Raw genomic sequence first — 117,624 nt, forward strand, 5'->3', positions numbered from 1 at the left:
GGGAAGGGGGAAAACTGTAGAATAACATCTGATTCTCACTGCCAAAACATAGCCTCTAACAGTCACATCCCTCCTAGGACTGCTTCCATGCAATAGAAATCCTTCCGTGGCAGGCTCTATTATTTAACAGCTACTTGGCAGGTTTGAGTGGCATCCTTCTGAAAGAGAAAGCACAAAACACACAAGTTGGCATTATATTGGTTATTTAAATTTAAAATTTCTTCGGTCAGCAGAGAAAGACTCTATCTTCTGTTTATAGGGGGAAAAAGTGCCCACTGACGTTATTTCTGTAGCGAATAATACTGTTTTAAAATACTATTCTTAAATTTATGGCTACATAAGCAAAGACATGACCTTTTCCAAGGATAAATAGTAAAAATAGCAGATCTATAAATATATATTTAGGCATGTGCTGCTGGGCTTAAAACTCAGGCTTATACTGTAGATAACACTTCTGTCTTAGCATGCTTAGGCTGCCATAACAAAATACCACAGACTGGGTGGCTTTAAACAACAGAAATTTTTTCTCACAGCTCTGGAGCCTGGAAGTCACGGTCAGGGGGCTGGCTGATTCGTTTCCTGAGAGCTCTCCTCCTGGCTTGTCTGTGCTCACCTTCCTGCTGTGTCCTCCCACGAGAGGCAGGGGGGGATCTGTCTCTCCCTCTTCTTGTAAGGATCCTCTAGGATTAGGATAAGGATTCTGTAGGATTAGGACCCCAACCTTATGACCTTATTAAGCCTCAATTACCTCCTGGAAGTCCTGTCTCCAAATACAGTCACATTGGAGGTTAGACTATCAATATGTGAAATCTGGGGGGGGGGGGGGGGGGGACTCAGTTCAGTCCATAGAACTTGTTTGCTTTTTGAAAATAAGTACACAATAAGTCATAAATGAAACCACATAGCTTCATACTGGTCTCTTAGAAACTACAGGATTCTAGGGGCGCCTGGATGGCTCAGTCGGTTAAGTGTCTTACTCTTGATTTTGGCTCACGTCATGATCTCATGTTTCGTGGGATTGAGCCTCACATCATAGTTTTTGCTGACATTGCAAAGCCTGCTTGGGATTCTCTCTCTCTCCCTGTCTCTCTGCCCCACCCCTGCTCTCACTCTTGCTCTCAAAATAAATGAACAAACTTAAAAAAAAAAAAAAAAGAAACTACAGGATTCTTTGCGCTCCAAGGGACAAAGTAATCAGGAATATGTCATTGTACACAATAATTTATTCAGTTTCTCTGATTAAATGTCCAACTTTGCCATCACAGGTCACTCTGTCATAGTATATCACTATGTTTTCAGAGACACAAATAAACACACGGAAACACTTCCTCCTCCAAAGAGGGAGGAGGGAAATTCTAAAAGATTATTGATATCGCCTTTGTCTGATGTAATGGCTTTTTTGAATCAGAAAAATCTCTCATTCCTTGAGGTGGAAAATAGCATCCGTTCTGAAGAAGCAGAATCTTCAAGTTTTAGAATCAGAAGGAACCACAGGTATCATTTCGTCCGACCTCCTTACTTCACAGAAGAGGAAAGGGAAATCTTCAAGGTGGGGGTGACGTGTCAAGGTCACTGAAGACTGTGTGTGTCTGTTCCCTTACAGTCAGGAAACCCGATTGGCTCACCACCAGCTAGTGCGATTAGACTTTACCTTTATTGATTGTATGTCCTTTCCCAGGCATTATGCCAGTGGGTTTTCTTAACAACCCTGTGAAAGGAAGGCCATGGTGAGGCCAAAGGATGAAGACTTGTGTTTCTAGAAACGGGACACAGAAAGGAAGGGGAAGAAGACTTCAGACCTGCAAACCACAAAACCATAAAAGTCAGCGTTAAAGGCGGGGGGGGGGGGGGGGGGGACTCAGATGCCACGTGGAAACAAATGGAATTGGGGCTCCTGGGTGGCTCAGTCGGTTGAGTGTCCGACTTCAGCTCGGGTCATGATCTCACTGTCTGTGAGTTCGAGCCCCGCATCAGGCTCTGTGCTGACAGCTCACAGCCTGGAGCCTGCTTCCGATTCTGTGTCTCCCTCTCTCTCTGACCCTCCCCCATTCATGCTCTGTCTCTCTCTGTCTCAAAAATAAATAAACGTTAAAAAAAATTAAAAAAAAAAAAAAAACAAATGGGATTACACAGTATAAAGGGAGTAAGTGAACTCGTGAAAGTGGACATTAGGTGGCAGAGTCGTTGATCACGAAGAGTGGGTACTTCCAGTCGGATGCATTGCACTTCTAAGCTGATCAATTCCTCCGAGCCTGTTTCTTGACTGGTAGATAAGGTAGAGCCCTTACAAAGATGAAATGAAACCACCTCTCTGAAGCACGTAGCAGCACGTCTAGCATAGGAAGGGATGTATGGAGGTTTTTGAGTCAAGCGATAATGTGGGCTGCAGTAAGATGCTTTTGCCCTGGAGACAACAGCAGAAGAGCCGCATGGAAACCCTGACCTGGTAATCGCAAGAAATTAACCTTGAGGTGTAGATTTCAGGGGTCATGCACTGAGTAGAGGTAAGTGAAATCCGGAAAATAGTTGAGGGCCTCAAAGGCAGTGAATGAGAAAGGCCTGAGGGCGGAAGACTGAGCCTCCGTGGGCACTGGGCGGCAGGAGGGGGAGCGTGTTTTCCGGAAGCGGAGTGTGCGCATGCGTACACGCACCGGGTTGCAGGGAACTGGTGTGTTGGGGGCAGGACTGAGATGCCACCCGCAGACCAGTTACGGCAACGGAAGGCAAGAAATAGATGGGCAGTCAGTCGTAGCTTCTAACCCTAACCCTGTGGGCCCTCCGTGAATGGTCACCGTCACTGCTCACAGTAAAAGAGAATTTCTGATTAGCAAGTCAGTCAGATGGGCAGAGTCAGCTGGAGAGAGTCCCTGAGCTGTGTGTCCTGCAAGTTCATTGGCCACACAGAGATACAAAGCTATGTGTGTTGGGGGAGGAGTAGAGAGGGAGAGACAGAGTCCTGTCTACATACTTACAGGCCATTTAGCGTGCAAATATCCAAGCTTCCTTTCCTAGAAAATGGTGATCTCGACTTGGAAGCGTCGGTTCCTCTTTTAGGCCTGATGTGAGAGCCAAAAAGAGGTTTCTACAATGCAGACTAGACTCAGGAGACAAAACGCATCTTTCAGCAGATGTTTCATTAAGTTCTGATTTAGCCTGATTAAAATCTATATTGACCGAGGCTAAGGAAGTTGTTGTTTTATGCCAGTGCCTAGAGAATGATTTAAATTCCAGAAGAGCTTGGATGATGGGGAATGGTTTTATGTGTGATTTAAATTTCCTCTCTTTCTTTGTCATTTTTTCCAACTGCGTTATTTTTTCAGGCTTTTGGCAAAGAACATCTATGGCTTGTATGGCGTGAAAAGCCAGTTTGAAAGGGGGAGTCACCACCGTGTTCAGGGTGATTTGCAGAGGAGTGGACCTGGAGGAAAGCATCTGGGCTTTAACCCGGTAAAACTTTGGCTTTATCTCCAACTCGTTCTTTTTTTCTCTCCTCCTTTCTCATTCCTGTCTTCCTGTTCATTGCAAAAAAAAAAAAAAAAAAAAAAAAAAAAAATTTGTCCTAGAAGGATAGAGATTTTTGGTTGCTGCCAGAGAGGCTGGGCTGGGGGTCAAGCTTTTGCTTTAGGAGGCCACCTGATTGCTCTGAGGTTTTATAAAAAGCTGAGGCCCTGCAGGGAGTGTTGGGATGAGGGGATGAGGTTTGTGCCTCGGATGCTCTGGTTTAAACTAAGAACTTCCGGTGGGTGTTTTGCAGAATAAATCTAGGAGGAGACCTTGAGATTTGGCTTTTAAAAAGCTGCTATTTCACCTGCTTCCCGTAGCGCTCTCTTTATGATGATCCAAACTTTCTTCCCCTCTCAACCCAGGCTTTAGGACGTCAGACACCATTTCTGACGGTTAATTTTGTGTGTCAAGTTGACCAGGCAGAGGGATGTCCAGAGCTGGTGAAATATTATTTCTGGATGTGTCTGTAAAGGGTGTTTCTCGACGAGATTAGCATTTGAATCATTAGACTAAGTAAAGAAGATCCTTCTCCCCATTGTAAGGAGAAGTCCCTTCTCCTTTTCTCCCCATGTAGAGTATACATGCTCCTAAATTAGAGTATACATGCTCCTACTTAACCCTCTTTTTTTTTCTCTTCGTGTACAGTGAACATTTCCCCACATCTTTGCATGTATTCTTACAATATAATTCTCCCCTCCAACTGTGTCTGCTCGACAGATTGCCACCAGGTGACTTCTAAATACCTAGCACTGAGGCAGATGCCATAAGAGTCCTGGATCAATCACTTGCAAGCTCTTGAAGATAAGCTACCGAACTTCTCCGAGACTCAAATGGTAATAATATCTACTTTAAGGTTTGTGGGATGTTTAACTAAGACACTGCATTTAATGTATGGTTCCAGGCATATGGTAAACACTCAGCCAAGATTAAATAACATTGTTCTCATTTGAAATACTGTTACAAAGCTTGTCTTTTTCAATTTTTAATTTTTTGAAGTTTTAATTCTTTAGGTAATCTCTACACCCAACATGGGGCTCGAACTCATGACCCCAAGATCGGGAGTTGCACGCTCCACTGACCGAGCCAGCCGCATGCCCCTGATTAAGGTCGTGTCGATACTTTTCAGTGACGTCTGTCATCCTAATCCTGGAGGGCTGGTCATTGCCCCACAGAAACTCCCATGTTCTTTTCTCGGACATCATGGAGTTCAAGGGCACATGAAGGACCATGTCGGTCTAGAAAGAACCAGCCAGGTGTTCACTTAACGTCACTCAGGACACGTAAGTCTAACTTTACATTTCGTCATCACCACGTGTGCTTTGCTCCCGTGAAACTCTATCCTCGGAAGCTCTGCGGTGGAGTACACGGTCAACACGTGTATAAACTCATCAGTGGTCCTCATGAAGCCGAGCTTCATTATATCCTAGGTTAAGACAAAATCTCCTGGGTCCTAGCAACTTGCAGGCCAGGGATCCAAAACCCGGAGTCTAATGATTCAGAAAGTGTATTATCTGGTGGGGGAGGGGAGGATTCCTGGGTAGCTCGGTAAATTAAGCTTGATTTCAGCTCAGGTCGTGAGTTGAGCCCCGCTCAAGCCTCAAGCCCCGCTCAAGTGCTGAGCCTGCTTGGGATCCTCTCTCTCTCCTGCTTTGCCCCTCCCCTTCTCACTCTCTATCTCTCAAGACTACATAAATAACCAGTAAAAAAAAAAGAAGTGTGTTATCTGGGGATTTAACCTCAGCTCCAGGAGCTGTGGGTGATACAGAACCCACTTCGTTTTTCTTTAAGACTGGACTAGGAGATAGGTATCTTATATCTTTAGTGGATGAGACAGCAGATGGTTTACCCAACATCTAAGAGACTAAGTGAACCAAGAAAAATAAAGGGCAAGAAATGGATATGCATAGGCATTTTCCAATGAAGTCACCACGTCTTTAGTGTGTCAGTCAGAATGTGCAGGTGTGAGTGAGAGAAACCAAGCAGAAAATATTGGCCAGAGCTGACTGACTAACTCCAAACGGGTCCAAGAATCAGGTTTGTAGACCATGCAGCCAGAGCCAATGCCGGAAACAATGATGCAAAACTGGTCTGGTAAAGGCACCACGGGTACCATTGTTCAGTTGAGTCACTGCAATTAACACGTCCGATTTCATCAACCCTGGTCATGGAACCCCGGGTTAGGAGACATTTCTCCATTGGCGCCTTGCTTTTCTTCATGTCTTACAAACAGAGGTCCTGGTTGCCTTTGTTGCAGACTATCCATCCGGGACAAATGTGCATATTTTAAAGAGGTGCTGTTTTTCATTACATTGAATTAACAAAGATGCTGGTGAGGGTGTGATAAAATGGTCACTTCCATTTTGACAGCATGCACAGAGGATGAATTGTCACCAACATGACTGGGAAGGTAATTCAGTGAAATGAATGACAACCTTCAAAGATTTTTGTATCTCTAGTTTCCCAGAAATCAAATGACTAGATCTACCTCACAGACATCTTCTCAAATATAGAACGTAATTTACAGCCAAATATATTCTTCCTAGTGCTAAAAGAAACAGACCAAACATCCATAAGAGAATATAAAAATCTGTGCAGTTATATCTGCTATGGAATACTACATAGCCTGCTCCAAATAAAGGTTCGGCAGTTACCTAGAGTATATATAGCAAAATACCAATGTATGTTGGTTTACATATTTGATTGTAACTACATTTATCCAATTTGACCGCATATCCAATTTAATCGTAACTATGTAAATGAAACACACAAAAACCTACGGAAGGAAAAACATAACTGGATGGAAATAGACCAAAATTTTAATAGTAAAATCATATATATACATATGGTTTTACTGTCATATATATATATGTATATATATATATATATATATACACACATATATATATATAAAACAGTTTTACTGTTTTTTACTGTTTACTGTTTACTGGTTTTACCTATATATATATATATACTGTTATATATTTACTGTATAACGGTAAAACCAGTAAACAGTAAACAGTAAAAAACAGTAAAACTGTTATATATATATATATATATATATATATATATATATATATCTCCTTGGAAGGTAAAGACAATATTTCCCTACAGAACAAAGGTTAGACATGCTTACTGCCTATTATAAAAGATCCAGTGTGTTCCCCTGTGTTCAGGCATCTGTCTGGCCCATCTGCTTTGCTCCCATGAGAATTAGGGCCAACGGCACCTGCTGTATGTGCAAATGTTCATGATGTTTGATGTGCTTTGAGTAATAGAGCCCTGTGTCTCTGACCGAAGGGTTTAGCATCTTCTACCAGCATCCATGAAACTGGCAGGTGAGCCTATTAGCCTGTAAGTAGAGTGAAATTTCAAACCTTTAGTCCTTACACCTCGCTGCTGCTGAAATTGCTCCTTTGCTGTCTTTAGAAATGGAGGACGGTCACTAGAACGGAAATGGCAGTCTCGGACTTTTCTCTTCTGATCTTCCGATTCTAAGTTCATGTGACAGGTGCTTCTAACTGGTGGCCCCTAGGTCATGTGATGCCTGATGTAAAGGGAGTCCGGGAAATCCAATATTTATTTTCCTATAGTTTCCATAGTGGGAAAGTCTCCAAACATAGCTTGTTCAGGATAACAGGAAAAAAAAAAGACAAATGTCCACTACATCAGTAGTTATTCTAGATTTCTCCAATTGATATATGACAGGAATTATTAGGACTTTGTCAAAGGTTAAGTCCAAAGACAGAGGTCTATAATGTTCTTCAGGGAAAAGCCCTAAATTCCATGACTCGTAGCAGAGATGTTAGAGCCACTTGGCCGAAAATACACCAGATGGCACTCTAACTAGTAATGATACTTCTGCTTTCCCCCTGACTGTTTTGGGTGCTTTGTCAGGGCACAGCAGGATCCTTCTAGAAAAAGAAGAGGGATGTGGCCAGATTCCAGTTTCTCCTATCATGTTTCACAAACAAGATGGCTTCTTATTTGGCCATGGGTGATGCTGGGGTAGGAGGGGGCAGGTGCTACAGGTGTCCAAGGCCTACCACAACCACAAGTGTGACTCAGTCAGCACCACTGGGGCAGCAAGGGGACGGCAGGACTGGAGGTGGGAGGATTCTCTAAGAGGATGGTGGGCTGGTGGGAGTGGGGATGCAGCACTGGGGGAGAGAGGATCCTAGAAAATCGTATTTGTTCGAGGTGTAAGTCTATTCATTGGGTAGAAGCCTTGATGTGTGTGTGTGTGTGTGTGTGTGTGTGTGTGATGCTTAAGAGTAGCATACGTGTAGGGACATGTGCAAATCATAAGCTCAATTAATTATCCTAAAGTTAAGATACCTGGGAATTCCTACCCCAGGTCAAGAAATAGAACATTAGCAGTACCCAGAAACTCTCTCAAGTGCCTCCCAATGACCATTTCCATCCCTTCGCCTAAGATAACCACTACTCTGATTCTAATATCTTGTATTAGTTTGCTTTTTTGAACTTCATAAAAAATGGAATTGTATGTACGTGCTCTTTTGTGTCTGGGTTCTTTGCTCGACGTTATGTTTGTGGGATTCACCCATATGTTTGCATGTGACAACGGTCTGTTCATTTGTACCGTTATGTAGTATTCCATATATTGCCGTAACAAAAGTTATTGATCTCTTCCACAGTTTATGGAATTTGGGTGGAGTCCAACTTTGTCTATGACAAATAATGCCACCTGAACATTTTTTGATGTCTTTGCTATTTCCATTTGGGTTAAGTGTATACTAAGAATAGAATTTTCTGGGGGTGCCTGGGCGGCTCAGTCGGTTAAGTGTCTAACTTCCACTCAGGTCATGATCTCATGGTTCGTGAGTTCAAACCCCGCATCAGGCTCTTTGCTGACAGCTCGGAGCCTGGAGCCTGCTTCGGATTCTGTGTCTTCCTCTCTCTCTGCCCCTCCCCTGCTCGCACTCTGTCTCTGTCTCTCAAAAATAAATAAACATTAAAAAAATTTTATTTTAAGTTTCTAAAACGAGTTTTCTGGTCCTAGGATATTCATGTGAAGGACTGCAGTACATATTTCCAAAAAACTTTCCAGAGTGGCCGTCACGTCTTACATTCCATCTGTTCTGGGGTTAAACCTTGCGGGACATCAAACACCTGAAAACGTATGGAATGTTCCACCTTGGATCATCAAGCTTCTTTGTGTGCTTTAACCGATGCTGAGGAGGAAGAATTCTCTCTGCCCTTCAAGACCCTTCTGGCTGGACTAAGAAGCCAATTGCCATTGACATGAGACAGACTAACAGGAGAAAACCAAATTTAATTTTGTGTGTGTGTGGAATCCACGTAGACGTGGGAATTCCAAAGGCAGTCAGGCAAAATGAGGTATATGTGTGAGTTTGAATTGAGGAGAAGTGGCGAGGGGTCTGGGACTTCAAAGGAAAGAATGCACTTCACGGGAAGATAAAGAGCAAATGTTTGTAAACGAATGTATACTGGGCCCTTCAGAAACAGTAGGACAGAGGACTTTGATCACACAGCCCTTGCTAGGCTCCTCCCTCTCTACTACTCCTCATATCATAACATAGTTAACGGTAGTGATCGCTCTCTTACTGGAGCAAGTCCTCTATCTGAATTCTTTTGGGCAGTCCAGTGGGGAGGTAAAGAGCTTTTTTCTGAATTTGCTGGGTTTTGATTGCATTTAACTCAAAATGACCTTCACGCCCGAGGGGCCCATCTTGGGTCTGCCTGCCCTTGGCCCCCATGCTGAATCTGTGGGCTGAATGTATGTATAGGAAGGGCTCGTATTTCACATCTTTCACATCTTTCTTTGTCAGATTGTTCTTTCCTTCTCCCTTACTTTGTTTCGTCCTGAATCACTGCCAAAGTCCTGAATATAGTCCCCGAAGGGTGAGAATTGCTAACTAAGTGTCACTATTTGGTTCAAACTAGGTTCAAAAACTCACGGGGAGCTCAGCTCACTAACTTGGCCACACCATCAATTTCCTTCAGGAAAGTTTATTTTTTCCCCCTTGGGGAATGGTTTTGCATATATCTCTCTTTTTTTACAATTTCAAAGACACACATTGAAACATGGAAGATGATAGTTGGAAAATAGCATTTTTTTAATCATCGTCTCCTTGGAGATATAAAATAGCCACAGTAAATGTGAACACTTTGTTACTTTTCTTCCTACTTAATATTTTTAAACACAAAACACACACAAAAAATTGGCTCCTACATGTTTAATATTTTTCCTCTTAAAATCGCACAGGAAACCTGACGCTAGCTCTTGGCTAATTTGGCCTTCCTGTTTGGCCCACCTGCAAAGAATGCTGCAAATGATGCCATGTGCCTCTGGGCAGGTGTCAAGATGAGCCTCTCCGAGCGGGGACCATTCTAAGAATGATGGATTTATCTTCTGCGCCATTTGTTTGTCAGAGTTAATAATGCCCGTGTCGTCAGGCAACAGGGCAAGCTGAACTTGGAAGGAGGTCAGGAAATACAAGCCCGCAATCAGCAGTCTGAAGTATTAGAGGTCTAGTGGTGTCTGGGGAGCCAAAAATGAGCCAAGGTCTGGGAATCAAGACGCCATCATGGCAGCAGGAAGTCCACCTGCCTCTACGGACTAAAGTGCATTAAGACCAACTTCATTACGGTGTCTTGGAGGCAGCAGGAGTGTCCAATAGTTCGGCCGAGGGCCTTCGGCTGCGTCCTGCCACTTGCCACCTGCTGATTTGCAGCAGACAATTTTGCTTCTCAGAGTCTTAGTTTTCTCATCAGTGCAAACGGGGACACTACCAGTGTCAGCCTCAGCGGGTTATTGCAAAAGAACACTAATGGGGATGTGGTCCCTGAGATGTGTCCAGGGAATAGTAAGCACTCAATACATCCAGCTAGTATTTTTTGTGTTATCATCTTGAGGAAGTACTTTGACCATTGAACTAGACGATATCCGTGAAGCTCCTGGCAGAGAGGGGTTGGCCATGGTAAGTGCTAAATTGATGAGAGCAGTTAGCATCAATACCAAGGAAACGTGAATGTCATCACGAAACACGACATTGAAGACCATTTTGTGACAGGAAAGAGTGTCATTAGGTACTGTCCCAGGGCAAAGGTAGGATGTGAATAATTGCACGCACACAAAAATCACTTTTTGCAAGTTAATTAATTAGGTGCACACACACCCATTGGACGAGGTGAAGGCTGTGTACCGAAAGAGAGGCCATAGACGATAATGGCTAGAGTGACAGATTCTGAAACTACGTGTCGCGGGTTTTGACCCTCGTATTGCCGTTTATTAGTTGTGTGACCCTGGTGCATTACTTAATGTCTCTGTGCCTCAGAGACACATCTGTTCAATCCCCCACCTGTTAAATCATTGTTGGGTTTAATGTGGTCAAGGACTGTTGACCATCTTAGAGGAGTTAATACACGTAAAGGGCTCAGACTTCTCCCCGGAGCGGTGAGTGACATCTACGTGCTTGGTGATGCTACGCGCATGGATTGCTTGTGCAGCAGGATGCTCGGAAATCAGTTTCTTCTTTATTTTCAGACCTCAGAAGTTGTTTATTTTACAAACTAGAAAATTAAGATCGAAATCAGTCGAAGCAGTGTTTCTCAAACTTTCCTTCATGTTTCTTTTTAAGGAATCTCTGTAGACGTCCTTCTGTAATTGACCCTCCTCTGTGAAATTTTAGTATCACAGATACACTGTATATCCATTTATGTACTATATTTATATCTGGGCTATATTCATGAAAATTATCAGCTTTTCTTTTTCTCTCCAAGAAGTAATTTTGCTTGGAGCGGGGAGTGATATCACCCCCACTGAGCACACATTAGTTAAAATGAGAGAAACAAACAAATATTGATGGCCAAGGAAGAAAAATCTAGTGTAGGAAATTTAGTAGGTCCAAACCTTGGTCCCAGCAATTCAGACGCATGCATGAATCCGTTCCTATTTCATGGGTTATTTACCATAAGGTCTTTTTTAGGTTTTCTGCCTAGAATAGAAATGAGCAGGCAGTTCTGGCCCCAAAATGGCCTATGGAGAAATGAGTATTGCTGTTGAGAGAGTAGAGGCATTAAGGTCAGGAATATTATTCATTATCCAGCTTCATTAATTTTATGTGAAGAATTTTTAGAATCTCATACTCAAATGCATTTATATACGGGTCCAAAACTGCCTTTGGAACCAGATGAATGCCTCCTGTCCAAGAAGATCAAAAAGACTGGAAAGATAAAAAAAAAAAAAGAAACCAAGGCTTCTGATATGTCCCAAGGAAGGGGGAAAACCCAGTATGTGAGCGATCTTGGATGTCTTCAAAGCGTTGGAAAGTAGGTTCAACCCACTTACAGTCTGACTTAAAAAATAAGGATGTGGGGGGCAGGATACCTGACTGGCTCAGTTGGAAGAGCATGTGACTCTTGATCTCAGGATCAGGATCCTGAGTTTGAAGGACAGAGAGAGAGGGAGACACAGAATCCGAAGCAGGCTCCAGGATCTGAGCTGTCAGCACAGAGCCCCACGCGGGGCTCGAACTCATGAACCATGAAATCATGACCTGAACAGAAGTCGGATGCTTAACCAATTGAGCCACCCTGGTGCCCCAAATAAGTCAATTTCTAAAGAGGAAGGATCAGAATATGGCCCACCAAAGTCTGACAGCCGTGACCTTAACGATAGCTTAATTTAAGAAACAAAACAACAAAATCCAAATGCAACACTTTATTATAAAATGGAACAAGACCAATGAGACCCCATAAAAACTTGAGACTGCATTTCATAACCTCAGAAGGGAATGTGACGCAACGAACGTTAAGGCCCCACAAGAATGTTGATATGAATCACCTCTTTTTCAAGCCCCACAAAGCACCAGGAGTGAGAGAAAATTGTAGTTCTAAGTGTAAATAAAGTAGGCAACATCCTCCGTCCTGGGGTAGAGCAGTAAACCCACACCCTAAAGAGTATAGCTTGTCTCATACTGTGAAACTGGTTTTACCACAAAATTGTAAGAGCCTTATAATTTAATTCATCCAACACATTCCTGAGTCATTGGAGGAAGAGTGGACAGCTTGCAGAAGTAGTTGGTTATATCCCGAAACACTCATCCACCGTAACAGGATTTGTCAGCGGTTTTCTGTTTTTACCAAGAAATAAAAAAAAGCTCTTGTCTCAGATACGTGAAGTTATCTAAAAAATTAAGCAACACAAATCATAGCATCCCAGTGATTGTGGGACCAGGAGTGTGAGTTTACTCTTTGCAGTTTTTTTAAGTTTACTTATTCATTGGGAGAGAGGGAGAGGGAGAGAGGGGAAGAGGGGAAGAGAGAGGAGAGAGAGAGAGAGAGAACACAAGTGGGGGAGGGTCAGAGACAGAGAGGAAGAGGGAGAATCCCAAGCAGGCTTCTTGCAGTCAGTACAATGGAGCCCAACATAGGGCTCAATCTTACCAACCGTGAGATCATGACCTGAGCCAAGTTTAAGAGTCTGATGCTTAACCGACTGAGCCATCCGAGCACCCAACTCTTTGCATTTCCATGAAAGCACATGATAATTACTAATTCTGTGAGTACATGACAGAGGATGACACAGAAATAGAACACACGGAGAATTAAGTGTTGCCTAAGTGCTAAAGAGCTAAGTGACCTGTTTTACATTTAAACTTACGATGCCAATGTATGTTTTTATTTTAAGGGCTGGCTGACCCCGTTTCCTTTTTCCATTACCATCAGTTTCTTAATTACTGGAAAATTCAAAAGTGATTTCAAATTTGACAAGATTTTTTAAGTCTTCGAGTAAAAAACCCTACATTGGTACAAAACAATGATTATTATTGCAATTTGGCCTCAGAATCCTGGGCTTCCTTTTAAGCGAACAAAAAAATATAAAAAGGGGTCACAAGCAAGAGAATTATGGGAGGAGATGGCTGAGCTCTGACGTATAAAACTCGGAAACGCAAACATTCTGATTAGCAAAAGTACTTATTTGATTAGATAGCCATTGTTAACATTTAAACGTGCTAAAATGACAAGAAAAAGCTGTTGTGTTATTTAAGGAGAATGACCCTATACAATCAAGGAATTTATACAGGTTGTGTATGAGCGGAAAGACTCTAATAAGGTATCTAACCTCTCGCATTTCTTACTTTGGGAACTACGGGTCTATTTGCTGATAATTGTCAGCAAATCGCTGCCTCAACTCTGACTGTAAACTTATGCAACCACATAACAAACTTCCTATTGGAAGCGCACTTAGACGCGCTAAACACAACTTGTGCTTAAACACGACTTGTGCAAACTGGAACCGACTGTGTCTCCCCAGTCCTTCCCTCACCTTATTTCCCTTCCAGTGTTTCGCGTTTCGGCGAAAGGCACCAAGCGGGACACATGCGTGCGGTCCTTGATCTGGGATTCCCCGTGTCCCTTATATCAGCTTGAGAATTCCTGCTATTTGTAGCTTCTGCACATCTCTAGAGTACTCTATCAGTCAGACCCCAGTAAGGAAAACCACACTAGTTATTTTAACCAAAAGAATTTAATACAAGGAATCCGTTCGGTGGGTATCGCAAGTCTGAAAAGGCCAAGGGAGAACATTGAGGTGACAGAGAGCCCCAGGAGGGGCTACCGTCTCTTGGACTGGGGGAACAGAGAACAGAGGTTGGGGTTACCAGCATTTAGGAGCTAGTGGGAAGGACCCTGAAATTCTTGGGGCCCAGCCATTGAGAAGGGGTTACTATCTGCTTGCGGCTACCACTACAAGAGCTCAGGGGAGGAGTTACACCTGGTTGAGCTGGAGGCGGGAGATGGTTGGTATTGGTACCTCTAAAGGGTGTGATTAGGCTGGTTTAGGGAAGGCAGGGAAAAAGCCAGACCAATGGCCGTTTCCAAGATCAAGGGCTATTGCTGGTAATGGGATCAGCAAACACATAGGAAAGGGCAGCTCTTTTCTGCCTCCTTAGTCTTACTGTCCTCCCCCAGTGCTCCCTATGGGGGAAATCTAACAGGAGGCCAACGGGGAAAAGAGAAACATAGCTCACGGAGAGCCAGTGTGAGCATCCCACAGCAACATATGCAGACGTGTATTTGGTGCCAGGAGACAACAGTTGTCAAATGACGACAACAAAACAATTTCATGTGATGTCCTTTATTCAAGGGAGAAGAAGCCGTGGATTGAGGGAGTCAGTGCCCCACGGTGCCGGGACACTCTCCCGAAGAGATGATGATTGCACAGAAGTGAGTTCTAGAGAGCGTTAGAAGCAGCACAACACGGAAACAGGGCATCCGTGGCTAGGAGGTCAGGAATTTCCTTCTAAGGCTAGCAGGTCAGTCAGGGAATAAGGAAAACGTATTTGGTGTGAACTACTTGGCCAGGGGTGCGTAACTGACCTTACTTAGAACTACGTATCGGCACCGATTCCTGGCAGTTGGGGATTGACTGGGTGCAAATACTGCCTTTCTGGTCAGATGGATCATTTATAAGAATAAGAAAGTTGTTTCGGTTTTGGTTTGCTGATGTGGCATTCTGAGCAGGTCTGAGTCCATCTTGGACATAGAAATTTATTTCAACACAGCCTCCCGATGCATTTTCAACAAAAAGCCCGTTATTTCTACTTCCTTTGGATTTCCTCCTCTTCTCTCCACCCCCACTGCTGCTGTCCTGCCTTAGGTCCTAGTATCTGTCTGCTGACCTAATGCAGTGGCCTCCTAACTCATCTCATCCTGCTGTTTTCTCTCTTGTCTGCCTCAAATCCACTTTCTTGGTCTAAGCTCAGGTCTTGATCTCAGGGTGTAGGGTTGTGAGTTCAAGCCCTGTGTTGGGTTCCATCTGGGGCATGGAGCCTACTTAAAAAATTTTTCTTAAAAATTGAAAAATGTATCCATCATGAATAAAGTTATCCATTATGACAGTGTTTCACCATGAGGAGTACCAGAATCTATCACCCTAAAATATGCCTCTTTGGCACATGGGTTATTCTGAGCTAATGGCCTTTGAGAACCAATAGGTGCAAGAAAAGCTTGAAAAACAGAGCACAAGTTTTCCTTTTATGAAGGAAATTTACATCTATAAAGGAAATTGCAATTTGTGGTGCACTCTTACCTCTTAGCTGTAGAGAAGACACTGACTTAAATCTGCCTGACAAACCTTACTGAACATCCCTTGTTTGCAGCACCTTCCCTGGTCACCTGTCCGTAACTCGCTTCCCCCTTTCCTTCCATCCCCTCCCCAGATCCTCTTTTCCATCAGCCTAAGATTGTATATAACCTAAATGCTAAACACCTCTTTGACTTCCACATCCCCGAGCTTCTTCTATACAGATATGAGATACAACAAGCTTCTCTTCATTTTTCTCTTGTTAACTTATCTTCTGTTAGAGAACCCCAACCAAGAACCTAGAAGGGTAGAAGGAGAAAGATTTTTTCCCCTGTCTGCAACCATGTTCCATTCCAACACTGTAATTCACCAAGTCCCCTTCTTTCACATTAAATTCTCCCATTGACCTCGATGAGGTTTTCTCTACCCTTGCACTGTTTTGAACAGGGTAATTCTCGGCTGTGACGTGCCGTTCCGTGCACTGGAATTTGTGTAACAGCGTTCCTGGCCTTCTACCCTCTAGATGCCAGTAGCTTGCCCCCACTTCTGATGGTGGCAATCAAAAATATCTCCAGACATTGTCAAATATCTTTAATTTTCAGTTAGACAACACAATTGTTTAGTATAAGCATGCCCCGTGCGGTATTTCAGAAATTTATCTAAAATTCAAATTTAACTAAACATCCTGTATTGAAAAAAATTCTTAATGTTTATTTATTTTTGAGAGAAAGAGAGAGAGCAGGGGAGGGGCAGAGAGAGAGGGAGACACAGAATCCGAAGCAGGCTCCAGACTCTGAGCTGCCCGACATGGGGCTCAAACTCACAGACCGTGAGATCATGATCTGAGCTTAAGTTGGCTACTCAACCAACTGAGTCACCCAGGCGCCCCTAAACATCCTATATTTTTATTTGCTAAATCTGGCAGTCCTACCTGGGGGCCAAGTCATCGCTGGTTGAGACTCATTGGCCTAGAGTGTTCTTACCAATGGCAATGAGTCGATTGCTTTTTTATTGGCTTGTTTTTAAGAGGCAACCCTACATGGAAGCAGATGCTCTTCCATAATTATAATAGTTTTGTGCCTTTAAAACCAGACTGTAGGGGAGGAAAAAGAATCATTCCTCTTCCCTTCGAGGTTCTGTGGCTGAGAACCCTGCATAATGAAAGAGGCATTAATAAGAAGAAAACAAACTGAAGTTCAGTAACATGCGTACCTCATGTGTACATATGGGAGACCCAGGAAAACTGAGTAAAATCTCTTGAAGTGGCCCAAACCAATGCCTTAAACACCATCTCCAGCTAAAGAAAAAAGAAGATGTTTGAGGGTGGGGAAAGTTATGGGATGCTACCGGTAAAAACACAGTAAACAGCGTCATTTGTTCTCTAGACTTAAGCCATTGTCTTCTCCATTAATTGGAGAATTAATCTCCAAACGAGATTTAGAGTCAGTCTACTCTTCCAGAGGGAGACACCTTAAAAATAGAGATTTCTTTGCTAAGGGTAGGTGTCCTTTACAGAAAGGTAGATTCCGCTCTGTTTTCAGAGATTCTCCTGTGTGGCTGCAGGCTTTCAGTAACAACCAAGTCAAAACAATCCTCATGACAAACAGGCGTGTTTTAGGGTGATGTATTCTGCTCTCCTTGGAGATGCAGTCTAGAGAGACATGCGGAATCCCATCAGATGAGTTTGGATCCTGACAGGAAATTAAAGAAGCCTCTCGAGGTCAATCAGGGAGGAAGAAGTGTGGAGAAGGAAGCAATCTTAGCAGAGAGGTAGTGAGAGTGAAGAGGTCTGTCCACACCACTTAGTTAAAAGAGGTTACAAAAGAAGCTAAAAGGGGTTGCAGACGATTTGCGTAAGAGCATGAAGTACCCAGTGGAAATAACATTAATTCTTACATCTAAAGGAAAGACACCGAAAAGGTCTTAAGACGTTTAAAAAATGCAAAATCGAACCAAGCCAAAGGGGAAGTCAGCCGCAATTTTAGTGGTTATTGCACACTTCCACCTTCAACAGAAAAATTAGTTAATTCTTTTGTGTTTAAGAAAAACATTTTTTTAAAGCAACCCCTACACCCAATGTGGGGATGGAATTTACAGTCTCCGGATTAAGAGTCACATGCTGTATGGACTGAGCCATCCAGGAGCCCAAAGAATTAGCTAATTCTTAAACTCCAGGAGATTGGTCCTAATCCCAAATCCAAGGCAAAGTATGTAATTCTTGTAATAACACGTATAAAAGTAGCTCATCGTGTTCATCAGTGGTGTAGGAAGAAGTTCCCTGAATACATGTAGGCTCAGGCCTTGGGTCCCGGCCCCTGTTCTTGGCCACTGAAGAAACTTCAATGATTGGAAGAATCCCGACAGTTTGCTCGGGATGGTTGAAACTAGCTCTCCCATAGGTGTGTGTGAGTGTTCTAATTCTGGGAAATTTTCACGCTTTGCTCTGATTGTGTTCAGAGATAGCGTGTGAGTATTTGGTATGATATTTAGTATACAAAATGTGTATAATGTTAAAGAGATTCGGCATATTAGAACGTTTGGCCAAGTCGCCTGGTGATTCCATTTAAGATACGTAACAGCATAGGGTGCCTGGGTGGCTTAGTTGTTTGAGCATCCGAGTCTTGATTTTGGCTCTGGTCGTGATCTCACGGTTCATGAGATAGAACCCCACGTAGAGGCTCTGTGCTGACAACATGGAGCCTACTTGCGTTTCTCTCTCAAAGAGAGAGAAACTCTCTCTCTACCCTTCCCTCACTCATTCTCTCTCTCTCTCTCTCTATCTCTGTGTCTCTCTTGCTCTCTCTCACAATAAATAAACTTAAAAAAAATATGTAATAAGCCAAATGATTTTAGACTCATTTAAAATAGACAATTTTAAAATTGAATATTATAAAATATTTGGCTGAATATATAAACAGTATCAGACTATTTAAGACAACTTAATACTTATTATGATAGTAAGTTTATTACATTTATAAGACCATTTAGCTGGGAAAGTATTAATTGTTAGGTTCAGAACTGAAGTGTTTACAAAAGCAAATTAAATATAGTGATACTGGGCCGCCTGGGTGGCTCAGTCGGTTGAGCGTCCGACTTCGACTCAGGTCACGATCTCGCGGTCCGTGAGTTCGAGCCCCGCGTCAGGCTCTGGGCTGATGGCTCAGAGCCTGGAGCCTGCTTCCGATTCTGTGTCTCCCTCTCTCTCTGCCCCTCCCCCGTTCATGCTCTGTCTTTCTCTGTCTCAAAAATAAAAACATAAACATTAAAGAAAAAAAAAATTAAAAAAAATATAGAGTAATACTTTAAGTGTAGTTTAAACATTTAGAGATAATTTAATTAACTAGGATGTAAATGGGACTGATTCTTCAAAGAGGTTAGTTTTTTCAATTTGAGTTGCTCAAGCTTTACTCAAAGATGCCCTTGAAAGTGAGCACATTCGGGGCGCCTGGGTGGCTCAGTCAGTTGAACGTCCGACTTCAGCTTAGGTCATGATCTCACGGTCTGTGTGTTTGAGCCCCGCGTCGGGCTCTGTGCTGACAGCTCAGAGCCTGGAGCCTGTTTCCAATCCTGTGTCTCCCTCTCTCTCTGCCCCTCCCCCAGTCTCACTTTGTCTCACTCTGTCTCTCAAAAATAAATAAATATAAAAAAATTAAAAAAAAAAAGAAAGTGAACACATTCATGTATGTAAAATAATATGGCTTAAAAATTGACCTTCATCTGTCACTTGACTTATTACTTTAATTTGTTTTTATTAATCAGGAACATCAAAGAAAAAAATTGACCTTATCTGTGCTGAAAGATCGCAAATAATCCATGGTGACAGTTCTTGAAGATTATTTTTCATCAAAGTCAAGCCCGTGGCAGACATATGCGTTCTAACAAGTGAGTTTGGCCATCCCTAGCCTTTCTCAATAGCCACTGAAAACCAGATTTCAGTTAATGTCTTAAACACAGTATCCTACTTTTTCCCCACAGTACCCCATGTTGAGCCCTGAGTCCTTCCTGTTGGGGTGAGAACTTCCCTTTCACTCTTGACTTTGCTCCCGTCATCCCACACATCAGTACTGGAAGAGCAAATATGACTCAGAAACCGGTTCCCCAGGGTTGTAACATCAAATGAGACACACTGGGGTCATTACGCTGTAAACCAATGCCTGTGTTTCCCTGGGTTGGGTTCTCTAGAAGGTGTGCGGCTGACTGAATTGCCAGAAGAACGTTCGCAAGTGTGGGAAGAAAGGACTTGCCACCAGCCTTGACTTCTAGAGACCTTTCTCTGGGCCGGGACGGATTTTATGTGAATCAGAAATACCTCCGGAAGATTCAAGAAGCTGTAGGGGTGACGCAGATCTGTGGAGGGCCAGCATGGGAATCCTATACTCTGAGGTATGTGACCTTTCTGGAAGTAAGATTCCAAAGGTGTTAAAAATTGCTCTTGCTTTTCAAATGTAATTTCCCGTTCCTGTGAAAATGTCTCCTTTTTTTCTGCATAGCTTTCCGTGAGAGTGTGAAGTCAAAACGAAGTCTTGGGCGTTAATCTTTTTAATACACTTAATATTATGAGGCAAATCATTTTGTAATTCTACAACTCGAGCTAGGTGTAAGTAGAGAGTTATACAATATATATATGTCCCGATGTCTAGATGATGTTTGTGGGGGTAATTTGGATCTTGCAGGGACTTAGGAAAATGGAATTAACAGAGTCATGTTTTCTGATGTCAAACATCCAGAGGAAAAGTGAAAATTGCGCCCCACTGGATTTTCTAAACATACAAAAGTAGACTGACTCTTCTGTGGAAAAGCAGGGACGGACTGACACCTTTGAACTTGGTATTTGAAAAGAAAATCACTACCAGAGATTATAAGTAAAGATTATCCCTGTATAAAAGAGGGACAAAGGCAGAATGTATATTTTTTGGCACTTTGAGTTTTTTCTTTTCATATCTGATGGATACAAAAACGCTTTCTTTCCCCTGTATTGAAAGTAACCTATTAGAATCAAATAAATTTTTAAATAATGTTTCAAAGGCGTACACGTAGTGTACAAACTAGAGTAATGATGTCATTATTCACAATTTACTCCCTTCCCTCTCTAACACAATTAACTGGTTGTTCTGCATTTCATTACAAATGCTCAACAGAACCTTCTCCGGTGGTTCTTCTACTAAAGGCGGTTTCTCTGCGTTTGCAATTTTTTCCAATGCCGTGTGTGTGTGTGTGTGTGTGTGTGTGTGTGTGTGTGCGCGTGTCTTTATAGTAAATGTACTCGTTGATTAGTTTAAGCTTTAGATTTAGGCAATCTAAAGTTTGAGAAATTGCTTCACTCACTGTGGTAGAATGGAGAAACTTACTTTTTAGGGGGGCAACCCAGTGATTCTCAGGGAGAGGAGCAATTTACCTCCCTTGGGAGAAACACTGCTCTAGGCTAGTGCTTTTCAAATTTTAATGTGAGGACCGATCACCCAAGCTCTGGTTTCAATGCAGATTGTGGTTCTGTAGGTTTGGGTGGGGGTGAAGATTATGCATTTCAATTCCTTGATGCTTGTATTGTTGGTCCCTGCACCACACTTTAAGCAGCCAGGTTGTAATCTCCGTCCTGAGACCAAGTACGTTAAAAAAAAAGTCTCTTCCTGTGCAGTGCATATTGTTTGTTTATCGGGTGTTGATCTGGCAAGTAGTTGAGTCAAGGCAAGATAGGAAGAATTATTTATAAACATTGTTGGGGGAAAAGTTTTTCCTCTACAAAATTTCTTCTGGTTGGTCTACGAACTAAATTGACATGAGACAGATTAACCGGAGAAAATCAAATTTGATTTTGTACGTATGGGAACACTACATATATTGTTTCTCTTGAGTCTACTGGATCTTGACTGCCTCTAGCTCAAAATAAGACTTCAGGGGCCCAAGTGGCATACCCTGGGGAGACTTACCCTGGGCCCCTTCAGGGTCAATGAGAATATCCCCAGAAGTGGAATAAATGTTTCACTTTTCAGATATATGGAGGACAAAGCAACTTGGAATGTACTACGATATTTAAAGACAAATCCGACACCCCATGTGCAAACACACACATACACACGCACCTCTAAAAATTCCTAACATGCCTAGACGCTCATAGGTAATTATTCAAAGCTCATAATTAATATCGAATCCAAGATAGTCTAAGGTAGTGTTGAAATAGACGTTATGGCCATGCGACTCCATATCACAAGTGGACGTAGATTCTAGGCCCTTCCGTCTGACTGCGCACACTTGTTCACTAACTCTAGTAACAGCAGTATGAAACATATGAGCACCTGGGAGGTTCACCATTTTCAGAGAGAAGAGAGTTGCCCACCCTTTTGGCAAAGAGTTTCTCAATTTGCAGGATTCCCCATTGATACCGACTTGGTTTTTGTTGTTTGTTTTTAAGGTAAACGTAGCCACCGCTGAGGATAGTAAAGGCAGTGGTAAAACTAGCTTGAGTAGCAGGTTCCTATGAGGAATAAGTGTTAGATCTTCCATAGTGTCGCTGTGCCAAGGATGCTGTTTCCGGAAAAGAGGTGTGTATTCTGCTTTCTCATTACTCGCCAGCAGCCTCGACCCTGGGAGGTACTCATCTGGCGTGAGGGTGCTCTTACTGAGCTCTGCTGCAGGGACTCTGGTTTGACTGCTGGCTTTAGACGCTTTGCATTTTCAGTTGACTGAGCGATGATGTCCCAGAGTAGTGGGTCAGAGAGCCTGAAGAGAAGTGGGTCCTTGGAAATATTTTTTAATGTGTATTTATTTTTGAGAGAGAGAGAAACAAAGAAGGGGGAGGGGTAGAGAGAGAGGGAGACCCCGAATCCGAAGCAGGCTCCAGGCTCTGAGCTGTCAGCTCAGAGCCCGGTGCAGGGTTCGAACCCATGGACCGTGAGATCATGACCTGAGCAGAAGTTGGACGACGCTCAACCTACTGAGCCACCCAGGCGCCCCTAGAAGTGGGTGCTTTTAGATGAGAAGAAGGCTTAGCTTGTTTTCCGGAAGCTGGAACTGTAGTTGCACGTGGGAATTACAGGTGAATGGAAAAGACAACAACCTAACTTAGTCTTATCCTCTGGTGTTCTGAGGCAGTCTCTCTGCGAGACTCCCCCACCTCTGATTTTAGAGAGGGTGAGAAGCTCTGAAGTAATTCCTCAAATGTGTAGACACGATATCCTCATCTGTCATGTAGGTGCCAGTCGCTTTGGCCTTGTGCCAGTTTCCTTCTATGTTTCCTAAGGCGTAAAGAATGCAAACCACCGAATGAGAACAGGACGAGAGCCGACCAGTTTTCCCCATTCATTCCCTGGTCCTATACTTTTTAAAAACATTTAAATTCCAATGTAGTTACCACACAGTGTCATATTAGTTTCAGGTGTACAGTATAGTGACTCAATAATTCTATACCTCATTCAGTGCTCATCATGATAAGTGTCTCTTAATCAAAGCACACACGGGAGCACCCAGTGATGAGTAACTCAAAGGGGTGATCAGAACTGGGACGCTTACACCGTCTCGACAAAAGGACCACATATTTTCAGAGGAGCTATCAGACACAGCAGAAGGACTTTGATTTCTTAGGGTGGCAAACTGTGGAAGGCAGATATATGGGGGAGCTAATGGAAGGCAAGGGCTGCTGAGTAAATGTTATTATGTCTCTTCCTTTGGTGCCTTCTCTGGGCTGGCAAGGGTAACTTTTGTCCTTCTTGGCAGAGAGGGGAGGGGGAACCCCTTCACAAATTTATATCATGCTTTTAAGTAACTGGGAGGAAGGCAGAGAACTTTCCTTGTATCTGCTTCTTCTCTGTTGCCTTCAGCTCAGAATAATCATTATGCCAGGGGTGTATTTTGGGGTGCCTACACTGCATATATGTATACATCTATTGAGGAATAATTGACGTAACATTATATTAGTTTCGGGTGCGTAGCGTAATGCCTCCATAGTTCTATGTGCTGCAGTATATTTGTATATTACTGCCAGTAACTCCAGCATGGTCCTCCTTACCCTTGGGTGGCCATTGTTTGACAGAAGGTCCCAGCGCCCAGGAGGCTGTAAGGGTGACGTTCCTGCTTCCTCTGGGCTCTGCACTCACCTCTCGGGTGGTCTGAGGTGGTAGGAAGGTATCTGGGCTTCTGATCTGCTCGATCCCGGCAGCGAGAACTCACCTTTTCTCCTCCTCGTTGGGGGAAAAGGCTTTCTTGCTCTCTCCTTCTTGTCATCACTGACCTCAGAGCTTCTCAGGTCTGATGCCCAGCAGTGGGGCCCCATTAGTCTTCCAGCAGTAAAGACAACATACTCTCAAGGAGACCTTGTTGGAGAAAGAATACAAAACAGATAACTATGCTCTGCCTCCATTTCTCCTCCTCTTCTTTACAATTCAACCACTTCTGGAACTTTCTTTCATGTTACATAAAAGCTAAATGGGCCTAAGTCAACCTTGAAAATAAAAAAACCAACCCTATGCTTTTTTTTATTTGCTTTCCAGACAGGATTTATTAAGAAATTTCCAAATTCCAGCATGTGACAAAATGAGCCATCAGAAAGAAAGGCTTGAGATTAATTGTACAAATAGATGGACCCTTCAATACTGTTCCCTAAGATTAGTTAATCTGAAAAGGAAAAAAAGACTGTCTTGTTTTCTCTCTCTTTTTTTTAATTAATTAATTTATTTTGAGAGAGACAGAGACAGAGAGAGCACTCCAGCAGGGGAGGGACGGAGAGAGAGGGAGAGAGAGAACTCCGAGCAGACTCCGTGCTCAGCGCAGAGCCCAACGTGGGGCTCGATCCCACAACTGCGAGATCACAACCTGAGCCTATATCAAGGGCCAGATGCTCAACAGACTGAGCCACCTAGGCATCCCATTTGTTTTCTTTTTTTTGGGGGGGGGGAGTACAAGTGAGTGAGGGGCAGAGAGAGAGAGAAAATCCCGTGAGGGAGGGAGAGAGAGAGAGAGAGAGAGAGAGAGAGAGAGAGAGGAGCAGGGCTCACCCCAAAATAATGGGACTCATGTTTTACCCGAAGTGGGGCTCGTGTTCCCAGAAGTGGGACTTGAACTCACGAACCGCGAGATCGTGACCTGAGCGGAAGTTAGATGCTTAACTCGCCCAGGCGCCCCCATCTTCTTTTGTTTCCCGAGAAGACATTTCATCAGTGCGCCCAGGCTCTTTACCTGAATCATTTTGCTTCAAAGAGCACAAATCCTTCTCAGAAATTTTTATGAAACCTCTCACGTGGTGTGGAGCTTCAGCGCGGAGATGGTTAATGAACAACTGACCGAGTGCCCCGGAGAGCAGGCAGAGTTCCACGAGCTCTTTCCCTACACTGGGAACCAGCGAAGTTCCATTACTCTGTAGGAGAATTTTCACCACGGTGAAGGTGGGGCGGGGGGCACGTCTGGCTCTTAGAGACACTGGTAATGGTGCACGCAGCTCAGGTATTGCTGCGTGGTTAAAATAACACCAAGTATTTCCCAGCTGTGATGTCTCCGCCACTGGGATTGGTGTCCAACATGATTCTGTAAATGATACACATAGAATATTTTAGCGGATCATTTACCTGCTGAACGTGTCATGACCTCCCCAGAGACACTCCTTAAATTTTAGGCCCTCGGAGAGTGAGATACAAAGTGGGCAGGGGCGGGGTTCTAGCACCAAGTTTGGGAGTCTTTTTATTATCTATCTATCTATCTATCTATCTATCATCTAGCTATCTATCTATCCATCTATCTATCTACCTATCTAGTTAGTTAGTTTGAACTAGAGAGAGAAAGCATGAGCTGGGGAGGAGCAGAGGGAGAGAGAGAATCTTAAGCAGGCTCCACACCCAACTCCGAGCCCAACGCAGGGCTCGATCTCCTGACATCATGACCTGAGCAGAAATCAAGAGTTGGACACTGAACCCACTGAGCCACCCAGGTGCCCTTGGGGTATTTTTAAAACCAGGCACACGGCGAGACGAAAGTTCACAAAAAGTGGTCCCTGACATGTCAAGTTTCCTGGGTTTCTGATGCTCCTTAACGAACATCAATGTAAGAGTTGCAGTGTTTCATTAAGGGTTACCTTTATTATGGGGGCTCCTTTCTTTCACCTCTGCAGTGGTTCCCAACCCTCTCTATGCCTTAGAAACACCCAGGGAACTTTTTAAAATAACACTAATACCCCCGCCTTATTCGCCATACCCTCTTTCCCTAGATTCTAATTCGGTTGGCCTGTACTTTAAAAGGGCCCTAGGGACGCCTGGGTGGCTCTGTCGGTTAAGTGGCCGACTTCGGCTCAGGTCATGATCTCGCGGTCTGTGAGTTCTAGCCCCGCGTCGGGCTCTGTGCTGACAGTTCAGAGCCTGGAGCCTGTTTCAGATTCTGTGTCTCCCTCTCTCTGACCCTCCCCTGTTCATGCTCTGTCTCTCTCTGTCTCAAAAATAAATAAACGTTAAAAAAAAAATTTTTTTTTAAAAGGGCCCTAGTGCTTAGTCAGGGTTGAGAACCACTGGTCCTGGTTAGAGGGACCGGACTTAACACGCAGGAAAAAGGCCAGTGAGCAGAGTGAGGCGCTGTGTCGTTCATGCTCTCGGTAGGACAGATCAAGGAGGTTCCTTGGACGTGAGCCATGAAGTGGGCTTTGAGGGACCCATAGTGCAACTGGGAAGTCACAACGGTGGCAAGCAGGTAGCTAAGGTGGGAGTGAGGCCGTTGGACTGAAAGAGAGGCCAGAATAGGGGGAAGAACAATTGAGGGGCTTTGAACACAGGGCAAAAATCATGGCCACCTCACTCTCTTAGGAAATGGGGAACATTAAGCTCAATCTCCATAATAATGGACGCAAATTAAAAAAATCACGCAAATTAAATAGACGCAAATTAAAACAGGGTGATGTGATAGACCATACCTGGGCTGGGGGACGGATGGCCAGTGGTCAGGGAAGCCTGTCTGAAGAGGTGACGTGTGGGCTGAGACATGATTTATCCTGGAAGAGAGCCAGCCGTACACTCACAAGCAAGTGCAGACAGAATACAGAAATGGACGTGGAATGTTCCTGAACTAGCTGGGAAGGATGAGATGGGAGAGAAAAGTCTGTTCACTAGCGTGCTCCCTTCACGCTGTGCCTCAGTTTTCCAGGTTGCACGGAGCCCAACTCCAGGGGATGCCATCCCCACAAGTCAGTGGATGTGAACTCACACACACTCTTGGTACATACCCTTCTCTTCCTTCCCTTCCGTCTCCTCTTTTCCACCTTCCCCTGCATGTCCACTGAAGTCTCGTGGCAGTCTCTCCTTCGATCTGTTTCTTTCTTGTTCACCATTATTGTTGTATGACAATGGCTTGAAGTCTTTGCTTGTGCCCTTTTCTCTATTTTCTCACTTTTGCCCACCCTCCTCCAAGGACCCACCCTTACCTCCCTTGGTTCCGGAGCGCAATTTCCCCTTTCTTTCTGTTCCCTGGGGTCATCTGCAGTGACCTCCACACCCCTAAGCATTCCCTCTCTTCTCCGGACCTCTGCCTCTGCTCCAAATCAACCACCCCACATGACCGCTCGTGACTTCTAGGGACGAAGCCCAGTCTGCAACAGGTAGGATTCGGTGACTCTGCCTCCTATCCCAACTCCGTAACTGGTCCCATTTCCCACTAGATCACACGTGCTGACTCTGCTCTCATCCTCCTTCGTGTTTCTATCTGCTTGTCTCTGTTTCCAAGTCCATCAGGCTCCACCTGGTTTCCATGTGTCGTCCATTCAGTCTGTATCCCAGGGTGAGCTGCTCCTCCCAAGCCCTTGCCTGACAGACCTGTTTCCTAACCTTCGTTCTTTGCCCCTGTCACTTTCCCCACCCCTCCCTGACGACAGATGTGCCGAGGAGAACTGCAAACCTGTCTGGTAGTCTAACGCGTTTCTACATAACCTGACGCTTCAGACAATTTGATGTTTTTTGTTCATCTCATGCAGCGCTTTTCATGATGGCTGTCCCAAATCTTCCCCACCAGGTTCCAGAACCTCTTCTATCCTTGTCTCAGTCTTGTCTCCTGTGTTACTAACCTGCTCATCTAGTTAAACGTAATGGTGGCTCGTTGAGTTATCTGTCTATGCCCGTTTATTTACGATAGATACGTATTGGCATAAAGCATGGAGATCAAAACTTCAGGCTTCTGGGCGAAAAGTTTGACCGACCTGAAACGTTCTTTCTATCCCAACCACCTGAGTTGCCTCCCGTGCTTTGCTCAGAGCCCGGATTGTCATCCTGTTTAAGGCCAAGGCTTCCACTGCTGTTCATTCCCTTTCATGACCACCTCTGCCCATCTTCCCTGGCTCCTCATGTTTTAAATAATTACAAGAGTACTTTACCTTAATGGAGGGCTTGTTATTATGGGTCTGATCTGAGCTGAGTGTTTCATCTATGCAGTCACGTTCCTGTGACCTGATAAAGAAGATTTGGTGATCATTATTTTTTAAAGTGTCTATTTATTTATTTTGAGAGAGAGAGCAAGAGTGCACATAAGCGGGGGGTGGGGGCAGAAAGAGACAGGAAGTCAGAGAATCCCAAGGGAAGCTCCACGCTGTGAGCACAGAGCCTGATGTGGGGTTCGATCCCACAGACCATGAGATCATGACCTGAGCCGAAATTGAGAGTTGGATGCTTAACCAACTGAGCCACCCAAGTGCCCCAAGAAGATGTGGTTATTAAATCTAGAAGGGAACAAAGCACAAAGAGGCTAAGTAAGTTGTCCAGCTACAGTACTCTTATGTGGCAGTGTTGAGATTGGAACCCAGAGAGTTTCTTTCCAGAACCCGCGTTTCTGACCACGCGATAGCACTTTGCCTACAGATGTGCGGAATGAGGACGAGACCCTGCTGCCTCCCTCTGTGCTCCAGGAGCTCTGTCTTGGCTTTTACTGCCAAAGTGACGACAAGTCCTCTCCAGTCACACCCTCTGATTCCTCGTAGACCATGTGCTCAGGCCCCAGTGTTCTGCCTCCTGCCCCATCACTCTATGAACATTGATCTTTGGATACTTATTCAGGATCAAATCCAGAGTCTCTCCTTACACTTCATACCCTTACGTCCATTTTGCAACTTTTCCTTCTTTGCATCTGGACCAAATCTTTTTCTGGTTTCTCCTGCAACCTCTCGGACCATTATTCCTTTACCTCTTGGCAGATATTGCTATATCCAGGTCAGTTTGGAGAAGAATCTGGATACATAACCAGGAAGGCTTGGACACCAGCTGATCAGGGCGGAAAGGGGACAGACCAGCCTCCTGAGAGTGTAGACTGTAGCTTAATTGGGGTGCAAGTGGAACACAAAATAACCTCAAATGCAAAGTCTTGCAGCCAGAAGGCATTCTGAAGGCTGTTTTTCAAACTGCCTGAAGTAATTACAACCGGAAGAATGGATGTATTCCGTAGTCATTCCCCTTGATTTCATTGCTGGCACTGCTAGTTATGAGCTGTGTAACCATGGGCGCGGAAGGCAACTTCCCTCAGTCTCACCAATACAAAAGGGGCATACGGTTTTGCTCGGAGGGTTGTGTGAGGGTTAAATGAAGTAGCTGAAGGACTCAATAAAGGCGAGATCACGTTACGACTCATTCATTCCCTTACTTGTTCACCAAATAGACATCGGATGCCTACTGTGTGCCAGGCATATGCTGGATGCCGGGGATAGAATGTTCTAGTACAGACACAGTACCTGCTTTCACGGAGCTTACAGTCTAGCTGGGGAGATAGCTGTTAGTAATACTCGTGCCTTTCTTCACTTAGACCAAGGGTACAGAGAAGGCGGTGGTAAGAGACGAAGTTGGAAAGACAGGATTTGGGACATCCGAAGAATCGTGTGTCAGCTCGAGGACAGCATCCTAACCCAGCGGGTCATCAAGTGACCAAACGTTTCGGGAGGGAAGTGACAGGAAGCTGCCGTTTTGGCGGTCGGACTGGGGGCTGGAAGGGGGAGACAGGAGGAAGCAAGGTCAGTTAACCACCGGTTTTGCAACAGTCTTGGTGAGAACAACGAAGATCTGAACTAGTGCTTTGCCAGTGAGGATGCGCAGAAGGCACCAGGGGATGGAAGTATCATGACGATCTCCCAAGGTCTCCACCGGTTTCCTCCTCCCCCAGAATCCCCCAAGTTCCAGAAACTTCAGAGGCCAACAGAATTCACGATAACTCTTCCCTCAAGGCAAAAGACAGCCTCTTCCTCTTTCTGGGCCCTAGCTTTTGTATTGGGCTTCCCTTGGGTCCCCATCCGTGCTTTCATGACCCTGAGCTGCCCCCTGGTGGAGTCTGGGAGTTTACAACAGCGCCCAACCCTTCCCGTGGTTCACTCCACCAGCCACTTGGGGGTCCAGCTGAACCAGGATGGCACTTTACTTTTCAAATACAGGAGCTCTGTGCCTGGGACACAGGAAGCTCAGGAAAGATTAAAAGATAAGATCGGGGTGGTGTTTTAAGGACGGTCGCTTGAATGGGATTAAGGAAGAACTCAGCCCTACCGGGTGTCTCTTGAAGGCAAACTGTCTACTTGTCCCCTCCTCCTTTCTGATGAGGACTCTCAGTGAAGCCCACGCAAGGGGGGCTTTATTTGGTGTCCTATGGGAATGTGGGCCCAGCGTTGTCAAAGCTTTAAATGTTTTAAGAGAAGTTGGGAAGCCAGATGAGTGCATGAAATGTGCCAGGATTTTTAATGTTGTAATTTAAAATCTTAAGAAGAAAGAAATTAACTCTATAGCCACCTGCTTTCAAGTTCAGTATGGTGGTCTATCAGTTACCAAATGCTAGTCCTATAAAGGATGAGTCGTAATCTGTGGCAAATTTGCACCGATTTACGGTGAAATTAGAAGAAAAAAAAAACAGACAAAGAAGCAGGGTTTTCCATACAGCGAAATCTGTCTCATATAAAGGATGGCTTTTTTTCCCCCCTCTTCTGTGACTGTGTCCTTGTATATTTTGTTAAAATAGTTTTGCTCTTACATTTATGCTAAAACGCCTTTTATTTTACTAAATGATGATGTTGTTTCTCACGGATTTACTTGGCAAAATTAAGAGTTGGCGACTCAGCATCACTGTTGTGTTTCGTTCTGTTTTGTTCGTTGTTGAGATCTAAGTGGCTGGGCGCCACTGCTAAGATAAGGGCTGAACGCCGTGGGATAGTGTTTGCGCTTCGAAAGGACTTCCCCACCACCTCGAAGTGGATGGGGCAGATGCGTTGGCTGGGGAGAGACTGGAGGGTGGCAGTCACAGGGTGTGACGACGAAATGGAATTTCGCCTCATTCTTTTGTCTGGTGACTGAGGACACCAAGGCGCATGACGGGGAGAGATTTGTCCACGGTTGCCAGGCGGCTAGTTGCACAATCACGACTATAACCCAGTTTGCTGACAGCAAACGCGTCCTTTCGAATGCTCTGGTCGTTTGCACGTCAGCCCCACAGAACCTGGAGACGCTGCTGAGCCCAGCTTGTGATGAGGCCTAGGCACGGGATGACCCGTGCGGTAGCGGAAGGGGGGTTGTGTGGTTGGGCATTTCTACTGCATTTTGGACCCCTGTATCATGCCCATTTCTTTGGGGGCACAGAACTTTGCCTCTTATCTGCTATTGAGCTGACTTGCCTCTGGGATGTTTCTTTCGTGAGCGGGGCCTTGGGTTTAAAAGTATCTTACTATTGGGGCGCCTGGGTGGCTGAGTCGGTTGAGCGTCCGACTTCGGCTCAGGTCATGATCTCGCGGTCTGTGAGTTCGAGCCCCGCGTCAGGCTCTGTGCTGACAGCTCAGAGCCTGGAGCCTGCTTCACATTCTGTGTCTCCCTTTCTCTCTGCCCCTCTCCCACTCATGCTCTGTCTCTTTCTCTCAAAAATAAATAAACGTTAAAAAAAATTTTTTTTAATAAATAAATGTCAAAACAATTTTTTTTTAAAGTATCTTACTTTTGAGGCGCCTGGGTGGCTCAGCTGGTTGAGCATCCAGCTCTTGATTTCGGCCCAGGTCATGATCTCATAGTTGGCGAGTTCGAGCCCTGCGTTGGGGCTCTGCGCTCACAGTGCAAAGCCTGCTTGGGGTTCTGTCTCCCTCTCTCTCTCTGCCTCTCCTCTGCTTGCATGCACGCGCTCTCCCTCAAAAATAAATAAACATTAAAAAAATCTTACTTTTAAAAGCTCACTGATTATGATATTTGGCTATGTTAGAAACATGAATTGCTTCGCTAACGTACCACTCAGCTTTCTCACTGGTGCTCATTACCCCAATCTGTGCTTCTTTAACATTGTTTTCTCACTGTTGAACATGTGTGTGTGTGTGTGTGTGTGTGTGTGTGTGTGCGCTCACGCTATATTCCCAACTGGTAAGTACATTTTGCATGGTTGAGAGTATTTTGTACACCTGTCCCCGGCAACTGCGACTGGGACACAGCAGAGGTCTGACCTTGTCGCCAAATTACAGAACGACTGAATAAGCAGTAATAATAATTTCCATAAATTGAGCATGCCAGGTGTGATTCTAAGTGCCTTTTTTTTCACACTCTCTAATTAAAATCAGTCTGAGAATATTTAGTATTTGCCTACCATGTGCCAGTGCTGTGTTACATACTGGGGGTATGAATGGAATAAATTCAAACATTATGTGGAACAGTATAGCCTCTATCCGCACGAAGCTGGCAGCCAGTGCCTTCCCGCACTCAATGCTGCCTCAACCCCTCCCGATTCGTGCTGGCCTGCAGCGCTCCATTATACAGAATTAAGACAAGAGTGGACAGTTAGGCCAGTTGCTGTGAAACAGGGCTGGAGTCAGGAAAGACGGGGTAAAGTAAAACTTAAGTGACGACACGAGGGATGGGCCAGAGGCAGCCAGGTGAGCAGAGAGGGGGAAAGGTGTTTTGTGCAGAGGAAGCAGTAAGGGCGGGGCCCAGATGGAAGAAACCAAACATGAAGCATTGAAAACAGAAGACAGGTCCAGAAGGAGGTGGGGGAAAGTGGGCAAGGGGAGGAGGTCAGCTTAGGTCTTGCTGTCAAGCTCCCATGATGCTTTGCAAAGCCCCTTAGGACACTTTCTAAATAAAAAGCATCGGATCCAATCAATGATGTCATTTGTTATTTATGTATTATTTGTCTAAAATGGGTCTTTTCCACCGGGCTGGTTTCCTGGAGCACAGGGCGCCATATGTCTTTGTTTTATCATCTAGTGCTGCCCTAAATTCCTCCGATGCACCTACTCTATATTCGGTGAAATCCTGCCTCTCTGACAGGCGTCATCCATCCGTGAGCACACTCTTGAACGCATCTGTGTGCCAAGCAATTTAGGAAATCGTTGAGAGGTTCCTCGTGGACTTGGGCTTGTTCTAGATTTAAGGCTTGGCATAATGGAGACCAAAAATCTCATGTACAAAGCGATACACAGTAAAACCTTGCTTTGCGAGCATAATTCGTTCCAGAAACATGCTTGTAATCCAAAGCATGTCTCTCAAAGTGAACTTCAAGAACCATTGGCTCAGTCGTGATCACGTGACATTCGGCGTCATGTACGACTCGTATTGCAAGACATCGCCCGTTTATCAAGTGAAAAGCTGTCAGAAATTCTTGCTCGTCTTGTGGAACCTTCACGGAACAGGTTACTTGCAATCCAAGGTTTTACTGTATCACGATTTGGAAAGACTTGAGCTTTAAATTATCGGGTGGTGATTTCTGTCTTACGGGGGGCTTCGTTATGTCGGTATTTCAGGACCTGCTTGTGGTTTTCCCCTCTTAGCCCATCTGCCAGGCGGCCTATCAGAACGACTTTGGTCAAGTGTGGCGCTGGGTGAGAGAGGACCGCAACTGTATCAATGTGCAAGATGGCTTTAATGGAGACACCCCCCTGATCTGTGCTTGTCGCCGGGGGCACCTGAGAATCGTTTCCTTCCTCTTGAAAAGAAATGCTGATGTGAACCTCAAAAACCAGGTAGGCCATTACACATGAGTGGAGACAGCAATTGACTGTGGTAATCCTTTCTCCTCCTAGCAGTCGAGGATGTGCCATTTTCTCGTTGCCTGTAGCTCCTGATACAATTTTTTTTTCTTTAAAGGGACTAACACATACCATTCTATCAGGCTAAAGAGCCAAAATAAATCATAGTTCAATCAGCAGGCGTATTTTATGGTTAATTATGTCCTTGTACTTCTGAAAAGAAAGGTTCATTCATTCCTTCATTCATTCATTTGACTAGTTAGAGCTCTCCCTCTCCTTTCCTCTTCCTCCTCATGCTTTTTCCTGCCTTCCTGCTTCCCTCTCCCTGCTGCTCCTCCTCATGATTCCAGAAGGAATGGGAAAGATTTCCTGGAAAAGAAATGCTGACCTGGTGGTGCTATTTCATGAGGTTTTTACCTACTGGGTCAATGTTCTCCGGGAGATCCTACCGTTCGCTCATAGGATTGAAGAAGGCCAGGTAGGTATTTGCCGAGGACAAACAAGGTCACGAACCAGAGGCTCCTGGAAGCCACACAGAGAGGCAGAAAGATGGTACTTAAAGATGCAGTGTTAGCCGACGGAACCCTCAGAATCAAGGACGAGCAGAACACAAGTGTATTGCTGAGAACATCTCTTTCGGAGCACCTTGGAACGGCCAGTGTCTGCATCCGAGTAAAGACAGCATTTAAAGTACACTCAGTAAATATAAAAAGTCATTATTTGTAATACTGACGAGTGCTCTGTTTCCACTCACATACACGGAGTGAGGAAAACACAGCCTGTCGGGCCCGCTTACCCCCTTCCGAGTCAGTATCGACACCAGCTCCTCTGGAGCAATCGCGTATTATCAGCAAATGGATCGCTACCGGGCCTTCTTGCTGGTACTTCCTATTTTTTGCTTGGTTGGGTTTAAAAGCAAGGCATGCCTGCACCGAATGTGACAGCGAAGCAGCTTCGTGGACCGTGACACCGTCTCCCTTGCACACAGCTGGAGGGCCAGGTGTGTGGGCTTGTGGTGAGTGGGAGTGGCGAAGGCAGATGTCCGTGGGTTCACATCCTCTGTCGGGGGGACGTGCTCATTTGGAAGCCGGGGGAAGGCGATGTCGGACAGCACAGGGATGGGGCCGAGAAGGCGGAGAACCTCAGCCAGCCTGCAGGGATCCTCTGGCATCAGGAACATCTTGGGAAGGACTTTAGGGATATGTTAGATAAACAGAGACTTTATCAGAAGGAGGGTTCGGTTTACATTTTTTATTTTGAGAATAGTTTTAATGGTTTTTAAATATTTAATCTTTCCCAAACACTAATCTTTGCACGTTAACAGCTTAACCGGTGCCTTCTCGTGTCTTAAATCTATGTTCAGGAGTCATTTTCAGACGTCCTATAAACAAAGGCCTGAAAATAAAACGAAAAGCCCTGTGGGTGATTCACATGCATGCGCCTAATAGAGACCATCGATTCTCTGGAGAGCACATTAAATTAAAACATAAATACGCTCTTTTTTTGGCTTGTCAGACTGAGCAGGATTAAAAAAGAAAATCAAGGGTTGATCGGGAAGAAAGTTTAAAAATTTTTTAATGTTTATTTTTGAGAGAGAAAGAGAGAGAGAGGGAATGAGTGGAGGAGGGGCAGAGAGGGAGGGAGACACAGAATCCGAAGCAGGCTCCAGGCTCCGAGCTGTCGGCACAGAGCCCGACGTGGGGCCGGAATTCACAGACTGAGAGATCAGGACCTGAGCCGAAGTCGGACGCCCAACCGACTGAGCCACCCGGGTGCCTCAGGAAGGAAGTTTAAATCGTTATTGTACCCGAGCACAGTTTAGCGCAATACGAAAAGCATTCACACATTTCATGTTAGCAATTATACTTTGAGAAACTTTTGCCAAAGACAAATTTAGAAATGTTGACGAAGCCTTATGAATGGAGATGTTCAGGCAGTATAATTTATAAAAATAGAAAGCTAAAAACTTGAAATGTCCAACAGATAGGGTTTGGTTAAATAAACTAGAATGGCTCCATTCAGTAGAAAGTCATGAAGCCGTTATAGGCCTATGTTTATCATTTTTAAATGGCATGGAAAAATGCACATATTCTAAATGTTAATTAAGTTCCACTGCCCAATGTGGTGCTCAGACTCATAACCCTGACATCAGAAGTCACGCGCTCTACCGACCGAGCCAGTCAGGCGCCCCAGAAACTAAACTTTTTGATACGGTAATCTGAAAATATGAAATTTGAGACAAATATTAATGAGGAATCCTTTTCTTAATTTTCAGAAACAGAGAAACTGCTTGCATTATGCTGTGAAGAAAAAATTCACCTTCTTTGATTACCTACTCATTATCCTCTTAATGCCTGTTATGCTTATTGGGTATTTCCTCATGGTAAGTCCACTGTGCGTGTGACCAAAGGGCAAACGTGGAGATCAGCGGCATGAATCATCAAGTTTTGCTGGGCCGGTCATGTATAAAGAAATAGTAACAAAAATGAACTCTCGGTTTGCATTCTAAAAATGTACTTTCTTTCTTTCCTTTTTTTTTTAATGTTCATTTATTTATTTTGAGAGGGGGGAGAGAGAGAGCGAGAGCAGGGAGGGGCAGAGAGAGGGAGAGAGAGAATTCCAAGCAGGCTTCCTGCCGTCAGCACAGAGCCCGACGTGGGGCTCGAACCCACGAACCGTGAGATCGTGACCTGAGCCGAAGTCGGACGCTCAACCGACTGAGCCACCCAGGTGCCTCCCTCTTTTTACCCCCCAAAGAACACCAGCTCTGTGCTGACTCATTCCCTTTTTTCCATCTGGTTCCCTAGTGGCTGGTTCCACCTTTGAGAGATGACTCAACACATGTGTCACTTACTCGTTACATGACCAAGCTCCCTTCTCCTTGCAGCTAATAGACCGTGGATGTTAGTTAGTTAACTGTCTTTGCTAACGTGGGCTCCGGGACAAAATCTGCCAGTTGGAAGTGTCATTGTTACCTCCTTGGGTATTTAAATGTTACAGAATTAGATATGATAGTGTTGATTTTGATGCTTCGATTTATGGGAAAAAGAAAACTGTAAGTCACTGATAAACACATACTCTGTTTATACCCCGGAAAAGTTCTCGAAAAATTACTTGTGTGTTTAGTACATGGCAGTTGCAGTTTCAGGGCCGGTGAGAGATCTTCCGTGTATTTTCAAAAGGATCGAAAGGGGGATTAGAAAGACTCGTTCAGAATTTGTTGACTCACAACGCTGCTTTCTAAGACGGTCAGATGTTTAAAAAGCCGGAGGCCCTGGCAAAAATACCAATTGGAATGAATAACCGCCTCTTAATGCACATTTTCCTACTTATTCATGGGGCTTGAATCTGTGCAGTTGAGATATGTACGGCATAAGCGACCGGGGAGGAAATTTCAGAGGAAGGGACCAGGAAGGACTGTGTCACTGCAGAGAAAGGCAGTGTAGATGTTGACAGAGGAGGGAAGTATAACCAGGGAAGAAAACTGGGTGGGGCTTCCTGTATGGCTAAGGGCTGACCTCCGGGACGGCCAGGACTGCCGTGCTCCCCTAGCAATGGGACGTTGGGGTGACGCCCAAACTGTCCTGTGGTCAGGGTCTCGGGGAACTGGGTAGGAAAAGGGGATTTCTGAGGGGTCTGGTTCATTTCGTTTCTTTGTTCGACCTTCTGGCACACTCTTGCTGGGGCCCTACTACGTGCAGGCACTGGGTGTGAGGGATGCAGAGATGAACCAAACAGATGGAGTCCTGTCCGTGCAAGAGTTCGTTGGAGGGCAGTGAAGAACGCAGTGAGTAATAAAATACGGCAGAAACGCCTGTAAAATTACTCTGAAGTAGGTAATACAGGGAGGTGATCAGTGCCACGAGAGCCCAGAGAGAGATTTCACCTGGCCGGGTAGGTCAGGGAAAGCCTCCTGGAGGAAGAGGGGCTCGGGCTGGGATACTAAAAATGGATTTAAAAATAAAATTTAAAAAAAAAAATTAAAACAGGGCTCTTGGGTGGCTCAGTTGGTTAAGCGTCCGACTCTTGATTCTGGCTCAGGTCATGATCCCAGGATTGTGGGATCGAGCCCCACGTTGGGCTCCGCTCTGAGCATGGAACGTGTTTGGGATTCTCTCTCTCCCCTTCTGCCCCTCTCCCCACTTAGATTCTCTGTCTCTCTCTCTAAAATAAAATTAAAAAATTGTTTTTTGAAAATAGAAGAAGAGAGGAGAGGCTTCTAGGCGGAAGGAACATTCGGGGCGGGGTGAGCCGGCAGGGACCAGAGACCAAAACAAATTGGGCCTTGCAGGACAGGCTGGGAAGTTTGTTTCTGTCCTCAGAGCAATGGGACAGTGCCTGTGGGTTCTGAGCCAGGAAGGGAAAGACTGGTCCCTGGGCCCCAACCTCAGTAAGATTTGGCGGGTCTGGCGTGGGGGCCGCCGAATTTGCATTTCTAAGTTCCCAGGTGCCCACGCTGCTGCTTCAGGACCACAGTCTGAGAACCTGATTGGTACTGGGCGGGGTGAGGAGGCGGGGAGATTTTAAGACAGATGCATAGACGCATAGAGGTGTTGGGATTAAAATAAACCCCGTGGAATAGAATAGTCCAGGCACACGATGGAGAAAACGCTTGTCAATGAACCTCCTCTTTACGTGTTGTTTGTAACAGGTGTCAAAGACCAAGCAGAACGAGGCTCTCGTTCGAATGCTGCTGGACGCTGGCATCGATGTGAACGCCACGGACTGCGTAAGTTCGTGCGTTTAGTCACCTTGAAATGATATTCAGAATGGTATTTGCGGGCAGAGTATTTGTCACCTACAGAGTTTCTCGCTTTGTTTTCCTAGACACGTCTACATGTTCCTCGTCTTTCTTTACGTTTCATTTTTCTTTCTTTCGGTTTTCACTGCTAGTCAGGCGAGCTGGGGGTCGGTTAGATGCTGCCACTAAACTCACGGGGATCTTTATGGACTGGAGGACAGTTTTAGAACTTTTTAAAATGTTTTTATTTTGAGAGAGAGAGAGAGGGAGAGGGAGACGAGTGGGAAAGGGGCAGAGAGAGAGGGAGACACAGAATCGGAAGCAGGCTCCAGGCTCCGAGCTGTCAGCACAGAGCCCGACGTGGGGCTCGAACCCGCAGACTGTGAGATCATGACGTGAGCCGAAGTCAAAAGTTCAACCGACTGAGCCGCCCAGGCAGCCCCCAGCTTCTCATGTTTTGCTGTGGGCGTTTTCACAAGTCACACACGTACTGGACTCTCCATTTGTCACCTGTAATGTGAGGGTAGCCACAAACCTACCTTGCGAGGCAGACTCATGTAGGGTGCTCAGCAGAGTGCCTGGCACACAGTAAGTGCTCAACGAACAACAGCTGCGGTGGCCAAGCTCCCAACCCACCCGTAAGCGAGTCCCCACCTGTAAACTCCATGGATGAGGATCAAAGTCAAAGAGCCCAAGTGGCGCGGAGGGCGTGATGAGCAAGCAGCAGTGAACTTCTTTCTGTCTCTAACTAAATATAAGGTTTTGTTCTCACCTTTCACCCTTACACCCCCGCGTCCCTCTTCCTCCCTTAAATGATCATAAATGGGCCCGATGTTTATTTGTATGACGTTTTATTTGCTTATATTGATTGGATGAAATTTTGGATTCCCAATTGTTTATTGAGAAAGGAGGCAAGTTGAAATTTGAGTAGACACGAACCAATATTCTGTGATCCTTGATTTGTTTTATGCCGTGTGCACCTCTGTGGGTGCATGTGTGTTACCGCTGTTCTGTGAGAGAGAAAATGTGCCCATCCCTGTTTCTATTAATTATTTACATCATTTTAGTTTTGATTATATTGGTATCATCATATGTTTAAACGGAGGTAGCTCTACGTGTGTGTGCACGTGTGTGTGCGTGTGTGTGAGAGATTGAGAGAGAGAGAACACAGGAGAATAAGTTACTGAAGTGTATGTTTTTCCTTTTATTTAAAATAGAATTTTGGGGGATACCTGGGTGGTTCAGTTTGGTGGGCGTCTGACTCTTGATTTTGACTCAGGTCATGATCTCACGGTTCATAGGATTGAGCCCCGTGTCACTGTCGCTGTCAGTGCAGAGCCTACTTGGGATTCTCTCTGCCTCTCTCAAAGTAAATAAATAAACATGAAAAAAAAAAGAAAAAAAGAAAATAGAATTTTTGGGTTAATTTGGATAGATGACTACGGTGCTCTGTCATTCCTTAGAAAACTTCAAAATGTACTAAGTAAGATGTTATTAAAGATTGGGTGAATGGTTCGCTGAAGGTTTTTCTTGGTCCTTTCATTTAAAGTCAAAAGGTTTAAAACTTTGCCTGTGATCAAAATTTCTCTAGGATATTTTTCTGCTTCTCGATAGGTATCTCTAGCTGGACTGTTACATTCCACACGCACACACACACACACACACACACGCGCCACCATTTTTCTAAGACTATCTGAATATTCAGATAGTTTTTCCAACTCGAAGTAATGCGGTGCATTGTATTTCTAGGTAATTACACTCACTTTATTTCACATGGAAAAGTTCAAAGCCAGCTGTTTGGTGCATGATGTTATCACTTAAGAAAAATCAGCAATTGCAGCATTATCCGTTATGCTCTTAGAAGAGTTAATAAGGTCTGGCATTAATTCGTCACATACCCAAACCATGGTTGTTGGGCTGCTTTTTGAAAGGCAATATCTGGGGCACAAACACCCCAGCTATCCATCTCTTTTCACTTGTAGTTGGTGTTTTAAGTTAGTACCAGCAGAGGAGATCCGCTATTTCAGAATGCAGAATATAAGCCACAGCAAACCAAGCATGAGAGGTTTCTACATAGAACTAACTGCACCGATCCTGGAGCTGGGCTGTAGCGACATGAGCACCGTCTTCAGGTTGCGGGGATTTTGATCAACAACCACGGGGCATGATATTTGCAAAAAAGCCCGCGTGGGGACCCTTGAGGAGAAAAGACGGTACGATGATCGAGGTGGCGATTGCCCAGACATATAGAATTCCACAAAGAAACCTTGAGACAATTGAGCGTTAACTTCTTGCAGGCTGTGTTAAGTTTGGAACAGAAAATGAGAAAGGAAGATATTAATGGCGTATAGGACGTTAACCATATACACATGGAGGCAGGGAAGCCTTTTTTTTTTTTTTTTTTTTTTTTTAATTTTTTTTTCAACATTTTTTATTTATTTTTGGGACAGAGAGAGACAGAGCATGAACGGGGGAGGGGCAGAGAGAGAGGGAGACACAGAATCGGAAACAGGCTCCAGGCTCCGAGCCATCAGCCCAGAGCCTGACGCGGGGCTCGAACTCACGGACCGCGAGATCATGACCTGGCTGAAGTCGGACGCTTAACCGACTGCGCCACCCAGGCGCCCCAGGGAAGCCTTTTGAAATACAAGAAAAGTGGGTGTGCGTGGATGATTTGCAGACCGGTTTGCTTGGGTGGACCCTCTAGGATGTGACAAGTGCTTGCCAAAGGAGCCGCCTGCCGGGTCCGTAGAGCCCACGATGAACTCACTGTTGGTCTTTCGGTTTCAGTACGGCTGCACTGCGTTACATTACGCCTGCGAAATGAAAAACCAGAATCTCATCCCTCTGCTCCTTGAAGCTCATGCAGACCCCATGATCAAGAATCGGGTAAGAATCTGTGGGCTGTGGTCCGAGGTCCTTCTAGCAACAGCATCTCCTAACTTGGGCTGTGTGCTGAAGTGAATTAATTGCCTCTGATGTTGTTGACAGCAAAGCTAATTGTCCTCACTAAGGAGTTACGTTGTCCTATTCCTGTTAGAACCAAATGACCTTCAGAGCCCTTGCCGGGCTTGTAAGTCAGTTGGTCTAGACTGTTTGCTAGGCCTTTTGCATCGACCTTGGACTGCACTGGAGACAAAGGACCGTAATTTCTTTTTCTCCTCAGCGTGGTGAGACTTCGCTGGATATTGCACGGAGATTGAAGTTTTCCCAGATTGAGTTAATGCTAAGGAAAGCATCGTAATCCTAGAGGCCTCACGTGGAGAAGTAGAAAGAAACCAAAGCGCCGTGTTCTCTCTCCATTTTGGACAATCAGTCTGTGGACCGCTCAACCTGGATGCTGCAATTTTACGGTTACCATGGGTAACCCTAATGGCGGTTGCCATGGTGACATTTGTGGGAGAGCTTTGTACTGATGATTTTTTTTTCTCCCAGTGGAGTTCACCATGGTCATAATCTTTCTAGGAGAAACACTCAAGTCGTGGGAGTTTCCACTTTGGTCAACACAAAGGTGACATTTCCACCCCGGTTGGTCCTGAAGAAGAGAATCGCAGTTGGCTGGCTCGGTCCTCTCTTCTCAGGTGTGCCACTGTGACCAAGAGGTGGTCCTGTCTATATCATACCCAAAAAACGACTGTTTCTCTCCGTCCTTTTGAGTGGTAAGAGGAAGATTCGAAGTAGATATATTTGTATAGAATGATGTGTTGGGGGGGGGTGGGGGGAGAGCTTCATATGTAAATATTCATTTGGTGAAACAACTTCAATAAAACCATCTATCAGTCGTCAGGGGTGGGGGTATTTAGGCCACAGTCATATTGGGAAATCCTACAAGCCAGGGCTTTTTCTTTCTCTTTCCCGAGAGCCAATTTAACTAGAATACCTCTAGACATTTTGCTGTCAGCTTATAAGTAAAATCCGTCTTAATTATGAACAAAATTAGGCAACTATCAAGATGTTTCCTCACGGGGCGCCTGGGTGGCTTAGTCGGTTGAGCGTCCGACTTGGGCTCAGGTCAGGATCTCATGGTCCGTGAGTTCGAGCCCCGCGTGGGGCTCTGTGCTGACAGCTCGGAGCCTGGAACCTGTTTGGGATTCTGTGTCTCCCTCTCTCTGCCCCTCCCCCGCTCATGCTCTGTCTCTCTCTGTCTCAGAAATAAATAAACATTTAAGAGAAAAGATGTTCCTTCAAAAATACCTTTATGATTCTCTCGTGAATGCCAGGCAGCTACTAAGGTTGTTCTTTCTGTTTATTTTCATTGTTAAAATTCAAAATATTATTGTTAACGTGGGACAAAGGATTTCTTGACAATAAATAGAGCAAGAGAAAAAGATGCTATCTGCATTACACTTCCAGAAGGGAGACAGTGAATATCAAAATACATTTCCCAAGTCCTGTGTCAATGGCACAGAGTAGAAATAAACACATTTAAAAAATGATCAAATTTCGCCAAGCAAGACTGAATCATTAACATCTTTAGACATGGACTGAAGTGTAGACATATCACACACTATATGAGGTAACGAACAGTCTAAGAAGAAAAGATTTACCATCCTTGAACAGAACAAAGGGTTATTGAAAATCAAATCCAGAATATTTATTGAGCCTTAAGGTGTATGTTTTGTGAAGGAAATAGTGGTGTGTAGGTACAGATTCAGAAGCCCCTACGTGTCTCTGAAATTATTTTAGACACATGGCACCGAATCGAGTTAGCAGGTGCCACTCTGGGGGACTGAATCAACAAATGAACTTCACACACCAGCGTACCTTCCACACGCACCTGTGTACCTTCAATTTGGTTTGCAAAATTACGCTATCACTCATGTATGACCGTAACTGTCATCTTTGAGACGGTGTGAAAATTGAGCATTTTCTTCTATTCGTGACTGACTCTGGGCAGTTACCAAGATCAAAGAATAAAATACGCGACAGTTTGTTGTCTCTATGCTCATGACATCCTAATACTTTCTTCCTAGTTTTTCGTTTTTGAAGGCAGAAAACCGGGGCAGACATTTGTGGACAATAGGTCTTCTAGCGTCAGTCAATGAACTCTCCAACGAGCTGGGCTAGGTGCTAGGTACTGAAATACATATACGTGCTTCATGGAGTGCATAACGTGCTTACGGAAAACTCATTAAATTCCTCACAAAATTATTTCCTCTGAGACTTAACTATAAAACCCTGGTCCTTTCTAATGGGGCTTAAAATGTATTTCATCCATATTGTCCCCTCCCTCCCTCCCTTCCTTCTTTCTTTCCTTCCTTCCTTCTTCTCTCCTTCATTTCCTCCCTTTTCTTTCTTTCTTTCTTTCTTTCTTTCTTTCTTTCTTTCTTTCTTTCTTTCTTTCTTTCTTTTTCTGTCTTTCTTCAGCTCAGCTTCCTGGAGTAGTATTATGTCTCTACAGCAATAAGGTGAAAATGTCCAGCTTATTTTGTCAAAGTTACAACAATCCAGAGATTCAAGACCTCTGTCTCTGTCCCGATCAGTCATTTTACTTGACTGGTCCAAATAGATGGCTTATAGAAAAAAATTAACATTTTAAGGGGCTCTCTCTGAATGACATAGAGAATCCTAGATAACCTCTAGCGGTCAGGTAAAATCGACCCTTCAGGATGGTAGAATATGACACATGAAACCTATGTTCACCCAATCAATATTTTAATTAGCTGATAAAAATTTCAATGTCAGTTTTAGTGTCAAATACAGGAAATCTCAAAGAATATGTACTATATCTCTGTCCTCCCTTCTCCACCCCCCTCCTACTCATATGGTGGGTTTTCAATTCTGGAAATCCTTAAAACCCTCCATTTAAGGGTTCCCTCTTCCCCGAGGCTTTTCTGAGACTTGTCAGTGTCCACGGTTTCACAATCGGATGCCACACACTCCCTGGGAAAAGCTGGTTTCTTCCTGCTTCATCAGGTGTATGATTTCATTGTACACACGGTGAGGAGCGTCCAAGCCCCAGATGAAGTCCACGTGTGCCCATTCAGGAATGTTCTTATGGTAGATGAGATTGGTCACCTCGGCCAGCAGTGTCTTCACATCCTCTGGGTTTGAAAGCCAGTCCTGACCCCCCGTCCACATCGCCGTGGGGACCGTCATGTCTCTAACTTTGTACCTTACAGGAGTTGGCTAGAAAAAAGGAACGTAGGTAATGTTTGGGTTTTCAAGCTCACAATTTATAGTTCAAATAAACGATAAAAATATGCCACGTGTGGGGCGCCTGGGGGGCTGTGTCAGTTGAGCGTCTGACTCTTGATTTCGACTCACGTCATGATCTCATGGTTCCTGAGACTGAGTCCAGAGTTGGGTTCTGGGCTGATGGCTCAGGGGCCTGCTTGGATTCTCTTTCTCCCTGTCTCTCTGCCCCTCCCGCACGCTCTCCCTCTCTCTCTCAAAATAAATAAATAAATAAGCTTTTGAAAAAAAAAATATGCCATGTGTTGTGAAGAAAGGTGCTCGGGCACCCGCAGCCAAGCAGAAATTCATCAAGAATTTCTGTTCAGCCCCTGCTTGAAGGCACAGTTGGTTAACCTTGCTGGGCCTCAGTTTCTTCATCTGGGAAATGGGGATGACACCTGTAATAACTTAGGAGGTTAAGGGAGAAATTTTGAAGGATGATTTCAGAAATTTCACAAGGCTAGAGGGAAATTTTATATATATATATATTTATTATTATTTTCAATATAATTATATATAAATTTAAATATAATACAATATTTTAATATAAATATATATTATATATTATTATATGTATTATATGTATATTTTATATTATATATGTATAATATATGTATGTATGTATGTATATGTATGTGTATATATAATATACACATAATGTATGTGTGTGCATATATAATATACACGTAATAATATGTATATATATGTATGTATATACATACACACATATATGTACATATATGCATACATACACATACACATATGTGTACGTACATACATGTACATGTACATACATGCATATATATGTGTATATATACACACATATATAATATACACGTAACAATATGTATATATAATATATGTGTATATATATATATATATATATATATATATATATATATATATATATGATTCTATAGAGAAAGGCAAGAGATTGGAGCCTCACTGAGAAGTCCTTGGAATCTTCACAGAGACTTTCTGGAATAACAGAAAGCCCTTGAGGCAGACCCAAGCTCCAAACCTGGGGAAGTCAATGGCACTGGAACACAGGTAGTCTGAACCAAGCGAGGTAACAATTAGAGCCCGGCTCTGGTCTTCTATCACCCGAAGAAAAGTATCCAGGATTCCTAACTGACACTTTTCCTTTGTCAAGACGTGCTTCCAGATCATACTGGCTGTTTGAGCCCTGAGGTTGATCAAGCACCTAGAACTCTCCACAGTGAAGTTGAGGCTCATTTCTTCTCAGGAAATCCACTGTGGAGCCAAGGTGTCAACCCAGGCAGTCCTGGTTGAGTCTCTGGGCTTTTCTAAGAATTTGCAGTTCTGGCCTGAGACTGTGATTTAGAATAAGAAATATATATTTGGTTTCCATCCCCATTTCTGGCACAGAGCTCCTAAAACCCTTGGAGTTTACCAGGTGATGAGAGCCAACAAAGTGTCTTTTGTGAAGTTAATGAGCTGACTTTTGGACTTCACCCAAAGATGGGGGCTGGCCCCCCAGTGGACACAAGCACGTGAGGGCTGGAACTTTCAGTCCTGCCCCCAGACCTCCAGGGAGGGGAGAGGGGCTGGAGACGAGTTCCATCCCCAGTGGCCGATAATTGAATCAATCCTGCCTATGTAAAGAAGCCTCTATAAACATCCTACATGGTTGGGGACCTTCCTAGCTGGCGAACATGTGGAGATTTGGGGAAAGTGGCATGCTAGGAGAGAGCTGGAGGCTCTTTGCCCCTCGCCCACAACCTTGCCCTATACAGCTTTTCCATCTGGCTATTCCTGGGTCACCGTCTTTTGTAATAAATGGGTGATCTAGTAAGTTAAACGTCTGTCTGGTTTCTGCTAGCCAATCTGGCAAATTAACAGAACCCAAGGGGAGGGTTGTTAGATCTTCACTTTATGGCTAGTCGGTCAGAAGCACAGGAACAGCCTGGGCTTGAGATTGGCATCTAGCTGGAGGGCACGCTCAGCAAATCGAGCCCTTGATCTGACGCCGTCTCCAGGTAGTGCCCGAATGAAGTTAAATTGTAGGACCCCAGCTGGTGCCCGGAGAACTGCTGGTTGGTGGTGAGGGATCTCCCCGCGCTCACACACACACAGAGGAATTGAGTGATCGGAACTACCTTCTATAGCCTAACCTCGACACAAAAGGTCGGAGCATTCTATGGTGCCATTAATGCATTTTTCTCTTTCACGTGTGAGAACACTGAACTGAATTCGGGTCGAACTCCAAGGTGCTGTGATTCTACGACACCTTTTTGGCACGCGTGTCTTCCTTTCCTTTCCCTGACCATTTCTAGGGCCTACATTGCACACGCTGCTTTCTCTAGAATGTAAAACATTTATGTTGATAAAACTATCTTGAAGCTAGACTGCTTTCTCCAAAGGCATGTTTTAGGAAACAGTGAAGAAGGACCTAATAAAAAGTAGCTGATGGCTGTGATGGATAATATGCTGGTCAGGGCGCTCCCAGTCTGTCCCATTTCTCGGCTTTTTACATCTAGACCCTCAGAGGCTGGCCTCTATCGGGCTCCCTCTGGCTCTATGTTTGCATGGTCAGTATTTGTTTGCATTCACACAGAAGCCAACCAATAATCTTCAGTGGGGATTTCATGCTCAGAAGAGTATCCTAGTCCCTTTGGACTTTCCACAACTGTTAATTTTATCCTGTAGCATCGACTGTGCATTTTCTTAGGTAATGCAATAACCTTTCCTATTTTTCACTTGCAAATGATAGATTCATTAAAAGTGTGACCAGCGGGACTCTTAAGGGTTATCGAGTCCACTAACTTTTAAAGACGGAGACATGGGGGTCTGCAGAATCAAAAGCAGCTCGCCCAGGACCACACAGAGGGTCATGCAAGAGAAGGACCCATGGGCATTGAGTGCTCTTTCGTGGGCCATGAAGCAGCCTGACCCCTGCCATCTTCATTCATGGTTTTGTTTTTTATTTTTATTTTTTGATCCTAAAAGGATCCTTCTACTGACCACCACAGGCGACACTCTTCCCTTCACTAAATCTACCCTGTCTTGCTCCTTAGAAGCCCAAGTGCCTTCTTCCTGGAGGCAGCCTCATCGAGAAAGTTCTGCTACTCCATTATGAAAGCAGGAGGCCTCTTGGCTAAGCCGTGAACTTCTCTAGTTTCTTTTTTTTAAAGTAGACTTCACACCCAGTGGTGCACAACGCTGGGCTTGAGTTCACTCATGGCCCTGAGACCAAGACTTGAGCTGAGATCAAGAGTCTGATGCTTCACTGACCGAGCCACCCAGGTGCCCCTGAACTTCTCTTTTCAAATGGAGTCAAGCCCGAATTGTTAGCTGCTGGTCAAATTCTCATATTTTATTCCCGCCTTGACAAAAAACAAAAACAAAACCAAAACGAACAAAACAAAACAGAGACCCTGCCATGATCACTTCCCTCCCGTTTATTGCCAAAACAGGATGCATTTGATTTTCTTACCTGATTGCCTTTCTCCAGATTTTTGGTCTCGCTCCCCCAGTCAAACGCCCGGAGTTCCCCAGAGTTCACTGCCTAAAAGGAGACAAATGGACATGGCCTTCAAATGCACCAGACGCATCTGCTACCACTGTCTGTAGTCAGGAGGGAACTGGAGAACCAAGGCTGAGGCTGCTCTTCCACTCGGGGCTAGGATGCTTTCCGGGAAAGCGTAAAGGCAAGAGTAAGGCCCTTTCGGGGAGAAAAACGTATCTGGAAAGCACTTCCCACGTTGTCCTACAACTGCAGGAAGTGCATGCCCAGAACAGCCCATGTGCAGATGGCTGTCCCGCAGGACCAGCCGGCTGTGGCGGGAGAGCGCCCCCTAGCGCTCGCGGTGGGGTGGTGCTCGGAGAAGGCGACCGAGGTACAATCCAGGTCAGAATTCTTCTTTGCTTTTGATTATAAAGTCTCTCTCCCGCCCCGCTACCGCCCCCCGCCCCGTGTACACACACATACACACACACACACACACACACACACACACACACACACACAGAGCAATGACCTTAGAAGAACAATCTGACTAGGCTCTAAATCCTTGGAGAAACAGGACCCATATTTATGGCTTTTAAAGGTCCTCATCATATTCTTAAAACTTTCTGCTTACAGTAGGATCCCTCTGGGATGTTTTGTTCAACAAAGTCGTAGTTTTATTTATTTACGTGTTCCACGAAGTGGTAGTTGCGGTAGATGAGAATCTAAGGTTAACCACGCTCTAGCTTTCTGTCTTTATCTCCGTCCTTCCTCCGACAGCCAGTCTACATAGACTCTGCAGTACGTCTCTAACGAGCAATATTAGGTGTGGTGCTTCTCCACGTGTGAAAGGCTAATCAGCATCCACACGGTCCGAGAATCCGTTCTGAGCGATCCGAGATCCACCTGTGGCAGTACCTGTGTCTCATGTACATGAGACAGTACATGTGACTGGTGATCGGGACCCTCCCGTCTGTGACTGTCGATGAAGTCAGCAGCACAAAGGACTCCTGTGAAACTTCTTGGGGTATTTAGGTCCTGCCTTCACATTTTTATCACCACTTGACTGTGCTGCTGGAGAAGCCGAGAAAGAGAGTGGAAACGTGATCTCCAGCCTCATCTGTGACGTGTCCAGGGACAGAGAAAGGTCTCTCTTGGACCATCTGAAGTCACATTCTTCAAAAAAAATTTTTTTAGTGTTGATTTATTTTGAGAGAGAGAGGGAGAGAGAGCTTGAGCAGGAGAGGGGCAGAGAGAGGGAGACAGAATCTGAAGCAGGCTCGAACTCACAGCTCCCGACCTGCACTGAAGTCGGATGCTTAACCGACTGAACCACGCTGGCGTCCCTGAAGTCACATTCTTAAGGTCCACCCAAGATTCCTTGAGCCATCTCCCTCCCATCTTCCCTCCCATCTCCTGAAAAGATTCACTGCTCTAGATTAAATCCACGGTGGAAACAGCTTTGACAGGATCACGTTTCCTGTTGGAATACATGTGAAATACCACTTGCGCAGTCAAAAGGACATCCTTCGACTACTTCAGACAAAACGCACAAAGACCCTCAGCCAAGGCGATGCTCCTACCTGGCTCCAGTGTAGGATATTTTGCACAGACGTCCCGGCGGGCGTATGCGCCACATACACGTTTGCTCGGCTCTGTAACAAAGCACGAGTGGTTTGTGGGGCGTGGGAAAACTCACGAGATGTGCACCTTGACAAGACCACATCTCCAGGGGGTCAGAGTAAGACATGGGAATATCGTTAGTTTAGCAGCAATTATCTACGAAACAGACATATACACATGCACATAAATTTTAAAAATGCCACTAAATGTATTCTCAGGCACCTGTATTTTCTCATCTGAGAACAGCTTCTCTTTAGACATCTGACTTCTTCTAAAAGCTTGACTAAGATAATTACGCATGAGGGCTCTAGAACTGGGTCTGTATTCAAATCCCACCTCTGTCATTCAATTTAGGAGTTCTTTAATGCATTATTTATTTATTTAATTAATTCTTTAGGTATTTAATGCATTAAGTCTCAGGATACTAGTCTATAAATGGACGTATTGATAATACCTGTCTCATAGGGTTGTTATAGGGAATCACTTAGCCTGGCATATAATAAATGGTAGCTATTAATCATATTATTAATAAAAAAGGGAAAAAAATCTTTAGGAGTGAAAGACGTATGCCCCCGGCTGCTGGGAGCATGGCTGGCAGACTGTTGGACTTCCTTGGAGTTGGGGGGGGGGTCGTCCCAGTTGCAGAGAGCTGTCCTGCCCAACGTCTCCCCCGGTGACATCTGTAGTAAGTGACGGGTTGAAGCGGGATTATAAAGACCAACCCCTTCACTCTGACTTGGGACAGCTTGGAAGGGTCATCTGATATTCACATCAACCGAGGTTCCCACCGAGACCCCATAGCGACTTGAGGCTTTCAGTCTACTGAATCCTGCTTCCTTCCTTGCCCTGGGTGCCATCCCAAGGGTCTCACTCCAAATCATTCTGCACACTAATTTCCAACTCAGATGGTGCTTTCTGAGGAAGCCCGCCAGCGACCCCACCAACGGTGGCTATGCCTAAGCTGAACTGAGATTCCGAGACGTCCCCTTAAACTACAAACTGGAAGGACCTATGGAGAAAGAAGAGGTGTGTGATGTCTGGCAGTTAACTCACCGCAGTAGAGCTGCTCTCACACCTGTTCCATCCATAATCTACGAAGTTAATATCTAGCAATGCCCTTACGTCAACCTTGACTCAGCCCATGGTGAAGTATTTACTGCGTGTTAGTATGATTTGAAGAAAACCGAATTAGTTGGTGTATGTCATTTCTCTAAGCCTGCCCTGTAGTAGCTCACTTTCAGGGACTGAGACCGATCACTCCTAGTGGAAACAGGATTTATTAGGCTCCCACTTACCATGTTCATATTGTTGGCGTTAAATCCTCCCAGAAGTAACATGACGTTGCTACAAATCTGATCAATAATCATCTGACCACACAGGTAAATAACAAACTGTCTGAAGAATCTGGTCTGGTACAGAAATTCTTTTTTGCCAAACAGCCCCTGTAAAAATATGAAATGGGGTAGTAGTTATTACATTAGAGTTCAAAAGAAGTGAGTCTAATTTAAAAGCATACAGATCTTCCTCAACTTATGATGGAGTTATGTCCCCAATAATACCCCATCATAAGCTGAAAATATCCAAAGTCAACAATGCACTTAATACACTTAACCTACTGACATCATAGCTCAGCCTAGCAGACCTTAAACATGATCAGAACACATACATTAGCCTACGGTTGGGCAAAGTCACCTAACACAAAGTCTATTTTATTTATCTATTTATTTTAAAGGAGATTTAAAAATATTTATGTATTTATTTTGAGAGAGAGAGAGAGAGAGAGAGAGAGAGAGAGAGAGAGAATCCCAAGCAGGCTCCACACTGTCCACATGGAGCCCTATGTGTGGCTCAAACCCATGAACCGTGAGATCAAGACCTGAGTGGAAATCAAGAGTCGGACGCTTAACTGACTGAGCCACCCAGGCGCCCCAACACCCATTTTACAATAAAGTGTAATTTATTGGGTACTGCGCCGAAAGTGACAAATAGTGGCTGTGTGGGGACAGAAGGGTGGTAAGTGTATCATTCGTTGACCCTCGTGACCCTGTGGTTGCCCAGAAGCTGTGGCTGCCGAGAAAGGATCGTACCAAATGTCACTAGCCCAGGAAGAGATCAAGATTCAGAATTCAAAGTATGGTTTCTAGTGAATGCTTTCGCGCCGTCATAAAGTCGAAAGATCATTATGTCGATTTTATATTCTGCGTGTCGTGGCAAATCGGGTTGGAGACTCTTCTACACAGACAGGAAGTTCTCTGAGGACTCACATACCTTGATCATCATATCCGGCAGCAGCAAAAATTTGGTGCCAGGACTTTTGGCGTGTTTGACAGTGGCTATGGGTGCTAAAGCAAAATACATTTTGATTTTCTGAGCCAGTTCTGGCATGGTGGAAAAAGCAATAAAGCCTACAAAAGAAGAGATACGTCAGTGTGGATATTGAATCTCCTAAAACCCGTAAAATACTGATTTCACTCTGGTCAAGTTATTTCAGGAACTCCGTGCGATGGTGTCTTAACCGCCCCAGGGAAATACAAGCTCCTTAAAAGGGGAAAACACCAGCCACCAAAACACCTCTGTGTCCCCTAAGACATCTTGCAAACACTTTCCAACTAGTAGGTTCTCATTACATTACCGAATGGACCTATTGAGTCCAATAGTACAGACTCTGAGAACATATATATGTAGAGGGAAGTAACTGTGTGCTAGACAGTTTTCAGGGGACTTTTGTAGCTCTTCCTTCATTTAATTCTGACTCTTGTGAGGGAGGTATTGAGGCAAATCTCTGCTTTATGGTGAAAGAGGTTGAGCGTTAGAGAAATCACCTTGTTTATTGGTAACGAGCATGTTCCGTAATATAATCGGTGTTGGGAGAGCAGGGTTTACGCTGGCCTCCTTGACTCCTACCTTTTCTGGAGCCCAAACTGTAATGTAATCTAAGTTGTCTCGTGAACTGGGTTTCAACTCTTATTTTTGTCGTAGACTAGGTCTGGGACCCTGGCCACCCAGTCCGTGCCTCGGTTTCGGTATCTATGAAACAGTCCAAATTACCACCGTGTAGGGGAGATCTCTGTGGAGCCTTGGGGAGAAAAAGGGGGCTTTTAAAGCCAGGCCAAGGTCATCGAGTTTGAAATACTCTGTGCACTCAGATATTTGCAGCTTGAGCGGTAGGGGGCAGGGCAGACGGAAACCAGTATCACGTGACTTCCTCCCGTTCCCAGAAGGTGAGTATTCACGAAGAGCGCTTCCTTCTCAACTTCTCCCTCCCTGTGATTAGGTTTGCCAGCCACAGGCCAAGGCAGGTTCAAGAGTAACTCACTCGTAGCTTTTGCCCTCCCAGCTGTAGGTCCTATCGCAGGACGGAGCCGGAACGCCATTAAACTGTAGTCCAGCTTCACTGTGACCCTCTCTGAACTCCCTCGAATGTCAAGTTTGAGAACTCCCGCTAACTCCCCCCAGTGCTACTTCTCTTTCTGCAAATCAAGTACAAGTTTTCCGTAGGAACAGCTCCATGGTTGACCACTAGAAGAGTCCTGTGCTTTTTTGGCCCCCTTTTTCTTCTCGAAATAGCATTTGGCCTCATCAGTAGCACCTTGGTCTTAATGTCACGCTGGACAATTTGAGTGTAGAGAAGAGAAAATCTCAAGGGCCTCTGGACATTAGAGCAAGGGCAGGCACTAACACCCCAACTTTCCTTCTGAGAAGTGTGTGGGGAGACGGGAGCGTCACCGCAACCGGTTAAGGTTGTGGAAAAATCCAGAGGAGAAAATGTGGAAGTCAGACTCTTCATTGGCCAGAGAGCACCAAATAAAAAGAAGCCCACTGAACACCTGCCCCGAATTCCAGGAGGTGTGCTTACCTGCCTTCTCAGAACCCCATACCCTGGCCGTCACCTTTGGGTTTGGCTCGGGGTGAAGGCAGAGCTCTCTCAGCCCTCCCGGGACAGCCTTCCCTTCACGGCCTGCGCTGGGCCCCTCCTGCTCTCCCCTTGTCCTGATCTAAGCCAAACACACTTTTCCTACTGGTTTCGGTCTGAGACGAGGCAGGAGGCCGCAGACTGCACTCCCGTCTCCCCAGTAGATGACCTGTATCCCGCAGGGGCCGTGCGTTACGGTCTCTCAAAAGTGCAGCGAATGCAAAAGGACAACAGCACAAAATTCCAGGCGTTGTCCTTCGAAGGAAAGGAAAAAGACCTGGATAAAATCCCCCATCACTGCTGTCCGTAGCGGGACGACAATGCTTGCTGTGTATTGAATTGCAGGTACGCTCTGGGCCAGAAACGGCTCTGAGACGAAATCCCTGCCTTCCCAGACCTTGTATACATTACCATTGAATGGTCCAAACTACCTCTAACTCTGCTAAGAAGGAGTGATTATCACCATCTTACAGATGAGGAAACCGAGACCCGAGGGGCTGGAATATCGGCTCAAGGACATTCAGCTATGAGGCTCCAGAGCCAGATGTGATCTAATTCCACATCTGTCCGCCTCGAAAGCCCTCGCTCCTTCTACCACACCACAAGCTTCTCTCAGCTCAATCCCTGGTTTCCCACAGCCCTCGGAGTGGGAAGAGGATGGGGTCAGTTTTGAGACGCATGTCGGATGACAGATCCCAGGCATAGCCACGCGCACCGTATGCCCGCATTTCTGACTGTACAAACCTGCTTTCCTTCGAACCTACCCATGGTAGTGCCCTGTGAATAGCCGACATAATAGATCTTTTCCTGGCCGGTTTTCTGCAAAATAAAGTTTATGACTGCAGGAAGGTCAAACCTAGCCATCTCATCATAACTATAAGGGGGGAAAAGACAAAGTTACATGAAAAATTATAATCAGAAACGACAAAAGCAGCCCCGGGGTTTACAAACAAGCCCCCGAGGCGTCATCCCCCCTGGCCTGTTACTGTGCCCCTCACAACCCTCAGAGTGGACTTGTTTCACACCCGGGACACATGGGGGCCTCTGGGGCCACCAGCTATTTGCACACTGCTCTTTTCTCCAGATGTGATCGCAGAGCGGTAATCATCTTCCGTGGATGTTTACTGAGCACATGACTTACCTCCCAGTGGAGGTGTCCTGTTACACAGTTAGTAGAACAGCACAGGGCCGTGCAGATTCATTTGTATGGAAAGGATTGAAAATGCTGCGGGGCCCTTCTCTGATCACATGGATAAAGAGCAGGTTGAATGCCAATAGGTACTTTAAATAAAAACATTAAAAACCTTTCGTAAGAGTGTGAGATATGTATTAGTTAAATTGATGGTCCCTAAGACTTCATGATTTCCCTCATATCTTTTTTTTCCTTTGAGAGAGAGAGAGAGAGAGCGAGAGAGCATGAGTGGGGAGAAGCATAGAGAAAAGGAGAGGAAGAATCCCAAGCAGGCTCCGTGCTGTCAGCACAGAACCAGTGCGGGGCTCGAATTCACGAACTGTGAGATCATGACCTGAACTGAAACAAAGAGTTGGATACTTAACGGACTGAGCCACCCAGGCACCCCGAGTTTCCCTTATGTCTTTAATGTTGCCTGATCTCATCACTTTCTGGGTGTCAGTCCTTGTCATTACTCAGGGGGGAGTTAGCCCCAGGATGTGCATCTACAAGGAAACGGACCTACGTCTTCTCTCCCCCCAGTCTCAACCACCTGACACCAACCACCATTTTCGTCCTTTTAGCCAGACCCACCTTCTACTTGGGAAACCCGATCTTCCCCACTCCTCCCCCCAAAGAACCGCTAGTGAAATTAAAACAATTGAGGGACATCACGGTAGGATATTGATGAGCCAACCAAGGTAAATTATCCAAATGCTAGAAGCCATATTCTTTATCCAGTTCTCCCAAAGACATCCATGTCTGCCTCCACTCTCAACACTGTCGTATACCTGAAAGCCCAGAACTCATCTTGGTCAATGGAGAGGGTCTTGTGCTTCCGAGACCAGGTGTTTCCCCGGCTGTTCCCCAGCCACACGTCAAAACCAGCATCGGCCAGAATGAAGCCCAGGCTATTGTTGGGAAGGTTGGAAATCCAGTTGCTGGCGTCTCCAAGCAGGCCATGCTGCAGGAACACCACAGGCTTGGAACCTACATGGGAGAGAATTTCAGCCGCGTGAAATGTTCTCCACCTTTCTTGTTACCTTCTAGGGTATAAGGGCTTTCAAGGTCAAAGGACCTGTGTTCAAATTTTGATTTAGCTGTTTGCTAGATGGATTGTGTTGGTTGGTCACTCAACCTCTCTGCTTCTTGATTTCCTCATCAGAAGAGAAGGATTTTTGTTATGATTAAGTAAAATAGTGCACAAGGGGCAGATGGGGCCATGCCGGGCATAGAGAAGAGATCAATAAAGTTCAGCGTCCATTGTGGTCTTTGTGTAGTTTTTACTATCACTAGATGTGTCTGGGCACCACAGAGGACATTGGGAGTGTCCTGGAGGCAGTATAGTATCATGATTAACATAATTATGTAATGACAAATATAATTATCTATCATATACTTTTAAATGTATGTATAATGTATTATTATAAAATTATATATAGATGTATGTTTCGCATATACCATATATGTAATGGTTTAATGATTATGGGCCCTTCATGTCAAAAGGATTCATTAGCCAGCTTGAAGAAGTTCCCACTTCTCAAATATGGGAACATTTGAGACTCAAAATAAATAATGATAGCAATAAGTTATATCCCAGTGAATACATTAAGAATGCATAATACTATATTGATACCCATCAATAAAAGAATAAACAAATAATTAGAGAGGGAAAGAAAAGCTCTTACTTACAGTGAAATATCAATAAATATGGAGAGATTGATGGCCTTATAAAATCATCAGTGGATGCTAAAATCAGTGGGTAAAAGTTCAGAGAGATATAGTATATTTACATGATCTGAAAGCATCTCCTCAAAAATTATTTGTTAGTTACAAAGGGGAAAATGTTGGATTTAGAGTAGAAAACCTTACAGACTCTACCTTAACAAAATTGTTAGAAAGCTAATATCGCTAAAGGGAACAGGACCAGTCATTTACGCCATTCACAAAAATTAACTCAAAATGTATTAAGACTTAAATGTGAAGCCTGAAACCATAAAATGCCTAGAACTAAACATAGGGAAAAATCTCCTTGACATTAGTCTTGGCGCTGATGTTTTTGGATAAGACACCAAAATCACAAGCAACAAAACCAAAAATGAACAAGTGCGACTGAGTCAAAATAAAAATTCCCTGCAGAGCAAAGGAAACGCTCTCATAGTGAAAAGGCAACTCACAGAATGGGAGCTAATATTTGCAAACCATGTATCTGATAAGCAGTTAATATTCCCGAATAAAAAGAACTCGTACTACTCAATAGCAAAAAAAGGCAATCTGATTGAAAAATGGGCAAATGATCTGAAAGGGCATTTTGCCAAAGGTGACATACGAATGAATGTTCAACAAGCACATGAAAAGGTGCTCAACATCACTCATCGTCAGGGAAATGCAAATCAAAACCACAATGAGCTATCACCTCACAACTGTTCGAATGGCTGTTACAGAAAAGAAGGAGTAACCAGGACGTTGAGAATATGGGAGAAAAGGGAACCCTTGTACACTTGCGTGGTAACATAAATTGCTACCGCCATTAGGGAAAACAATATGGAGGTTCCTCAACAGATTAAAAATAGAACTACCAGATAAACCAGCAACTACACTTCTGGGCATATGTTCAAAGGAAATAAAACCAGTGCAATCTCAAAGAGATATCTACATTTTCATGTCCATTGCAGCATTAAAAGATTGGAAACAACCTAAGTATCTGTTGACTGAGGAATGCATAAAGATGTGGTGTCTGTGTGTGTGTGTGTGTGTGTGTGTGTGTGTGTATAATTTAGCCATTTGTGACAAACATGGATGAAACTGGAAGACATTATGCTAAGCAAAATAAGTCAGGCAGGGAAAGACATACTGTATAATCTCACATATATGTGGCATCTAAAAAAAAAAAAGAGTTGAACTCCTAGAAACAAAGAATACAACAGTGGTTACCAGGGACTGAGGGGTGGGGGAAATGGGCTAATATTGGTTAAAGGGTACAAGTCTTCATCTATAAAATGAACAATTCCTGGGTAGCTAATGTATAGCAGGGTGGCTATAATATTAATTGTAATATTAATATGAAGGTAATAATAGATAATGTCAATAATATTATCAATAGGTAATAGGTTATATCAATAATATTATCAATAATAGGTAATATCAAGCTAATAATATTGCATTTGCTAACAGAATAGATCTTAAGCATTCTCACTACAAAAAAAAAAATAAGTAAAATAAAATGGTAACTCTTGGAGGTGATGGATGTGCTTGCTAATTAACCTGCTTGTGGCGATCAGTGCATAATGTATCAGAGCAAACCATCACACTGTGCACTTTAAACACATACAATTTTGTCAATTATGCATCCATAAAGCTGGGGAGAAAAGAAGAATATTTTTTAATAAAGCGAATATCACCAGTATCGGGACAAGCCGTTATCATGTGCTCCAAAATATGACACATTGAGGGCACACCTCTGCTTCTGTGGCATTCCCGCCAAAATGTATAACCTGCATCACATCATGAAGAAACACCAGACAAAACAAATTGGAGAGCGTTCTGTAATAACTGTCCAAACGCTTTTAAAAAAATGTCAAAGGCAAAGAGACAAAACCTCAGAAATTGGTTCAGTTTATAAAGGAGAACCCCTCCCCCCAAAAAAAAAAACCCACAAAACATGACAACTAACTGTGGCATATGACCCTGGATTAGATTACTGACCAGGGATAAAAGCAAACATAAAGGACTTTGGTATAACTGACATAATTGTAATATGGGATATGCAGTAGGTAATAACATCAATCATTTAATTTCCTACGTTTTGAGAAATGTGCTGTGATGAGATAAAAGAACATTTTTAGTGAAGGCGATCAGGATACCGCCTAGCCTCCTAGGGGATTTTCTCCTCGAAGAGGCCAATAGAAGCTGCAGAACCAACACTGGCCACGAGAGGGGAGTATTCTGCATCAACGACCCAAAAGGCAGGTGGATACACTGAACTCCAAACTCGCGTGTGACGAGTGAACAGTCTAAGTAAACAGGATGCGAGGAAACAAGTTCCATTCATGAATGGGGGCTGCAGGTGATTCGTGAGCTTAGGAACTGCCACAGTCACTCGATCGCTCAGAAGAGCTGTGCCTGGTTTACGTCCTAGGACTAGCAGGGCTTGGTGAGAAGTTCTTTCTGCAACTCCCGGCTACTTGTTTATTTGTATAAAATTCATTAAAATTCATTCACTCCGTCCACGTATGTTTATTGGCATCTAGAACGTGTGTGGCACTCTTTTAGGCACTGGCTGTGTAGCCTTCAAGAGAATAAAGTCCCAGTTCCCGATGAGTTTACATTCTGGTTGGGGGAGACAGATGGTGAATAAGTAAATATCTATCCCACCAGGTGACAGGTGCCATAGGGAAAAGGAAGCACGATAAAGCGGCGAGAGCCTGCTAGGTGGCAAAGGGCTGCTATTTTGAAAAGGGTGGTTAGGGAAAGAAGGTGATTGAGAGGACCTGAATGAAGGCCCGGGCAGACTGTGTAGCTATCTGATGAAATTAGCGGTCCAGAGGGAGCACGGTTAAGTTCAAAGGCACCGAGGTTGGGGCATGCTGAAGATATATCAGGCAGGGTTGTGCAGCTGGCATAAAACAAGTTGGTTTTCAAAAAGCTGCCCAAGTGTAAGTTGCAATAAAACAGAACCCTAAAGCCTGTTCACACCGAAGACCATAGCATTCACCCAGCCTTCCCTGGTTCTAGTTAAGAACGTGGGCTAGAGCGGCAGACAGATCTTGATTTGCGTGTGGGTTTTGCAACATTCTAGCAAGTGCTAGCACAGGCTTTCTGGACAAGTTACTTAACCTCTGTGAGTGGCAGTTTCTTCGGAGTATTGTGAAAGTTAAATGAGACGAATGCAAATAAAACCCGTAGCCTTGTACCTGGCGTTTAGAAAGAACACAACATGAAATTATATTATCTGTACTCATCACAAATAGTGTAGTTGCTGTTACACACGTAGAGCTAGAGTATTCAAAGGAACAGAGCCACATGGAGATAGAGGGTGGGCACACTTTCATTGGTAAGGAACGCGAATTTTTTAAAAACCAGCATGAGCTGAAAATCCCATATACAAAGAATGGGATTATATGAATTGTAGAGAGGTCTGACAAATTTTAAATGTACACGTGTTGCCTGATTTTTAAAAAATTTTGGTGAGAAGTTGGGCAACATCTCAAATACTTAAAGTGCTGTTCGGATGGGGAATAGAGTGTGCAGGGGTGGGTGTGAGATGCCATATTGAAATTTGCATTCTTCATGAGCAGGGCCTGGTGTGGTCTGGTCAAGAGACTGTCAGTGAATATTCTAGAATGTCTATATAAAAGGAGTTTGGGGATGGGTTATATGCTAGAAGGGGTTAAGAAATGGACCTTCCTGGAAGGTTTTTTTGTTTTTGTTTTTGTTTTTGTTTTTTAAGCAACCACTATGCTTCTTTGGGATAATTGGAGATATTTGGATTAATGGGGTGGTTGTGATGGAGATTATGGGGGGTAGTGAAGCTATCTTTTGACCCGAACAATGGGCTCCAGTCTGTAACAAGAACACAGACTCCCCTCTACACACCCAAATCACAAGGAAGTCATTACTGTAGGGAAGGCTGCCATATTGGAGGGGCATGGGGTGAACCATACCTGTCTTCTTAAGTTTCGTTAGGCCTTGAGGAATTCTGTTAACAGAAAGGATATACCCATCTTCTGTCACGACTTCATACTCTTCCCAGGGATAGCCTTGATGTTGGATGATTTCACTCTAAGGAAAAAGCACAGTGTCTTTTGAGTTCAGTTCTGTATGGCTATGCTCTCAATAGTTCAAACGTAGTAAGTAGATTCCTTGACCTGGAAGATGTAGACAAGACGTCCCTTCTGTTCCCTAGTTAAGCGTGTTACCTTAGAAAAACTAGCCACCGGGGCGCCTGGGTGGCTCAGTCGGTTAAGCATCCAACTTCGGCTCAGGTCATGATCTCGCGGTCCGTGAGTTCGAGCCCCGCTTCGGGCTCTGTGCTGACAGCTCAGAGCCCGGAGCCTGCTTCAGATTCTGTGTCTCCCTCTCTGTCTGACCCTCCCCCGTTCATGCTCTGTCTCTCTCTGTCTCAAAAATAAATAAACATTAAAAAAAAAAAAAAAAGAAAAGAAAAACTAGCCACCGACACTAACGCCAGCTTTCTTTGCCTTTAATGTGGAGAACGGACCAGAACAATGGTTCTCAAAGTGTGGGCCCTGGACCCAAAGCATCAGCATCACTTGGGCACTTGTTAGAGTTACAAGTGATCCGTTTCCCTCCACAACGATTGAATTGGGAACTGGGAGGGATTTGTGGTTTAACGAGCTCTTTCGGAAATTCTGATTCACCCTAATGTTTAAGAACCACTAGACCAGAATACTGGTTCCAAAGCCTGAGTGGACATCAGTATTATCTGGGGCACTTAAATGTACAGATATCTGAGCCCACTTCAGGTTAGGGATCAGGTAATTCTAATGCAGTCAATGCGGGCATCTGTCCCAGGAGAGCTCATGAGAACCCTTAGACCACGGAATTTCCTAAGGTTCTCTTCAGATCTAAAAACCACAGACTCGGGACACCTGGTTGGCTCATCCAGTTGAGCATCTAACTCTTGGTTTCAGCTCAGGTCATGACCCCAGGGTCACGCGATTGAGACCTCGGTCGGGCTCTGCTCTGGGTGCGAGACTGCTTAAGATTCTCTCTCCCTCTCTCTCTGCCCCTCCCCTGCTCATGCTTTTTAAAATACAATACAATAAAAACCACAGACTCAAGAACAGCAGTTCTTAACATTTTTAGGTCAAGGATCCCTCGGTGAATTCGAGGAGAACTATAAAAAGGAATACACACATGGACACACAAACACGTTTTTGTGTATACTTTCAGGAGTTCCTGATTTCTTGTTGCCTGTGTATGGACCCCTGTTTAAGGACCCCTACTCTACACAGCTATCACATGTAGAAGGTCTTTGTGAAATACGAGGCTTCAGAAATCTCCTCCGTATCTTCACTATTCCTACCCACTGTCATCACCCAGAGGAGGGGATTATTTCTATCAGCTGCTGCGTTTAAAGGACCGATAGAGGAGAAAGCCGGGACTGAAATGCCCAGCGTAGTACCTGAGGAAAAGCCTAGTAGTGGAGAGAAAGTCCCTGAGGTCCCACTGCTTGGCTTTCAATCCTGGTTTGAACACTGATACACAAACCAGCTGTACGATCTTGGGAAAATTAGTTAACTTGTCCTTGTTCCTCAATTTATAAACCTATAAATGAGGTATGCCCATGGTTTATACTCCATGGGGTTCTTGCAAGGAATGTGAAGAGATAATGCACATATAACACTCACTAGATTACCTGGCACGTAGTAGGTGTTTAATGCACATTAGCGACTACTGTAACTAAACATCACGCCCACCCTCTCAAGTAACTACAATTCATGTTGCAGACGTGAGGTTAAGAGACCTTTTTTCAGAAAAAAACTTCCTGAATTCTCTGGATTGGGTCCCCCTATTTTATGTTTTCTTCTTTGATTTCACTGCTCTTGTCATTAGCAATTGAGTGTCTATTTTCCCTGCTGGACGGTATAGCTCCATGAACTAGGGTCTTTTGGTATCCTTAGATCTCTGTAACCTAGTGATTAGCACGTATCAAGGGCCTAATAGGTGCTCAGTTAACACCAGCTAGAAAACCACACGCATGAAGCCAGCTGTCTGCCAAAACATAGGAGAGATTATATCCGTGTAAATCAGTATACGGAATCAAATCCGTTCAGACTCCGAACAGCTTGTATTTCATTTCTTTGAATCAAAACCAGTAGTTATATGAATTTCCTACTTTACTTTGCCTCTCCATGCATGAACTCTCAATGGCAGAGTCGGGTTCAATGGATTTTAGTATTAGGGCTCCTGAGGTCCCAAGGGCGCCCGGCGCTGGGCACACCCAGTGGGTGAGGCCAGGGAGACCGGCTCTGTCTTTGGCTAGAGAGATTCCCTCTAATTACTCAGAGGAATGTGTGTGGGACCTTCGCCGGGCCAGGAGGCAGGAGGGAGCCTCTCCCCACCTGGGAGGGTTCACTGTGCAGCGGTTAGAGTGATGAGGCTTGTGTTCGGGCAGGCCTGGACTGAAGTTGAAGCTATGCTACCTGCCAGTGGTGTGGCCCAACGGATGCTCCTCATAGCCTCTTTATTCTGTTTCTTGATTTGAAATACGGAGATGATCCTACGTACTGCAGGGGGGCAGTGAGGAGGACACGGCCCCTCTGCCGTTTTCATGACAGTATCTGCGACGGGATACGCACAACTTGATGAGGGGCGCTGCTGAGCTCAACTAAGAGCTCGAAAGTGAGCTGAAAACTTCTCTGGGATGCCTAAAAAGTCGTCACGCCGTTCATGAGTTCTACCCCTCTCTAGATTTCCTCTTATTGCCAGCCAACCGAGTGACCAATCCAAAAGAGGGTAAGGAGAATAGACCAGAACGGGCACAGGATGTGATTAGGAGCAGGTGTCCTGACAGTAAGGAGTGAGAAGCGAGACCCTTCTGATCCACACGAGATGGCAACAATCAAGGGTCTGGGTGTGGCTCAAGATACCACAGTGGTTTCTCTGCTCCTAGAATGAGCCGAAGAATCCAGGAAAGAGTTAAGTGGTGCTCGAAGCAAAAGGATTAAGCCACTCGCCCAAATTCACTGAATTTGTTCAAGGAGAACGCAGGCTTACTCACACCCGTGTTGGCTTTCTTCCCAGTACCGTGTGCTGATCCATGACTACGCTCTGCCAGCAAAAGCCACGACCACACATAAATATAATATATAATGCAGATAATACACAGTGCAAAAGTTAACGTGGGAGCCGCGTCATTTCCCCCCAAGCGTGGAAAATCCCAACTTACAATATTCATGAATGCTTCTGGGTCCGCTGCTTTAGTCGGCAAACCTCCCGAATTCACATTTCTTTGGAACACATATGCCACCACAATCAGAAGCCACATCTCCGTCCTGTGTGAGACAATCCACACTCTTGACAAGAGTTTTGACATGATCCAACATCTGCATGTGTGTTTTTTCCCGGTGATAGAGCAACCGGTTCTAATGTCAGAAGGATCTATGGGTTTAAACACTGTTTCCTGAATGTCCCATCTAGGACGCTTCCCCCAAATTCTGAGACAAATTCAACAAGCTTGGTTGATAGGAAGGAAACAGCACCAAGTAGACTGGAAACGTGGCCCAGGATGTCCCAATGCCACCAGGCTCCTCCTACCGCTCACACGGCTCAAACTCACCAATCCTCACCTTCTAGGTGTGGGGAACTTTCTTTGATGCAACCTGGAATTATGCGCACGTGATACAGCCCATAAAACCCCTGTTCTTCATCATCAGGAAATAAGAACCATAGGGAAGATCATTTTTCTTTTATTCCTAGTTTTTTTTTAATGTTTATTTATTTTTGAGAGAGAGAGGGGTGGGGACAGGGGCAGAGAGAGACAGAGACAGAATCTGAAGCAGGCTCCAGGCTCTGAGCTGTCAGCACAGAGCCTGACATGGGGCTCGAACCCACGAACCGCGAGATCATGACCCCAGCCAAAGTTGGACGCTTAAGTGACTGCGCCACCCAGCTGCCCACCCCCCCTTTTCTCCCCTAGTTTTCAATCTCTCTTCCAAGGGTGGAATCCAGTCTGCAGAACGCATTACAAGTTTCGATAGCCACCTTCTAGGGTTTCAATGATCAGTCCTTTTATTGAAGATCAGTGTAGCTTATAAGGAGTTCTATTTAACATGTCAGAAAATTACAGGACATTCCCTCTTTTTTTAGTGATGAGTGAGGTCATTGGTTGGAAGAAAATGCATCTTCCACGTTTAGACCCTTTTTTAATGTGGCTCCATTAAATAGACACGTGAAAAAAGTTTCATGTGGGGTCGTAACCACTGGCTAATTGCCAGGAGATGAATCAGATGGATACTTGGTAATTAAATCGTCTGCAATAAGTAGAATGAGTTGCAGCCTAGTTATTTGCATGAGCTAAATGTCCCAGTTTGTTGTACTGTGTGGTCACGCGAACCCCTCCTTACCTTACTATTATTTGAACGGGCCGGGAGGATAGATTTGCTGTCGTTTTGAGAAAGAATGTGTTCACGTGTCAGAAAAAACACCTTATTTAAAGTCATATATTTCTTTACCCCTACATTAGCTCATTAGAGTGGAGCAGAGAAGCAGACTAACTTACAGCCTTCTGGAATGTGGCTGGCCAAGGAGCCCAGGCCAGAACAGGACTGATGGGTCTGTGAGAAAGTACCACCCACAGTCTGGGCCTCACCCAAGCTGGGCCGGCTGCACAGGTGCTGTGGGGGAAGCTGGAGGCTCTTATTCAGACCCACCTCAACATTCCCACCAGGCCGATCAGATGCTCGCTAAGGAGGGGCCCTTTGACCTAGTTCCGGACAGCAGGGACAGCCGTCTAGCTCTGAGGATCCCCGTGTCTCCAGGACCCTCTACACTCACTCTCCAGTTCTGCAGAGCCAGACCCTGGCTCTCCCATCGCTGCCCTCTTGGGACTTCTCGATGTCACATAGCTAGAAAAAAAGACAAATCTTTTGTTTTTAGAAATGCGAAGGCATTAGATGATTGGCCAACGTTACCTAGGTGGGTTGTGGTAACACCAGAACTGACATTCAGGCGTTTTAATTTATTGGTGAGTGTTCCTGATGCATGGGGAAAAAAAAAAAAAAAAAAAAAAAGAAGTGCCATATTTCAGTGTCCTCTTGCCCATTCAGGGACAAAGCCTCACCACCATCCGAAGAAATGACATCAGTCGCTGGTAATTGGTAACTGGTCTCTTTAAAACATCCTCTCCTGGATTTGAGATTCAAAATTGTTCTGTGATTTCATTATATGTTGGGAAATCTACTCCCATTTGCTCCAATATATTCGGGTAAGATCAACTCCCACACTGGATTAATTACCTTGTGAATATCACACAGATTTATTAATAAAAGAATTGATGTCTGTTCAGAATGAATCCTATGTTTTGGGTAGTTTTGTTTTCAGCCTTTATTCACTGTGTCCTCCATGGGTGTGAACAAGGCAGAGAAAATGCAGTTCAATTTGGCTACCAAATTCTCGGGTGACTTTTAGGAGCCTACAACTGTCATTTTGGAAGCAGGTAAATGACATTCTAATTCCAGCTGAAACAGCTACACTTTGAACAAATGTGATATAAGTTCAGTTCTTCCCCTTTCCAGAATTTTGACCCATGAGCAACTCTTAAATATGGGAAGCATCAGAAGCATTAGAAAGGGACATGGGGGTCCAGCTGTTCCAACGTGACCTCCAACTTGGAACTATTTATCCCAAGAGATCTATCTTCAAGGGTTTCTGTCCTCCTTTCATCCTTTAAATGGGTTTTTATTGGGGCGCCTGGGTGGCTCAGTTGGTTAAGCGGCCGACTTCGGCTCAGGTCATGATCTCGCGGTCCGTGAGTTCGAGCCCCACGTCGGGCTCTGTGCTGACAGCTCAGAGCCTGGAGCCTGTTTCAGATTCTGTGTCTCCCTCTCTCTGACCCTCCCCCGTTCATGCTCTGTCTCTCTCTGTCTCAAAAATAAATAAACGTTAAATGGGTTTTTATTGTGTCAGTACATAAAGACAGAGCATCTGCAATACTCTGCCATCTTGAAACTAAGAAAATGGGTCTCTCCCAACGTACACGACGTGCAAATCAATTAAATATCAAAATTACGTAAAAGCAATGGGTCTTATTCAGTAAAAAGTGAATAAGGAATCAACATGTAGCCTTCCCTGAAGATGTCGTGTGTGTAAAAACTGTAAAAATGGAAACAGTTATACAAAACAGGAGAAAACCCAAAAAAACAGAAAACACACAGGAACACAAGAGTAAAAAAAAAAAAAAAAAAAAGGAAGATGAAAAAAAAAAAAAACAACCCTCAAACTGGAAGAGAAATCTTTTCTGTTTGAGTTGTGGGTTAAAGGGCTTTCAACTTAGAGCTGTGTTCCACCAACGTTGAACTGAGTCTTGTTACAACAGTTCCTTCAGGTTTTACAAGCTGAAGCCCTGAGTCCGGCCGAGGCTGGGCTGTGGGATCTATCTGAAGTCTGAGTCTGTGCTCTGATCAGAATCTCTCTGTGATCAAACATCCGGAACTTCGAACTCAGGCCTTGAACTCAGGCCTGATCTCTTCCTCTCTCACCAAGAGTTATCTTCAAGGACGCTCCAGGCCTTCAGGCAAATGGCCTTTTGGCTTATCTACTCTCCCGGTGGGTCAGACATGCCCGAAAATATGTTTCTCATTTTGAAATCAACCAATACCTCTCAGCTATAGTAATCAGCATAGGTTGGCTCCTTTTTTTTTTCTTTTTTTAAGAAAATAGAAATTATTTTAAGTTAGAATAAAGTTATTAAAATTTAAAATAAGTTGTAGTTAAATTAAAAAATTTAGAGTTTGCAGGGCACCTGGGTGGCACAGTTGGTTAAGCACCAACTCTTGATTTCGGCTCAGGTCACGATCTCATGGTTTGTGAGTTTGAGCCCCAAGTCGGGCTCTGCGCTGACAGTGTGGGGCCTGTTTAGGGGTCTCTCTGTCCCTCTCTCGCTGCCTCTCTCTCTCTCTCAAAACAAATAAATAAACGTTAATTTTTTTAATTTAGAGTTTGGGAAAAATATTTAAAACATGATTGCAAGACAAAACAATAGAATATATTTAGGTTTATGTGAGACACAAGGAAAACTACAGAGTTTTAAAATACCAATTGCACAATATCGTGGTGGCTGGGTAAACAGTGGGTTAATTTCTAAAACCAAATATACAAGCCCTAAGAAAATTTCCCTAAGCTTTTGTTTGTCCGGGAAAGTATTTATCTTGCCTTCCTTTCTGAAGGACGACTTTGTGGGTAAAGCATTCATGGTCTGCAGTATCTTTCATTAGTGCTTTGAATGTCTCGTCCAGCTCTCTCCTGGTCTGTAAGACCTCTGCCAAGACATCCACTGATGGCTTTGTGGGAGCTCCCTTATATCAGATAATTGTTTTCCTCTCACTGCTTTAAAAATTGCCTTAGATTTTAGGCAGTTTTATTATAATGTATCTTGGGGAAGATCATTCTGAATTGAAACTTTGGAGTGACCTAAGAGCTTCATGAACCTGGTCATCCAACTCTCTCCCCAGATGTGGGAAATTCTCCATCAGGATTTCTTTAAAGTTTATTTATTTTGAGAGAGAGAGACAGAGAGAGAGCAAACAGGGGAGGGGCAGAGAGAGGGAGAGACAGGGGGTGGAGGGGACCAGGCACTCGGGAGGCTTGTGTCAGGGGATGTGAATACCCACGGAGGAAAAGCTGGTGAAATCTGCAGGGCTCTGTGCTGGCCGCTGGTGTCTCTCGTGGGGACAGTTGCCAGGTCTGTCTGCAGAGCAGGTGCCCGGGAACCGGGATGGCTTCTGCTGCGTGGCCGTATGGGTGGCCCCTGCTCTCTTCTTTGTTCCCCCCTGTCTCTCAATGTCTCAGCTCTGCCGCCTGGGTGGGGTGAAACCAAAGCAGGTTCTTTCACGTGGTGCCGTGAAAGGCCAGGGAAGCTCACCACTTAGCTCCTTCTTTTTTTCTCAGGCAGGGGGACTCTCTCTAGCTGGGGGGGGACTCCCCCTTCACCCTGGGCAATGCCGGCTTCGGGGCTGGGGCGATGAGGGCAAAGCCAAGATATCTTCCTTTATTCTCGCGTGTGGTTGTCCTCCGGTTATTTGTTACTGAGGTTCCTTAAGTGGACCCCAGAACCCTCCCGGAGCTGTTGTTGTTTGCGGGCAATTGTCTACTGGTTGAGTTTTGTGCTGGGGGGCTGGAGGCTGGGGTCTCCCCTGCTTATGGAACGTCTGACTCTCTGCCACTTTCTTACCTTTGCTGAGCCTCGGTGGCCTCCCTTGTGACACGTGAACAGTAATGGCACCTCCTTCCTCGACTTCTGTGTGAGATAAGAAGGCAACGCTTGGTTCAGAGTGAGCACCGAGCCCATCGCAGCAATCTTATGTCATGCAGATCGTGGTGGTGGTGATGCTCGGCAGGCTTCAGCACCATGGCCTCCTGCTGGCTGACTTGACCTTGATAAGATAAATCGGTTTGGAGTCGCCTGGGTGACTCAGCTGGTTGAGCAACCGACTTCGGCTCAGGTCACGATCTCACGGTCCGTGAGTTGGAGCCCCGCGTCGGGCTCTGTGCTGATGCCTCGGAGTCTGGAGTCCGCTTCGGGTTCTGTGTCCTCCTCTCTCTCTGCCCCTCCCCTGCTCATGCTCCATCTCTCTCTCTCTCAGAAATAAACATTTAAAAAAATAAACCAGTTTGTCTATCAACCAGTAAAACTAGGAATCATCCAGTGTGGAGAGCCACAGTCACATGCACTGAAGGCTGGTCCAAGCCTGACTCCTCCTGACTCTGTCCCTTCCTGGCCCGGTGACCTTCATCATCTCAGCACCTTGGTGAAAATATAGCACCACGACGATGAATGGGAAAACATATACAATGGGCTAAGTGCATGTGCCTGCTTAAGGAGCAGTAAGCTCTCTCCCCGTGACTCTTTCTTCTCGAAGGATCCTGTGATATGGACACAAACTTGGTGGCTTAAGTTCTCAGATTTATTTCCAACCCGGGATTAATTAAGCCACAATTTGTTAGAGCTGAAATCACAGACTTCTGAAATCAATGAGCTCAACTTCCTGACTTGCATTCAAAAATTATATGTTATGCAGAATACGTATTTGCAATAAAACCTCAAACACTATGAAGCACACAGAATAAGATGTTCATCCTACTTTTCTTCCTGGAGAGAATCCCCATTGATCGGTCCGCATGTCACCTCCAACATACTTTTTATATGTTTCCATACACATAATTATCCATACACACAAACACATGCAGCTTTATTTACATGAAAAATGCATTTATCTGTAGAAATACATGTATGTTTCCATGTTTCTATATAGCCTTGAAAATGTCTGCCATAGAAAAAGCCTTTTTATTTCAATATTTTAAATCTACCTCATTCGATTTCACTCCTGCAAAAAGTCACATGGTGGGGATCAGGATATGAAAAGGCGGCGATCATTCTATGCTGATGGCTGGCTCTCGTCTGTCTGCAGTGTTTATCACAAACAATACCATAGTGAGTATCATCATATCTGCATGGTGTGTGCACATATGAGAGTATTTTTGTAGGATAGACCGAAGATGGGGAATACTAGATCAAAGTTTATGCAGTTTGTACATTGTCATAACTCCTGCTAAATTGTGTCCAAGAGATAGACCCAATGTAAGTTCTCATAATAAGGCATGACCATGATTTTTGATTCGCATCTGCATTTATCGATTCTGCATTTCCTAAATTTGTTTTTTTTTTTATTGTTTTGAGACAGAGAGAGAGAGGAATAGAGAGAGGATCCCTAGCGGGATCCGCATTGTCGGTGTAGAGCCCAACGTGGGGCTTGAACCCACAAACCATGAGATCATCACCTGAGCCGAAATCAAGAGTCAGATGCTCAACTGACTAAGCCACCCAGGTGCCCCATTTCATAAGTCTTTTTAATTTTTCCAGTCTGATGAAATCAAGATGATATTGTGATTTTTGTTTGCATTTTCCTGAGTTACAATGGACTTGGGAAATTTTCATGTGCTTTGGCTAACTGATTTTTCTTTACGAACTGCCCTTTCAAATTATTAGCCTATTTTCTCTGCCTTTTAAAAAATGATTTGCTAGGCTTTTCATTTTTATTGAACATTGATCTTTAGTTGGTTATACGTGCTACAAATACTTTCTCTTTTCCCCCTTTTAAAATGTTGCTTATGGTGCCTTTCTTTCGTTCTTATTTCATTTTACAGACGCATTAACATGCTACGGAGTTAAGTCTCTTGAGGTTTTCATTTGGGGCTTCTAGGTTTTCTGATTTTTTCCAAGACAAATATTCTTGACCCCAAAGTTCTATAAATACATTCTATATATTTTTCTCAATATTTTCCCCACGCTTTTCATCTAGAACCGCAGACCATTTGAAATTCATTTTCTATATAGGTGGGTGTCGAATCTGGATTTTTTTTTTAAATAAGCAGTTATTTCATTTTACAAGTATAACTTGCCCTGTAGTCTTTTCTGTCGGATTCCACTGCTCTGCATGTGACCTTTCCTTTATCATCTTCTATCATAAGCTTCCGAAGCCTCAGAGAACTTACAGGGTTTTCCTAGAGCAAAGCTTCTCAACTGAGAGCGATTTCGTTTCCACTTTTGGCAACGTCTGGAGACATTTTCGGTTGTCGCTGCAAGGGGGGATGCTACTGGCGTCTAGTGGTAGAGGGTCAGAGATGCCGCTAAATAAACATGGCACAAGGCCGTCCCCCCACCCCTCACATACCGCACCCCTGCAAAGGATTTCCCCATTCAAAATGTCATTGATGCCGAGGTTGTGAAATCTTGTCTTAGAGCCATTACGGCATATGACTATAGGTCTGAGAAAAAAAAAAACAAATCCTACTTGGAAAAGGTACATGAACATGTTTTAAAATCAGTATTTACAATTGCTGGCTTTTCGTATCCGTTGATAAATCCTCCGAAAGTAGTGATGCGTAGGAGCTGGCTGTTTTCCAGGTGAGAATACTGTGACTTTTCACACTGTCATTCTTTTTTTCTTCACTTTTTTTTTTTAATGTTTTTTTTTTGAAGGAGAGAGAGGCCGAGCGTGAGCCGGGGAGGGGCAGGGAGAGAGAGGGAGACACAGAATCCGAAGTAGGCTCTGGGCTCTGAGCTGTCAGGCTCTGGGCTGTGGGGCTCGAACCCACCAGCCGTGAGATCACGACCTGAGCCGAAGTCAGACACTTAAGCGGCTGAGCCACCCAGGCGCCCCTCACACTGACATCCTACGAGATGCTCCCTGTCTTCACTCCACAACTGGAATATTTTATTCTCACCGACGACATTGTTTGTTCCTTTGAATGACAAACGCATATACCAATTGTGTGCTCTTTTCAAAGCACTGGCTGTGAGCAGACCAGGTGGGGCGCAAGTTTTCAAAGCTGACTTTACCCCCTTACAAAAACCAGACCGAGGATCATCTGAGCGGTGATGCTGATGTGGGTTTCCATCCCGGACTGATGGAAGCAGCATGTCCAGGTTTGGGACCCGGGGATTTGTATTTTTTTTTTTTAATTTTTTTTTTAACGTTTATTTGTTTTTGAGACAGAGAGAGACAGAGCATGAACGGGGGAGGGTCAGAGAGGGAGAGACACAGAATCTGAAACAGGATCCAGGCTCTGAGCTGTCAGCACAGAGCCCGACGCGGGGCTCGAACTCACGGACCGCGAGATCATGACCTGAGCCGAAGTCGGCCGCTTAACCGACTGAGCCACCCAGGCGCCCCCAGGGGGATTTGTATTTTTATCAGGTGAACCGGATGGTTGTGAGGACGAGCTGGGTTTGGGGACCGCTGCATGCGACGCTCACAGACATCCTGCCCGCGGGAACAGAAGCTCCAGAATGGCTCTTTGCCCTGAAGGGAATTTAACCCTGAGGATAAAGTAGGACCGGGGCTTTTAGGGTTAAAGATTTCCCTGTATCCACCAGCATGAAGAGATGTAGTAAAAAGATGAGTCATAATAACCACGATCTCTTTGAGGTTTCAAAATCTCATAAGGGAAAACCAAGGGGGTTGAAGGAAACAAGTATGCAAGTTGCTCATTTTCTATGGCTGCTAATGATAGGTTGTGTGGGTTTAGTTTTCTTTCATCTCAAAATGGATTTAAACATTAATTAAGTATCATAAGTCTGCGTTGCGTCTAACAAACAAATATAGCTAAGCCTAGAGAATGAGATCACATGGATTTGGTCCGCACGATGCCAAGAAAGTGCCGTGAGTCACCTAATGCCACCCACGGAGGCATTTTGCAAAATCTTCTGATAAACGGACCTTTTGACGTTTATCAAGATGTTTAGCGTCCGGGGCCACTCAATCCCAGAGATAAAAGAGGTCTGAGCAGAGCGGTGAAAGGCTTGAACTTCCAAAATTGCTTCCGCGATAGCCAAATCATTTTCTCAAGCACACTGAGCAGTTAGAAAGCGACGACAACCAACGGTTGTCTTCAAGTCCTTAGATGTTAGCCTTCCCCATCCGTCCTATCTATCATCAAGTTGGTTTCCTGCGGAGTGTGTCAAAGAAGGAAGAAAAATTCGAAGTGAACTGACAAAAATTGAATATATGCCTGCCAATTCATAAAGATACCTGTGGTGGAAGAATTATTTTAAAAAAAAGATCCGAGAGCTAGCTAGACCCAGGTCCCTGGTGGAGAGCATTTTGGCAAAGGAAAGTGAAGGGTAGAAACCAGAGCATGTCTGAGGTCCCTGTTAATCCTAGGGACTTGGTGACATCTATACACAGTCAATCTGTCATCCAGGTGATATGAAATCTGGCTAAAGACGGGATGGTGGGCAAAAGAGGGCTATTTCTTCCCATGTACATCATCTACCGAGAAAATTAGGGCATCCGATAGCCCTGATCTGAGTACTGACTCACGACTCCCTCTGAAGCCACATCCAGAGTGTGTGGTTACTGGAGCAGGAGGTCTGGCAATTTGAGAATGACATCCGAAAAAAGGAGGGTCTTAGGATTTTCACATCTGTAATAAATCAGCAGGCAAGGGGCACCTGGGTGGCTCAGTAGGTTGAGCGTCTGACTCTTGATGTTGGCTCAGGTCACGATCTCACGGTTTGTGGGTTCAAGTCCCAAACCAGGCTCCATGCTGACAGTGCAGAGTCTGCTTGGGATTCTCTCTCCCTCTCTTTCTGCCTCCCCCCGCACCTCTCTCTCTCTCTCTCTCTCTCTCTCTCTCTCTCTCAAAACAAGTAACTAAACTTAAAAAGAAATTAAAAAGAAATCAGCAGACGAAGAAGTGTCAATGTTGAACTTAAAACTACCTAAGATTTGTGAGTACATCTATACAGGTAAATAAACCCGGTAGCAATCAGACGTGGGATTAAATCACTCAAGAAGGCAGATAAGTAATTCAGGAGCTATCGAAATCAGTGCCTTTGTCCCCAAACATCTTTTCTTCTTAATTATGAGAAATTACTCTGTTTTTCATAAGGCCTGAAGTTCCAAAATAAAAAAGAACTTGGTTAGCGGGGCACTCAAGTGTAGGGGACGGAGCACTGGAGTAGGAGTCAGGGTCTGGGGTCGCTGGGTCGCTAGTTGTGTGACCCTGGGGCATTCACTTCCTCCAACTAGGCGCTGGAGTCTATACAAATTCGGCTGAAACCAGATTGGTAGTTTTCAAACTGTTGAAGTCTGGTTTCCGTAGAAGGGCTGCAAGGAGTCTGCCAACAGGGGCATTCAGTTTTGTTTTCAAATGTAATTTTGCTCATGTATTTATTTATTCTTAGTTTTCATTTAAATTCCAGTTGGTTAACATACAGTGTTATGTTAGTTTCAGGTGGACAATATCGTGATTCAACACTTCCATACAAGTCTTGGTGCTCATCACCTTAATCTCCATCATCTGTCTTACACACCCCACCTCCCACCCCCCACCTCCCCTCTGGTGACCATCAGTGTATTCTCTATGGTTGAGTCCATTTTTGGGGGGCACCTGGGTGGCTCAGTGGGTTAAGAGCCCAACTCTCGATTTCAGATCAGGTCATGATTTCAAGGTTTGAGAGTTCGAGCCCCACGGCAGGTTCCATGCCGACAGTGCGGAACCTGCTTGGGATTCTCTCTGCCCCTCCCCTGCTCTCTCTGTCCCTGTCAAAATGGATGAAAAAATAACATGTTTTAAAAGTCTGTTTTTTGGATAATTTTACTCATTTAAATAACTCAGTTGGTATACAACATACACATTTGTGATTACGTGTGATTCTGTGCCGACAGCTCGGAGCCTGGAGCCTGCTTGGGATTCTGGGTCTCCCTCTCTCTCTGCCCCTCCCCTGCTCGCACTCTGTCTCTCTCCCAAAAATAAAATGAAACATTAAAAACATTTTTTAAAGAAATTTTTTTTAACGTGTATTTATTTTTGAGACAGAGAGAGACAGAGCATGAACGGGGGAGGGTCAGAGAGAGGGAGACACAGAATCTGAAACAGGCTCCAGGCTCTGAGCTGTCAGCACAGAGCCCGACGCGGGGCTCAAACTCACGGACCGCGAGATCATGACCTGAGCCAAAGTCGGCTGCTTAACCGACTGAGCCACCCAGGTGCCCCTAAAAACATTTTTTAAATAAAGTGATCACCTTTATAGGAATACAACATATCGAGGCTGACAAAGTCCTGGCAGATCAGCTCAGAAGAGGGAGACAGCGTACCCACATGGTTAAGACCAGCTTCAGCGTGATAAGGGCTAAGGCAGGCAAGGCACACAGGGAACCAAAGGTGACAGGTGGAGGGGAGAGGAAACAGGCTAGAGCCAGGTCCCTGCTGGCACACTGCAGGCCTTCAGGGGACACCCTAGCACCATCCCCTGTTGCCCTATAAAGGGACTAAATAGGAAGTGTCCCTGCGTCCAAAAGTTGCTTCTCCTCCCTCATAATTCTTGCTTGGGGATTCTCTCCATTTCCAGGATGTAGCAGCCTACCTGGCCTTGTCATTAATGTTGACATCTCTCCATTCTAGAAGATTCTCCCCAAGGGTTCCTGCCTTGAGATGTTTATTTGGTTGTCTGTTATAAGCCTAGTCTATCTTTCCAACAGGGAATACGCAGACTCCTTAATCACATCAATAAACACCAAATAGATCAAAACGAACAACAACAAAACCCGGAAATTCCAGAAGCTTTATAAACAAGTTCTTAAATGTCCTTAAAAATAAAGACAAAATAACTTTTATTCCTGCTTTTTCCAACCTGTAATATACCCAGCGAAGGATGGAAAAATTGGGGATCATGAAAGACTCGAGGTATCCCCGAGTTTCTTCAAAATTTTCTCCCAGGGCCATTAAGGGGTAAGCACGGGGATGTGCAGGTTCAGCTGTGGAGCCTGGAAATCCCAACTGAACGCTCAAGACACAAGCTCACCTAGTGTGGACTCCCACCTATCAGAGACATGGACGATGGTGGAATGTGATAGACCTGGGTTCAAATCCCGGCTCTGCTCCCGCCAACTATGGGCCCTTGGATGATCTTCTGATTTTCCCTTTTCTTACCTATAAATGAATAATGACACCTTCCTTGCAAGATTGCTGGAAAGCCTAGGAAACACCATCATGGGCGAAGTGCACAGCATGGTGTCTGGCATCTAGAAGCCACTTAATATGTCATTGGTATTTATTGTTGCCATTCTTCTAGGATGAATACCATTTGTAGGCTTGAGGCGGAGAAGACTGAAAATAAATCTGACTACTGGGAAATGTGCTATTTCACGTTTCAGTTAAAATATCTGAGGAGTTGGAAGCCGGCGATCCTGACAACAGACGGCGCTCTTTTAAGCGGCTCCCGTTTGCAAGGTCAGGTTTAGGCGGACCTGCCTGGCCCCGGCTCTGAGGCTCTGCTCGCCACCGGCTTGGTCGCGACAACGCTTGGCAAGGAGGAAATATGGGAGTTTTCCGTCTAACAACCTGTACAGGCAGCTGAAGCAGAAATTCACTTTAAGGCTATACGATCTGATCTGATTGCGTTGATTAAATCAACTGGGTGCCTCCCACAAGACTTTTCTAATAAAGGCGAAGATTTTGAAAAGAACTTCCCCATTTGCCGCAGTGAGAAATGTCCATGCGCCATATCTCTCTGTGATGGGAAAACACGACACGAGACGTGTCTATAAGCTCATCTAGATATTCTAGGGAAAAATAGTCTCCCTTGTTTTTTTTTTTTCTTTAAGGAATTGCTCCATTTCTAGAACATCTCTTTCTGTCCTTTTTCTTTCTCCAGTAAGAAAGTCAAGGGGAAGGTAAGCATGGTCTCTTATTCAACACGCGTAACATGAAGTGAAAAGGTTCTCCTCATTCTTTCCCCCCAGATAGTCACCACTTATTACCCTCTCTTTTACTCATTCAATCTTGCAATTAATTCCAAAAGTAAATATTCTTAGTTCGGAAATTTATTTCTAGGGGCCATCCCTGGCGAGCAAAAACGGCATAAGTACCGTGTGAGGGAAATGGTTACATAAATTCTAGTTCATCCTGAGAACAATACTCTCCAGTCATTACATATACATTATAGCAGCGTATTAACGTGTCCATAACAAGTTTCAAAGGGGAGGATGAAGGCTACTAAATAATCTTTACTGAATACTTTTAAGTGATAAACAGACATGAATAGAAAGAAGACCAGAAAGAAATCTATCAAAATATTAACTGAGTAGTTTTTCTCTGGGTGGTGAGAATTGTGGTTATTTATTATTTTCTTTGTTAGTGTCTCTGTTCTCTAAGATACCTAGGATGAGTATATTTTACTTTTGCCGTTAAACACAAACAAAATAAACCTTTTTCTTTTAATTTAAGAGACTATTCCCAAACCTACTTGAAACCAGAGAAAGGCAGTGCAATTTAGGAACAGAAAGAATCATAGGATGACCTACCTCAGGGCAGGATGCATTTGCTGAAGGAGGGCTAATTCAGGAATGCTGTCGCCTCAGCTCAGATACTGAAGGAGGGGAGGAAGCAGGGCACTGACCACACGCGCCTCCCCTATAATCAGCCATCATCTCGGCGACCAGCTTCGCTGCCTCAGGCGTAAATTCTTCCGCAGTTGCTTTAATCTAAGGCTACCCTTCTCCCTGATGACCCAGTGGAGGTCCCTGTTTCCCCCAAAGGTAGGCCATCCTCCGCTGGGACTATGGACGATTTTAGCTGCTGCACAGGCTACAAAATAAACAATGGTCTTAAGTCGTATTGAACCACAGGATGGGAGAGTCCGTCTCTATGTTAGTTTCCTATTGCCACTGTAACCGAGAACCACAAATTTCGTGGTTTAAAATTACATAAGTTTAGGGGCACCTGGGTGGCTCAGTGGGTTAAGCGTCCGACTCTGGTCTAGGTCATGATCTCGCGGTTCGTCGGTTCAAGGCCCGCGTCTGGCTCTGTGCCGACAGCTCGGAGCCTGGAGCCTGCTTCGGATTCTCTGTCTCCCTCTCCCTCTCTGTGCCCTCCCCTGCTTGTGCTCTGTCTCTCTCTCTCAAAAATAAATGACCATTAAAAAAGGAAATAAAATTACATAAGTTTATTCTCTTGCAGTTCTGAGGGTCAGAGAGCTAAAGCTAGGATCAAGGTGTTGATAGCTGCACTCTTTCTGAAGACTTCAGGGGACAATCTGCTTCCCTTGCATTTCCTGACTCTGAGAACCTCACACCGCTTCTGGTCGTTCCAAAGTACTCTGTCTGACTTTGACCTTCTTGCTGCTGCCTTTTCTTCTCTCCTTCCTCCTCTCCTTCCCCTCCTCCTCCTCCTTCTTTTTGAGAGAGAGAGAGAGTGGAGAGAGGGGCAGAGAGAGGGAGAGAGAGAATCCCAAGCGGGCTTCATGCTCAGCTGGGAGCCCAATGTGGGGCTCAATCCCACCACCCTGGGATCAGGACCTGAGGTGAAATCAAGAGTGAGAGGCTTAACTGACTGACCCATCCAGGGGCCCCACTTGCTTCCTTCTTATAGGAACCTTTGTGATTACATCGGGCCCACCCAGGTAACCCAGTGTCCTAACATAATGACATGGACCAAGTCTCTTCTGCCTTAGAAGGTAACAAACACATTCACAGATTTCTGGGATTAGGCCAAGGACATGTTTGGGGACCATGATTCATCCTACTACAGTCTCCCTAGTGAATTTCTTTCCACTTTCTGGGCATCTGGCTGCCTCAGTTGGTAGAGCACATCACTCTTGCTCTCAAGATTATAAATTCAAGCCCCACATTGGGTGTAGAAATTACTTAAAAATAAAAATCTTCAGGGAGCGCCTGGGTGACTCAGTCAGTTAAGTGGCCGGCTCTTGGTTTTGGCTCAGGTCCTGATCTCACGGTTCGTGAGTTCGAGCCCTGCATCAGGCTCCACACGGGGAGTAACGCTCTGTCTCCCTCTCCCTCCCCTCCCTTCTCCCACTCAAAATAAATAAATAAACTTTAAAAAAAAAAGGTAAGAATATTAAATTTTTTTTTCCAAATAAAAGAAATAAAAATCTTTAAAAAACAAAACAAAACAATTTACTTTCTGCTTCATTCACGGTGTATTCTCTACATGGACAGAGGGTGGGCCAGGAAATCGGGAGAGACGTCTTCTTTCATTCAGGGAGAATACAAATTAGCAATGGGAACATCGAACAAATATGGAACGCTTCATGAATTTGTAAGTCACCCTTGTGCAGAAGTGACGCGAATCTTCTCTGATTCCAACTTTAGTTTATGGGCTGTTCACGCGAGCACTTAAAAGTGCTTATTACTTTGATGAAGCTTATGAAGACCCATCGTATCCCAAATAAGTTAGCTTTCTCAGCCCAGTGGACTGAGGTTTGGTTAGGAAAGCCATCTGCACAGATTAAAATGACAAAGAAAAACCAAAGCAAACCAACCAAAAATGAACCAACGGACCCAGCCACGGGCCCGTGAATACAGAGAGCAAGCTGACAGTTTGCCGTGGGGACGGGGGTGGGAAGTTGGGAAAATGGGTGAAGGGGGCAGGAGACACAGGCTTCCAGGAGTAGGATGAATAAGTCACGAGAACAAAAGACGCGGCACAGGGAATCGGGTCAACAGTGTTGCGATAGCGTCGCGAGGAGACAGATGGGGGCTACGCTTGTGAGCACGGGTTGTCTAGGGTTGTCGAGACCCTTGTCTAAGGGTTGTCCACACATTGTGTTGTGCAGCTGACATGAATGGATCGCTGTGCCACTTATGCTTGAATAAAACACTTCTTTTGAAATGGCAAAGGTGCAAGTTGCTGAAAAAAAAAAAACAAAAAACACCGGTCCTTTTCTTTTATTTATGCTTCACACAGATTTTTAATGACTGCTAGGTAGTATTGTCATTCTTCTTTTCATTTGGCTTGGCTCTGTGGGAAACGGGATGACGCTGATGGAGATTTTGAGGAGACCGAAGTCCCCTCGCACCCTGACGCTGGCTGGGGGAGTGTTTCGTAACCGTCAAGGTGTGAACACCAGCGATCTGTTTTCACTACACCCCCAGAGCATTCCTGACATCCCATCGGAACTCTAAAATGTAATGAGAACCACATCAATGTTTTGTGATCTCTAAATATCAGATTAAGATAGGCGTGAAGGACTCTGCAGTCAAGTCAATGGAATCGCAGAGAAACTGACACTTCTCAGGGCAACGTATACAGCAGGTGTCAGCATGGAATCCAGCTTTGGGTAGGACTGGCAATTAATTCAAATTAATGACTCCAACCTGAGCGTTTTCTTCCTTCAAGTCACCTTGCTAAGCCCTGACAAGTTAAAAGGTAAAAGCCCGGGGCGCCTGGGTGGCTCGGTCGGTTGGGCGTCCGACTACGGCTCAGGTCATGATCTCGCAGTTCGTGGGCTCGAGCCCCGCGTCGGGCTCTGTGCTGACAGCTCAGAGCCTGGAGCCTGTTTCGGATTCTGTGTCTCCCTCTCTCTCTGCCCCTCCCCACTCTCTGTCTCAAAAATAAATAAACGTTGAAAAAAAAAATTAAAAAAAAAAAAAAAAGGTAAAAGCCCGAACTTGGAAACAACCCAGAAGTCCTTCGGTGGGTAAATGGTTAAATAAACTGGTGGGCCCGTATCATGGGTGCTGCTTGGCAACAAAAGGGAACAAATTTCATACACGTTAACAGTTAACAGTGTGGATGGATCTCAAGTGAGTGAAATAAGCCAGGACTAAAAGGTCACGTACTGCAGATTCCACACAAAGTCACAGAGATGAAGGAACTGATTCCTGGTCGTCAGTGGTTAGGTTCACGGAAGGTTGGGGAGCACTAAGAGTGGTATTTATGTATACAGGGAAAGTATGAAGGAAATTTCTGTGACGATGGACAGTTCTAGATCCTGATTGTAGTGGTGGTTACACAATCTACACAGGTGATAACATTTCATTGCGTGCAACGCACGCACGCACGCACACGCACACAGGAGTGCATGGAAACCTTGTGAGATCTGAATAAGCTCTGTGGACTGTACCAAGGTCAATTTCATGGTCTTGAGAGTGCAGTAGAGTTAGGTGAGATACCACCTTTGGGGGAAGCTGAGTGAAGAGTACGTGGGAACTTTCTGTACCGTTTTTGCAATTTCACATCAGTCTATATTATTGCAAAATAAAGATTTTAAAAGATTAAAAGGTTAGAAAGGCGCAGAAGCTATTCTCAAGCCACTTAAAGTGCACTAGGGAGATAGACTAAAGAGATAACTCAGAAGCATAATAAAAAGTGATTTGGGGCACCTGCGTGGCTCCATCGGTTAAGCATCCGACTTTGGCTCAGTTCATGATCTCATGGTTTGAGAGCTGGAGCCCCACCTCGGGCTCTCTGCTGTCAGTGCAGAGCCACTTCAGATCCTCTGCCCCCCCCCCCAAATAAATAAAAATTAAAAGATATTTTAAAAAGTGATTTGGAAGAAGTATTAATTTGGGGGCCTGAGGTTCAGGGAAGTCTTGTCAAAAATGGTGGTGTTTGGGCCAGACCCTGAAAGGAGTGGGTGAGTTTCACAGGAGGAGAATGGGGAAGTGGTCAGAGCTGAATAAGCCCTGGGGGGTCAGATAACTTCCTTGCTCTTGGATTAATGAGTCTCAGAAAGCCATTATTTTAGTCTGGTTTCACCTCTCCGAAACTAATTGTACTTCCTGAAAGAAATTCACCAAAGGCTTTACATTTGACATGGATTCGTATTAGAAATTAATGTTATTATTTACCTTGTTCTACACAAAACATTAATGAGATATTTAGGCTTGAGAAACTATGGCACCCTAGTGAGCCTGTTAGGGGGTTATGAGTTTCTTGCTTTGTGTAAATGTAAGGGTAAGACAAAGAAAAGGAGAAACATTGCCGAATTTTCGATAACTTTACATTACAAGGTCTATACTCTAGTGGCTTGCTAGATTCTGCACTTACTTGGAAGTGATCCTGGTATTTCAGACAAAGGAATGACAAACGTGTTATGATTGACCTGATTGGCAATCTCCCACTGATCTGAATTTTTCATCCAGCTTTATGGAGATATAACTGACATATAACATTGTGTAAGTTTCAGATATACAACGTGATGATTTGATACACTTGTATATTGTGAAATGCTTACCGCAAATAAGGTTGGTTAACACATCCTTAATCTCACATAATGACTATTTTGTTGTTATGGTGAGAACACTAAAGCTCTCACAACAACTTTTAAGTACACAATACGGTATCGTGACCTATGGTCACCATGCTGTCACAATCCCCGGAACCTACCCATCTTAGTTACAAGTGCGTACCCTTTGACGACATCTCCTGCCCCCCACCTCAGCCCCCTCCCCAGAAACCACCACTCTACTCTGTTTCTACGAGCTTGATGTTCGTAGGTCCCACAAATAATTGGGATCATGAAATATTTGTCTTTCTCTGTGTGACTTATTTCACTTAGCACGATGCTCTCAAGGTCCATCCGTGTTGTTGTTGCAAATGGCAGAATTTCCTTCTTTCTTTATGGCTGAATATTACGCCGGTGTGTGTGTGTGTGTGTGTGTGTGTGTGTGTGTGCGCGTGCACCACATTTTGTTAATCCCTTCATCTGTGAATGATCGGTTGTTTCTGTGTCTAGGCTCCTGTGACTAATGAGGCCACAAACACGCAGGTGAATATCTTTTTTAGAGAGTAATTTCCATTCCCTTGAATATAGACTCCAAAGTAGGATTGCTGGATCATATGGTAGTTCTATCTTTTCATCTCAATTTGGTGGCTAGGGTTTGCAAAAAACACAGCAATCCACCCCCCGCCCAAACAAGCAAACAAACAAACAAAAGAAACCCAAAACATTGTCTCCTCTTCTGCCTTAATTTTTCAAGTAATTTTGGTCTAGGGCAATACAAACACGGTTTTCTCCATGGGGTCCCATTGTCATATGTATACCACTTCGGGGGCGCCTGGGTGGCTCAGTCGGTTAAGCATCTGACTTCGGCTCAGGTCGTGATCTCAGGGTTCGTGAGTTTGAGCCCCACATGGGGCTCTGTGCTGATGGCTCAGAGCCTGGAGCCTGCTTCGGGTTCTGTCTCTCTCTCTGCCCCTTCCCCCCCCCCCCCAAAAGAATAAATAATAAACATTAAAATTTCTTATATACCATTTGAACATATTTATACAGATATGTGATGTCAGACCCCCTGGATTAAAATCATGACGCTTTCACTTGTGCAACCTGAGGAAAATTTGGCTTTCATGGCTCTGTGCCTCAATTTTCTCATCTATAAAACAATTATGACCATGGTACTATCCCACAAGCTTGTAAGTTTTAAATGAGATAGTTGATGTAAAACTCTTAGCAAAAAATAAACTGTTACTCAGAACTACAATAGTCAATATATTTGCTACCATATGCAGTGCTAAGGTATAAAAAGTATTTATATAAAAATATTAAAAGCGTGAGGCATACTTCTGTACTTTTTAGCTTGTCGATTTAAAGCCGGAAAACTTAGGGTTTTTAAAAAAAATATGTTTTAGGCAACCTGCGGAATGGGAAAAGATATTTGCAAATGACATATTAAACAAAGGGCTAGTATCCAAAATCTATAAAGAACTCACCAAACTCCACACCCGAAAAACAAATAATCCAGTGAAGAAATGGTCGGCAAACATGAATAGACACTTCTCTAAAGAAGACATCTGGATGGCCAACAGGCACATGAAAAGATGCTCAACGTCGCTCCTCATTAGGAAAATACAAATCAAAAACACACTGAGATACCACCTCATGCTGGTTGGAGTGGCTAGAATAAACAAATCAGGAGACTATAGATGCTGGAGAGGACGTGGAGAAACAAGAACCCTCTTATACTGTTGGTGGGAATGCAAACTGGTGCAGCCACTGTGGAAAACAGTGTGGAGGTTCCTCAGAAAATTAAAACTAGACCTACCCTATGACCCAGCAATAGCACTCCTAGGAATTTACCCAAGGGATACAGGAGTACTGATGCATACGGGCACTTGTACCCCAATGTTTATAACAGCTCTTTCAACAACAGCCAAATTATGGAAAGAGCCTAAATGTCCATCAACTGATGAAGGGATAAAGAAATCGTGGTTTATATACACAATGGAGTACTACGTGGCAATGAGAAAGAATGAAATCTGGCCTTTTGTAGCAACGTGGATGGAACTGGAGAGTGTGATGCTAAGTGAAATAAGTCATACAGAGAAAGACAGATACCATATGGTTTCACTCTTATGTGGATCCTGAGAAACTTAACAGAAGACCAGGGGGGAGGGGAAGAGGGGGGGAAAGTTACAGAGAGGGAAGGAGGCAAACCATAAGAGACTCTTAAATACTGAGAACAAACTGAGGGTGGATGGGGGGTGGGGGAGAAGGGAAAGTAGGGGATGGGCATTGAGGAGGGCACCTGTTGGGATGAGCACTGGGTGTTGTACGGAAAGCAATGTGACAATAAATTTCACATTTAAAAAATAATAAAAACAAGTAAAAAAACCTTTTTATTGAAATATAACACACATAACAGAAAATGTGCACACAATGCGAATATAGAGCTAGATCATTTTGATTGCGGTGAGAACACTTAACACAAGATCTACCCTCAGCAGATTTTCGGTTGTAGCGATTATATCATTACAACATAAAAAATTAAAAAGAATAAGTCACTCGTCAAGTTTCTACCCTGACATTGTATTGACTCAGTTTTATGTTTAATAAATATATATATATATTTATATATATTTATAAATATATATATATATTTATTTATATGTGTATATATTTATAAATATATATATATTTATTTATATGTGTATATATTTAACATCATAGAATTGTATCATTTTTACTTTGCTTCTCTTCACATAGCATTATACGGTAGATATTTTCCCCACTACTGCATGGCTTTCGTGGTGATCACTGTCCCCCATCGAGACATATACATCAGATTGATGAATGTTAGTTTGGGGACAGAATGGCTCCAGATTATCCAGGAATCACCGCTTTGGAGAACACCGTACCCAAGCACAGCCTGCATCAGGAGACTTGGTCAGATGTATGGATTTGCCTGGAATCTTTTGTTGGTCCCTTCTAACCCATTCTTTATCCAGAAGCTCAAGTGATCTTTTCAAAATACAGGGACTGAGTGTCCTTCAGGTAGAACCTTTAGGTGGCTTGCCATGGGTCTCAGGATGAAAGTCTTTAACATTTAGACGCTACCCTCGCCTAGCCTCTGCTTCCATCCCCAGTTCAATCTCTGACTGGGCTTCCATTTGTCAGTTGTTCATGAACTATTAAAACACTAAAAAAAAAAAAAACCCCACAAAAAAACCAAGCCCCAATCCTGTAAAGGGGGCACTGCTTGCTGAACAATGCAGCCTCCCTCTGATTATAAAAGGGAACTGATTGATAGAGGCGTACAACTCGTTTATGTTGCAGCGAGGATGGTTTTATCCATGTATTCTACTATGGGTCCAAGGACTCACTTACCCTGCAGCCATGGGTGGGATTACAGGAAGAGGTTGCCCCAGAGAACTTCCCGGATCTCTGATGCAATAGAGGCGTAGGAATGTCTAGCACAAGCCCAGCAAAGGCAAGACACTTTGACGGAGAAATTGCAAGTCTGTCTCCCAAATCCCTACCCTTCCCATCGCCCTGAAAACCCACGTGACTAAAAAGATAAGAGAAACGTCCAGACTTTAGAGGACTCTCAGCTGGGCTTTGAAGGTTCAGACCTTGCCATACGCTAAAAGCTGTAACTGAATTTGACTGAAATATCAAGTAGGGTAACACCTTTCTTACTTTTTGCCCAGTCTGTCTCATTGTGCACAAAGACGGGCAGATGGCCCCATGCATAGGTGCCTCTCAACATAAATAAAAGACTAAAGCAATCAGCTTGGAAAAGAAAATCCACTCTCCTCTCTCCGAACTTTCTTGGTCTGTCTGCTTTGAGACACTGTGTTTGGAACAGTTGTTGAACATAGTAGCTTTTCTGCCGCTCAAGTCATTCTTACTGCTACGCCAAGACGCTTTTTACTACGAGGAGTGTATTTAATAGCTAATTTTGTTCCTCAACAATTTTATATTCTAACAAATTATGTCTGGGCACGAGCTCTGTGCGGGCTGAGAATATATTAAGACATAATAGCTGTGGTCCGGGATCTTCTCTACTGGAGGAAGAGGGATAGGAGGAAAATGAGAAATGATGGCGTTGGGGGATTTCTTGGAAAATCAGAGTGCAAAATTGTTGAGAGTTTAATCTAGAAGTAATACATGTCTAACGATTCCAAGCGTGAATGAAGGGAGTTCTCTTTCTGGTGGTGTTACATCAATAAAGACATATTTACGACCTTCAGATAGAAACTCAAAACAGATTGCAACATACACTAAAGCCGAAGCTTCTTCCTTGTTGACTACACATGGCCAAGGCCGGAGGGTGACTGTCTTAAAGGACTACCAGGCATTTGCCTGGCATTCTCTAGAGTAATGATCACTTCTCTGTCATTTGGGGAAGGACACAGCAGGAACATTCCATTCTTCAACTCCTACAGGACACATGGCCTCGTGGACGTTGTGGCCTGATTTAAAAAGAGCAGCAAACTCTGTTTGACCCCTTCTGCTAGGAAACCTAATGATTAATGTTACACAAAAGTTATTATCGGTGGTCACTAGTATGGTTTGAACGTCAACAGACATGTTATTACCGTGTTTATCAATCTGCTCAGTTTCTAAGATGGTTGTGTGTTTCCGACGGAAGACTGCCGGGCGGTGGGGTTTGCCCACCACTCGGCAGGGAGCACCTGGGGGGTGTCCAGTTGGTTGAGTGTCCAATTCTTGACTTGGGCTCAGGTCATGATTCCACGTTGTGGGATTGAGCCCCAGAGTGGGCTCCAAGCTGAACATCGAGCCTGCTTGGGATTCTCTCTCTCTCTGCCCCTTCCCAGCTTGCATCCTTGCTCTCTCTCTTAAATAAATAAATAAATAAATAAATAAAACCATTTAGATCACTCAGCAAAGTTAAAAATATTTTCATCCAACATTAAAATTCTACGTGGTCTTTGAATGGGCCACTATGGTTCAAAGACATTTCCTGTAGGTATAAAGGGGTATCTGTATCAACACTCGAAATGGTTTCTGTACGATATTTTTTGGAGCAATGTGGGTAATTGCGAAAGATCCTACTCCGTCTTCATGTCTGTTGGTCATGGCTTTTCAAGTTGTCTGTAATAACGTGCCAACATATATTAAGCGATCAAAGCAAAATGGGGAAGCACGTGGTACATTTAGGTGAGAAAAACAAATGAGTATCTACGGATCTACTTGGATAGGCATGTATGATCCACAGAAGGTACTCAAAACCACCGCTGAGAGACGGTTGTCTTTGAAGGCGAGACCGTGTGACCAGGAGCTGGGGCGAGGGGAGACACTTACTTTGTATTGCATTCCCTATTTTCACCTTTTGAGCTTTGTGCCTGCATGTGGTAGAATGGATTCTGTCCCAGTTCTGCACCCCCGCGTAATCGCATTGTGTGTGCACTTTCTCTGTCATGTGATTTGCAGCCTCTCCTTGTAGGTGAAGCAGACCACCCCACCGGCTGGGGTCGGCCTTGGCCATGTGATCTTCAGTGGCCAAAGGTATGTTAGCAGACGGGCAGCGGGCGGAGGTTGAACCGTGCCGGTGTGATGGTGACGGTCCCCTTGTGCTCTTGGGACCTATCAGGTGAAGAACACGATCCCGTGTTCTTAGCTGCTAGTTCCAGAATGAACTGGCCTGTGGAGCAGACCAGGACCCAACCCACAGAGTTGAGCCAAGCCCAAGTGATCCCAGCTCAAAGCCCAGCCAGGCCGCACGACTGTGAGCACGGAAAATAAATGTTCACTGTTGGGGCGCCTGGGTGGCTCAGTCGGTTAAGCGTCCGACTTCGGCTCAGGTCATGATCTCACGGTTCATGGTTCAAGCCCCGCGTCGGGCTCTGTGCTGACAGCTCAGAGCCTGGAGCCTGCTTTGGGTTCTGTGTCTCCCTCTCTGCCCCTCCCCGGCTCATGCTCTGTCTCTCTCGGTCTCAAAAAAAAAAAAAAAAATGTGCACAGCTATTCACGACTATTTGTTACACAGCATTATAGCAACAACCAAATAAGATAAATCCCATATAGGAACTCACTTAATTAACCTCTGCTTAACTAGATTACTATATCAACTGATGCCTTCTTTTCTCCCGTAGATACCTGAACTGACACCCAATGACTCCTAAATGCTCATAACTAGTAGGCTGATTTGTTATAACATCTTTCCACTCTTTCCAGTTGAACTGTATGCTTGCTGAGAGTTAGAGATTTGTTCTCAGACTTACTTATGCCTGTTCTGTTTGTTATAACAGTTTAATTGTTTAATGCATTTTGATTAATTTGGTTAAATGTGACTTCAAAAGCCTGTATTGTTTGCATGAAGATTACATTTTACTCTTTGGAAGACCTCAATAAAAGTCACTAGAAACTGATAAAAATTCAATTTTTATCAGTTTATTTTAGTCTACTCTTGGTAAATAAAAATCATACAAATATGGAAGGATTTGCATTTAACGTTGGGGTTCCCAAGTGGGGTGCCTGGGTGGCTCAGTGAGTTAAGTGTCTGACTTCAGCTCAGGTCATGATCGCATGGATCACGAGTTCAAGCCCCACGTGGGGCTCTGTGCTGATAGCTCAGAGCCTACAGCCTGCTTCGGATTCTGTGTCTCCCTCTCTCTTCCCCTACCCCACTCGCACTCTGTCTCTCTCTCTCAAAAATAAACAAACATTAAAAAACTCTAACATAAAATAAAATAAAATAAAATAAAATAAAATAAAATAAAATAAAATAAAATCGCTTCCCAAGTGTTTTAAAATTGTCATTCCTTTTAAAGACACTGAAACTGAGGTTAAAAATCATGAATTACGGATTATTTATTGAAGAATGATGATGTGGCATTTGACATCCCCAAAACCCTGATCCTACGTGCAAATATCAGTGACCTAATCTACATTTACCCGTTTTAAGTTTCAATAAACTGTGGGAGGTATGCATGTGTATCATTTATTTATGATTCCTTGAGGATCGTAAACAGTTTTCCGTTAACGACATTAGCATAGAAGGTCCGGAACTTTTGCAACTGAACTTCACGCTACTCTTGGAACTCTGTACTTAATCCTAGAATCAATGTGTGGCATCATTTAGAGAACGAAGGAGAGCAAGACTTAGAATATTCCTGTGCCTCCCTTGGGGCTTCTCAAATAGGTTTTCCGGAAGATGCTTTAAATGTCTCTTGTTAGCAGGCAATAGTGTAAAGTCCACATCGACAACGAAGTCACCGGTAGTGATCGGTTTAGCTCCTCTTTAGAGCAAAAGAAGAGAGAATTATTTCTCATGTGTTCTAACTTAAGAGTAATCAGTAATTCAGCTTATCTTACCTGCTCATTCCCAGTTTTGTCTCCCTCTCTTTTCATTCTTTGCTTGGAACGGTAAAATGCGCTCCCGGAATACTTAAATTTTGTTAGTTTTCCTAGTCTGCTGTTTTCTTTCATGCTTGATGTGGGCTGGGCCTTATCTCGTGGCTTGTTTACAGATAGCCATAATGACTATGGCCCTAACATATGGCCCTATGTCACCCCAAGTACATTCCCAAGTGGCTGCCTTTAGAGAGCTTTTCCTTCCGGGAAATTTTACTTTAACTAGGAAAGAAAAAGTCCTCTTTGAACTACTCTCCCAAGTGTACAGTTGACAGAGGTGGAAAATCGGGCCTACCCTTGACGGAGGGGAAGGGATTTGGAGGGTGTGCGCATTTCTTAGAGAAAGAACAGGACAGTTGAAATAATTCTTGCTTGGATGTCAGCTAGGGGAGCATCTCGGCAACAGCAACGAGGCGAACGAGCCTGGAGAAGACTTTTCTGCTGATTAGTCTCTTTTCCAGAGCCTCTCACGGGCTTGCACGCAACTTTGAGCCCAGAAGTGCATGCGTCAGGAGAATGACTTCATCAAGTCTATGATTTTCCTATACACACGCTGAGGAGCGTCGAGGCCCCAGATGAAATCAAAGTGGTTCCAATCAGGCAACAGGTCGAAGTAACGGAGATTCCTGATCTGGGGGAGTATCCTGGCCACATCCTGGGGCGTTACAAGGACATCATTGCCCCCAACCCACATAGCGGTAGGCACTCTCATGGTGGTCAAGTCATAGAGTGGGGGGCGGCTCTGGAAGAGACAGAAAGAGCATTCGTGACAGAAAACTCCTCATGGCCACCACTGGGTTCCGATAAGCAGACAGGCTGCTCAGTGAGCATTTGCTACGATCATAGTTCTTTCAGGCTCTGGGAAGTAGAAATATTACCTGCAGTGGTCCCTGTCTTCAAGGAGTGGGAAGGAACAAGGTAAGATAGGTACATAAGCATTTGCCTACAAAGTAGGTATGTCAAAAGCCAAAAAATGGCAGGGAAGGTAAAGAAGAAATGACTTCCGACTGGGGGTTTCACAGAAAAACGAGTCATTTGAAATGACTTTTGAGGGAGCGTTGGATTTTGACAGATAGGGTTGAAGGCGGGAGGGCTTTCTAGCCAGTGGTAAGAGTGTGTACCCCCCAGTAAGGATGGTGAACTGTCCCGGGAACCCCAGGAAGAAAATACATGAGTGGATGAGGTAGGAGACAGACAGTCAAGGTCCAGACTCCAGGCTAAGGTATCTTGACATCTTTCAGAAGTCGGGGGAAGTGAGGCAGGGTCACTTCTCAGAGCTCTGTCTTAAGATGACTGCATGGGCATCGTATGGGATGACCTTGAAGAAGGAACAGGCTGGAGGTAGGTCCTGAAACCATCTAGACAGGCAGTAGGGATGGTCCAGAGAAAGGGATAATGGAAGCCACAGGGATGATTAGATTCTCCAAGGGAGAAAGGAAGAGGGGTATGAAGAATCTTGGAAGAGGTTGACAGTTTGCGAGTGCGGGGAATGGAAAGTAGCCAGTGTAGACGGAGGACAACAATCAAAAAAGGAAGGAAGGGGTGCCTGGGTGGCTCAGTCGGTTAAGAAGCCGACTTCGGCTCAGGTCATGATCTCGTGGTTTGTGGGTTCGAGCCCCACATCAGGCCCTTTGCTGATAGTGTGGAGTCTGTCTGTCAAAATAAATTTATTTTTAAAAAGGGAAGGAAAAACGCAAGAGCACTACGTTATTGAAGTCTACGTTGGGGCAGTGAATGGCAAGGAGGCTATGGTGACTGGCAGACCATGTTACCTGAAGGCAAGAACGGGCCATTGGATTTGGTAATGAAAAGCCACAGGCCACTTTACATAAAGTAGCTGTATAGAAAGATGAAGGCCCAAACTACATATCCCAGGGTTCAGGAATGAGTGGAAGAGGGGAGGAAGTGGAAAAAGTCAGCCTTTTTAAATATTAAAAAATGTTGGTTACAAACAGAGGGATGGATTAGTGAGCGATAGAATCGGTAGGTTGACAGAAGGTTGTTTGTTCATTTTCCAAAAGGAATAGCAGTTCACTGAAGACGATAGAAGGAGCCAGGAGGAAGAGGAGGTGGGAAGAGATGGGGTCAAGGGCACAAGCCCTCAGACTCGGGAAAGAAGAGGGCCTCCATTTTGGGAGAGAGGAGGGAAGAAGAGAATCAAGGGGACAGAGACATTTTAAGGTGGATAAGAGGGGCATTAAGAAATTTCATTTATGGGGCGCCTGGGTGGCTCAGTAGGTTAAGCGTCCGACTTTGGCTCAGGTCATGATCTCACGGTTCGTGGGTTTGAGCCCCACATTGGGCTCTGTGATGACAACTCAGAACCTGGAGTCTGCTTCTGAGTCTCTCTCTCTCTCTGTCTGTCCCTCCCCCACCTCTCAAAAATAAACATTAAAATTTTTTTTTAATTTTTTAAAAAAATTAAAAAAAAAAAAAGAAATTTCATGTATGCAGCCAATAAGTGTTAAGGGCCCAGGACATGCCCAGTATCTTGCCAGGTGAGAAAACACCGGTGAAGAAAACAGAAAGGAATATCTGCCCTCACGGAGCTCACACGGGCTAATTCTCTTGTTCTCTGTCAAACACAGTGCACACAGAGACTGCGCTGGGAATTTAAGAGGGCAAAATGTTGAGACCAGAATATAATAAAAATTGACTTCACATGGCCTAAAAGCAGACACACATAAAACAGGGTTGGCCTGAACTAAGGTAGGACCATCTATCGAACCGCTGAGAAATTCTAAGCACGTTGACGCTCTCCCATACTTAAGTCAGCACGTTGCACCCTTCAATCTTACAATTTTATTTGTTAATTTTGCCTCAATAAAGCTGAAAAAGAAAGGACTGTGACTAACAATGGTCTTAAGGGAGTGTGTGAGATTTTTGTTTCATTCTCTTATAAACAGAAACAATATACAAACATGCAATATACAATATAACGTGCTCCTTAAAAATAATGGAAGTGGAAATATGTAAAATCCCAAATGAGAGCCTCCTTTATTCCTTCACATTCTTCCCCTTCATTCTACCTTTCGTCTCCTCTGTGAAGGTAATCTCTTTAACATTTGTTGGTGGGTTTGTTTATTTGTTTGTTTTCCTGGCCCGATTCTAAGAATTTGCAAATATATGCATCTGTGACTATACATGGTCTGAGGGGCAGGGGAAAACTTCGGGGGTAGCAGAAATGTTTGGTATCTTGATTGTGGCATGGTTACATGAATGAATGTATTTGTCAAAACTCACCGAATTGGAAAATCAGCGAATCTTATTGAATGTAAATCACGCCTTAATCAAGCTTAAAAACCAGTAAAAACATACATACCTCTCTTAGTCGTCTTAAGGTCTGGTAGAATAATTTCTCTAACAATTCAATCCATTAGTGAGAAACTGACTGGTCTAATAAATAGCCTTAACTATATATCAGTCTGGGAAAACATTGGAAACATTTAATTTAGCGAAAGAAATGATGCCAAGAGGATTAATCCCAAGTACGGAGGGTTAAGCGGGTGTACAAATCGTAGTGTGAAAAGTCAGAGGGAAAAAAGATACCAAAGGCTCAAGTCTTCATGGGTAGATAATATTCCTTCAATGTTCTTGCGGGATCCTATTTTTTTCCTGTTGGTATCAGGAACTGGGTATTGATCTATTCTGTACATTTTCATAGATTTTTATAAAACGATTTCCATTAATATACAGTCAACAAAATTATGTTAAAGAAAACACCTCAGTAACATTGACTAGATCTTGCCGTTACCGTAAATGAAAAAGCAAGATTAAAAATTGTGTCGGGGGAGTGCCTGGGTGGCTCAGTCAGAACAGCATCTGACTTTTGATCTTGGGGTCATGAGTTCGAGCCCCACGTGCGCTGCAGAGATGACTTAAATAAATAAAACTTTAAAAAATATGTCTAGAAGCAGCGGTAGTGAGAAGATCGGAAAAAATGCAGTAAAATATTGACACGTCTAGTGTTCTCTGGGTGGAGGGATTACAAATTATTTGAATTCCTTAAGATATGCCTTTTTTATTTCTAGACTTTCTGCGATGAATGCATATTTAAATGAGACGTTTCTTAAAAAGCTCTATCAATGAGAATGCCACCAATGGCCAGGTAAGACTCTTTTCACTCTCTGATAATTTCTTTCTCTTTTTTAGTGTTTATTTCTTTTTGAGAGAGAGAGAGAGAGAGAATGTGTGAGTGTACCTGTGCGCATGAGCAGGGGAGGGGCTGAGAGAGGGAGAGACAGAGCGTGAGCGGAGGAGGGGTAGAGAGAGAGGGGGCAGAGGATCCAAAGTGGCTCTATGCTGACAGCAGCGAGCCCAACGCGGGGCTCCAACTCACCGACCGCAAGATCATGACCTGAGCTGGAGTCGGAGGTTTAACCGACTGAACCCCCCGGGCGCCCCTCTGATAATTTATTATAATTTCTCAAAAGCTGGCTTCTGGGGAAGTTCCGAGCAGCTCACCTGATTGTAATGATGCATGTTCTCAGCTTCGCTTCCCCAGTCATACGCCCTGAATTCATCTGATCCGTAAAGCTGAAATAAATGTGTTTTGGAAAAGTAATTAGAGTAACAGCCACAACTGTTAACAGCAAGTCTTGGGAAACCACTAGGCACTGGTTAGAAAAAAAAGGCTCCTGGAGCACCAGAAGGATATAAATACATTTTCACTACTAGAAGCACAAGGTCAACAGAAAGGGAAGCAAGGATCTCCCTTGGTTTGAAGGAAGAACTCATGGAAAATCTACACCCCTCGGGGGGGCAGTCAAATCTCTGGGGGAAGGTTCGGTCTCCTCAGGCTTTCCCTGGCTACCTCTCGCTTCAGCTCAGGGTCTATTTTACAAGCTCCGATCTAAGATAGAGTTCACTTATGTCACCTACTTGCTCTCCACCATACCTTGCCCTGTCCTTTAAAATCGGGGGACTCAGGGGCGCCTGGGTGGCTCAGTCGGTTAAGCGTCCGACTTCGGCTCAGCTCATGATCTCACGGTTTGTGGGTTTGGGCCCCGCGTCAGGCTCTGTGATGACAACTCCGAGCCCAGAGCCTGCTTCGGATTCTGTGTCTCCCTCTCTCTCTGCCCCTCCCCCGCTCACACTTTGTCTCTCGCTCTCTCTCAAAAATAAACATTGAAAAAAAATTTTTTTTTTAAAATCTGGGGAAATCAAACCAAAGACCGTGTCAAGGACAAAGCAGACACCGGCTTTGAAGCTTCTTAGGGTAGACCGGCTAACCCTCTTCTTTCGGATGTAGTGAAATAAGCTTGGAATAGTTTTCCACGAAAAAGACACTACCTGTTTTATATGCAGGATGTTCTGTATCGATGATCCAGTGGGAGCGTGTGACATATACACGTCCATCCGACTCTGAAGGGAAATAAAACACGGTACAGCAAAACTCACCCAATGAAATAAACTACCCCTTCCAGAAGCCGAGAGCAATGGTGCAAAGAATTAGCAAATGGAAGCTGGGGTTTTGGAAATGACCAGGCGGGTAAGATAAATAAATCATGCCAGGCGCTTGAATGTGAGTAAACCCCGCGTTGCTTGGGAGCAAACTGCCATCAGCTTGGAAGCCGTGGGTTAATTGGCTGGTTTTGAAGTAGGAGAAGCGACGATGATCATCACGGGGCAGTGTGCTTTAGGAAGGTGCTGTGTGCGAGTGTAGGGATGTGGTGTGCGTGTGCAGGGGTGTGCACTGTCACAAATCACGAGGCCGAAAAAACCCGGATTTCAGGAAGTAACTTTGTTCATTAGGAGCTTTGTGACTTCGGGCAAGTCATTTCACATTTCCGAGTTTCTGTATTTTCACCTAATAAGTGAACATACTAAAAAATCCTACCGTGCCAGGCTTTTGTGAGGATAAAAATAAAGTATCGCAAAAGAAAAGCAAAAAACAATCGCTTCCCTAGGTGCTGTACTTTGGCCTTTGCAAAAGAATAGAGAGATGAAAATTATAGAGCTATAATAGTAATTGTAATCCTATGTCCTAGAATACTGTATAATGAAAGCGATCAAGGGAACTATCAGAAATATTTACTTTTGGGGCGCCTGGGTGGCTCAGTCGGTTAAGCGCCCGACTTCGGCTCAGGTCATGATCTCACAGTTCCCGAGTTTGAGCCCCACCTCGGACCCTGTGCTGACCGCTTGGAGTGTGGAGCCTGCTTTGGATGCTCTGTCTCCCTCTCTCTCTCTCTGTCCCTCCCCCACTCGCGCTCTCTCTCTCAAAAATAAATAAACACTTAAAAAAATTAAAAAATACATTTACTTTTGAATAAGCAGGCTTTGAACAATGGTTCCCATTGTATTTCCGTTGGGCACAACTTAGCCTCTTGAATAGGGGTAGAGCGGGCTGGCAGAGACCAGCTATTTGAGAACTAGCCTCACTGTCACAGCCTCACTGGCCGCCATATGGAATTCAACCACATCAGTCCGCAAATGTAAACTCCTCCTTCTCCTCCTCCTTGAATTCTCCTACCAGGAAACAAAGAGTTGATGAAACAAGACTGTTCCTTTTCTGTGGGAAAGGGATTCGACCTCCATTCCATTGTGTCTTGTGCTTTGTAAGTGACGTGAGGAGTTTTATCTGAGGCCAACAGCACCCAGCAAATGAAGGCACACAGGAGACAAATTCAATGCTTGGATGTACTTCTTTTCTCTTCTGGGATTATTATTATTATTTAGGGCACAGGAGTGGTTGTAAAATGAAATGGATGGTAGTAATGGTGGCTGAGAGTAAACAGGTGAACCCTCTACTCATGGTGGGACATCATCGTTTTCCTGTGTGTGACCAGGGACAGAAGGATGACTCTGCCTATTCTTTTCCCCGGTCTTCACAGTCGTGGTCCATTGAATACCTCATCTATGCTTAGCCAATCTTTGCCCTTATGCTTTAGAATATCGTATCAACCTTTGCCGTTTAATAGATACATCAACGAGAGCCAAAGAAAAGCTGGAATTTCTTAGAGCATCCAATGGTCCCCTGATCATCATACATACCACGTTCATATTTTTCTTGTTGGCTCCAGCCCATAAGGACATAATTTCACTACATATCACCCATAATATCTTATTGTTGCAGATTTTGGTAGAAGGTGCCTTGCCCATCTTATCTTCTAAAAAGAAACCTTTGGTACCAAAAAAACGCTGTGAAAAGAAAAAAGAAGTATCCTTTCAAGAACCATTTGCAGACTCCTTGATGTTCCCCTCCATCCCCAGGAATGAGGATTCTCGGGAGATCTGTTTGTGTTTGTATTTGCTGTTTTTGCCAAGGAGACCAAGTCATCCGGGAAAAGAAACGACTCATGAATCCATCTCCCTCGAGGGAAGACTGTCTGCTCAACTCTGCCCAAATGTAGAAAACGTCCCAAACTGAACTGAGGTCAACACCCTTTGCAACAGACCTGTCAACCACACAAAAGGGAACTTACGTCACTTGAGCTTACAGTGAACAACACAATAAAACCACTATGAAACCAGTCATTAGGGACTATGGAGATTCTTCCTTGTATTAGTTCACAATTGTTTTTTTCCATTCCCACCACTTCGCCCTAAACCAGGGCTTGATTTTATATAAAAGTTACTATGAAAACTGAATTGGTCTCCTTGACTTCATTTTGACCCCAATCCATTTTAGCCGACACCCCAATTTTGGCAAAACGCGATGCTTTTTGTGGCGTGAACTTTTTAGAGAATCAAAAAGCAAACAGAAAAAAAAAATCTTTGGATGGATAAAGTCCCAAATCCACATTGGGCACCAAACTGTTTTTTCAGCCCTTGGAAAATAACCAATAAATGTCTGAATGAATAATCGGGCTGTAGGACATTTGGGTTTGGGCATCTTAACAAACCTCCCCTATGAGAAAGGGTGTATTATTCAGGCTTATGTAACACACGATCCAAGATGGGATCCTCAGACACATTTCGGTGAAAACGAGCCTACCTTGATTACGGAATTTGGAAGTAGAAAAAAACTGGTAAAAATGCCCGTGGGATATTTGAATGAGACCACAGGACCCAAGGCAAAATTCATTTTGATTCTTTGTGCCAGTTCAGGCATGGTGCAAAAGGCTACAAACCCTAAGAGAACAGGAGACAAGACAATCTTGTAAAAATTAGAAATACCGAGGCAATGTCTGTACTAACAAAAGTAGGACTCTGCTTTGACGGGTTGTCTTTCTATTGCAACAATCTTGCGGATGAATTGGGAAACTTCTGAGATGTTCTGCAAAGATAATCTGCCTTCAGTCCCTCTGCTGTCAAGTGTCCATTTTTCTCGGATTCTGAACAATGTACCTTGGTCGGGGAGAGCGAGGGGATAAGCTGTTGGAGCCGCCCCTGCCGAGGGGCCGGGGGCGTCTTCGCTCACAGGCATGGGCTAAGTGCGGGCAATGCTGTCATTTTACCACCAGCTCTGAGATGCCGGGATGAGTCACAGAGCTTCTAGGAGCAAATAATTGGTTCATGGGAGGTGGAACAATCAGTTCTTTATGTAGTATCATCCAGTTATTCCACAATTTGTCTTTCTCACAGTGCAACCAGATTTCACTACTCCCAGTGCTTAACTGGATGCTTACCAGCCTCCAGAATCTTCCCTGCTTTCCCTCGGTCCACTGTGGTCCTGGGAGACCAGCAGTCTCTACCTGCTCTGATTTTCCTGCAACACTACTGCACCTGTTTCTAGTCCTCCCGGGACCCTGTCAGTGTGTGTGTGTGTGTGTGTGTGTGTGTGTGTGTGTGTGTGTGCGTGTGTGCACACGTGTCGCAAACGCATGGGGACACAGCCGTAGCAGAGAATTTTTTCCCCTGAAATTCTTCTTGAACCATTGAAGTCATCTTGGCCAAAAAAAGAACTGACTTTGTATTGATGGGCTGAACAGCTGCTACAAAGACTGAAACGGGAATGCGGGTAGGGGGACACTTCTCCCCAGATCTTTGGAGATGTGCGGAGAGGAGTTTTTCCACGCTCACACTCACTAGTCTTGGGCTGGAGCCTGGGTTGCTAAACACCTTGCCAGGGACGGGCCCTTCTCACAGGCCAAAAATTGCTCTGCTGCAAGTGCTCCCTGGAAAAGAGCATGCCCTAAATGCAATGCAGAGCCCTGCTGATGGGATCATTTGTTTTCTTTGCGGGTCAGACAGAAGAGCATCCCTACGTGCTGCCCACTTTTCTAGACCCCACTCGAGTCATTCCTTCTCCTTCCGGTCCTTCCACATGTCCCACACCCCACTGGGGGCTGTCAGACTGACCTGCTTTGAATCTGTGCTCTTTCTGCTAAGACACCCTGACCAAGGGTCCTCAACACAAGACCCTAAACATAGTCAATGCTCGCTAAGTGTGCGCTAGGATACTGCAATTATTTGCCAGTTAGTGGCAGGTTTTTTGTTTGTTTGTTTTGTTTTGTTTTTGTCTCATTAAAATTTTTTATAGCCTTTTATTTATTTTTTTCTTTTAAAAAAAATTTTTTTTTTAACGTTTATTTATTTTTGAGACAGAGAGAGACAGAGCATGAACGGGGGAGGGTCAGAGAGAGGGAGACACAGAATCTGAAACAGGCTCCAGGCTCTGAGCGGTCAGCACAGAGCCCGACGCGGGGCTCGAACTCACAGACCGCGAGATCGTGACCCGAGCCGAAGTCGGCTGCTTAACCGACTGAGCCACCCAGACGCCCCTATATCCTTTTAGAATATGTCCTGGGATGCTCACTGGCTGTTCCAAACATATCAATATAAAGCACCAATAAATATACATCTGCTGTTGATGCTAATGGTGATAAGGAGACTGTAAGATTACTTATTTATTTTGCATAGTTTCACCCCAGCTAAAATATTGCATTCCACGTAATCTCTTAAAATGGAAAACGTTAGTGGAAGATCGCTAACAAATTGGCATTATTAATAGTATGGCTTCCTCTAAATTTGTACTTGGAACTGGATTTTTTATTTCTTTCTAAAAGATGTAGTAAATCATTAAGAAGTACATTTTCAGAGAGTAGGATCTTGGGCTTTTGAGAATTTTTCTACATAGTGCTTACATTTAATTGCGATGCCATAAATATTAAGTCACATGCTAAATGGGCCCAGTTGACGTATGCTTTTGTGTTTCAACTAAAAAAAAGTGATCATATGTTTTCAGTTTGTTCATATAGAGATATAACATCACCCTTTTACTATTTTTTAAAAATCCCATAGGGGTTGTGAGGCAGGTATGATTGATACATATTTATCATTCTTCAGGGTTATTTCAAGGCATCAGGCTTTACTTTTTCAGCTCAGAGGGGACCTAGATGCTTAACTCTTTGGAAATACTTCTTTAGATTTGGGGCACATGGAAATTATATCACGGTTACAAATGTGCTGTTGGGACCAGACATGGAGGAAAGATTTGTCCTACACACGGTCTCTGAAATTCAAGTTCACAACCACATAGGGCACTAGGATTTCATGTCCGGCACAAGACAGAGAATTAAGGGCAGATTCACAACCACTTAGGGCACTAGGTTAACACGTAAGACGAACTCTTGCAAGGCTCCGACCTTGTAAAACACGGACATTTGTAAACATACCTATTGTCGTGCCAAGGGAGTGTCCAATGAAATACAGCTTCTCCTGACCAGTTTTATTTACAATGAAGTCTATTATTCCCGGAAGATCGTATTTGGCCATTTCATCAAAACTGCAAAATAAAACAGGGGCTTATAAACACTCGCTCCTAAGTTTAAGACGCAGAGCACCTGCTCACTTAGTTTTTATACACAGAATTCTGTGCTGTTCACTCATTTGCCTTGCATTTCATTATTTATCCGGTCATGTGCGGGCTATTGGAGCCTTGTTGGCTGCATTTCTATGCGTTACTTTTAACGGGGCTGATTTCAAGACTTGTGTGTGCTGTCCGCCGGTCACTCCTACCCTTTCTCCCCTTCATCCCCTTCCCTTTTACATCTGGTTTTTCTGCCTCTACTTCAAACACTCCCAGGGCGCTTGCAAGATTCATGCTCAGCTTTGGAAACAGAAGTGGTTGCAAATCACGACTCTGGCTGAGTAACTTCTGATGAATTACTTAAATGCTCTGAGCTTCAGGTTCCTCATCTGGGAAAGCAACATAATGCCAGGGATGTAGGAAGGCTGCTAAAGGTCGTCTTGTAGTAAACAGGCTCCACCTTTCCGACCAAGGGCCACGGACACAAAATATTATCCTGATGTTTGCCCCTGCCCCAAATTTACTCTATCCTTCCTTTATTCTTCCCCTGCCAGTGGGTGCTGACCATTTCATTCGTGTGCTAGGAATGCACCTTCTGTTCTGGCGCTGGCTTGCAAACCAGCAGGGAGGTTAGCCTTGGGAAGTCTCTTGCAGGCATCAGCCTGTCCTCTGATGCCCGCAGAGAACACTTTCCCTAAAAGAAGCAGGCAGCGTATTAGACCATTGTTCTCCATTGTCCATTAGCAAGGTTTTAAAGACCTCCTATTGGGTCTGTGCTGAAAATGGTATTTAATACCGTCTCAACCAGAGTTTCTGTAAACAAAATCGAGTACTGGTACACATCATCTCTGCAAAACTGAGTGACCGTCCGAGGGGAAAGACCTGTATTCGTAGCGTCGGAATGCACATAAGCTTCTCGAGGGCCGGTACTTAGCCTACCGTTGAGCGCTCAGGGCCCAGAACTATGCAGAGACGAGACACTCCGCAAACATTGGTTGAATGAGTGTGTGCACCGGTCCTAGAAATGTCCTGAGCTGCCCCTTGAGACACGCTTATAATGTACAGTATTGGACAGAACCGGATGTTAAAATGATCCTGGGAAAATGATGTAACTTGCTTGTGGGAGAATCAGTGGAAATCAAACTCCTTGCTATTTCTCTGCTTTGAGAAGTTAGTAGAAGCTACACGGAACCACGTGACTCCCAATGTTGCAGATTATTATTAATATCACCCACACTATTATATTCAAAGCAATGGTCCCAAAGTCTCTTCATGATTTTTCTTAGATACCGCTTACCTAAAGGCCCAGAATTTTTCTTCAGTCACTGAGAGCGTCTTGTGTCTTCTTGACCAAGTGTTTCCCCGACTGTTTCCCATCCAGACATCGTAACCTGCATCTGCTAGGAGGAATCCAAGGCTGCCATTGGCATAATTCTCAAGCCAAGAGGCATTGTCTGCAAACAAAGCGTGTTGCAAGTACACAACTGGGCGGGGACCTGGAAGGAGGCAGGAAGAGAGAGAGGAGAGAGAGAATAATTTATGATAAGTAGACCATCTCAGGAACATGATAGAAACACACACATGCCCAGAAAAAGCAAAAACCTAATCAGCAATCACCTTTCCCTTTCATATAGAGCATTTGGTTAACATGGTGTAAGTTTCTTGAGCACATGCATTGCACCTAGTGGTATGTTGACAGATGGCCACGGATGAGCTTGTTAAATTCTCATAACAACTCCAGAAAGTAGCTACTATTTTAAGGATCCTCATTTTCCAGAGGAGGAGACGCGGCTTTAGAAGGTAGTTAGGTGACTTTCCCAAGGGGCCACCCAATTAACGGGGTGCAGAGCCAGGACTCAAGCCCGGTTCTGTTTCACAACCAAGTGGGTGCTTGTAATGGTGCTCAGTGCTCCATGAACTCACTTTTGCGTACCTCCTGGGTCTGGCTGGCGGAGACGTGAAAATGATCATGCTTGATGGTGTTCTGTGCCTCTTCCAGGGAGGAGGGGGATGTGACCGTAAATGGACAGCATCTGGCTCCTTGCCAAGCTTCTAGCCAAACCCCCCCGCCTCTGCCTACTGGAGAGCATTTGAAAACCCAAATACAATACAACCAGCTCAACACCCCTCTGACAACAACCGAATTCCTGAGGGAGAGAGTCTTCAGGGTGGAAAGTTCCAAAAAAGTCACCATCATTCAATGGGTAAGAGCACATGCTCTCTGGAGCCAGGCTGGATTTGAATTCTGATTCCATCACTTGCTATTTGTGTGACCTCGAGAACCTGCTTTGCCTTATCATCTGTAAAATGATAACCATGAATAGTACTGACCTCATACGGATGCTGAGAGCTTTATCTGATATAAATTAATGTAAAGCTTTTAGAATAATACACTTAATAGATGGCTCTTAATTCTAAATCTTCCCCAAATCCTCCCTCCTTAAGTGAAAGCTTTCCTGGAGAAATCCTCTCCTTTTATGCTTCCTGGCCATTCCCCCCCCCGCCCCCCCACCCAACTTGGGCTTGTATTGAAACGAAACGAAGATTAATGGAAGACCCAGGATGCCGTGTTAATGTGAATTTCAGATGAACGATAAAAAAACGTTTTGTATAAGTACATCCTAAAGTGGAACTTGTATGAGAAACCGATCTGTCATTGATCTGAAAGTCACCTTTCACAGGGTGTGTCCTATTTTATCTGGTAAACCTACCTAACCCCACTCCCAGTTTTCATTCCAAAACCCTAGAATTACACGTTTCTTTGTTAGAGGCAGAGGAAGTTAAACAGCGTGATGTTAGTTGCCCCTGAATGTGACTGGCAGGAGAGCCCATGCAGCAATCTGAGTAAATGACTTTGCCCTGGAGCCTCCCCAGATACTTTGCTCAGTCTTCCCTCTTTCTCATCCCGAGATCTGCAGTTATGTGTCCCTATTTAAAGAATAATTCCTCTGCTTTTGTCTGGCTGGCTCTTTATTCCAAAATTCAGACCTTCCTAACACCATGTTCTTTCATTCCACAAAACTTCTGTCCCTCAAATCAAAACATAGGTGAATGTTCCAGGTTTCCTTCCTGGAAAAAAAGTTGCAGATATGTCACGATCATTTAACTTGATTTTTCCCCCCTTTAGCCTACAGAGAAAAGCCTGTTGATCTTTGCAGGGGCAGGAGAGACTTCACGCAACCCAGTCAACCTCACACAGCCCAGCAAACGTCTTTCCAGCAGCCAGGAAATCTGCTTTCCTGGGATGTAACAATTTTCCGCATGAGAGATCAGTAATGAACCAGCGAAATGCATGCTTTGCCTTTGCATTTACACCCCTGCCCACAAGCCAAGTCGGCCGCCTTCAACAAGATCAGTCTTGCCCTTTGTATTTTTAGCTTCTTGCCTGGCTTCAGAGAATGGGAAAAAGAATGAGGCTCCCTGTTGACTATTTAAAGACTCATCCAGTTTTGACAAACCAGTCATTCCGTTAAAGGAAAGCCAGCAGTCAATGTTAGTCATTTGCTCTCCTCCTTCGCAGGAGAGACACATCTCATACCTGTGTTTCTATCATCTGTTCGCCCGTGGGGGATTCTATTGATGCTGAGGATGTACCCGTCTTGAGTGGTGACTTCATACTCTTCACTGGGGTAGCCATTATAGGTGATGATCTCACTCTGTCCAGTGAAAATACAGGTATTAGCTCAACATCTTCTCCAGAGGTCATCAAAAGAAACCAGAACAAAGAATCTGGTGTGTGTTTATTGGGGTGAGTGATCTGAAATCTGTAGCCCCAGGTAACTGTAAGGTTAATTTACTATGTAAAGTCTTGATAACGAATAAGCAGACTATTAGAAAAGGTCTACTATTGGCAAATCTGGGGGTGAGTGGTTGGGTGGAGATATTATTTAGTATCGACCCATTCTTCCTTTTATTTTTAATATGAAATGTACTGTCAAATTGGTTTCCTTACAACACCAGTGCTCATCCCAACAGGTGCCCTCCTCATTCTTCCGACAAAACTATGTTCTCAAGCCAATTCTCCAGACCCCTCTTGGTTTAAAGATAATAAAACCACAGTCCACTAGAAGGCTGTCATATCTATGATCCAAATGGCTTAAAATATAAATTCTTAATGTTTTAAAAATATAATTTCAAAAGAGGAGGTTGCCTACAATCATGAGTTCGCTTTACGTGACTAGAGAGTATTATTTATTCAATCAGAAGAAAACATCAGCCTAGCTTGACTCAGAGAAACGTTAAAATCACCTATGTTTTTTTTTCCATCTGTTTCCTTCTCTAAGATTTTTCTGCTATCACAAGACCTTTGCTAATCTCACAACCCACGCATCAGCCCTATGTGATGTCTTTCGGAACCTCGCATGACTTACAATATTCATCCACACTTCAGGATTCGCTTCATTTTCCAAATTAAAGAAGCTACCAGCATTTAAAGTTCCACAGAGCAAACAGGTTGTTGTGAAAAACAGCCACATCGTGGGAATGCCTGACATAAGACATTTAATAATCACAGATTAATCTTATACATCCACGTTGATGAAGGGATGAGAATAATGCCCTGGTGAAAACCGAAAGACGAGCGTCCTAGAAACACCGAGAAAGCGTGGGAGGGAGCCAACGCAGTAAGCTACCTCTGAGCAGGTGAATCCATTGCTCACATGGAAACTGCTATGACCCCGTCCAGTTCTTGAAGGAAATTTAATTTAGTATGGAGGCTTATTTCTTGGTTTTCTCTTACTCAAAGTTTTTCAATTATGTCATTCAGTCTCTGCTCACCTTCCAGTTGCCGGATACCTGAAGACACCGAGGACAGGTGTCTAAGCCACAGCAAAGTGGAAAGTGCCCCTATTCTCTACCCCAACCGGCTTCCCACAAGACAAACAAGAGCAATGAGCAGAGAACCTGACTATCAGTTTCCAGGGAAGGGATTATTTGCCTTGGGGACACCCAGAGGGGAAGGTAGCGCGTTGAAATGTGTTATCTCTTCCTTGGCACGGCTTCAAAGCATTTCTTCCAAGGCAGCCCGACCTCATTGCAGTGCAGAGGGCTCGTCCTAAAGGAGCTGCAGCCCCATGGTCTGAGATTGGGATCCAGCCTCACCACGGACAAGATTTCTGACCTTGGGCAACTGATTTAACAGCTTTCTCTCTTGGTTTCCTTGTGGGAAAAATGAGGATAATGATGTAACGTCCCTCACAGGGTTACAGGAAGGATTAGTGACCTACCGTGCAGTAAGTGTATGTAAGCCCTTTCACTATTTTTCCTAATCTGAGCATGAGCCAGAAAGGAACATCAGAGAGCTTTTCCTGGAACAAATTAATGACTCACTTCTAGAAATTGAGAGCTTCCTTCTGAAGTTAATAGCTTTCCATACATTTGCTGTCCGGTTGAAGATAATCTGCTACCTGGAAACGTTATGTAATTTTAAAGGTTTTTAAACCTAGCGGTAGGTAATGTCTACTCAGTGCTGAGCTCGTGTGGAGAATAGCTCTACATACTTCGTGTATGTTATTTAAATCTCAAAGAAACTCCATGAAGTAAGTTCAATCATCCTCACCTTAACAATGAAGGAAACCAAGGCTTAGAGAGATTTTAGATCTGTCTAAGGTCACAGAGCCAACAGGTGACAGAGGGGGACCAGGAAGGCCGGCCAACTCCCAGTAGCACCCTTACATCTGAGAACCATTCCCGACCCACCTCCCGGTTGTGATCCATTTTGATCTTACCTATTTAAGGAAGCTTCCCCTGCTCCCGAAGACTCCGTGCCGATTAGGAACCTCCGGACTTCTGCATGTGACATCAGGCTGAAGAATGAGATGTAGTTGCAGTGACAGTTAGAAGCTGGAGAGAGGAGAGACCGGAAGCCCATGGAAATGAGGAAACCCTGCACTAAGGCACCGCCCAGGGCGTCTTCCTGACGCCCCAAATGTCATGATTCGCTTGTAGATTGGGAAATAGTGGTCTGCACGATGCCAAATAACCAGTTTGACTGAATCCTTCATGTTTCCACTGAGTGTCTGCCACGGCAGGGAGGGTTCAGCAACAGTTTCAAAGTCTTGCATGAGATGGGGAAGTAGGATGTACCGATCATCCTAATGGCCAAAACCAGGCATAACAATGCCTACCTTTCCAATGCCGTAGCGTTTTTGTCGTGAAGCCACGTATGTAAAAGCACTGATGTCAACCATGCAGCGTGGAGGGATGCGATTGATTGTGGCTAAGTTGTGGCAGTGAGACCATCCAGACTCCAGGCCCTGGACGCCCGGCGGAAACCAGTACTAGCATTGTGCCAGAGGAAACTGACCATCGTGGGTGCTGAACCACAGACCACGCCCCTTTACTTGAAACAAAGGGGAAGCGCACCTCGGTGGCTCAGTCTGTTGAGCGTCTGACTCTTGACTTCCGCTCAGGTCGTGATCTTCTGGTTCCTGAGTTCGAGCCCCACACTGGGCTCACACTGACATTGCAGACCCTGCTTGGGATTCTCTCTCTCTCCCTCTCTCTCTCTGCCCCTCCCCCGTTCACTCTCTCTCTCTAAATACACAAATAAAATTTTATAAAATTATAAATAAAAAAAAGTAGAAGCAGAGGCCAGAGGAGAAGGAAGGGAATTTAGTTCTACACCCCACCTCCAATAGTGGAGGCCATGTGCATCAATTTTCTGTCCCATTCTGTATTCTGTACGCCTGTAGGACCCTAGCAGCCACTGAATCTCTTGGGGACAAGAAGCAGGAAGAAAGCTACCTCCTCCTTGGCCCAATCCAGTAATTTCAGTTCTTAGTTTGGACTCATTCTCCAGTTATCTCAGAAACAAAGATATTATTTGTGTGTATCCAAACCCTAAGATCTGCTGCACTGGAATGAGAAATTTCATGCCAATCACACGAGTGTGAATTCAAAGATAGCACTCAGTTTATTGGAAGAGGTGGAAGGATTATGGACCCTCCAACCTCCTTCTGCCTTTGAGGAAAGACACCCCCCTCCCCCACTCCCCTGCCTCCCGGTTCTTCATGGCCCAATGGCAGAGGCGTGCGGGGGTGCTGGGAAACGCTCAGGGCTTCTGACTTGAAAAAGCGCTTCTAACAGAACTTTAGTGGACTCTGGAGAGTTCTAGGAAGCACAATGTTCATACTATTAGTGTTGATTCATGGTCATGGCTCCATGTGGAAATAGCATGGATGGAGTTAAACGTCTCAGGCCTTTACAGGTTGTAGCCCAGCACAAATACAAAATAATAGTGCCTACTCTCTAGAAGCTCAAATTTTCCCTGCCTTTTTTTTTTTTTTTGCCCATAATTTTAGATGCTATTAGAACTGGAGCGTGATCTTGGGCAAAATGTAGATTGAAGGGCAACTTTCTGAAGCTCTGTGGTATTTCTGATATCTTGATCCAAAGATCATATCGCAGTCTGAGCAAATTAAAAAAAAAAAATTTTTAATGTTGATTTATATATTAAAAAATTAATGTTTATTTTTTGAGAGAGATATATAGAGAGAGAGACAGAAAAAGACAGAGCACAAGTGGAGGAGGGGCAGAGAGAGAGGGAGCCCAGAATCCAAAGCAGGCTCCAGTCTCTGAGCTGTCGGCACAGAGCCCAACACGGGGCTCGAATCTACGAACCACGAGATCATGACCTGAGCCAAAGTTGGACGCTTAACCAACTGAGCCATCCTGGTGCCCCATGAGCAATTTTTTAAATGATGGCTGCCGGTTCCAATATCCAGGTAGCTAAAAATATGCAGTTGAGCATAGAACATAGGTCCTGGAATCTTGGTGTCTATCTGTGAAAATAATTCTTATTTTCCATCCAATGTTCTCATTCAAAATACATTTGCTATTACATCACATGTTTTTGTTTGTTTGTTTGATTCTTTCTCCCCCGAGGCTGGTTTTTCATAATATATACATTTGTATCAAAGGGGGATAGCTTTCCCCTGAAAACAACTGGAGGTTAAAAATATTAGGCTGTAACTAACAAGATACAAAATAGAAGCTAATGAGAATTTTGGAAAAATAAATGATTTGAAACTTTTGCCCTGGAATAAAAGACTTTGCATGGGGCACCTGGGTGGCTCAGTTGATTAAGCCTCTGAATTTTGGTTTTAGCTCAGGTCATGATCTCATGGTTTGTGAATCTGAGCCCCATGTAGGGCTCTGCACTGATGGTGTGGAACCTGCTTGGGATTCTCTTTCTCCCCTCTCTCTGCCCCTACCCCGATTGCTCTCTCTCTCTCTCTCTCAAACAAAACAAAACAAAACAAAACAAAACTTAAAAAATTTTGCCAAAAGACTTTTCATGAACAGGAACACAGAATTTGTTGCTTGCTCACTGGATGATTTATCTAATTCATTATACATCTTAAAATTCAAATAAGGCTCAATAAAGCTGCACACACACCCACAGTGTGATTGATTGGTACACTTTGGCTTTAGGAAAGGCACTTTAAATTACGTGTAGCAATTTTATTTCTTCACCCAGAAAGCAAAGTTGGCCATGCTCATAACATCTGTAAGATACAATGCTGTTTCTGAGATCGTCTGTGAGACTAAAGCAGGTTGTCGTAAACGCTGCTGTCCGTGAATCTCCATGTCACCTCCACTAGACTACACCCACCTTCACACACCGCATGGTGACAGTAAAGATGCAGAAGGGAGAAAAGGCAAATAAAATCTAAAATGCGCAAAGGAAAGACTGCTTCCATTTAAAGAGACATTATTACCCAAAGCGCAGGTCTGGGATGCCATCCACGTCCCCAGAGAGGCAGGATCAGGACTGTGTTCGTGGCAAAGGTCAAAGCTTTGTGAGAATGGAGAGGAGGGGCCATGCCATCTAATAGGAGGAGATTTATAGCATCTGGTCCTCCAAGTAGGTTTACCTGCCCAGCTGCTTACTTAATGTGCAGAACCTATGTATGGTATTCTCTACAGGTCATTTTGTACTTGAATTCCTATAGGAGGTATGTCCCAGCGGAGGTGCTTTTTTAAACACACACACGCACGCACACACACACACACACACACAGCACTTGGCCAAAAAATTCAAGTTGACTCTAGTTTGAGATACAGTCTCATCAGTTTGTGTAGGTGAATGAATGGAATGTGCAGTAAGGGTAACGTTGGTTGTTTTGATACATGGTCCTATTTCTTTTCTGAGTTAGCTTTTTATTGCTTTAAACTGCTGTTGAATCACCTTCAAATCTCCCCAGCACCCCTGAGAATGGGTAGATGGCTTTTAGCATCACAGGATCTTGATTTCATCCCTCCCCTCATCACCATCAGCATCAAACATAGTCTCCGGGTGAGTGAATTAATGAATGGATGGATGAATCTGGAAGTCCAGAAAACATCGCTTAGTTACCCAGGAAAACTAATATTATTGTTATCCATAAAAAGAGTGAACTCTTGATTATTTATTGAATATTTACTTTGCATCAGGCATCTTACCTTGTTACTCTACCAGCCTGGCTATGAATTCTGCTGGATCTCTTTGCTTTAAAAGCATACTTACAGTATGCTGCAAAGGACATTTTTCTTAATATTATTATATGGTAAATTTCATAAGAGAGCAAGCTCATAGGGAAAGTCAATCTTGCTTTGTTTTGTACTAAGTTGGAATAATGCCACCATTAGTTATAGATTGCCGCACATACTGACACAGTAAAAAATTTCTACTGGATATTCCTTTTTCTGCTTCCAATTTCTCCCTAAATCTACCCATTAGGGCACAGTCTGGTATCTTTCACGCAATCTCTCTTCTCAACCTTATAAATGCAGAATTATTCAAGTTTTTCCCTACAAATAACCAGATTTCTTAGGCCATAATAACCTCTTTTCTCTAAGCCAGCACTTTCCGATAGAAACCTGATGCAAACTACACATATCATTTAAAGTTTCTTACAGCCACGTCTCTTAAAGTGTAAGGAAATGGGTGAGATTAAGTTTTATATTATATTTCATTTAAACTAATAGATCTAAAATATGATCATGTCAACATGCAATCAATATTATTCATGTGAGACTTTAGTTTATTTCTTGTTTGTTTTGTTTTGTTTGCACTAAGTCTTTGAAACCTGATGATTCTGAGACACTCACAGCCCATCTCCGTTAGGACTAGCCACATTGTAAGTGCTTACTAGCCACATAGTGACTGTGTATTAGAGGCTAAATCTGTCTCCTATGGGTCTTGAAACTTTTCTCCAACTTGAAGGGACTCCCCTCAAAGACATAACTTTGTATCATATATTTGACCTTAGTTCTATATCCGCCTATCCAACTACTTACAGTCTGCATCATCAAATTACTTTCTCAAGTGCTTGGCCTCTGCTCCCTCACCAAGACTTGAGTCTCACTATCCCGCAAAAAGTTTTGCTCACCAATATGTAGCGACAATACTTTATCAAAAGCACAAGGGACACCAGTGTTCTCAAGGTCAGTAAATCTAGAGAGCTTGTGACGTTGACTCTACTCCAACAACAAACGCCAAACTATTGTTTAAAGTTTTTTAAAAATGATTTCATATTTCCTGGTAAAGAAAATGTCACTGAAATGATTATGCCATCATTTATTTGTTTGTTTATTTATTCTAGTGTTTATTTTTGAGAGAGAGCTCGAACGAGATGGGGAGGGGCAGAGAGAGAGGGAGACACAGAATCTGAAGCAGGCTCCAGGCTCCGAGCCATCAGCATGGGCAGCCCCACGCAGGGCTCGAAGTCACAAACTGCGAGATCATGACGTGAGCCAAAGCTGGATGCTTAACCCACTAAGCCACCCAGGTGCCCTGATTATACTGTTACTTAAATTCATTTACAAGTTCGACAGCTTCCTGGATTTACCTCTTCCAAGAGTGTTGGTTAAACAAACAAGAGTTAGAAGACATGTGTGCAATTAGTACGGATTTTTGGAGAGGTTTTGCTTTGAGATCACACTTTGATTGTCCCTAAAAGATGACTGAGTCCTTAATATGGAACTGAGAAAGTATTTGTCCATGGCTAACCTTGGGGCTCCAAATAACCATGTAGTAGCCAAAGCTTCCTTATCTCAGCTGGAGCTCTGGAAACTTCTATCTAGATTCCCTGGATCTGCCTAATGCCTTCTCCATGTTGTGGCTATTGTCATCACTTTATTTTATTTTATTTTATTTTATTTTATTTTATTTTATTTATTATTTTAAAGTTTATTTATTTTGAGAGAAAGAGAGAGAGAACTCCAGAGAGACAGGGAGGGAGAGAGAGAGAATCCCCAAACAGGATCCGCACTGTTAGTGTAGAGTCCGATGTGGGGCTCAAACTCACGAACCGTGATGTCGTGACCTGAGCCGAAACCAAAAGTCAGACACTCAACTGACTGAGCCATCCATGTGCCCCTACTGTCATCACTTTATTTTTATTTTATTTATTTATTTATATATTATTTTTTAAATGTTTATTTATATTTTAGAAAGGGAGAGAGTGCACATGAGCCAGCAGGGGAGGGCCAGACACAGAATCCGAAGAACCTGAGCTGTCAGCACAGAGCCTGACGCGGGGCTCGAACTCACAAACTGCGAGATCATGACCTGAGCCAAAGTCAGATACTTAACTGACTGAGCCACCCAGGCACCCCTGTCATTGCTTTAAAACATGCATCTGAGTCTGTTTTTTTTTTCTTTAATGTTTATTTATTTATTTTGAGAAAGAGAGACAGTGTGAGTGGGGGAGGGGCAGAGAGAGATGGAGAGAGAGAATCCTGAGCAGGCTCTGCACTGTCAGCACAGAGCCCCCACACGGGACTCGAACACACAAACCCTGAGATCATGACCTGAGACCTAACCAAGAGTCCGATGCTTAACCGACTGAGCCCTCAGGGACACCATCTAAGTCTCCTTTAAGCACTCTTGAAATTAACGCTCTGCAATGGCTTTGCAGTCACAGTTCTGTAACCGGCCAGGAAAGCCTAGAGCCCAGGCTCTGCACCCCTCTGGCACTCACCTCATCCCCTCTCTCCCTGGCTCTCTGTGCTTCTTCAACTGTCTCCAGTGAGCCTAGCTCCTGCCACCCGAGCCAGTCCCCTGCCTGGAATGGCTAAAAGACTTTACAGATCTGAGATGTACTTTTATTTGCTCAGACAAGACTTCCTTCCCCGTCCTCCTTGATGAGGGTGTCCTTCTTGTTGGTGGCTTCACCACAGTTATGATTAAAGATTTAAATTCTGTGAGGGGGCAGTTGTTAAATATCTGCTTTTACTCTTTAGTCTATAAATTTCACTTGGGCACAACAGCCTCTACCTTGTTGCTCTTTGTGGTCTCAATGCCTACTTAGATCACAACAGGCACTCACAGCATTGTAGCATTAAGAGTCAGAGCTCAGTACAGACGAGATTCTGAATTTTAGAAAACTGCTAATTTGGGGGAAATATCTACAAGCTTCAGTTCCTTAATCTATAAAGAAGGGATGAGAAAAGTACCACTTTTATAAGACTATCATGAAGATTAAACATACATGTATGCTGATTAGACTGTTAGTTACATGTGGAAAAGGTTCCATGTATTTGAAGGATGTGTAGGTGGTGATTTTATGTCAAATCGTATACTTCCTCTGTGGTTTTTTTCCCCTGCACTCCTAGGATTCCTATGTGTTTTCTTACAGGGAAAGAATACACTAGTTTGGCCAAAAAATGGATACGATTCTTGTGACAGCTGTGGAGTCTAATGCAGATTCTAAACACATGTTTTGATTTATGCTTTGTCCCTTGCAAATTTCAGTTATGTGACTCAGCATGTGTAAGTGCAGTCATTTTCTGGGACACTGACAGTATCGAGTCAGGATATGCCAGTCTGAGATGCCATAGTCACCAAAGAGGTGCCTCTCTATGCAGCCTCCTGGCACTCTGCCAGCCACCCTTTCCCATTCTATATGACAAGAAATTCTTGACAAATGAGTCTTAGCCAAAATATATTAAGTTGCATGTCTTGAAAGTACCCCTATTCCTATAGGACCTACTCCAGTGCTTGGAGGACAGAGAAGGTACTCCTAACCATTCAGCAACTATTTATTGAGTATTGGTTCTGTGTAAGCACAATGAGACATCCACTGTCGTTGGGCAGTTGGGGTCCTGCGCAAGTTCATTTGGAAACCAAATTAATCTCCACATTCTCTGCCTTTTACTTTCTGTGAATATCCCCAAGGCTGTCTCTACAACTCACGTCGTTCTCTTCCTCCTCTGGGATGTCTTGTCTGTCCTCAGCTTTCTATGATCGTTCCTGTCTTTGAGGTTCAATAACACTGTGCCCCACCATTCACGTGGCGCTTAGGGTCTGTGACGGTACACCATCAACCTCCACGTACACGTGATTATATCCACACCGTGGAGGCATACGGAAGTGCTCTTGGGAATTAGAATAACCAGTGAGCTATTTGCCATTTGACCTTGGGTACCTTAGTTAATTATTTCTGGTACTGATCTCCTTCATGTGCAAAATGGGCATACTAATATCTAAGTCATAAACTATTATGTGGATAGATGAGATAATGTGTGTCTTGTTCAGTAATGTCTTGTCACATAGCAGGGAATCAATAAATATTAATCCTCGTCCCCACGTACACACTCAGTACCTCCCCCCCCCCATAGCACTGGATAGTACGGCATCAGATAAAATAATAGATATCATTTAATTGTGTGAATAAGTGGAGAATAATTGATTGACAAATACGATTATGCTGGTCATACTGCACCATGAGACAGTACTGGCTCCTGTACTGGACACCTTTGGGTTCATCCCCCTGCCCCCCAAAATCACTCCACGACCTCAGGAAGTTATTAACTTTTCAAACATTTGGACTTCTTATCTGTAAAACAGAGGAAACGTGGAGTCCATCTTCAGGGCTATGATGAGAATCCAGTGAGATAAGCATACAGAAAACACTGAGCGTAGTGCTTGGCAAAAAATAAGTACAGATGATTTCTATTAATGTTACTCACATAAATGTATTCAAGTCTCAGGAGGCCAAGGAAAAAGTTCTTGGGATTAAATATGACTTTACACACGCCATTTAATGTCTTGGTATATGTAATTCCTATGCGAATTAAGAATTCTATTTTTCCATACAGGATATGGGTCATGATTGAAAATATTAAGCCATTATCTGTGCCCAGCACTTTACAAATAATAACATCTGCTAACCCTTTTCTTTGGAACTGGTATTGAGTTAAAGTCTTTCATGTCATCTCACAACTCAATAATAGAGGTACTTAACAATAGCTCCGTTTTACAGATGGGAAAAGTGTGGATCAGAGTGATTAGTTAACTTGTCTTTGGACATAATGAGAGCAATAGAGCTAGGAACCAAACGTAAAGACTTCAGGGCCCATACTGAAGGGCTGTGCTATACAAATATACTTCATATACAGCTTTTGTCTTCATGACAGCATATGGGTTAGTCAAGAATGAGTGTCTCCATGTTTAAAAAAAAAAAAGAAAAAAAAAGAAAAAGAAATAGCTAGAATCGATGATAAATGACTTCCCCAGGGTCACGTAGTTAATCAGTAGTGGTGCTGGCTCTGAACTTCTGTTGATTTACGCTACCATGAGCACTCTCTCCCCAGCAATTCCACGTTACTGCTCGGTCAATAAGAGAAGGGGTAATTATACCTATGAGAGCCCTTTAAAATTTATTTTATTTTTTTAAGTTTATTTATTGATTTTGAGAGAGAGAGAGCTCAGGGGAGGGGCAGAGACCGAGGGAGAGAAAGAGAAGCCCCACGCGGGGTTCAAACTCGCGTGCCGTGAGATCGTGGACCTGAGCCGAAATCAGGAGTCGGATGCTTAACTGACTGAGCCCCCCAGACGCCCCATTAGTTTATTTTATGTTTACTGTTGAAGTTCGGTTGACATACGATGGTCTATTAGTTTCAGAGGCACAACATGCTGATTAGATAATCCGGCACATTGTTCAGTGTTCACCGCAGTAGGTGAGTTGCAGCCGGCTCCACAAGATGGCGCCCGGACGATGGACCCCCAAAGGTCAGCCTCATGAAAGGAAAGCTCAGGTGCAAAGGAAAGGCCTCTCCTTACAGGGGATGGCAGCTTCTCAAAATTTCCCATTCTACTAAATACAGACGGAGCAGTGATTTGTTGAGGCTTGGGTAACTCAGCGTGGCGGGGCAGGGCTTCGCTGACGGGAATTAGATTGCGTAGGGCCAAGTGGATTGGGTAGGGCCAAGAGGATGCTACCGCAAGGGGCTGTGGCTGTGGAACAGCCTGCCAACACACCTGTCAACAGATTTGTCAGACAAATACCAACCAGGCTGGCAAACCTGGCCCTCCTCTCTGCCAGTCTGGTTTTGACTCAGAACTCGGGGAGCCTGTTTTACATACACACCTACGTGCCTGCTCTGTCCTGACATGGTCCGTGTCACCCCCTGCCCTCCCTTGCTGGTTCGGCCGCTCCCTCTCTGCACTTCTGGACGCATAGATTTTTGCTTTAGTTTCTCTGCTTACTTTAAATCTGTACACGATTCTGGCCTTGCCCCCTGTACAAAGCCCCGAGAATCCCCTGACATCAGGAGTCTCCCTGACCGGGCAATCTCGTGGAGGCTTCCTCATCTGTATCTCTAGGGAGATAACACAAGGAAGTGTGAAATGTTGGATTTTGGATTCAGATGACTCTGGGCTCAAGACCCAGATTTGCTCCTAATTCTTCGATATTTGGCCCGAGCCAGCGTGCACGTCTTCGGAGGCTCTGTGGTCTTTAAAATAGGATAAGCATAGCACCTTTATCCCAGAGATGTGGGCAGGGATAAACGGCTCGGGCCATGCCTTTGATAAATGCCCCAGAAGTTAGTAAGTGCTCAATGATGTTATTACTACCCTCGTTGGCTTGAGATTCCCCGGCATATTTGAAATTCCGTATAAATCACAGGATGAGGACCATGTTTTCCTGTTTCATGGCCTATCTCCTGCCTCTAACACAGAAGAGGTGCAGGGTACATTTTTGTAAATGAACGCCTTGTAACTTTAAGGGGGTCGTTCGAAAACCTCTTTGGCAAGGATCTCAAAGACACTCCTAGAAGAGTCTAGTCCCCTGAGTTCCCAAGTGCTTGCACAAAGTAGGCTTAAGGTGGAACTGAAAAGTTCCAGGTTAAAAGCGTCTCCCCTCTGGAAGCTACCAGTGTTTGGATTCCCGAGCACGTAATACCAAATCAAACTAAAAATATTAAATTCACATGATTTATGAGAGCGATAGTGACGTATCTTGAGGCTTCTACCAAAAATAAATTACAAATGAAAAAAGAATGCTTGTAAATAAAGCACCGAGGACCAGAAAATCCAACCTGATTAGGAAATGCAACGTTGTGATTTAATTTGAATAGAATTCCATTCAGCTTAAGGCAAACAGTGTGGGCAGATCCTGTCAAGGAGAATGAAGATGTGTGTAGGTGGAGAGCCCTTATTTGAATGAAAAGTATGCATTTGATTAGGGAAGCAGAAGCAGATGTAGCTGGAAAAGCAAGGTATGGGAAACTCTGAGCTATAGCTAGGGAAGTCAGCATTTGGTGGAATAAAAGAAAAAGCAGTAGAGACACGGTAAGTTCTGGTGCAGCGGTATTTCACGGTGAAAACACCCTTGGAGGGAGGAATAGGGAAGATGAATCAGTGGGAAAACTTGTAATTGAAGATGTTAAGGAGGAAGCAATAAAGCTTTTGCAGAGAAAAGCTGATGCAGTCGGTTAAGCGTCTGACTCTTGATTTTAGCCCAGGTCATGATCCCATGCTTCGTGAAATTGAGCCCCTCATGGGGGCCTGTGCTGACAGAGGGATTCTGTCTCTCCCTCTCTCTCTGCCCTACCCTGAGCTTGCAAGCTCTCTCTCTCTCTCTCTCTCTCTCTTCCCCCCCGCAAAAAAATAAACTTGAAAAAAAAAAGATACTACATTGGATCAGCGTTTTGGAAATACAGTTTTAATCCCAGTTTAGGATTAGACTAACTCATAGATATGCCACTTCAGCTCTCTCTGTGTGTAATACTCACAGCGGAAAGCAGAGGGCTGGATTCCATTAGTTTCCTGCAACATACGAATCCTAAGAGACAATTTTAGATAAAACATGGAGGAAATTTAAAATTGTTAATAGTTGTGGTTTTTCTTAATGACCTTGTTTATGTCGGGTTACGCTAGCTATGCATTGGCAGAATGATACGATCTTTAAAAAGAATCTTGACTTTTGCTTCTAGCCACAGGAGAATAACAGCGTCTGGAATTACCATTCTGCCACAAAAAACCGGAACCCTGGAACCCAAGTCGTAACAGTTTTGAGACACTGGACATCGGGCCGCACAGGACTGTTATCACTGAAGGGAAGGACACAGATGAGGTATTCTCTATGCAAACCTTACTTTTCTGCCTACTGATCATTTCTAGATCACAGCAAAGGTAGAGGAACTCCAAGAAAGCTCAGTGGGGGTGGGGTAAAGCCACGGATGCCAGGGAGGCCACTGTGGTTGGAGAAGAACATGGGCCAGGTGCTTTGGGATCTGCACGCCCTGGGTTGTGCTCACACAGACCCCCATCCCTGGGGCTTCCTGGAAAACCACTTCCCAGGTGAGGAGGTGACACTCATCAAGAAGATGTATGACCATCTGACTCCCCTCCACAGCCTGCCTGGGGCCCCAGGCCGTCTGCATGGGTATCTCTTTGGAAGGCTCACTCTGATGCACAAGTAGGACAGTCCAGAGCCCGGTAGCCTTTGAGGGGCCCCTCTGATGCCCCCTGGTGCTGGGGCTTCTG

The 117,624-nt window shown here is 44.3% G+C and overlaps 3 protein-coding genes, 1 long non-coding RNA gene and 1 other non-coding gene across 10 annotated transcripts; 2 read left to right on the plus strand and 3 right to left on the minus strand.

Annotated features, from left to right (window-relative positions):
* The first annotated feature begins 4,527 nt into the window (after positions 1-4,527).
* On the plus strand, positions 4,528-10,930 carry LOC109255422 (uncharacterized). The gene is made up of 3 exons (XR_002075233.2): positions 4,528-4,784; positions 8,525-8,862; positions 9,752-10,930. It is a non-coding gene; the product is annotated as an uncharacterized LOC109255422 (long non-coding RNA).
* Positions 10,931-11,671: 741 nt separating this feature from the next.
* ANKRD22 (ankyrin repeat domain 22) lies at positions 11,672-43,167 on the plus strand. Of its 3 annotated transcripts, none has more exons than XM_019430059.2 (8): positions 11,672-11,817; positions 19,334-19,456; positions 19,550-19,957; positions 33,291-33,482; positions 35,764-35,871; positions 38,140-38,217; positions 41,020-41,118; positions 41,396-43,167. In XM_019430059.2, exons 3-8 carry the CDS (start codon positions 19,937-19,939, stop codon positions 41,471-41,473), a joined length of 576 nt encoding a protein of 191 aa, XP_019285604.1. In that variant the 5' UTR covers positions 11,672-11,817; positions 19,334-19,456; positions 19,550-19,936; the 3' UTR covers positions 41,474-43,167. The 3 variants fall into 3 exon arrangements, with proteins under 3 accessions (XP_019285604.1, XP_019285605.1, XP_019285606.1); XM_019430060.2 differs by having other exon boundaries at positions 19,757-19,957; XM_019430061.2 differs by lacking the exon at positions 19,334-19,456 and having other exon boundaries at positions 19,757-19,957.
* A 700-nt stretch (positions 43,168-43,867) lies between these two features.
* LIPM (lipase family member M) lies at positions 43,868-63,830 on the minus strand. 2 transcript variants are annotated; one of them, XM_019430057.2, is made up of 9 exons: positions 63,497-63,829; positions 60,246-60,363; positions 55,374-55,572; positions 54,176-54,285; positions 51,767-51,903; positions 50,794-50,940; positions 49,459-49,530; positions 47,864-47,935; positions 43,868-44,358 (listed from the first exon to the last, which is right to left on the minus strand). In XM_019430057.2, the coding sequence occupies exons 1-9, from the start codon at positions 63,641-63,643 to the stop codon at positions 44,089-44,091; spliced, it is 1,272 nt and encodes a 423-aa protein (XP_019285602.1). In that variant the 5' UTR covers positions 63,644-63,829; the 3' UTR covers positions 43,868-44,088. The 2 variants fall into 2 exon arrangements, with proteins under 2 accessions (XP_019285602.1, XP_019285603.1); XM_019430058.2 differs by lacking the exon at positions 47,864-47,935 and having other exon boundaries at positions 63,497-63,830.
* A 15,032-nt stretch (positions 63,831-78,862) lies between these two features.
* Positions 78,863-78,965, minus strand: LOC128772591 (U6 spliceosomal RNA). The gene has a single exon (XR_008416767.1). It is a non-coding gene; the product is annotated as a U6 spliceosomal RNA (small nuclear RNA).
* A 9,644-nt stretch (positions 78,966-88,609) lies between these two features.
* Positions 88,610-110,411, minus strand: LIPN (lipase family member N). Of its 3 annotated transcripts, XM_019430077.2 has the most exons (12): positions 108,587-109,774; positions 105,593-105,670; positions 105,195-105,271; positions 104,237-104,352; positions 103,405-103,522; positions 101,164-101,362; positions 99,733-99,842; positions 97,110-97,246; positions 96,167-96,313; positions 94,463-94,534; positions 93,635-93,706; positions 88,610-89,912 (listed from the first exon to the last, which is right to left on the minus strand). In XM_019430077.2, the coding sequence occupies exons 4-12, from the start codon at positions 104,339-104,341 to the stop codon at positions 89,679-89,681; spliced, it is 1,194 nt and encodes a 397-aa protein (XP_019285622.2). In that variant the 5' UTR covers positions 104,342-104,352; positions 105,195-105,271; positions 105,593-105,670; positions 108,587-109,774; the 3' UTR covers positions 88,610-89,678. The 3 variants fall into 3 exon arrangements, with proteins under 3 accessions (XP_019285622.2, XP_019285623.2, XP_053766212.1); XM_019430078.2 differs by lacking the exon at positions 104,237-104,352 and having other exon boundaries at positions 108,587-110,411; XM_053910237.1 differs by lacking the exon at positions 105,195-105,271.
* Between the last annotated feature and the right edge of the window lie 7,213 nt (positions 110,412-117,624).

The sequence above is a fragment of the Panthera pardus genome, unplaced genomic scaffold, assembly GCF_024362965.1.
Source record: "Panthera pardus isolate Hobbes unplaced genomic scaffold, ASM2436296v1 HiC_scaffold_22, whole genome shotgun sequence".
Lineage (NCBI taxonomy): Eukaryota > Metazoa > Chordata > Mammalia > Carnivora > Felidae > Panthera > Panthera pardus.

What these genes read in the sequence shown, in the direction of transcription:
- ANKRD22 (XM_019430059.2), top strand. Translation starts at nt 19,937, where the DNA reads ATGGGAATCCTATACTCTGAG. An exon ending in TGGGAATCCTATACTCTGAG is followed by an intron (nt 19,958 to 33,290) that starts GTATGTGACCTT and finishes TTCCCCTCTTAG; the next exon opens with CCCATCTGCCAGGCGGCCTA. An exon ending in ATGTGAACCTCAAAAACCAG is followed by an intron (nt 33,483 to 35,763) that starts GTAGGCCATTAC and finishes CTTAATTTTCAG; the next exon opens with AAACAGAGAAACTGCTTGCA.
- LIPM (XM_019430057.2), bottom strand. Translation starts at nt 63,643, where the DNA reads ATGTCAAAACTCTTGTCAAGAGTGTGGATTGTCTCACACAGGACGGAG. An exon ending in CAGAAGCATTCATGAATATT is followed by an intron (nt 60,364 to 63,496) that starts GTAAGTTGGGAT and finishes CTTTTTCCTTAG; the next exon opens with AGTGAAATCATCCAACATCA. An exon ending in TGCCGGATATGATGATCAAG is followed by an intron (nt 50,941 to 51,766) that starts GTATGTGAGTCC and finishes ATATTTTTACAG; the next exon opens with GGGCTGTTTGGCAAAAAAGA.
- LIPN (XM_053910237.1), bottom strand. Translation starts at nt 104,341, where the DNA reads ATGTGGCTGTTTTTCACAACAACCTGTTTGCTCTGTGGAACTTTAAAT. An exon ending in CTCCCTTGGCACGACAATAG is followed by an intron (nt 97,247 to 99,732) that starts GTATGTTTACAA and finishes CTGTTCTCTTAG; the next exon opens with GGTTTGTAGCCTTTTGCACC. An exon ending in ACATCCTGCATATAAAACAG is followed by an intron (nt 93,707 to 94,462) that starts GTAGTGTCTTTT and finishes CATTTATTTCAG; the next exon opens with CTTTACGGATCAGATGAATT.